This window comes from Cricetulus griseus, chromosome 3 (genome assembly GCF_003668045.3).
Source record: "Cricetulus griseus strain 17A/GY chromosome 3, alternate assembly CriGri-PICRH-1.0, whole genome shotgun sequence".
Classification (NCBI taxonomy): Eukaryota; Metazoa; Chordata; class Mammalia; order Rodentia; family Cricetidae; genus Cricetulus; species Cricetulus griseus.
Window position 1 is genome coordinate 106,079,416 of NC_048596.1, and position 111,210 is coordinate 106,190,625.

At 40.9% G+C, this 111,210-nt stretch overlaps 1 protein-coding gene across 1 annotated transcript; it reads right to left on the bottom strand.

The window, feature by feature from the left end:
- Positions 1–48,687: 48,687 nt before the first annotated feature.
- LOC100753648 (lysosomal Pro-X carboxypeptidase-like) lies at positions 48,688–91,303 on the bottom strand. The gene is made up of 8 exons (XM_035441355.1): positions 91,169–91,303; positions 87,375–87,476; positions 83,993–84,174; positions 74,151–74,308; positions 72,961–73,130; positions 60,582–60,746; positions 59,686–59,873; positions 48,688–49,444 (listed from the first exon to the last, which is right to left on the bottom strand). The coding sequence occupies exons 2-8, from the start codon at positions 87,468–87,470 to the stop codon at positions 49,228–49,230; spliced, it is 1,176 nt and encodes a 391-aa protein (XP_035297246.1). The 5' UTR covers positions 87,471–87,476; positions 91,169–91,303; the 3' UTR covers positions 48,688–49,227.
- Positions 91,304–111,210: the final 19,907 nt, after the last annotated feature.

Here is a 111,210-nt window from a genome sequence, read left to right on the forward strand (position 1 = left end):
AGCAGTTGGGTCTCCCTCCCTCACACTTCTTTGATACTTCACCTTTATCTCTTCTATGGCCATTCTTCATTCAACAAGCATAGATCAAGTGTTCACCTTCCATTTGAAGCAGTTCTGAAAGCTTACTCGTATCCATTTACCCTTTTAACAGCACTTCCTGATAGGTAATTTCTCTACTTACTGGAGAAATCCAGCCTCACAGAGGTTGGCTGCTTGCCCAGGGTTAGACAGCTAGTAGCAGCAGTGTTTAGTTTCAACTTCAAATCCTCTATTCCCAAATCTTTGCTACCTTCAATTCTGCCTTCCCTGCTACTTAACTATTTCTATCACTTATTTCTACTGAGATATGGGATGTGTCAGGCCCCACCCTAAGCACCAAGTAATCTCACACCACTAGGTATTAATCCTTAGGATCTAGACATGTTGCAATTACCTATTTATAATGTCACTTGTTCAGCTGATATTCACTGTAGACCTACTACATTCTAAATATTCCATGCACTGGATAAAGACAAATATCTGACAAACATAGGCTTCCCATCCTCAGGACACCATTCTATAGACACATGAGAAAATTGTCTCTGGACTACAAGAGAGAAGGAGAGAGAATAGTTCACTCTGCTGGGAAATTCCTACAGGACTTTGTGAAGAAAAGAGAAAGAAGAAGGAAGGAGGAGGAGGAAGAGGAAGAGGAGGGAAGGGGCTGTTAAATGTATTAAATTGTCAAGTTAAAAAATGAGAGTTTTGATAAAGGGTGTTTCCCTCACAGCATCACCATGAACAGTGGCATGAAAGTATAAATTCACAGAGTAGTAACACAATCCCTGAAGGTAGAGAACAAAGTTGGAATGCCATTCTCTAAGTACAGTAACCAAGAAACTATGATATTGGTGACTGAATCGACAAAGGGATCAATGTAACATAATAGTGTTCAGAAACAGACCTGTGTGTGTGTGTGTGTGTGTGTGAGAGAGAGAGAGAAAGAGAGAGAGAGAGAGAGAGAGAGAGAGAGAGAGAGAGAGAGAGAGAGATCTGAACATGAAATGTCTCCTGTAGTCTCATGTGTTTGAACACTTAGTCTCCAGGTGGTAATGTTGTCTTAGAAGGTTGTGGAGCCTCTGGGAAATGGAGCCTTCTGGAGGAAGCAGAATGCTGAAGGTGGACCTTGAGGTTTTATTGCATAGGCCCACTTCTTGCTCACTTTCTACTTCCTGACTGTCACAGAAACTGGCCCCATGTTCCTGCTGTCCTGCCTTCCCCACCATGCTAGATTATATGCCTCTGAAATTGTCAGCTAGCATGAACCCTTCCCCCATAAATTGCTTTTAACAGAGAATTTTATTACAGCAACAGAAAATGTAACCAAGACTATACTTAACTGGTCTTGCACAAAGAAGCCAAGGCAACACAATGAAGCAAAGATGGTCTGTTTAATAAATAACTGGTGCTAGAGCAACTGAGCATTGTCATGAAATGAACCAAGACATAAACCTTACCCTCCAAAATGTTAACACATAGTAGATCAAACACTTCAATGTAAAATGCAAAAGTCCAGGAGGTAGGACTTAACATAGGTTGTGTATGGGGACAGGGTGTTTTAGACACAACACCAGAGTTACAACATATGAGAGAGATAATCCATAACGTGGACTTCACCAAAACAGAAAACTTCTCTACAATAAATAGTATCAAAATGAGAGGATAAGCCACTGGCTGGGAGAAAAAATAAGAGTCATTCAACAGAGAATTTTTATCTGAAACACACAAAGAGCTCTTAAAACTCAAGAGGATTACCTTCCAGCTGCTCAGCCTACTAGCTGCTGATGGCTGAACAGTGAATGCCTCCCTCAACAAGCATGGATCTCAGTTGCTAGAAATCACCTTCTTCAAAGTCACACCTCCTCCAGAACTAGACAGGGTTAAAAGGCCACTTGTTTCCTCTCTCCTTTCATGTTAAATCAAAAAAGCGAAAAAGCGATCCCAGCCCCAGAGCTAGAGTAGCTGAGACTGATGGCAGATCCAATGCTCCCACTGAGTCTTGAATTCCTCACTCCCCTGCAGACACATGCCCCAACTTCTCTTGGATCAGGCTGTACTCCTGGCTCATTCCCAGGGAGAGCCAAGAAACCCAGCTATGTCCTCCTTCCAGCAGGAAGTAAATGCTGAGTCAGTTCACATAGATGTCTTAATCCCACATTAAATTGAAATGAACTGTAAGTCAAAGAAAATATACATGTTGTTGATTCTTTATAATCAGCAAAATGCAAGCTTCCCTTCTGGCCTCCAGTGGGAATGCCAGGTTAAGGAATCAGGGTGACTATGTGGTTTCTGGGTTCTTCAGCAGTAAACAGAGCAAGCACTGTCAGTAAGACACAAGAGCTTCTACTATGCTTTGCCACTGACTCACTGGGATATAGGTAAATCATTTCTTTATTCTAGGTGTATACAAATTTACATATAAGGCATGGGGGTTATCAGGAAAATTGCCCCAAACCCAGAAAGACAGAAAGATATATCCCATACTCTTTCAACTTTATACTGATAATAACCCACTGAAGGACTATCTGCAGGAATGTGATTTAATTTTTCTTACATTTGCTATTATTGGCTGGGCGTTGGGGGTGCACGCCTTTAATCCCAGCACTCGGGAGGCAGAGGCAGGCAGATCTCTGTGAGTTCAAGGCCAGCCTGGTCTTCAGAGCGAGTGCCAGGATAGGCTCCAAAGCTACACAGAGAAACCCTGTCTTGAAAAAGACAAACAAAAAAAATTTGCTATTATTGAAAATCCTCAACTTAGTCAAATTACGTCATACCTAATAACCTCATTCAGTTCATATGTAAATAATTTCTTTGTATGGAAAGATAACCACAAAAATATCTAGCTGATTTTTATAGAATACAACAAACATATAGTAACATTGCATATGTATGTATATATATATTGTGTCTATATACATATACAGTCAGTGTGTGTATGTGTGTGTGTGAGTGTGTGTGTGAGTGTGTGTGTGTGTGTGTGTTTAATGGCTACTTTTCACAGATGGGTTCCAGAGAGTCAAGAATAACAAGACTGAGATGAACCTCTTACCTGAGATGGCATACATATATGTATATATAACATATCAATCATGTGTATGGATTATTAAATGCTTTTTGAACAAATCCTAACAGTTCAAATGACTCTGTTACTACTTAGCAACTAGAATGGCATCTCTTACATGTAGCTCGTAATTTGCCTATGAGTCATGATATTTTACCTTCTTGAAAACCATACATCAACAGTTCATCCACTCCATGACACTGTAAGAAAACCAATCCACACACCCATCTGGAGAACTCAGGATCCCCAGAAATTAGTGTCTGAGGATGGTTTGGAGGAGTCATTTATGTGGAGATCCTTTGGCCATTTTGACTTTCTTCACAGTCAAACCTATTGAGAACTCACCGAGGTCTCAAAGTTCTACCACTGAAAACAGGTACTTCCTCTGCCACCACTCCTCACATAGCAAGGTGTCTCTTCTGACTGTACTTCATTCAACACACAGCACGTGTGTCCAGCACACAGTGCTCAGCATATACTCCAAGAAATTAAAAGCTTTCATTATTCCCAGTGACTAAAATTTGGATATTTTCTAATGATCAAATCTATTTAGTGAACGTCACTTCAGAGCCCTGGCAAAGACAGACATGTCACAGCCAGATAGACCTTTATTCCATCCCACCATTGCTATTTAGTGACTAATTAGCATTGTAATCTTGAACCAGAGAGGAAAGCACACAAGCCTCAGTTTCCTCCTCCATCATATGCAAATAACCCTCATGGGCTCATTATAAGGATTAAAGTTTAAAAAGTGTGCAAAGGCACTTAGCAGACAAGCCCAGCCACCCCCACTGGCAATGGCTTTCCTTCCCCCAGGAGCACTTGGAGAGCTTTGAGCCTTGGCTAGGCTGCCACTTCGCCCCACCCCCCACTACAGCCTCCGTGATCAAGGGATGGGAAAATAACTCTGTTCAAGCAGGTGTCACTGTTCTAAACCTACAGTCTCATTTCCTGATCGTGTCTTAATCTGCTCGTCGGTGGTGAGAGTTGATTTCTTGCACATTCTTATATCAGTGGGAATTTCTGCCCTTGGCTGACAGGCATTATGGGCTGGCTTTGACATACAGCCCTACAGGGCCTGAACAGCGCCTATTCTTTGCCGGTCCTGAAAGGAAGCTTTGTGCCAAGGATTCATTAAACTGCACCGCACAGCCCCTTCATAAATGGGGCTCAATAATGAACAGTCGATTTAACTGGAAAAGCTGCTGGAGCTGTTAAATTAAAGGAAAATAAAGTGCACTTTAGGCTCAGTCTGCCAGAAGAAATGGTGACCTAAAAGGAAAATCTTCATTTTTATTGAACTGCAGATTTTTTTTTAAAAAGTCTAAAATGTCCAGGAAGCTTCCATGTGACAAGCAGCATGACACAGAAGCTCCGAATTCAGCTTAAGATGGTGCTTGCCTTTGTTCATCCCAGAGTGAGTCTTAGGCTCTTGGAGGTCGCAGGGGAATGATCTAATTTTGAGACTGACTGAGGGAACTCTGCAATATTCCATTAGGAGATTCTTACACGAATGTAGCATGTATGCTATATTCGTGTAAGAATCTCCTCATGTATATGTACATATGTATGTATGTATATGCATCTTAGTTAACAGTAATCTTCCTCTTCGTTTCTTGAACATTCTAAGGAACAAAAGCCATCCTTTTCAGTTTGTTCACCATTCGGGGTAGGGGTAAGAAATTTCCTTTAGGGGAAATCCAGTTGTTTCTCCTCGCTGTATAGATTTGAGATAAACTTGCTTTTGGTCTTTTGCTCTGCAACCTGCTCTGCTTTTTGGATTTGAGATTTTTCAGAAACAGTGAATGTTCCCTTCAATGCCTCAACTTATTCTAGGCTATGTAACTGTAGCATGGAAAGGTAGAATTTCAACTAACATGATAAAACCATGGTTTCAAATAACAGCCTTGTGGAAGAAGCAGAATTCATCATGCTTTGGCAGATGAAATAGCCCTGTGGTGACTCTTGGGTTTTCCTGGCACCGTGAGTCCCGTTTAACACACACCTGTGTTCTTTATGTGTTTTCAACTCTTCAGATAGGTTTTCATTCTGCTTATGCTACAGATTTTAATGCCCCATTAATGTCCTCTTTTGCTTCTCATCTTTTAACCTCTTTTTACCCCCCCCCCCCCGCATGACAAGCATTCATCACAGGGGCTCTAAAGAGAAATCAGAGGGACAATATGAAAAACAATAAATTCCACTTCTGATCTCTTTGTTCAAGGTCACTGGAATCCAAATACAAATTTCCATTTGCAAATATGTATAGAGAATTCCAAAACATCCTTTCTATGAAGTTTTAGGCTTTCTTTTTTTTAATCATTTTTTATTTGAATTAGAAACAACATTGATTTACATGACAATCCCAGTTCCCTCTCCCTCCTGTCTTCCCTTACCACTCCCCCAACTGAAACCCTACCTATCACATACCCTTTCTTCTATTCTTCCACTGACTCAACCTTTCTGCTCCCTCATGAGCTCTGCTTGCTTCCTCTTCTTCCCCTCTCATTCTCATAGCTCCCTCCCCCCTCTTCCCGTGCTCTCAATTTGTTCAGGGGATATTGACCCTTTCCCTTTCTCCAGGGGACCATGTATGTCTCTCTTAGGGTCCTCCTTGTTTACTAGCATCTCTGGCAGTGTGGATTGTAGGCTGGAAATGTTTTACTCTATGCCTAAAATCCACATATGAGTGAGTACATGTCATGTTTGACTTTTTGTGATTGGGTTACCTCGCTCAGAATGGTTTCTTCGAGTTCCATCCATTTTCCTGGAAATTTCAAGATTCCATGTTTTTTTTTCCACTGAGTAGTACTCCATTGTGTAAATGTACCACATTTTTTCTATCCATTCTTCAGTTGAGGAACATCTAGGCTGCTTCCAGTTTCTGGCTATTACAAATAGTGCTGCTATGAACATCGTTGAACAGATATCCTTGTTGTATGAATGTGCTTCTTTTGGGTATATGCCTAGGAGTGGAACTGCTGGATCTTGTGGTAGACTCATTCCCATTTTCCTGAGGAATTGCCATACTGATTTCCAAAGTGGTTGTACAATTTGACACTCCCACCAGCAGTGGAGGAGTTTTCCCCTTTCTCCACATCCTCTCTACCATAAACTGTCATTTTTTATTTTATCCATTCTGACAGGTGTGAGGTGGTATCTCAAAGTTGTTTTGATTTGCATTTCCCTGATAGCTAAGGATGGTGAACACTTTCTTATGTGTCTTTCAGCCATTTTAGATTCCTCTATTGAGAATTGTCTATTTAGTTCTGTACCCCACTTTTTAATTGGATTGTTTAGTGTTTTGGAGACTAGCTTCTTGAGTTCTTTGTATATTTTGGAGATCAGCCCTCTGTCAGATGTGGGGTTGGTGAATATCTTTTCCCAGTCTGTGGGCTGCTGTTTTGTCTTGCTGAGTGTCCTTTGCCTTACAGAAGCTTCTCAGTTTCAGGAAGTCCCATTTATCAATTGTTGGTTTCAGTGTCTGTGCTACTGGTGTAATTAGTGTGGCTGGGTTTATGTTGAGGTCTTTGATCCATTTTTTGCTTAAGTTTTGTGCATGGCAAAAAGCTTGGGTCTATCTGTAATCTTCTACATGTCTGCATCCAGTTATGCCAGCACCATTTGTTGAACATGTTCTCTTTGTTCCAGCGTATATATTTGGATTGTTTGTCAAAAATCAGGTGTTCGTAGGTATGTGTCAGGGTTTTCAACTCTATTCCATTGGTCTACCTGTCTATTTTTGTGCCAATACCAAGCTGTTTTCAGGACTATAGCTCTGTAATAGAGCTTGAAGTCAGGGATGGTGATGCCTCCCGAAGTTCCTTTATTGTACAGGGTTGTTTTGGCTATGTTTTAGGCTTTCTTTAGAAAAAGAGCTTCATTTTATTTTTTACTCTTAGCTGTTGATTTAGTTTTTAACATGCAAGCAGGTACATCAAACTTACCATGGAAATATTGTGAGGCTGAGCAAAATAAATCTATACAAATCCTTTTTGAAGAGGATAACCGTGGTGACTCACTAGTGAGCATTGTTTCTCCATTCTTTACCACTACTGAGTCAGAGTTGACCAGTATAAATCACAGGCTCTCCATATGATAAAATCCTGGGTTCATAATAAAATGGCTCAACTTCTGGGAGACTTTGCCCAGAACATTTTCCCAGGTCTAAATAAAATTTTCTGCCATTGGATCAACATCTTCCCAGTCACCACTCCTTACACTTTCACAGACCTTGGCAATCATTATTCTATTTTCTGTTTTTAGGAATTCAATCTGGATTTCATATAAAGGTGAGGGCAGTACATCCTTTACTGCACAAGTTTCTCTCTAGATTTTTAAGACCTCACCAGAGTTGACCCTTAAGTTTTGTCATAGCTTTCTAGGCTCTCTCGAGTCTTTCCAAATTCTTCCTATGAGACATTTCCAAAGACCTCTAAGTCCCATATTTAGATGTACGCACAGAAACAAACTACTTCTCAGCACCGATTTTTCTGTTAGCTTTCCGTGTTGTGTGACAAAATACTCTAGGTAAACAACTTATAAGGATAAATATGTATTTACCTCACAATTTTAGTGGTTTACCTGGAGACTGTGTTCTGTACAACACAGTATATCATAATAAGGGTATATGATAGGAAAGAATATTTCCCTCATGGTGGCCAGAAAGAAAAGGAACAAAAGAGGAGCCAGAGTCTTAACATCCCCCATGCTCCCAATTTACTCAAAGATCTTATACCTTTCTCCTTCTCAGGGAGTCCATGTATGTCTCTCGTAGGGTCCTCTTTGTTTCCTAACTTCTCTGAGGTTGTGGACTTTAGGCTGGTTATTTTTTGCTCTATGTCTAATATCCATTTATGAGTGAGTACATAGCATGTTTGTCTTTCTGTGTCTGGGTTACCTCACTAGGGATAGTTTCTTCTAGTTCTATCCATAATTAAACACTTTTATTTGCTGAGTAGCAGGCACTATTCTGGGCATTTTTACTTGTATTTATTGACCCAGGACTACAGGTGTGTAGGGATCTATACACATGTATGTACACACATGTGATGGAGGTAGAAGAATCCCTCAGGTGATGACAAAAAGTTACAAGATCTAAAATCTCAAGAAAGGATACAATAAGGATTGGCAGAAGTAGTGAGAACCGGGGGTTAGGGTGAGAGAAGGGACTGGAAGAAGAGGAGGGAGGAGAAACTGAGGCTGGAATGTAAAAATCAGTAAGTAAATAATTTTATTAGAAAGAAAAAAGTGTAGATAGGGATTACAGTGGTTTAGTGGTAGTTGTAGATTCTCCTGAAAGATCCATGACTTCACTTAATCTACTTGCTGACCAAGCCATAAGTCCAATTAGAGAGCTTTTGTTTACTGACAGTGTGTATAGGCTAATGTTGCACCCTTAGGGTTATCGTGTCATACTAGTTTCTTCCCTTCTTTGAAACCTTGCACGGTGCCTTCTGGAATCACAAACACTAGTCCTCAGGAAAGAGGCATTTCAGTCAGTTCCAGCTCAGAGTTCCTGGGACCTACATCTGAAAAGCATGATGTTTTCAATGATAGGCACTTACCTTCCGTCTCTGAGGGGGAAACCAAACAATAGCATTGTTCATAATGCTTGGGGAGTCTCTTAGATGACCCTGACCAATAACTCAGAAGAGGACTTTCTCATGTTTGTTGCTAAGATTTTTATTAGTCATTCTTTGGCTCTTGGAGGAAGCATTGTTTGCCCAGATGGAAAATGTCATTTAAACTTATAAGATGTAACATCTTATAAGTTTATGCTTTATAGGTAAATATATCAACTTACATATATTGTAAGTATTTTACATAGATAATAGTATGATTCCTTGTGACTTGTTCAGACCCCTCCTTTCCAATTTCCCCTATGAGATCACTTTGTACCCTGCTAGTCTCTCCATTGCTCCCTCCCCCCATGGATTCTCTCTCTCTCTCTCTCTGTCTCTCTCTCTCTCTGTGTGTGTGTGTGTGTGTGTGTTTTGGTAATTTTTGTCTTACTGGTTTTCCTTTTCTTTGGTTTGATTTTAGTTTTACTTTGTTTTGGTTTGGTTTTAGTTGTTTTCCTTTTCTTTTTTGAGAGAGAAAAACAGGAAGTTGGGTGGGAAGGGAGGTAGAGAGGAATTGAGGAGGGAAAAATGTGATAAATTATATTGTGTGTAAAAATTTCACAATGCTAAGTACATGTGGAGAACAGGCCCCATTTCCTGTCCTCCTAGGTGGTACACCTGTACAAGGATGGGAGGACCAATTTGAAGAAGTCACGCAGGAATATTCAGAGAGAGTAAAACTTGTAAAAGATGTTATCTATAAAGGTATTATGGTTCTCAAGATGCTCAATGTCCAGGCCCCCTTTAATAATGACCTTTATTGCTTTGGATTCCAACATGCATCTTCTATAGTGAACTGAAAGGGGCAAGTGAGGGCTCAGCCTTCTGCCTAACATAGAGTGCTGTATAGTTTCTTTTCTATTACTGTGACTAAACACCGGGATCGAGGAAACTCGTGAAAGAAAATATTCAATTGGGCTTTAATATATGATAAATGGTTCCTTGGCAAACAAGAGCATTTTCCTTTTGAATGTGCAGAATTAGAATAGCACTAAAGACAGAAAAGAAGGGAGAATGGCTGCAAACATGAGATTTTATAGTTGAGAGAAGATAACTTGTTGTTAACTGATAGCTAAAGCAGGCATTTATTCTTTTGTTTCTTAGAACAAATCTAATAAGTTTTAATAGGATGATGTGGAAATGTCCTTCTGTATGCTATGAATATAAGTTTCTCTTATTGGTTGACGAATAAAGCAGTTTCAGACAATGGACAGCATGATGTAGCCAGGCAGGAAGTATAAGTGGGGCTACCAGACTAGGAGAATTCAGGGAAGAGGAATTCAGAGAGTGAGTCACGAGAGAGAAACCATAATAGAAATGGGTTAATAATTAAGAGATAGCTAGCCAATAAGAAGCCTGAGCCATTGGTCAAACATTTTGTAATTAATATAAACTCCTGTATATTATTTGGGACTAAATGGCTGCAGGACCAGATGGGACAGAAAGTTCTATCCACAATAGGAAAGGATAGTGAATTTTATCTGGAGACAAGGTCTTGGGTAGTTGAGGCTGTGTAGCTGAGGATGACACAGAATTTCTGATTCTCCTGCCTCTACCTCCTGGGTGCTAGAACTATAGGCCTGTTCTACCATGCTATTTTATGGGGTGCTGAGGACCGAAGCTCATAGACTTTGCCTCTGAATCCCAAGTGCTTAGAATAAAGGTGTGCATATCACATACAGTTATATTTTTGGTTTTAAATAGATGACTCATAATCAAGAAGGCAGAAGAGAAAAGGAAGATATAGGGAACCAAAAACCTTTGCATGTCAAGGACAGGAGAGATGGCTAAGAGTTCAAGAGTACCAACTGCTCTTCTAGAGGAACTAAGTTCAATTCCCAGCATCCATGTGGAAGCTTACAACTGTCTATAACTCTAGTTCCAGGGGATCTGGCACCCTCATACAAGCATGTAGGCAAAATACCAATGCACATAAATGTTTTAAAAGTTAATTATTAAAAAAAGAAGAAGAAATCTTTGCATGTCAATCTTGCAGCTTGTTTCAATATGTAGGCATCTGTTCCCCTTGATTTTTTTAGGAGTTGACACGTGAGGTCAGCTTTCTATTGGATGAGGCTTTTTTATAATCACCACTCATTCATGAACAACTTTATCATCAATCCCACATTTACTCTTCCCCTGTCTGTAACTTTCAAAACAGAAATAGTATCTCAAAGTTCCTACCGAGTATGTCAATTATGCTCTGAATGGAGACTGCTCTGTGGTAGCTGTGCTTTTCCAATGAGTGGGTTTCAACTAATCGAATAGCATGTGAAAGGTAAAAGAACAGCTAGTTGACTGTAGATACATAAAAACAGCACATAGATAGCAAAACATCATCAAATCAGTTGCACACAGCATCCAGCAACAATGACTGTAAACTGCTGGAGTTGCTGATACATTCCTGGGCAGACCCTCTCCATGGATGAGCTGCCACTGTCCATTCCCAATGAAGGTATTTTGTTAGTGTTCAATATTTTACATCCCCCACAACACACACACACACATACATACATACACACACACACACGCACGCACGCACGCACGCACGCACGCACGCACGCACGCACGCACGCACGCACACGCACATCAATGGCAATCTTCATCTAAACAATTTGTCTTCCAACTGTTCTGGAGTATGCAAAGTTTTCACTCTTGGGCTGTCTTGCTGTCTTGTTGTTCTTATTTCTCCCTGACAAAGAGTACAGCATCATCTTGCCCCAGTGCAGACAGTTTTGGAGGATACTTGGAAAACACACTGGTGTCTGGGACAAGAAAGATCTCTTCACTCCCAGAGTCTACTGATGATGGAGGCCCTTCTATATGCTGTGAATATATGTTTCTCTTATTGGTTGATCAATAAAGCTGTTTCAGCCAAACAGGCAGGATGTAGCCAGGCAGGAAGTAGAGGTGGGGATACCAGACTAAAAGAATGCTGGGAAGAGGAACACAGAGGAGCCATCACAGAGAAGCCATGTAGCAACTATGAAGGTAGGACACCTGGGAATTCTCCGTAAGATAAGGCCATGTGAAAATACATAGATTAATAATTAAGAGTTAATAATTAAGAGAGGGCTAGCCAGTAAGAAGCCTAAGCCATGGGCCAAACAGTTAATAATTCATATAAGCCTCTGTTTGTTTATTTGGGTTTAAACATCTGGTAGGACAGAAACTTCCATCTGCAGTCTATTTTCAAAAAAGTTTAAACAGCACCCGATAACTTTCCTATATAATGTGTGTTGTGGCCACACAGTTGGAATCATTCAGGGTATAATTTTCATCATGGTCTTCATTCAGCAAGCCACATTTCAGTATCCTCCATGTCTTTGCATGGTTAATTTCTTTTATCAATAGACAACATTCCATTTTATAAATATACCTCAGTGTATTCATCCATTCACCTACTAAAGGAAGCCTTTGTTTTTCCAATGGTTTGTAATTATGAATAAAGCAGCTATAAAATTCACGTGCAGGGCTTGGAGGCAGAAATTGCCATTGAGTCAATATCTAGGAGCAAAATTTGCTGAGCAATATGGTAAGTCTGTAAGTCTGTGTTTAGCTTTGAAAAAAAACCAAACTGCCGGGTGTTGGTGGCGCACGCCTTTAATCCCAGCATTTGGGAGGCAGAGGCAGGCAGATCTCTGAGTTCGAGGCCAGCCTGGTCTCCAGAGTGAGTGCCAGGATAGGCTCCAAAGCTACACAGAGAAACCATGTCTCGAAAAACAAACAAACAAACAAAAAAAAAAAAACTGACAGACAGACTTACAATGTGTCAAATGAGAGGTGTTCCACATGTTTTCCTGCATTTGGTATTATCTAAGTTTCCAATTTTAGCCATTCTCATGGTTGCTTTAATTGGAAATCACTATGTTATGTTGAATTTTTTCTTTTTAAATTTTTATTTATTATTTGTATTGTGTTTGAGTGATATGGAGAGAAAGGTGTGTGCAAGCCATGACATGCATGTGGAGTCTAGAGGACAAATTTACGGAAATGGTTCTCTGGTTCTACCTTTATTGGGATCTGGGGATTGCACTCAGGTCACTAGGCTTATGAAGCAGATGACTCTATCTGAGCCATTACAGTCCCCAGGTGTTGAAGTTTCTACATGCTTACTTGCACTCTGCACATCTTTGGTGATGCATGTTCAAATCTTTTGCTCATTTAGTGACTGGGTTGTTCATTTTCTTATTGTTGAGAAAAAGTTTTGTGATATAACTTCTTATACAGATATGTGGTTTTCAGGTGTTTTCTCAGTATGTGCCTTCTCTGTTAATTTTTTCTGGTGTATGTACATGTTTGTGTGTGTATGGGTGAGTACATGTGTATGCATATGCATGAAGAGACTGAAGGTCAACCTTAATTGTTACATCTCAGGAGCCATCCTTCTTATTCTTTGAAACAGTCTCACTTGGCTTGTAACTTAACAATTAGGCTAGACTAGCTGGCCAGCAAACCCCAAGGATCTACCTGCCTGTGCCATGTTAGCAGTGGGATTATACAGCCCACCACAATCCAGCATTTTCATATGGGTCTGGCATAAAACTCAGATCCTCATGTCCACATGAACTGAGATATTTCCCCAGCCCTCTATCAGTTCACTTCACAGTATGTTTTTAAGAACAAAAGTTCTAAATAGTTTATGTCTAAATTGCCAGTTTCTTCTTTCACGATCATGTTTTTTAGGAGTGTGTGTTTGTGTGTGTGTGTGTGTGTGTGTGTGTGTGTGTGTATTGGTTTTGTTTGTGTTTTTATTTTTGAGACATGGTTTCTCTGTGTAACTCTGTCTGTCCTGGAACTCACTCTGTAGACCAGCAGGCTGGACTATAACTCACTGAGATCCGCCTGCCTCTGCCTCCTGAATGCTGGGATTAGCATTTGAGTCATTATCAGGATCTATAGAGAGATGGCTCAGCAATTAGGAGCACTGGTTGCTCTTCCACAGGTCCTGGGTTTGATTCCTAGCACCCACATTGTAGCTCACTCTACTTATAAGAAATTTGATGACCTTGTCTGGCCTCTGAGAGCACCAAGCATGTAAGTGGTGCAAACATACATGCAAGCAATATGCCCATACACATAATTTTTAAAAAACTCATTGACAAACCAAAGATCACCTAGCTTTTCTCTCTTGTTATTTTTTTAGAAGTTGTATAGTAATGAAAATCATATTTATGTCTATGATTCACCTTGAGTTAAATTTTATGAAAGGTTTAGGATCTGTAAACAGATAAATTTTGTGTATTGAGACCAGCTATTCTAGCACCATTTATTGAAAATAAGAATCCTTTTTTTCCATTAAATTGCAAATACATTGGTGTCTTAGTACTCATGGAGACATGGTCCTAGGACCTCCCACCTTGTATAAAAACCCATGGATATGCAAGTCTTTCAGATAAAAATAGCATAGTATTTAGATAAAATATAGAAAAAAAGGTCTAGGTATGTTCAGAAGAGCTACAGAGGGGTTTTTCTGAGAGAAAAAAAAAAGTTTTGATACAGGTTCTTAGTATGTAGCCCTTGCTGGCCTGGAACTGTCTATGTAGACCAGGCTGGCCTTGAACTAGTAGATATCTGTTTGCCTCTTTCACCAGGAATTAAAGTTTGGACAACACCCAGCTTTTTTTGAACATTTTTTTTATTCATACTTGTGCAAATCTACAAATTCAGGACTTGTAATATGAGTGGCAAGTTGTATATGTTTAACATCAGGATAAATTTCACTACAGAATACAGATAAAAGTCCATATATTGTGAGATATTTTTGAAAAGCCAGTTTGGCAAGCAGGTGGCTTGGCTGAGTGTTCAGGACTCACAAGCTCCTTAAAGACAGCTCACACACAAGTTGACTTGGGACTTTATGCGGATGGCTCGCCAAGCTATAACCCAGGAGGAACTTGAACCTTATTAATGGGAAGGGAATATTATCCCCTTCTATTTTCATGCAAATTGTTCCAGCAGAATAAAAAGGGGGAACAGTGAAAGTGATGACACTGATCTAATTATCTTCAGGCCAAGATCACCAAGTTCCTGAAAGGAGCCTATAGAATGGCCTGACAGAGACTCAGACACACAGACACAGTCAGGAAACAATCAGGACCTTAGCAACAAGACAAAACCCTGCTCTTTCCCTGTATAAATAGCTGCTTTGTAAGCATCCCTTGCTATTTTCAATCAGACTCCACTATCTCCTCTAAAGAAAGTTTCTGCCCATTTTTAATGGAGGACCCACTGCCCTACAATCTCTAGCTTCAACCATGGCTTCCCAGTCTGTGGTTCATGTACACAGTTCAACCCCTGGTCATATGGGAGACAGAGTGCAAGAAGGAAACATCAACTGCTGTACCCTTAGCATGTGGTGCAGCACTTCACAATCTCTCCTGCAATCCTCATGAGTGAGACAGGTGTTAGCATCTCAGGGTTTAAGATGAAACAAGCAATACCCATACACCAATATGCATCAATTAGAATATTAAAGTATAAGCAACTTTTTAGTGATATGGGAAATGACGTTCAAGGAGGTAAGGTGACTACTCTCTAGAAGAGGGGAAGGGGGGTTATAATTCCTTAGATTCCCAGGTCTAAGATTCTTTATGTTGTACCACCTTCAGCTGTGACAACATATCACAAAAGGGAAGCCAGAGAAATGGTGGCACACCTAACTGTAATTCCAGTGATCTGGAGGTAGTCTCAGGAGCCAAGATATCTCAGCTATGTAAGTGAGCCCAAGCTAGACAACATGAAACCCCATTTCAAAAACTGAAAGTATATCAATGAATCGATGAAATTAGAAATATTCTTAAATGTAGCATTCAGGGGTTCATAGGGAGTAGAAGACAAGAGAGTGTGATAGAGGTCAATGTGATCAAAATACACTATGAAATAATGCTATACAAAACTGTCAAAGAGTAAAATTTTAAAAAAATAGTTTAGATGTACAGTTCAATGGAAGTCATCACTTCTGTGGTTTGCCCTTTTTCCTCTAAAGAGTTCCATTTCCCAATGGGATGGGACCCATTCCACCTCTCAAACCACCACCTCCCAATCTGTTGCCAGCTCTAGATCTGCTTCAAATCCTTTTCTGCTTCATTACACCTCCTATTATCTAAATATCCTCACTGCCAAAGACCCTTGCTGCTATGCCATGCTCCATCCTGCTTTCTAGATGAGAACTTTGACTACCTGATACCAACCTGGGTCAGACCAAGTCACAACCTTCAGATGAGTTCCTCTACCACAGGCCCTCCCAAACCATGGCTCCATTCCCTTCTCCACAGCCTGACTTTACACTAGGCTAGCCAGGTGGCTCTGTGGGGAAAGAGAGTTGCTACTAACCCTAGCAACCTGAGTTTGATCTCCTGAACCCTCATAGTGAAAAAAGAGAACCAATTCCCTCAAGTTGTCCTCTAGCCTCTATACATGTGTCATGGCACACACATGTTAACACACAAACATGTACAAAAAATTAATAACAAATTTAAAGTTCCACACCCTCTAGAAGAGGCAGTGTTGGGTAGAGTCAGTCAGGGATCTAGACTGCAATCTATTAGATTAGCTGGGTAAATTTTCTCAGCTCTGTTAACTCCATTTCCACCTTCATAAAGAAGAGCATACTATGTATCATATGAGGAAAATAGTACACCATATATTCGGGAAAATGGTCGATATTCTCACTATTTTCCTGTCTCCCAACAGCTGCTCAAAGCCACAATTCTTTTACTTGCACTTAAATAATTTCAATTATGTCACCTATAAATATATAACACTATTTAAAGAATGGATAAAACTAAACTAATGAATGACTGAGTAGACACATGTGCCATTTTCTTTCTTTCTTTTTTTTGTGCAGCTTCTTGGGTAGCCAGGCTAGACCCAAAGTTGATATATAGTCAAGGATAACCTAGAACTTCTAACCTCACTGCTTTCACTTCCCAAGTGCTGGAACTACAGGTTTGCAGCAACTCGTCCAGTTTTTGAAGTGCTGTGGATTGTGCCAGGACTTTGTGCATGACAGGCAAACACTTTACCACCCGTGCTTCATCAATACCCAATTAAGTGACTATGCAAAACATTGAGTACAGCTGGAATAAATGCACCAAACCAAGCACACATGTAAAATGTATGCTGCTAAGGTCTAGAGGTGTGCAGCACTGATAAGATAGGCAGGATCCTTGTCCTCATGGGACTTACAGTCTTCTAATTACTCCTCTTCTTATGACTTTTGATATGCAACATATGAATACTGTGTGGAAAGTGTTAATGAGTTGATTCATTATTGAGAAAAGGGGTCAATCCTGCTGCTGCATCTGTGATACTGGACATGGATATCAGTGAGGAGCCTCAATTAGTTAAAAGAACACAGATTCATGACCACAACTAATTGTGTCAAAATTTCCCAGAGACCAAAAAAAAAAAGTGCATTGGTCCTGATGAAGGATCATTCCTTACTCAACATAAAAAAGAGGGAGGACTTGCAGGGATGTGCAGTTGATAAAGAGTATGCAGCTTAGCAAGTGTCAAACACCCACATAAACAAGAAGGTCCAGGCTGCTTCATCTCTCTCCAGGCATCAGCACAAAGTCAGACAACAAGCAGCAGCAATCATTTAAGCATACTTACACCATGGCCAGAGAACAGGAACCATGAATCTACTCCTGACAGTGTCCTTTCCAACTCTCACACAGGGATCCCTCAGAGTGAATGGCACTCAGCAGATGACAACACACAGCAGGTGGAAGCCGAGCTCCCTCTTGACAGCGGGTAGGGATGGACCAGGTGGGTAGGCATGGAAACAGAAGGGACAGGAAGAGGAGGCTGTGGCCCATAAACAGAAGGCACAACACTGATGGGCTGGTAGTTTGATATTCTTTCCGGATTGTATATGAGAAAACAATGGTGTAAAAGAATGGACAGGGATGAATAATGACTGCCTGCCAAGATCCTTCGTAACCATGGTGATTATCGCCCAGGCACATTCTACAGGCAGCTGACTGATAAGAGACACATCAGTTCCTCTCTTTATACTTCAATTGGAGCCTTTCCCTCCATTTATATAGAATCAATTCATTCAAGGTTCCAAACTGGGAGATGGGCACTGCTTATCCCTCATCTCCCTCTTGATTCCTCAAAACCAGAGAACAAAAGGTGGCTAGCCGGATGGCAAGGAAGCTGGGAGTTAATGTGTAATGTCTCTTCAATGACCATGCAAGCAGAGGACCTGTTGATGCATCAGCCTGAACCAAAAACATGTTCTCGAAGACCCCTCTCCCATCACGACCCAGCCCTGGGCAGCTGTTTCCCAGATGCACTGATTGCCAACACTATGACTGGAAGCAAGGAAATGAAACCATTGCCATTTATTACCTGTCAAAAATCCAGACTCCATGTGTCCTGAATATTGCAGCCAGACACACAAAGACAACCCACCAATCTGTGGATAAGAGGGTTTGAAACAAAACTGAAGGGCCTGTACCCCAGTTGCAAGGAAGAAGATGGGAATGTGAAGTTTGTCAACATCCCTCTGTTTTTTAACCTATATAAGAAGGTAGAATCTATGGCATAGATCTTTACAGAAAATAGAAGGATTTAGCTGAGGGTTTCCATTCCTAATGTAAACAGGCAGAATAAAGGGATACCTGATTCAGGGCTTCCGTGACGATGAGCTAAGGAATGTGCCAAGCTGTCCAACTGGAAGACCCTGAATACATGACCATTAACAATACCTGCAGTCTCTTAGAATTCAATCCTGGATGTGCTTAGCACCTTACCGTCTTCTGCATCTATCCCATCCTCTGTAGCTATGTTTATCCAATGAAACTGGAACTCAGCAATGGTCATGCTGTCTCAGACAGCAACCTGTCCATTACAGTAGGGGGAGGAATTCAAGGTAAACATGGACCTTGAAGCAGATACAGTGGGCTTCAAATACTGCCTCTAGGCTACTAAACAACCCTGTAATTATTTAATGTGTGTCCTTATCTGCATGTGGTGTCATAAATACAGAAAGCCCCTAATTTCTGGATAGTAACATGTAAAATACCTAGGGTCCACAGTTCTTGAGTACAAATAAACACCAGCATGCTTGTCTAGACACTAAGACATAACACCTAGCAACTAGTACTTCTGTGAATGGAAGATACAGACTTTAAAAAATCAACATTCCATGTTGTATCTAATTGTTCCAGTCCTCCTAGAAAGTTGAGGAGGGTGAGGATTTAGTGTTTTCAAATGGTAGTATTTCTATTCTGAATTGTCTGCTTTCTTCATTGTGGTATCTTTAGGGTAAGGTTCAGAATTTTTACTTTCATTTTTTTTTCTGGTCAGTCCAGGAAAGGCATTTGGGTTGGTGAGGAAGAACTTACCTGGTCTTGAGTTGTTTATTAATCTAGTTTATTCGAGGCTCATCTATGAGGCCTAAGATGCACAGGCATACATGCAGGCAAAACACCTGAACACACAGAATATAAAAATAGAAATAATTCATCTGGATAGTCCAAAGAGTGTGCTCATCAGCATTCCTTGTAAGAAAACATACAAACAGGGAGCACACTTATGGCAAACAACACTCCAAGACTTAAAAAACTGTTACACCCTAGCATTTGCCAGCCAGTTATATAGAGATGGCATGACTCTTTTCTTTTCCCACCAACGCTGCATCATCTCACCTAAGGGCTAACATTCCAACAGAGTTCATCAAAATGGACCATGCAAGGCAAGCTATGATGTTTACATTTCTATAGTCTGCCTGATGAAGGTTACTTAATGGAGACTGAAAGGGATGAGGGGAGCCCACCTCCTGTGCCCCAGAACACCCAGCAGCTTTGTTGAAACATTGTTAAAATCACAGTTAGTGCTAATGGTAGATTACTTTATGTGCAGTTCCTGTTCATAAGCAGGTGTTAGGTGATGGGCAATTTGACTCACTAGTTGGCAACTACTGGGCTCTCCCTTGCTGTCCTGCTGTTAAACAGCCAGGAGAGACTACCCTTATGGCAGTGCTAGCTATTGTGAACACTGCATGGATGCCCTGAAAAAATTACAAAGTAATCACAGCTAGCAGTTTCAGTTCTTGAAGGTAGAGCCTCAACGAGGGCTGTTTTGAATAATTTGCAGCCGACTTTTTTTTGCTACCACAAGCCTCAGTGAGCTTTAAATGAAATAATTTCCACCTCGGCCAAAATTTCCCTGTTGGCCTAGCAGAAGAACTTCTGTAGCTGATGCTAATGGAATAATTATGTGATGAGTTCAAAATCAAGCCCTCATTTGCATGCACACTGTGCTGCAAGTAGTGCAAACACCACTTCTCTGGCCATATAAGCAGATTTTTAGTTCACTCTGTAGGTCTGTAGGAAAACATGATTTTGTACTACCTCACCTGGTATTGCAACATTAGTCCCAAGAAACATCTTTCTAAGTGATATTTTCTTGCTCACATTAGTAGTGCAAGCTGAGCTGGTAATACAAAGAAGAAACAGAGCCTACAGTGTGCCACCAGTGATGGAAGCAATAGAGGAAGCAGCAGTCCGTTGGCAGTCCAAGCAATGAAAACGGCAAGGTGGCTTGCTGCTTGGCATGTGAAAAAAAAGACAGAAGCCGTCAGTAGGCCAAGATGCAAAATCAGCAAAGTGGCAAACTGCTAGGTAGCTGAACAATTTGAGAAACTGGTCAGGACAAGAGCAGGCGGAACAATGAAAGTGACAGACAAAGAGCTTCCTAGACCTACACTAGACTAACAACAAGTGTGGAGCCGAGAGTCCTGCTGTGAGAGCTGTAACCAGGGACTCTGCCTGTTGCTCTCCCTCCTGCCTGCCACTACCACTTGCTGCACTTCAACAGAGGGCTACAGTAGCTGCCAAAGACAAGCACTTGAAGAACTTCTTCTTGTCTACCCACAATTCCTATCTTGGTAGAGTAATGGCACCCCAGCCACCAAGTGACAGCAGAGGACCTGAGAATACTCACTAGTATGCATCATGTGTATGAATCACTTAACAAATTCAAAAGACCTTCTGGCTGTGCATTAAGTAACGAAAAACCCAAGTGCCAACATGTAGAGTGGGATGCTGGGACTTGTTCCCTCTGACTCTGGGCTTTTCCACACATGTAATGACATCTTGGTAGAACACATAAAATAGAAGAGAGAGAAGCAGACAGACTCAAATAATTACTCCCATCCAAAACAAGAATTCTCCAGAACGGTCACCAGGGTTTTCCTTTATATGAAGGTTTATGAACAGGTAAGACCTCTTAAAATGCACAAATGAAACACAGCTTTGGTTGACAAGCAGAGAGAGAAGTTAATTACATGTTGCATCTTCTTGCTCTGAATAAGTAAAGACTTTTTTAGTTCAAAAAAAAAGGGAAAAGATTTCCCAACTGATTTGTCTCCTATGGTCTATTTATAAACCAATAATTATTTTAGCAAAACTGAATTATTTGATAATCCTGGACATAAATTTAATGACAGGCCACTTTCCAAGACTCTGATTTTAAAAGAAACCAAAGCAAATCTGGATCACACAGTGTCAGTGTGGATGGCTTTAAAACATGACAGCAACCCATTTTGACCTGAAAAAAATAAAGCACCATTTTGTTGAGAGGATACCTCCTGAGTTCTGTTGACCGCAGGAAGTTCACCTGCCTTCTTGGTTAACTCCACCTACTTCTTCCCTTCTGCTTCCTGCAAACTGCAATCTGTCATTGCATACCATTGTGAAACACAGAGTTAGAGGAAGAAAAATCCTGTAATCCCCCTTTGCCATGTTTGCACTGGTCCAGATCCTTTGTCCTCATCCAGAGCTTCAAGAGTTCAGTGATCTTAATAAGACTTGCCTGTCCTGACTTCCTCAACTTCCCAGCATCCACAGCCTGACTTCAGGGTTGGTCTCACATAACTTGTACTCCTGCTGAAGTCAGACACAAACAGATGTCTGGGGAATCCTCAGTCTTGGAGTCCTCATTCCCATGCTCTCTATCTCAACAGGTAGCTGAAAAACTTTCACTAGCATCCCTGGTCCTGGATATAGAACCAGTCTTCAACAAAGCCAGCATACACCTAGGCTTTGTACTTTCCCTGGGTCTCTGTGTTCTAAGAGAAATCTCACTTCCCTGGGAGGACACCACACTGCTGCAGCTCTCTCAGGTGTCTGCTCTTATATCTGTAGCCTGCTCCTACCATAGAATTTAGATAAAGGAAAGGCTGTCCCTGCCCATTGTGGAACTCCCTTACTGTTCTTACCCTCTTTGATACAAATTCTCAGGCTTTAATCAAACTTCTTTGTTTGTTTGTTTGTTCATTTGTTTTTTGAGACAGGATTTCTCTGTAGTTTTGGAACCTGTAATGGACCTAGATCTGTAGACCAGGCTGATCTTGAAGCCACAGAGATCCACCTGCCTCTGCCTCCCAAGTGCTGAGATTAAAGGCGTGTACTACCACCACCAGCCAATCATGCCAAACTTAGTTACTGTCATCTGCTGACCTCTCACAGACTGCTTCATTTCTCTTTGTATTGTACTGCACTTTCTTTTGTTCAGTTATAATAATTTTATTGAAATATTTCAGTGATTGGTAGATGTTGCTCTATATCCTGCCTTCTACATCCCTAACCTCCTCTCCTCCAGTGATTATTTCCCATACTCCAACCATGCTTTCTTTAATCCCAATTTTAAAACTGTGGTAAAATATGGGTAACATAATTTCTGCTTTTTCAGCTGTACTGGGGATTTATGTTACTTTCATTGTCGTTTAGTTCCAGCTCAATAACCTTCCTGATACATAATTTTGATCATATAGATGTGGCTACAGGTATATGTTTTTCGTGAATGAATAAGAAAACAAGAGAACTAAAAGCCCACACCCCAGACTGACTGATTCCCTCCCAGATCAACGTTCTGTATTTTGAGTGCGGGTGAAAGCTGGCTCCTTTCATTGGGATGGAACTGGCAGAGAGGAATTGCTACCCTACTTCCTGGGCTCAGTTGGCTAGACTCCTAGCCTCATGGCTGGCCCTGGGCAGAGAAAGAGAAGGGCAGCTATAGATCACTGCTTGTGTGAAGTAAGCAACACTTTCTTCCGCAAAGAAATAACTTCTTTATCCACCTTCACCTCAAACAAGATTTCCAGACCAGCTGGCTTTGTGCCCAGACCCTTTCTCATGGAACAGAGCTCTCTCTCTCTCTCTCTCTCTCTCTCTCTCTCTCTCTCTCTCTCTCTCTCTCTCTCTCTCTCTCTCTCTTCTGGTGTGTGGTCTCTGTCTCAGTTCTGTCTGGCAGACAGTATGGAAGACCCAGGTCAGTGGGGTCATCAGAATGCTAAGGGGAAATCTGATTGATGAGCAAGTGTCAGAAGGAATGAATGGGAGTCTTAATTAATGACTTCTGCCCTGTTTCAAAGGAAGGTTCCCTTACACCCAGTCCTCTTTTCTTTTGGAGGAAAAAGAGAAAAAGAAAAAAATTGGGATGGGGTGAGGAACTGAGGGGGAAAAGTTGGGAAAAAAAAAAACACTCCTATAATCCAAACTTTTCTAAATGACGGAAAGGAGACTTCAAAGACAGACATTCTGGTTGTTGTTTTTTTAATGTGTGAGACTGTTCAGTGACTCTCTCCTCTCTTTGTTTCCATGGACAGCTAGGCTCCATTCCAAAGTTAAAAAATAAAAGGCCACATTGTTCTTGGGGGAGCTAGCTTTTACAAGAAGTTTCCTCCTAAGTCCTGGGACATATTAACTGCCAAGGCCCTGGATTCTCTGGGGTGGAGGGATATTTCTTCCAGAGTTAGCCTCTCAGCCCCACTTCCCATCCCTCTCATCACATTCCTGGGGAAAAACATGCACAAGAAACTGGAGTCTGCTGCACAGACAGACCCACACAGACTGCCCTGAGCAGTCAGCCAGGTGTGTACAGCAGAGTGGAAGTGATGCTGGCCGCAATGGGTAGTGTCCACCACAGAGGTTCACATTCAACAATTTAAACCGGTAGCTCATCATTTGAACATCTGCCATCTCACTGGCACAGGAGCTGGGTGATGTAACAAAATATAAAGAGAAAAGATTCAAATGTCATTTCAACAAGCCACTTAGACTCTGCTCCTTTGTGCTTTAAAAAAAAGATAGTGTGTGTGTGTGTGTGTGTGTGTGTGTGTGTGTGTGTGTGTGTGTGTGTCTGTTACACATACACGTGTATTCAAGGAGGCCCTAAGAGGAAGTTGGAACAACTAGAACTGGAGTTACTTGTGGTTATGAGCTACCTGACTTGGATTGAGTACTGAACATGGGTCCTCTGGAAGAGCAGCAAGTACCCTTAACTGTTGAACCCTCTCTACAGCCCTCTATCTATACTATTTGAATCTTCACTGAAGACCATAATACCTGCTTCTAGGGCTTGCCAAGGAGTTGGTGAAATGAGCTAACATAGGAACATTCTTGTGCAGCATCTTGCACGTAAAAGGGAACCAGAAAATAATAGTTTAGACAGGAAATAATGGGCCATTCTTGCCCTGGAGGCCCTCTCTGCCTAGTAAGGAAGGTATATATAAAAATATAATTCCACATTAATGTCACAAAGGCTATAAGAAGTCTCTACAAAGTACAGGGAACAAAATATATGTGTAAAGACTAATATACAAAGTATAACACGAATTGAGCATCACATAGTGAGCTCTAATCAAATTTGAACACAATGCCCCAAGTGAAAATTTTCACTGTAACTCAGTTTCATGCCTAAAACTATTTAAAATATATACATGCATATGCTTTATGTTTTTATTTGAATTCTATACCCAAGATACCTCGTTATGGCTATGCAAATTTCTCCAAATCTCAAACTTATGAAATCCAAAATGCTTCTGGTCACAGGTGCTTTGGATAAGGAATAATCAATCTGTAACCCTTGAAAGAAAACTTCAGTACAAGTGTCACAGTGAAGAAAATGTAATCAGTGTTGGAAGTCAGGTGAACAGGCAAGGCAAGATGTGAAGACAGTCTCAGAGAGATCCCAGGAAGGTACATCAAGTGGCCACCATTAGTGCACTGAATGTGTAGAGACAGTCTGTGATAGATGAGAGACACATTAAGATGACAAAAGAAAGTGAACTTGGCAATGGATTGAACTAAGGGGAGAAGCGGAAACAGAGGGAGGAGAAGAAGAAGAAGGAGAAAGATAAGGAGAGAGGAGGAAGAAGGAGGAGGAGGAGGGAGGAAGAAAGAGGCCATGATGAGCTTGGTGGTAGGAAGATGGCGGGTGATATTCCAAGTTAATCTCACAGAAGATAAAAGCATTCTCCACTCAGGACACAAGGAGAACATCAGGTGGACCGAATCTATAAATAAATATCAGTCGTGTAATTTAGAGGCCCATAAGCAAGTGAAGAACTGGAGGGAGAACATGTGGCTGCCTTTGGCCTGGTGGCCTCAAGGTGGAAAAGATGTCATTCCTGTAATTATGTGAACTTTATGAATTGCTGTTGACTCCCTCAGAAATCATCTCTCAAGAGTCGGTTTTTTCCTTCTGCCTTGTTAAGGTAGAGAGTCTCTCTTGTTATTTCTACCATGGTATTCAGATCATCTGGCCTGGAAGCTCCTAGCTGATTCTTCTGTCTCTACATCCCATCTCTCTGTGCAAGCACTAGGATTATGGATGACCACCACCACACCCAGCTGTCACACATGTATAGGGAGACACTGTAACCACGCCTCCTAAGGACTGGCTATAGGTGTGCCTGACCACACCTGTCAGAGTGTGGTCAAGGTGAGGTCAGAATGACGCGTAATAGGTTTTTAGGGGGCTGCAAGGCAGATGGGAACCCCTTGTCTCTGACCTCCCTGCCTTGCTGCCCCTGGCACGCTCTGGCTTGCGTTTGGCTGGTGTTTATCTGAATAAAGATATCTTAACCTTACAGACTACTGATCATCTTGTAATACCCATGGGTTCCAGGAATCAAACTCAGATCATCACGCTTTCATGGCAAAAAGTAGTTTACCCAATGAGATATCTCTCTTGTCCCCTTCTTGAATATTTTTATGTGAGCATATATGTTAAACTTATGCAATTATAGAAGTTTAGGTCAAGCTATTTAATTTTTGTCACTTTCTTTCTTAGTATTTTGTAATCAGGAAACAACATACTTTAGTGGATATTCTGGTATAGTTGATAGCTTCTGGGATAAAGCTCAAGAAACATAATTTCAAAGGAAAATGATATATACACTTCATTTTCCAGTTGTTGGCAAGTTACTCTCTGGTTAACAATGCCAACAGTATAATGTCTAACTTTCTTTGCTCTCAGAAATGTTGTGTGCTACCAAACACTCCTTTTTGTATTACAAATGAGACTTATCATTTTATATGAGTAATAGAAGCATACATGTTTCAAATTTTTACATTCATAGTGTGTGTGTGTGTGTGTGTGTGTGTGTGTGTGTGTGTGTGTGTGTGTCTGTGTGTGTGCATTTGTGTGTGTTCATACCTATGCCTGTGTTTGGATCATGACTTGTACATAGAGGTCAGTGCTAGAATCAATTCTCTACTTCCACTGCATGAATTATGAATATCAAAGTCAGATCACCATTCTTGTGAATAAGTGCCTTTAACCACTGAGCCATCTTGACATCCTGAAATGTAGGCTTTTACAAGTGTGCTGTATTCTGGGCACTGTACCAAGTATGTTACATAAATTAATTATTTTTGCTTCCATAATATTTTGAACACAGCCTAGCTCTAAAAACCAAAGGTTGTCTAACCATTATGCAATGTGACTTTTTTTGATAACTCAATACTTATTCTATAAATTTAGATACTCAAAATGATGTGTTCTAAAAAGGTATATGTTAACATCACACAAATGTATGTGCAAAACCGAATTGTTCATGAAGGGTAAAAAAGGAAATATAAAATAAATGCTTAAGAGAGGACAACAGTTTTTCTGGCAAAAGTAGGAGATGTGTCTCTCTTCCTCAAGTGTCCCAGCTTTCGAAGTTAGCAGATGCATCAAAAAACAAAAAAAAAAACAAAAAAAAAACAAAACAAAAAACATCATTATCATCGGAGTCTGAATCCTCTGTATTGCTGTCATCGTTAACATCATGCTTGACGTCATGCTCAGCAGCCACTGAGTTGGCCGTTACACAGGGAACGTCCCCTGCGGCCCTTTTCGCTGCTGCATCAGTTGCTGCCTCAACCGATCCCTGGCAGAACTCGCCCGGGGTCCACTACGAGGAACTCACTCTCAACTTGAGATGCCCGGACATCTTCTTCTCCGTCAGCAGGAATACAAATATCGCTGCTGACATTATGCTCGGAGCCTCTGCATTGGCCCTTATACGGAGAAGGTCCCCTGCGGCCACCTTTGCTGCTGTGTCAGTTGCCATCTCAACCAATCCGTTTGTGTCTGAATATGGATCATTCTCACTCTCCAATCCATGGACACCTTCGTTTCTGTCATCAGGAATACAAATATTAGGATGGCAAATAGCCCTTACATCTGCACTTTCAGTAGTCGTATGTAAAAGGCTTACTACAGTGCGCTGTCCTGCTATCTCGTAGTCTAATGCGCCCCACCCAAATTGGTACCGCCAGTGAAGATCGACCGCTTTTCTAAGAAAAAGAACGACGAAGTCTTCGTTGTCTTACTTAACAGCAAACATCAAAGTAGTTCTTTGGTACTCATCACAAGAGTGAATACTTGTTTCCCAGTTTATTAGTAACGCTGCTGTTACAAGTTTATTGTTTGTGAGGGCAAGAATTAGAGGGGTAATTCCATTCTTTGAAGTCTCGTCTGTGTTGCCCCCAAATTCCAAGAGGGCAGCTATGATCTCAGAGGCATCACTTTTTATTAAGGAGTGACAAAGGACTGTTTCCCCATTTCGATCTTTCAAGTTGGGGTTAGCATGATGTTGAAGAAGAAATGAGACCATGTCGTTTCTCCCCTTTCTGCACCGCCTTTACTAAAGGTGTCATCTTCTTATTGTCAAAGCATTAATGTCACACCCTGATAACACGAAAAAAAGAACTAGACTGTTATGTCCATTGAAGGATGCAAAGTGGAGAGCCGTTTCCATTGAATGATGCAAAGTGAAGAGCCGATCGGCATCTCTTGTCTTTGTGATCTTTTGCAAATTTCTTCTTACTGAGAAGTCTCAAAATGGCACTCATATTCTGTTGACATACAGCTGTGTGGAATTTACTGTGGGGCACATAGTGCTGCCTGTGCCTCTCATCAGTTGGGTGCCTGCCCCTGGGAAGACATATTCTCTTGGACTAACATCAGAATTCCTACATTGACATAGTCCTGAACAGGAAACAGTTACTCCTTCATTGTCGAATAGATGAGTAAACTGTGGTGAGCCACTGTATGTAGATGTTTTCCTGGTTGCTGATGTGCTACAGGTTGCAGCCCCTGTTCTTGCAGCTGAGGTCGCAATGTGACTTTTTGGCATTGTATTCTCTCTTCATTGTTGCATTTCCCCCATATGTTTGAGGAAAGTATCAATTAATATTTGATGCAGTAGAGAGACCAATAAAGATAAAATGGGGCTACTAAAAATAAGAAAGATGCTTCTTTTGTTATTTTTCTTGCTCTGACAAAATACCAGATAAGAGCAACTTAAAGAAAGTATTCATCTTAGCTTGTACTTTCAGTGACTTCAACCCTTAGACCTCAGCTCCATTGCATCTAGGCAAGTGGTGAGATAGAACATATGACAGCAGGAACATATGTCAGAGTAGGCTATTCATTGCATTGTGAACAGGAAGCAAAGATAATAGAGAGAGCTCTGGAACAAGAGACAGTACCCATATATATGCCCACAGTTACCTACTAACACAAGTTTTCGGTATCTCCCATAATGGTACCATCAGCTGGGAGCATATAGGGAGCATTTCCTATTCAAAGCATAACCTTCTCCTGACCCCCAGAGTCTCATGGCCATCTCACAATACAAAACACATTTAGTACATCTCCAAAAGCTCCCAAAGCCCTAACTGTTCTAATATTGTTCAAGTCTAAGTTCAAGGTCTATTCAGATGCAAAGCTGTCTCTTAGCTGTGACTCTCCATAAAAATAAAAGGCAAAGTTATATTGATAAAATGGCATAAATTATCCCTACTACTAAACAGTGGAACAGGAAAAACCAGGAAAGAATCTGATAAAAATCTAATAAAAGCAAGAGCCCAGCAGGAAAAATACCAAATCTAATAGTTCCATGTCTAAGGCATCTGATAGCAAAATGTGAGCACCAATGGGCTTGGACAAGCCTGCCACTGTGGTTCTGGGCTGCCTCCACTCATTGCCTGTAGCTTCCTTTGGCAGACATTACATGATTCTAGTATCTTGAGCATCCTGGAACTTCCACAACATCTCTGTCTTCATAACAATTTCTATATTGCCTTCTCAAGAACAACCTGCAAAAGAGTCTTAATCGGCTGTGCATTGCCTAACCTTCCCAACACTCATTTCAAATCTGGGTGGAAGGCATGTATCACATACATGAAGTCAAGGTCTCCCACAATCTTAAGAAATAACAGAACCAACTAGTAATATGTCTGTGTAGTCTGTAAGGGCTTGGAGAGCTGAACCAATTAAAATAATCCTGGGAAACACTTTTCAGGTAATTTTTTCTCATGGTAAAATCTTCAAATGTGTTTATTCTTTTATATACTTGAGCCTATAATGGGTAAAGTCTGACCAATTCTTTAGAAGCCCTAAAGGCATCTTTTCTATCATGCCATGGAAAAAAAAAAAGTTGGCTTGTATATCGACCCCAGACGCTCTTTGGGAGGCCAGTACGGGACTAATCCAGCTCCCTGATCATGGATGTCAATGGGGAGGCCCCTGCACTCCTGGGAGCCTCTGGAGGTGGACTGGTGTTTTGCCCTGGTGTGTGTGGGGGACTTCGAGAGCCCATCCCATTTGAAGGGATGCACTCTGTCTCTGAACACATGGGGAGGGACCTAGGCCCAGCACAGGAAGATTTGGTGGACTTGGTGGAGCCCCGGTTGGGGGCCCTACCCTGCCTGGGGAGTGGTGGGTGGATGGGGTGGGGGGTAGGTTGGAAGTGGGGGAGAAGGAAGGGGGTGAGGGGAGGGAGAGGGAGAGGGGAATTACATGTGAAACAAGCCTGTTCCCTAACTTGAATTAATAATAATAATAATAAAAAGAGAGAGAAAAAAGTTGGCTTGTTTTTTTTTAATGTTTTTATTAGTCCAAATTAGGAACAAGCTTGCTTCACATGTCAATCCCTTCTCCCTCTCCCTCCCCTCCCCCAACCCTTCCCCAACTCCCCACCTGCCCCCCACCCCATGTACCCTAGGCAGGGTAGGACCCTTGACAGGGTCCCCAAAGTCCACCACATGATCCTGGACCGGGCCTAGGCCCTCCCCCATGTGTCCAGACCAAGAGTGCATCCCTTCATGTGGGATGGACTCTTAAAGTCCATCTTCTTACACCAGGGAAAAATACTAATCCACTACCAGGGGCCCCCTAGAGTGCAGAGGCCTCCTAATTGACATCCATGTTCAGGGGTCTGGATCAGTCCTGTGATGGCCTCCCAGACAGCAGTCTGGGGTCCATGTGCTCCCCCTTGTTCAGGCCAGCTGTTTCTGTGGGTTTCACCAGCCTGGTACTGACCCCTTTAATCTTCATTCCTCCCTCTCTGCATCTAAGTTCCAGAGTTCAGTTCAGTGTATATCTATGGGTGTCTAAGTTGGCTTGTTTTTAATAGTACCAATATCTTTAACAATTATGCCCTTAAACTGGGCATGGTGGCACACACCTTAAATCCTAGCACCAGGAGGCAGAAGCAGGAAGATCTTTGTGAGTTTGAGACCAGCCTGATCTACATAGTGAGTTCCAGGACAGCCAGGATTACACAAAAAGATCTTGTTTTAAAAAATATGTAAGTAAAGACAAAAAGGTTGCCTGTGGGGATGGAAAGACAGCTCAGCACTGGATCCTCTTCGGGGGAGCTGGATTCAACTCCTGGCACTCACATTGTATCTCACAATCATCTGTGAGTCCAGTACCAGGAGAATTCAAAGATCTCTCCTAGATTTTGCAGGTTCCTGAATGTACATATATACATACACCCAGGCAATATGCATACATATAAAATAAGTCAACAACCTTAATGCATTCCTTTTCTGGCCAAACTACTATATTCCAAATCTTTCCACTCTGCTTTTCACACCTAACTTTCACTGTAAGCCTAGCTAAATGCAGCAAGCAGAAACCATAACACAGTCTGAATACTGCACTGTACTGGTTTCCTCCACCAAATTAGTACTTTACTTTTAAATTCAACCTCACTCAACTTAAAGTCTCAGGAATTTGATAAAATGTAGACAAATTATCTGAATGGCCTATAGTTCAAGTACTAAGATGAAACCATTGACTATCTTATAGTCAGTCTGGTCTTTGGAATTCCCACCTAAATCACCACCACCAAGTCAGAATTCTCTAGCATACTTCTCCATATTTTCCCAAACTCTTCACACAAAACAGTTACAAGTACTTCTGAACCATAACATCAGGTAGGGTCACAGTAACAACCCTACTTCCCTGATACTTTCTGTATTAGTTGGGTTTTTGTTTTCATAAGTATAACCAAAACACCCAAGAAAACAACATAGAAGAGGGAAGTTTTCCTTTGGTTTGTGGTTTAAAGCTAGAGAACACTGAGAGGAAACACAAAGATGCTCAGAAGAAAAAGCAGATTCCTCTGACACACCTTGGTGGCCTAGTTTCTCCATCTTGGTTCCTTCCACCTTTTGAAATTTCCAAAGTCTATAAAGTTAGTATCATCAGCTGGTGATCAAGAATGCAATGCATGAACCTATGAGGGACACTTCATATTCAAACTATAGCAATTTCTCTCCATGCTCTGTCAAAAAGTGATAAGAGAAATTGAATATATCAGGTTAGAGGAGAAAACCCATTCTACCTTTTCTCTGTAGTGAGTTCTTAGAATCTGATTAATCTACACATACCTTGAAACTCCTTGGGGAATACTTATATAACCATCAATTTAGTGTAACTATAGGATAAAGAGATCATTTCAAGCCATACCAAAGAGATTTAAGCAGCAAAACCTGAATTATACAAAAATGGTCCTAATTCTTTCCAAAAAAAATACTGTACACACATATGAAGTTTGTGTTCATTGTCCTCTTGAATAAATTTGACATCCAATGACTTGGAAGGGGAGATTCATAAGAAGAGCAGATGCTCTTAATTTTGATGAAGTCTGATTTATTGTTTTCTGTTATAAGTGTTGCCTTTTGCTTCCTAACTTTTCGCCAATATTTAGGTCAGATTGTTCTCTATGTTTTCTTTCAGAAGCTTTATTTTAGTAGTTTATGTCATTGCTGTGCTGTTCACAAAGCCAGAAAACAGTCATCCTTGTTGACTGTCATCTGATGAATGAATAACGGAAATGTGGTACCAAATAAACAATGGAATTTTATTAATCTGTAAAGAAAAAATACAATTGTAGGTAAGTGAATGGAACTGAAAAAAAGAATTATACCCAGTAGGGTGATCCAGCCCACAAAAGACAAATGTTACATGTTCTCTCTCATATGACTATTCTAGCTGTGAATTTTTAGTGTTTTTAACTTGGAGTGCAATAAGACCAAGACAGTAAAGAGCCACTAGAGGGAATAGACAAAGAAAAACCTTAAGACAGAGGGACTAGTAGAGCACAGGTGATGTGAAAGTGGAAAGTGGAATCATGTAGACAGAAATGTGTAAGTGAGTAGGGAGATGGGATATAGGGAAGAAGGGAGAGTGGAGGAGAGATAGCCAGCATTAGGGATATATAGAAATGCCATATGGAAACCTATCTTACAAGCCTATTTAAAAAATATTTTTAGGTACTAAAAAAGTGGTACCCTAAACAAAGTAATAATGCTTCTACCAGAATCCATACAAACAAAGATACTAAACAAAGATATCAGTGCCAGGTATGGGATACTTCTCTATAGGCTGTCAGCTTGGAAGGCTGTAGAGACTCCCAAAACAATACATGCTATTGCCATTGCTTTGTTACCTACCAGAATTTTACAATTAGTCCCTTGTCTGTAAAGTTTGGATCTTTATTGCTGTGGGGGGAAAACACCATGACCGAAAGCAAATTGGGGAAGAAAGAATTTATTCCAGCACACAGTTTCACATCATAGACCATCCTTGGAGGAGGTCAGAGCAGGAGCCTGGATGCAGGAACTGAAGCAGAAGCCATGAAGGAGTGCTGGCTACTGGTTTTCTTCTCATGGCTTGCTTAGCCTGCTTTCTTTAACCACTTAAGACTGTCCTCCCAGAGATGGCACCTCCAAAAGTGGGCCAGGCAATTCCACATTAACCATTAAGCAAGAAAATGCCCCCCAGGCTTGTCCAAAAGCCAATCTGGTGGGGGTATTTTCTAAATTGAGGTTCCCTCTTCCCAAATGACTCTAGCTTGGGTCAAGTTTAAAGAAACTAACCAGGACAACCATGACCCTAAAGAAGTTACACACCTGGGCCATGGTGTAGAAAAAGCAAACTGGAGCTGAGCCAGAAGCTTCTTCCCACTAGCTAGCTTTCCTAGTACCAAAGGATACTATGCAGACTTCAGGGGGAGGAAAGTTATCAGTAGTATGTCTCAGCTGGGAAAGCTGAAATCTACAAGGATGATTAGCCTGGCAAGATGCGGCCATGGCTGTAGGAGTGGCAATAATAGTATGAGAATAGAAAACTTCCTTCTGATTAGATTCAAGGACTGCTCCCCAAGAGGGAACACACACCTGGTTCTGTAAACCTGGTCAAAAGATGGTGGCTGCAGAGACCATAAGTGCTAGTGGGAAACTACCACTATAGTTTTGTTAAATGGTCAGGTGGTCAACCTACTTCATAAGTACTCATATTTATTTTCACAAAGTATTGTTGTTCTTAGTCTTTGCCAGTGAAGATTCTTATTGCAGTGAGCAGCAGTTAACACAGAGACTCATCACTGGTCATTGTGATGAGAATAATGGGCAGTGGGTGCTCAATGCTAAAGGGGTCATCTATGTCACCACTCCATAGATGAGTGGAAAGAATGGAAGAGGAAGATGACAGGCAAACATTTTTACCAAAATTCATATTCTGGGCATGGCATAGCATGCCATTGCCCCAGAACTCACTGCACCTATAGATCCTGGCACAATATCTACACAACTCTGGGCCTGTCAGCATTTTATCATGGAATGGAGAGAGTTTATAAGCCCCACCCTCCCTGAGGAACTATTGACAATGAATGGTGGCCAGAGCAAGGACTGTCACTTTCTTCAATCCTTTACCCTCTGATAAGATGCCCATGCCCCAATAAATGACTTTCCATCATGCTCATGCAAACAACTATAATTAAATTCAGCATGTTACACACACACACACACACACACACACACAAGACATGAAGAAGGTTTGTTATAAAGAAGGGTTTCATCAGGAAGAGTTGGGAGAGAAGGTAATGGGGAGTGAAAATAAAATTTCATTATATACAATATGAAATTGTCAAAGAATAAAAATATTTTAAAGGAGGGAGAAGTGATGGTGGATATGTCAAAATACATTGTGTATGTGTTTGAAACCTTCAAAGAATATGTAAGGTTAAAATTAAAATTTTAAAAAGATGAAGAGACATGGGTAAAAAAAACAGGAGTATGAAATAACAATCTCCATCCCCATCTCAATAACCTGTTGAAATATTTTCAAGTTTCCTAAGGTCATGCTCTTAAATAATTTAAGCTCTGAAGGAGACATCCCCACTATCCCTGGCCTCACTTGTGGACAGCAAAGTCCTGTTCCCACACTGTGTCAAAGGCAAGTGTTTTGAACATTGTTCCATGGATGTTAATTTGACTTATTCTGAGGAACCTCAAAATACCTTTCCAGTTAGCTCCAAGTGAGAACAGAGCATAGGTTTTGACACAAACTGGTGAAACTCTAGAGCATGGATACCTATTTCATTTGCCCAGTCTACCGACCCTCCTTGAGACACTCTCCCTGTGGATCATGCTCTGTTTTCCTAGTGAGGCCTAGCCCAGAGGGCCCAGGCAAGGGCCTTTACATTGTCTCATCTGCCTGGAGACCTAGTCTGCTCCCACCAACACATGCTGCTTGCTACCGGTATTAATAACACAAGCAGCAGGAGGCTTCACACCAGAATGAGGGCTGCCTGGATAATTATCCAGAGCTCTAGGATCAGCCAGTAAATTATTCTGTGACCTGGGAATTCAGCAGGTTACCAGCTTCACTCTGGCCTGCTCACTTTATTGCTCTCCCCTCCTGCTGCACTGATATTCATTTGTCTGGTTTGCATTCAGGTCATTGCTCTTAGGACTTCTTTTTTAATGTCTGAGAGGTGAGCCGTAGCCCCTTTGGGGAGTCTGCTAGTCAGGCCAATGGGGTAGCTGTAGGAAAACAGGGAAGAGAAACATTTATTTGACGAAATCATTCAGTGACCCCAGGCATGCTGTCACTTGTTTTCTCTGGCACTTTTAACCACATTTCAATCTTTTTTTTTTTTTTTCACAACTGTGACTCTGTACTGGCATGCCTGTTCATGTAACCTGGAATAGTATGAAAGGGAAAGACAGAGAAAATTCTCAGTTCACTCCCAACTCACCCACTCCACTCCACTGATTCAAAATGAGAGCAGGACATGCAAATTAGTTTTCTCAAGTGCTGTGGTCTATCTGAGGCATTTGCACAAACTATGCCCTTTCTCTAACTCATTCCTCAACCTCCCCTTTCCCACACTCCTTTTCATATTTCAGACCTTCCCTTGCTTAGCACACTCCCCAAGAACTCTCTACCAACCCTTGCAGAGCACAGTCAGGTTCTCATCCCTCCTGGTTGACCACAGAAGCCTGTGGTCAGTCATTCCACATTACCTGGCTAATCCCACTCTGTTCCAGTTGCCTCTCCTCCTCCCTGTCCTGCCCTTCACATTGTCAGTCTGATAGAAACAAAAAGCAGCTACAGCCTTCCAGGCCTTCACTTAAAGGGGCCAATGGAAACTAAGGAACAGACAAGGGAAGACATCTCCAAGTTCTACCTCCTAGGCAAGCCTGATTTCCAGTTTGGCCTCAGCTGAAACACACCAGCACCATTGGAGAAACCTTTCATGTCTGATAGTTCCCAGAGCCTGAACAAAGGACTCCATTCCCATTTCCTGGAATTATTAGCTACATCTCTCCTCCTTTTCAACTCACCAATTTCTATAAATGCATTTCAAGATATTCTTGTAATTCTCAGTTAATATTCATGCCAATCTATCATTCATCCTCATGAAAGGAGTCCATGAAATGTTTCCGATTTTGCAATTTGGTGAATACTCTGGGCTTCTACACAGTACAAGTGAGAACAGTTACCACTTTGCTGTAAACACCTCTCTGAAAAATGAGTTATCAAGAAGATAGTTGATGAGGATAATTTCCCTGCTTTTCCCCCATGAAGGTACAGCAAGGGAGGTCACACTCTGGCCCCTGATAACTCACCACCTATCCCATTTTACTCTGATTGCAATCTGGTCTACATTCCTCCCTACACAAAAGCTGTTGGGGAGGTTGCCTTCACCCATGCTGTCCCCTCAGCTTGGAATGCCCTTCTGTGAGAACATGGTGCACATCTCCACATGTTTTGTAACCATCTTTAGTCACCATCTCTAAGGAGTCTTTATAAACTAAGACTACACCATAAGGAAGAGTTCATACTACAATATCAAATAGCCTCCTTGGTCTACCATTTACTGGCTATGACACTTTGGGAAAGTTATTTACTCATCTAACTGGGCCTCAGCCTCATCATCTGTGAAGTGGGTTGACAAGAGTTGCTACCTGTCATGACTGTGAAGATTGAAATAGGGGAACTTATTTTTGAAATAATAAGCTTTAGTGTAAGGCTTTTTCTAATTATTAGCAACCCAAATTGTAATTAGTCACTCATAATATTCACTTTTCAAGATGTATTTTGTAATTCTGCCTCCCTACAAGCCTATGACTCTCTTAAAGTTAGATATTTATTCTTATCTGTATCCCCAGACTATGCCTGGATCACAAATAGTGAACAAATGTTTTCTTGGGTAAGTTAAATCATATATCTAGAAAGGAATATTTTTAATGAACAAGAATTTGAAATTTTAAAGACAAAATGGCAAGAAAAGTATTCAGTTTACGTGTGAGAGTTGCAGATCTGTTCAGACACTCTCAAGTCTGTTTCCAGTTTTCCCTTTGATACTTGAAATTAATTCATGTAGCAGATGTTACTGTCTATAGTTTAAACGTGAGAGAATATTAACTTCCACATTAACTCATAGAGCAGTTGGTGTGGAACGTCCTGTCTCTTCTCCCTCCTCATGCTTTACTAACCTACTAAACTACCTAAACAGGAAAGTAGCCAAGCCCATCTTACAACTCATGTCACTCATTATGGGGAACAGTGGTCTTCTAAATGCCATTCCCCAGAGCATCTCCTGTACTTGCTTCTAAGGATGCCAGAGAGAAAGCGCACAATGTTCCCTGTGCCCTGCAGAAGCAGCATGCATTTCTGATGATGCTGGGGCATCTCCAGTCCTCTCCTATGTCTTTGTGCAGCTGAGAAGGTGAAGCATACAGCTGCTATCAAAAGCTGCAAGCAGTGCCTTCCTCTGGAGACAGGCATTTACTAGAAGAAAGAAGGACCAATAGCTTCCCAAAGCATTGTTCAGCCACATTAGAGAGGGGATTAAGCAGATACATTCAGCTATTCTAACAGATTTTCTTTAAGCCTTGAATATGCCTCTCACACTCACTCAGATAATCACATTAGTTTCGTCATTAAGAGATTCCTTTTATACAAAGTACCTAAACCGCTTAAACCACCCAGAGAGGGCGCATATATTATCAAGCACCAAGAAAAACAAAAGGGATTTTTGGTCCCACGTCTGTTTTCTTTATTCTTCAAAATTTGGGGGGCATCAAGGTAGAAATTATCTTTATAAATGGCCAGTGGTTAGAAAGCCAGTCTCACTTCCTCACCCTGACAGTACCCCTGCAAGGAGATGAGGGAAGGCTAAAATGCCTTCAGGATAGAGGCCAGCAACAAACCAGAGCAGTAAGACAGCAGGGTAGGAAGTGGGTAGAAATTGGTGTGCCTGCCTCTCTGCCACAGGAAATTTCATTTGGAAATAAGGAAGCACAGCAAAGTACCTGGCTGAGAGTCAGGCAACGGCCGTGGCCACTTATTGCATCTGTGCTGTAGGACAGAAGGGAATCATTTCATGCCTACTCGTCTCGTCACTCTGTCCTCCTGCCAAAACGATAGAAAAGACAGCAAGAAGAGTTCTGGGGCTGTCGAGTATGGTCCATGTGCTCAAGGGAAAGTTTTCTGTGGTTCTCTTTTGATCAGTCTCATAATAATGAGAGTGGGGGTGGCCTCTGCACTCTAGGGGACCCCTGGTAGTGGATTAGTATTTTTCCCTGGTGAAAGAAGGGACTTTAAGAGTCCATCCCACATGAAGGGATGCACTCTTGGCCTGGACACATGGGGGAGGGCCTAGGCCTGGCCCAGGATCATGTGGTGGACTTTGGGGAGCCACTGTCAAGGGCCCTACCCTGCCTGGGGAATGGTGGGTAGATGGGGTGAGGGACAGGTAGGGGGTTGGGGGGAGGGTTGGGGGAAGGGGAGGGAGAGGGAGAAGAGATTGACAATGTGAAGCAAGCTTGTTCCTAATTTGAACTAATAAAAAAAAAATGAGAGTGGGGATTAGATCTAGTTTCCCTTTTTTTCTTTCTTTTTTTTTTCTTTCTTTTTTTGGGGGGGAGTTTCGAGACAGGGTTTCTCTGTGTAGCTTTGGAGCCTATCCTGGCACTCGCTCTGGAGACCAGGCTGGCCTCGAACCCACAGAGATCCACCTGCCTCTGCCTCCCTTTTTTTCTTAACAACAGTGTGAATGGTGCCTAATTAATCATTTTTCTCAATACATGTGCTTTTACTACCTTCCCACTGCACCCAGTCATCAGCCTTTCTGCAAACTCCCATCCCTCAAGTCCAAGTTTAAATGTTTTTCTCAGACCTTCAGGATAAATTCATCATTTGCCATATTCTTGCTTTCCAACTTTCTAACACAATGAAAATTCTGACCCCAGACCAGACTGGAGAAACCCACAGAAACAGCTGACCTGAACAAGGGGTTGCTCATGGACCCCAGACTAATAGCTGGGAAACCAGAATAGGACTGTTCCAGACCCCCTGAGGGAGGATGTCAGTTTGGAGGTCTAGGCAATATATGGGTCTCTGGTAGTGGATCAGTATTTATCCCTAGTATAGGAATGGACTTTGGGAGCCCTCTCCACATAGAGGGATACTCTCTCAGCCTAGACACACGGGGGAGGGTCTAGGCCCTGCTTCCAAATGATATGACAGACTTTGAAGAGCCCCATGGAAGGCCTCACCCTTCCTGGGGAGCAGAAAGGGGTTGGGATGGTGGGGGGCAGAAGGGGAGGGGAGGGAGAGGGAACTGGGATTGATATGTAAAAGAAGCTTGTTTCTAATAATAATAAAAACATCTATTCCCCCCCAAAAAATTCTGACCTTAGTGTTTTTAACCACTTGAAATTATAATGATCTCTTCCCATTACCTTTGAAGGCCCTGAGAACTTCAGGCTTTATCCTTATTTCTTCATCTTATTCTTTCTCAGTTGCAGACTTGCTGTTAGATAGGTGTTTGTACTGACTAACTATAAGGGAACAAGCACCTCAATTACTTGATGTTAGTTATTCCAGGGAAGAAGTTACTTAAGCTTCAGTGTAGATGACATTGAACTTTAGAGTAGATATCACACTAAATGCTAAGGTGCTGAAGTGCTGTTCAGAGAACAATGCAAGGCTGTTGAATGACTTGAATTAGGTGTCAGATTCTCATCTCTTTAGCAAAGTAAAACAATGACAATCCTTAAATATGATGGAGATAATTTAGGTTAGTCCTTAGCATCAACACTTGTCTTCCCAACCACATAATTCTTCCTTATGTCAATTGTGACGACCAAAAAATGATTGGTGTATCACCAAAAGAATACTCAAGGTTGGCAGTGAGGATCTGCCACCAATTGGGACCACTCATTTAGATCTAAAGAGCAGACTCTCAGGCTGAGAGATGACTCAGTGACTAAGAGCTGGTGGATGTAGGTTCAGTTCCCAGTACCCACACGACAGGTCACAATGTCTGTAACTCTGGTTCCACAGATTCTGACATCTTCTTCTGGCCTCTGAAGATTCTCCAAGGATGTGATGCATTTATATACATGTAGGCAAAACACTCAGATAAAATGCACCTTACATAAATAACATGAACCTCAGACAAAAATAAATACAATCTTTTTTTTAAAGCAGACTCTTCTAGAGATTAGAGTTTTGTGGTAGTAGTAAAAGAGAAAAAGACCAAATGGTCCTTGAGGCAAAGATTCCTTTCTGTACCACTCAGTCTCTAAACCCAGAGTTAGTGTCCCAGGATTATCTTCTGAGCTCTAGCCTATGGATTGCCTATAGCTATAGGCAACAATTTATAGCTATAGCTATAGGCAACCTTTCATAATTGATGAAGAAAGGAAAACTTTCCATGATAAACACAAACTAAATGAATTCAAGAAACTAGGAAAGTTCTACAGAAGATACTTGAAGGAATACAACCCACTCAAAAGAAAGACAAATATAAGTCAGAAGAAAAATTTGAATAAATAATGATGCACTTCAAGGTCTTATGAACCAATCTGGAAATGAATAACCATATATACCTTCTTGAGGATGTTAGTCATGTAAAACACACACACACACACACACACACAACAATCACAAGCTTGTTTCCCACCTCACCTTGGTTAGCTTCTCATGCCCAATATTTTTCAGTTTTTTTCCTTTTTTATTTAAATTAGAAACAATCTTATTTTATATACCAATCCCAGTTCTCCCTCCCATTCTCCCATACCCCCCCCACCAACCCCCTATCCCATACCTCTTCTGCTCCATAGAAAGGGTGAGGCCTTCTATGGGGAATCAACAAAGTCTGTAACATCATTTGGGGTGGGGCCTAGACCTTCCCCTGTGTGTCTAAGGTGAGAAAGTATCCCTCTTTGGGGAATGGGCTCCCATTGTCCATTTGTACACTAGCTATAAATGCTGTTCCACTACCAGAGACCCCATAGACTGCCAGGCCTCTAACTGACACCCAGATGCAGGGGGCCTGGTTCAGTCCTATGCTGGTTTCTAAGCAGTCTGGAGTCCCTGAGCTCCTCCTTGTTCAGGTCAGCTGTTTCTGTGGGTCTTGACCCCTTTGCATGGTCTTGGCCCCTTTGCTCACCACTCCTAAAACCTCTCTACAACTGGATTCCAAGAATTCAGCTCAGTGCTTAGCTGTGGGTCTCTGCTTCTGTTTCCATCAGCTATTGGATGAAAGCTCTAGGATGGCATATAAGGTAGTCATCAATCTCATTATAGGAGAAGGGCATTTAAGGTAGCCTTTCCACTAATGCTTAGATTGTTAGTTGGGATCATCCTAGTATATCTCTGGACATTTCCCTGATGCCAGATTTATCTTTAAACCTATAATGGCTCCCTCTATGATGGTATCTCTTTTCTTGCTCTCCTCTATCCTTCCCCAGACTCAATCTTCCTATTCCAACATGTCTTCCTCCCCCCTCTTCTCCCCTCTTCTCCCTCCTCTTTCTCCTACCTCCTTCCCCCCATGCTCCCAATTTTCTCAGGAGATCTTATCCTTTTCCCCTTCTCTAGAGGACCATGTATCTCTCGCTTAGGGTCCTCTTTCTTTTCTAGCTTCTCTGGAGGTGTGGATTGTAGGCTAGTAATCCCTCTATGCCTAATATCCATATATGAGTGAGTACATACCATGTTTGTCTTTTTGTGACTGGGTTACCTCACTCAGGATGGGTTCTTCTAGTTCCATCCATTTGCCTTCGAATTTCAAGATTCCATTGTTTTTGGTTTTTTGTTTTTTTTTTTCTGCTGAGTGTAAATGTACCACATTCTTTATCCATTCTTCAGTTAAGGGGCATCTAGGTTGCTTTCAGGTTCTGGATATTAAAAATAATGCTACTATAAACATAGTTGAACAGATGTCCTTGTTGTATGAATGTGCTTCTTTTGGGTATATGCCTAAGAGTGGAATTGCTGGATCTTGTGGTAGACTCATTCCCATTTTCCTGAGGAATCGCTATGCTGATTTCCAAAGTGGCTGTACAAGTTGGCACTCCCACCAGCAGTGGAGGAGTGTTCCCTTTTCTCCACATCCTCACCAGCATAAACTGTCATTGGTGTTTTTTATTTTAGCCATTCTAGCAAGAGTAAGATGGTATCTCAGAGTTGTTTTGATTTGCATTTCCCTGATAGCTAAGGATGTTGAGCAATTTCTTATGTGTCTTTCAGCCATTTTGGATTCCTTTATTGAGAATTGTCTATTTAGTTCTGTACCCCACTTGTTAATTGGATTGTTTGGTGTTTTGAGAAATAGTACCTTGAGTTCTTTGTATATTTTGGAAATCAGCCCTCTGTCAGATGTGGAGTTGGTGAAGATCTTTTCCTATTCTGTGGGCTGGTGTTTTTGTCTTATTGACTGTGTCCTTTGCCTTAAAGACGCTTCTCAATTTCAGGAGGTCCCATTTATTGTCCATCTCAGTGTCTGTGCTACTGGTGTAATGTTCAGGAAGCAGTCTCCTGTACAAATTAGTTCAAAGGTACCTCCCTTTTTCTCTTGTAAGAGGTTCAGTGTATCTCGATTTATGTTGAAGTCTTTGATCCATTTGGACTTAAGTTTTGTGCATCTCATGCCCAATATTAAAGTTAGTAAAATGTATAGGAACCAACCCCTGTGACCTCTGGTCATGCTCTGTATCAAGTGTTCTTAAGTAGTCATGGTGGTGCATGCCTCTAATCCCAGCATTTGGGATTCTGAGGCAGAAGGATCTTTAGTACGAAGTCAACTGGAGTTACAAAGTGAAATATCTCAAAAAGATAAAATTACCATTCTCAGACAAAAGGTATGAAACTACTAGAATGGGAAAAGAAAGAACCCAGGGAACATGGAGGCTATACCTGCAAGTCCTGGTTCCAGGGTCCTGAAAATGTAATTCCCTTTGTACATCCATGGTGTTCAAAAACAAAAGGTCACAAAACTTGGAAATGTGTTCAACTATAAAATTTTTGCTTCTCTCACTCTGAAATAGATTACTTCAATGGAAATGTTGGCAGCTCCATGGAGACCTGTCTACAAAGCCTATGATAAATGTTAGTAACTAGGAAGTTATAAGACATGATCCCTGACCTCAGAGAATTTGATTTTCCTAAAAACTAACTGACAAAATTGAGGTAAAATATGATAATGTATGTTGTGTATACTAATTTAGAAGTGATCATGTTCCATTGAAGGTGCTAGAGACAGACAGCAGCCTCCATGATGGATCTTGCATTCTTGCTGACACACCAATTGAGAACCTGGTTCTATTAGCCCTAAGGAATGAATCTCCTTAGGAAAACTGAGAATGACGTCACTAGAGGAGTAGTCAAACTGATGTGGGACTTAAAGGGGGCATAGAAAATTGTGGAAACAGTACTGAAGGGTAACATTGGGAATGGAATTTTCAGTAGAAGAGTAGAAGTATTTGAGAAGGATGAAAAGTTTGGTATGGCTGAAGTTTTCCTCATGAGATGAAAAGTAGCAGTGGGAGTGTAACTGAATTCAGAGAAGCAGATCCCAACTTAGACCAAAGTTATACTAGATCAAAAGCGGAGGGTTGGATCAATGCAGTCAAAAGAAATGCTTGGGGAAATGTTGTAGCTTTGTGGAAAGGACAACACAGGGCCAGCTCTGAAGTATGTTCCTCAAGCACTTGTTCCTTGAGCCCATGCTTTGCAGACTCTCCACTTACCATCATTCTTCAGCCCTGGCTGAGTTTCTGATCTCTGTAGCCAATAGCACTACTTGAGAGCCGGATCCACTTGTTTATCTCAGTACTGCACGAAACTACTCAACTTGGCAATACTGAACTCATGATCACCCTATCAAACCCAGTCAGCATCTCATGCTCCTTCCCAAGCGTATGGCACCACCTATTCAAGTGTACAAAGGAGAGATCATCGTCCTTGATACCTGCCCAACTTATATCTCACATAGAACCCACCACTAAACCACATTGTCTTTCTTCTGAGTTGCTGGCTAAAAACAAAACAAAACAAAACAAAAAACTCTGATAAAAGCCACTTAAGGGATAAAGTTTTGTTCAGGCTCACAGAGTGGTCTATAGGTCCTTGTAGTGGGGAAGTTACAGCAGCAGGAGCTTGAGGGAGCTGGTCATATCACAGTTACAGCCAAACAGAGAGCTACTGATGAATGCATGCACGTTAGTGCTCAGCTCAATTTCTCCACTCCATACAGTCCAGGACTTCCTATTGATGGAATAGTCCCATTTATTAAGATGGGTCTTCCCATGTTAATATCATTGTGATAATCCCCCAAAGGCATGCCAAGAGGCCAATACCCAGAGGCAAGTCTAGATATTACCAACAATTAGCATAATCATCACACCTATTAACCCCATCATAACCAATAACTTTCCTTATTAAACCTCTCTCAAATCACTCATATCTAATCTACATGTCACTACTCAAGCCATGGACAACTGCAATAGTGATCTATATGATTGCTTTACCCACCCCTCCAATTCATATTCCACTCTAGAGTGATATTTTTCCAATGAAAATATGCTCCTGCCATTCCCATGTGAAGGATCCTTTGCATTTTCTCTTCCTCTATATCTTTATCGGGATCTGTTTGTGTGAGCATTCCCCGGGCTTATGTCTCATCTTGATTTAGGTCATATTCTACATGGTCGTCTGCAGTACCATTGTAGCAGACTTCTTGTGCTTCATTCAATGTGCTCAACTCAGAGCTTTTACATAAGCCATTCTCTCCACCCACATTCTGGGTATGACTCCCCTTCTTCATTGAGATGACAGCTAAAATACTGCATCTTAGAAAGGCATTGTTATCCTCTCACACTAGTTCAGATTCCTAGCTAAATATCCTGAACAAACAGCCAGTACTCTTTGCAGCACTTATAAATGTACCAATACATTGCATTGTGGGATAAATGTACAAGCTGTCTTTATCCCACTAGAATGTAAAATTAGAACAGATGTTGTGTTTTCTCTGTTGCCTCTGTATTTTCTAAGCTCTAGAACAATGTTTTGTGCTTAGCAGATGCTCTGTTAGATAAGAGTTGCAAAAGCTGAAGAAGTTCAATGGTAGAAAACAGCCTAGCACTGAACACACTCTAGAATGGAGCCTTAGCATGAGGTGGGGAGGGAAATGGAAAACTGTTTTGGGCCATCATTTTATACAATCACAATGTGTATTTGCAGATGGCAAATGATTATTTAAATTTTAATTAGGATATACTGACCTATGGATCATTCTACTATATATGATGCTGGCATTTTGTCAGACATCTGTCTTCCAAGCAGACAAGATGAGATTGAGTTGCCTGACCTGTTTCTCCTCCACCGATCTATAGCCATGTTTTCAAGATCCTGCCTTTCCCAACTGCCTGAGATATGAGAATCTTCGAGGCACTGGGGACACCACTCTGGGAAGTCATCCTGGGGCTGTTGTAAGAAAATGCTGGCTGACAGAGGGCAATCGCAGGACTTTCAGCCTGAAGCAGGGCTGCCGCCCTCAGGCAGGTCAGATACAGAAACAGGTGAAGATGAACAGAAAGAGCATGCTCTGTCTGGAAACTCAAATCTAGAATGCTTTTCAATAGTGATTGTCAAAGCATGATGTCCTCAAATCACTTGGCAACTAGCTAGACTGTTAGTTTCCTGAGATTTATCCCAGAATGATCTACTAAGTCTCAGGTGGGGCTCAGCATTGGTGCTTTTATAAACTCATTGAAAAATTCAGTCTTATGGTAAACTATAAACAGCTCAGCAACGCTGGCCCCTCTGGCTGGCACCTTGTTGTCTTGGCTGGAAGCCAGAGACATAGACTGTGCCATCTTGACTTACAGACTTGGCAGGCCCCAGATCTATTCCATCACAACATCTAGTAACCACAGCCCTGGGAGAGATTTTGGTATGGTTTCAATAAGTTCCCCCTTTGTTTCAGATGATGGTTTACTAAGATGTTGGTGCTTAAGTTCAAAACTAAGCTACATTAGTAAAATGAAGCATAATAAATTTGAAATCAACTCCAAGTTGTGCCAAAGAGTGAGTTGTGAGGCTGTAGACAAGCCCCTTCCAATGGGGTTAATGGACCAGGCTGGATTGCTGAGGAATGCTCATCCTCTAACATGCTGGTCTAAATGGGGTTCGTGGGCCAGGCTGGCCTGCTGAGGAGTGTTCTTCCTCTAACAAGCTAGTCTGGACACTCGAAGCTCTGGAGAATCCCCTGGCTCTACAGAATGCTAAAGAAGTTTCCTACCTTCTTTGTAAAGGAATTTGTTTTGGGGTTTTTGTTTGTTTGTTTGTTTTGTGTGAGTGTGTGTGTGTGTGTGTGTGTGTGTGTGTGTGTGTGTGTGTGTGTGTGTGTGTGTGTGTGTGTGTTTGATGTGTAGGTTCCTATGGAAGCCAGAAGAGGGCACTAATCCCCTCAAACTGAAGTTTTAGGCAGTTGAACCTGCCTGACACAAATGATGGAAGGAATCCTGGTTCTCTGCAAAAATATCAGGTACCCTTAGTTGCTGGGCCTTCTTTTCAGGACCTAAATTTCTTTAGTACACCCATTGCCTCTAGGGTAACACAAGTAGAAAAAAAAAAAGAAACTCATATTCAGTGCCTCTCTTTCCTGTCTGGTGTATTCAGAGATCTAGTGGAAGGACACTTGAAACAAGCTTTCCCCTCTTCCTTACAAAGACTCCCAGTATGTTGCTAGGCTGTTCTTGAACCTATAACCTCCTGCACCAGCCTTCCAAGAACCCAGAGCTACAGGTACAACCACTGTGAGCACCAGTAAGCTCCCACGCAATGCCCACTAGTGTAGTAGTGGCATGACTATTTGGAGAGTAACCATAGTGAATTTACAACTGGTATTATAAAGTTGGTAAAAGGCCCACAGCTGGGAAGAACATGGGCCCTAGTGGGTTAGTGGCTACTCTCACTTTTCTAAATTGACATTATATGCCCACAAAATTGCCTTCTAGATGTTCCTGTTCATGCCTATAAATTAGTGCTGATAAGAGCTTTGGTTATGGGAGTTTCTTTCTGTAGTGGGCAGCAGTTGTTGCAGAGACTCATAACTGATCTAAATGCTGAGCATCAACAGCTGTTGGAGAGGGTCAGCAGGAATGGAAGAAATAACCAGAGAGGGACACTAGGGGAAATGTTACAATGCCATAGCCCAGTATAACCTATGATTAGATGATTAGAATATGCTTTAGATTCTTTTCAAAAATAAAAATATTAAAGAAAAACTAAAATAAAAAATAAATAGATAAAAATAAGAAGAAACATTAAGGATTTAAAAATTAAGTATTAGGAGGTTTGGGCTATTGTTTTGAGTTGTATTTAGTTTTTATTTGTTTTGAGAGGCTAGTTTTAGGGTTTTTGTTTGTTTGTTTATTTGTTTGTTTGTTTGTTTGAGTCAACTTTGTTTTTTGGCTAGCCTGAAAGTGACTATGTAGCAAGGCTTCCCTTGTATTTGCAAGTGTCCTCCTGTCTCTGCCTCCTGAGTGATGGGATTGAATGCATCTGTCTGGCCACTTTTAATAAGATTTGGTATTCTCATTCATTTAAATAAAAATTTACTACTGTATATTTAGGTTAACTTTATACAAAGACTAAATCATGCTGGCCAGGAAAAATATCTTTCTTTTTAAAATTTGTTTCTTTAGAAAGACGTAATAATCCAAATAATCAATAGGCATTTTATGGATTCTAAATAAGTAAAAACACATCAAGGAAAATAAGCTAAAATCCTAAAATAAGAATGTCCTGTATTAAAGCCCCAAGCCAGCATCATATAAACAGCCTCTTAGTGGACAAAGAATAAGCTTCTAAGTGGACAAAGCTACCATTGTCTTTACTTTAACAGCTACCCAATAGACTGTTCTCTGATGCTGAAACAAAGTACTAACCAACTTGCTTCGATGGAATGTAGTAACAGCTCATTCGAATGAAAGCTGAAGGCTTCCAAAGCAAGACCAAGACTTTGCTGTATGCCAGGGAAGTAAGGGAAACTGCTCAGTCTCCCAATCAAACCTTGGTTTTTGAAATGACCAAGCTCAAGTATTTAATGCTTTTTAAAAAACATTAAATGTTCCCAAACACAAGTTTAAGAAAAGAAAAAGAAACTGGGAAGAAGAGCTCATTAGGCAGAGAAGAGACTGTTAGTCTCTGTGTCCCTGAAATGCTTGGATTCAAACTTAATTCCTACCCTATTCCTACCCTTCAGAAGAAAGGTCTCAGGGTAAGAAGTCTTGAAATTTCCAACCCCTTGAAAATGGAAAGGATCCATCATTTATTAATGTCCTGTATGAATTACTCTACTTGTCTTCTGGAAGCCACACAGGAAAGTCCCCACACACCTGCCACTTGGTGTCCTGCCTCTTAGGACTCTAACAATACCAGTAACAACTATTGGGAGATAAAATATATTTTAAAGACAGAACTAACATTGTGATCTTTGAGTAGCTTACTCATCAAATTTAAAAGTCTTTTTTACTTAAGTATCATCAGTGACCTCGACATAGAGCCTGTTCCAATTTAAAGTGAAAGACCGAGAAGAGCCATTTTCCTAAGTTGGCATAATTTAACTAAATTACCACAAAACTGACCTTAGAAACAAAGAGAACTGGAGCAGGAGAAGGCCAGATTTCTTCCTGGCAGTACCACAGTGGCAAATCTCCCAGAACTAAGGAGAGCTGCCAAGGGGGAAAGAGAAAAAGAAAGGACTTTCTGAAAGCAGCCAGGCCAGGCACACTGCCTTCCCAACAGCTGGAGGAGATGGGAGCAACACACAGGTAGGTCTGCCTTGTTCTTTATTGCAGCCCAGTTCAAAGGCAGTCATCGAGCTCAAAGGAAGCAGCCCTGTTTCCTGGATTGGCATCACACATCCTACCAGCTGCAACTGCAGCATTTTTAATCCAGCTTGTGCTTCTCATTTTGTGGCAGGAATGGGGACCAGAGACTTCAGCCTCAAAACCAAGGAGACATCCCTGCTTGAAAAGGCATGAAGTGGCTCTCCCTCTGGTGAAAGACAGTCAGGAACCATGCCAGTTCTGATGGCATGTGAGCTGCCATGATGACAAATTCTTCATGATACAAAGACAAGGAGAACGGAGCAGTCACCTGGGTGGGATGGTTATGCCCACCCCTGTCACTCTTCTGTCTCAACCTTGACCCAACAAATATAATGACAAATGAGAGAAAGTAATTACATATAAAAAAATCAAAGTGAACGGGTATGTGGGTGGAGTGAACATAAAAGAAGAAGGTAAAAGTGGTTGGAAAAGTTGCTCAGGGCTGTCTTCTGTAATTGCCATAGAAATCTGAGATCCATTGCTTCATGTGTCTGACTTCCACAGAGCGGGCTAACTGCAAAGATGGTGGATCCGTTTCAGTGCTGGATCGCAGATCTAAATGGTGGGCCCCCTCTGGGATGTTGACTGCCACCAGGGTATCAGAGAGATCTTCAGTAACTCCACCTCCTGACCACGGGTCCAGGTCACCATTGCTGCAAGTGAGAGAAAAAAGAAAAATTAAGATTGCCGGTTCTTTATGACCACATTCAAATAAAATATGAGAAACATTCTTTATGCATAAAGCTGAAAATGTAAACAATTTGGGAGGTTTGGTCTGAGGATCTACTTTGTCACATTAAAAAGTTTCTTGATGCCTGAGTTTCATATTATTTCCACAAAACACAGAACCAAGGAAGACTGAATCTGCTGGCCTCCCGGGTTAACATAGATCAGGGGTGGCCAACCTCCTGGCTTTTCTAGGTCAGCTAATGATGAGGAATTCTCTTTGGCCACATGCTAAATGCACAAACACTAACAACAGTTGATGAGCAACAAAATGACCTGTGGATAAATTTTGTGATGTGTGCTACCTGACAATCAGATGTCCTCACATACCAAACCTTATGCAGCGTCCTGTTCAAAGGGTCTTTTATAAAATGGTGGAACAGATGACAAGATTGCAAATCACTAAAGAGGAGAATGAATATACCAAAGTACTGAAACTTCACTTATTTTTTTAGCATTTGTTATAAATGCAAAAGAAAAGAGGGCAACATGAGACTAGTGTGATATTTTTAAAGCAATGCATTAATATCAAGTTGATGGAAGCACTTAGTACTTTTGGATATTTTGGCTTTAATTCTCAGTGTGCTTCCTTCTTGGAAATCATTGCTTACAAATAGCACTTGCTAACAACAACAAAAAACAGTAATATATACAAGGCATGATTGTGAAGCGTGGACAATAGGCCCTTAAAATTTTGTAAACGCACATGGTCTTATTTTTCTTTAAGTTGAGTGTCAGCCTGAAGCCCCACGAATTGTTTGAAAGTTGACAGAAAACATATCATATAGACTGAATACTGAATCATAAGTATACCAAATATTTTTCATGAAAGCTTGAAGTCTGATTTCAATTTTTTTGCAGTTTATGGGATTGTTTTTGCCAGAGTACTAAAATGCATAAAAGTGTTTGCCTTATTTTGAGTTTGCTATAATTTTAATTTCACTAAGAACACTATTATGATTTGGAAACTGTATTAACTGGTAAGTTAGTTTTCACCTTGAAAATATATTTAACTCATTTGAATGAGTGGTTAAATCTGTTAAAAAATGTTAAATCTATAAGCCCTTTCCATCATCAAGTCCTCGTTTTTTGATACCACACATGACTTGATAATACCTCATCAGTTATGAAATCTCCTCAATATTTGGCAACAGCTTAAAGTAATGATGTCACCACAGTCAACATTAACACTTTTAAGGAATTCCTACAGTTGGCAATTGAATCCTTTGGCCCTTATGAAATTCACCATCTTGACGATGATTTGCATGATGCTACCCATTTTAACGCTTTGTACATTAATAAACTCACCATCAGAAAATGGTTCTGAAGTGTTGCCACTAAATATGTTACCACATAAATAGCTTTTACTATAGTATCCATTTTAGGTGTAACTTCTTTAAATCATGCTTAGCCCTCCTATATAAATTAACAATCAGTAATGTGCAGCTAGCATATGCCCTCAGGCCAATCTGGTCCAAGCAATTCTTCTGCTGAGGTTCCCGCTTCTCAAGGGGAGTAGGTTTGTGTCAACTTAACAGCTGATGTATCCCATCACAGGAGCCATACTGGGATTTGTAAAATTATAGTAGCCAAGAGAATATACTTACTTATACTAGGGAAATAGAAAGCAAACTTTAGGCCCTTCCACATCTCAGCTGCTGATTCTGCCCAAAGCAGAAGGCCTATATAAAGCATGACAAACATACATGGGGTGTGACTGAAGTACTCAAGTACCCTTCATAAACAAATCAGAGTACTCACCTGCCTCCTAATAATATTAAACACCTATCTTTTCCAATGGTCCATTAAAATACTATAAATTATCACTGATTTTCTCATGCCAAGTCACTGACAACACATGTACCACCAGATGGTGCCAGTTCAATGATCTGTACTTGGAAGATAATGGAAGACACCACACACCACAGAAAAACTGAAGTCATATGCGAGTACAAATCACACACATACGTTTATGTGATATCAGGACAGGATATTGTCAACCTCAAAGTTCAAATTCAAGAACCACTTATTAGAATTACTCAAAAAGTACCCCCCCACACACACACACACCTCATGATATTTCAGATAAACTTACAATTTTGTGTTGACCCATTAAAAACTCAGAAATATAACCCAAAAATAACACTGAAATGCCTGGACCTAAGCATCTGGCCAGTAGCCATTATCAGGTCATATCCTTCATTATAAGTTTTTTATTATAATATATATTTTAAATATATATGTGTTATATATATATGTACATATATGTGTGTGTGTGTGTGTGTGTTTATATATAGAGAGAGACATACATTTATATATGGGTTTGGGGATGCATGCATACTAAGCTGTACATGTGTGAATGTGGAGGTCAGAAGACAATTTGTAGGACTCAGTTTTCTCCTTCTGTGACGTGGGGACCAGGAATCAAACTCAGGTCCTCACCCATTAGGTCTGGCAGCAAGTGATTTTATTTGCTGAGCCACCTCACTGGGCCAATGTCCCCCTTTATTGCCATTTCTTGGAAGATCTTTACCTACTACTTAAAATCTAGTTAACATTTGTGAATGATCTGACTTTTGTCTAATGCATACTTCATGTTTCTGGTATTTTAATAAAATCTGAAATGCATAATATTCAAAGTCACCTTATCAGATAAATAAAGGTATTCTCATAATGCATGCAATCATTATTTTAATAAAACCTTCTCTAAATTCAATCTACATGCAGATTACTACTATTATTGTCTGTATCTTCAAACTCTTCCCAAAGGCCCAAAGGCTTAGGTGGGCCTCATGGGAAGTTTTAGTCACTGAGAGCATGACCTTGAGTCTCCCCAAGTCCCCCAGTCTCTCCCAATTTCCCTCATCCTCTGTGTGCATGAACATCCACCCAAGTAAATAGTTTAGTCCCACCACTTACACTCTTGCCATTGGTTCGCAAACAATAAGGCCAACCAACCATGAACTAAAATTTCCAAAATGGGGCCTTCTCTCTTTTTTAAGCTGTTTCTTTTGGACATTTTCTAACAGCAATGGAAAGTTTTACAAATTCCAAATACTGTGTCTCCCAAATACTTTATTATCAAAATTCAGCTACTTATATGGCACATAGAAGTCTACTTAGAAATCTCAAGCATAGGTCCAAAATGAGCTTATATTCTTCAACTCCCCAACAGCCCCTCCCTGCATCTTCTGAGTCCCCATTAACAACTTTTGTGGTTGCTCTGGTCAAAGGTTTGCTGCCACCCTCTAGTCTTTATTTAACACCCAATATGTCAACAAACCTGTCAGTTATATCTTAAAATATATCCAGAATCTGACTCTTTCTCACAGACTCCCACACTACAATCCAAGTCTCCATTATCCCTACCATGAGTTACTGATATGAGCCAATCCTTCACCTCTACAGTCCCATACCAATAAGTAGCGTGTTTTCTTCTGTAAATCTCAATCAGTCTATGTTACTCCTCTGGCCAAAGTACTCCAGTTTTCCCATCTCATTCCTTGTAAACTCTCAAGTAATTTCTAGAACCAGCAAGCTTTTGCATTACCCAAACCTCTGTCATCTCTCTAAACTCATCTGAGTGAGTGTCTGTCTCCCTCACTAACCACTAAGAATATTCCAGCAACAAGATTTCCTTCCTCTGATGGAAGAATCTGAAGAAACTTTGATCTAGGGGGCCTTTGTCCTTGCTTCTTCCTCTGGAGTAGTTCTCCACCAACCTCATGGCTAGCTCCTGCCCGTAGCCAGGTAATGTACATGTCTGTATTGCATGTATGCAAGTATATGTGTATATGCATGTGCATATGTGCGAATGTATATATATTGTTCATGTACATATGTGTGTATGCACATGTGTGTATGTATATGCATGTGTATTATATATGCAGGTATGTGTACATAAATGCATATGTATATGTGTGATGTATGTTTATGAATTTATATATGTATGTGTGTAGATATGTTATATTTTGTATATTCCTGATACTTTCCCTCCTCTGACACTTCATTAACCTTCTCCCTGGCTGACTTTCCCTTTAGTATATTTGCTGAAACTGCCTTGTTTTATTACCTGTCAAACCAGGGCTCCACAAAGTTAAGGATTTGGGGTTCTCCTATTGCTTTGTCTCTAGTATCTAGAACCAGGTGTGGTTCACAGTAGGAGCCAAACAAATTTTTAGGGAAATTAAGTATCAGATTATCTGTCGATTCTTACTGGATATCCCTCATGCAGATCTATTAGTAGATATTTGCCGGTTCATGAACACATAACCTCTTCAGTACTTTCTGATGTGGAAGAGTAGAGTCCAAATAAAGGACTAAAACAAACACACACCCGGGCTTTCAGCTGTGTGCAGAAGCAGGAAGAATGTCAGTATTGAAGGGACCAGCTTCCCTTTCGGCAGCCATAACGGCCGAACACGTGCTTGCCATAAACCTGCCTTGGTTACTTAGAGGTCAGATGCCTGTCTCATGACAAGGAACCCATCAGAAGTTAGTCACTAGAAAGTCAGATGCCTGTCACGTGACAAGGAACCAATCGGAAGTTAGCTGGTGGCGCTATGCTTTACAACCCTGGGTGTGCTGTACAAGCACACAGCAATGACGTAGAGAGCATAGCAACCACCCTGGGAGGGCCTATGGGCCATAACAACCAGTTGACCAATCAACACAGGGCAAGCCCTCCAAGCCTGGAGGCACACCAATCGTGAGCCTGTGCATACCCCTAGACACTCCCCTTACGCTGCCCTATAAGATCTTTCGGGATCCCCTAGGAGCCGTCTTTTCTGGCCATCCACCATGGCGGGTGGGTGAAAGACCCAAGCTAACATGGGGTTAGCTCGTTAAATTACAATAAAGCCTCGTGCAGTTTGCAGCAAGCTCTCGAATCCGCCTGGTGATTGGGGTGACCGCGAACGTGGCCTGGGATCCCGGATACTTGAGTTTTCGGGGGTCTTATAAGTATAAGTTTTAAATCTTTACTAAGCTGGTTGACTTCTGGGAACCTCAATTCCTACAGAAAAAAAAAACATTTTTTTAAAAAGTCTCTCTCACACAGACATTATGAGACCAAATCTGAACAACACATATGGAAATGAGACAAAACTATAACATACCACATAAATGTCCAGTTCTTATAATTAATATCATATACTGTAAACATGGGGAGTGATAATGCCTCCAGGAGGTAAGAAAATCATGACAATAAATTCAAAGTGTTTCTCATAAAAATTTAGTCAGAATACGATCAGCCTTTTCTAGATAAAAGCACTGCACAAATTGAGTTACAAAATAAACATTCAGGCATGTTAAGTGTAAATGTATTTGAAATACAACTTTAAATTCCCCTTTTCATCTTATACTTCTCTTCAAAAAAATGCTTAATTGTAACTTATTAATATCAATGTTGGGGGAAGAAAATTTATTCCAAAAACACACTTTACTGGTTTTGTTAAATATAAAGGTTGGCTTCTCTTGAGAGAACAAACAGCCTTTATAATTGCTCCAGTTTGAAAGGCTCAACCCAGACAGGAAATGCTCCATTATTTGCAAAACAAAACAAGTCCCTGCAGTCACGTGATGAGCAAACTGCATCTGATTTAAAAGGTCATCTAAAGCACCTGGTGACTTAGCAACAGTGTTTAGAGTTGCTGAGAGACCTGGCCTGCACATGGACTTGAATTTCTCAGTGCAGACATGAAAGCTCACCAGTCACAATAAATGTGTGTGTGTGTGTGTGTGTGTGTGTGTGAGAGAGAGAGAGAGAGAGAGAGAGAGAGAGAGAGAGAGAGAGAGAGAGAGAGAGAGAGAGAGAGAGAGAGAGAAGAGAGAGAATGTGTGTGTGTTCTGAGGGACTCTAGATACCTGGGTAAAATTCCCAACAACCAGACTCACTTAATCACTAGCAATAATTAATTTGCCTGGGAAATAATGTTAGTTATCCAGTTCTTCGTGGGGTCCCTTCTGAATTTATACTTAAATAACTGAGAATCACTATTGGAGAAATAATCTATGTGTTTTAGAAAATACAAATTCTCCCAAGAAAACCACTGTACAATGAGAAGAATTGCCAAAGTAGGACTATAACAGCTAGAATTTATTAAAGCCTCAACTACCTAACAAATGCCTGGCACAGAAGGTTCAGCAGATAATACATATAAAACTACTGTCCTCCAAAATCTCCTAAGCTAATGTGGAGCATGGGGGGAGGGGAGAGGGAGTTAGAAGAAAGAGAAGGGGAGAAGAGGAGGGGAGAGAAGGACATGAGGGAACAGGAAGATGTAGTCAGGGGAAGAATAGAGGAGAGCAAGAAAAGAGATACGTATCATCATAGAGGGAGCCATTATAGGTTTAAAGAGAATTCTGGCACTAGGGAAATGTCCAGAGATATACTAGGATGATCCCAACTAACAATCTAAGCAATAGTTGAGAGGCCACCTTAAATGCCCTTCTCTGATAATGAGATTGATGGCTACCTTATATGCCATCCTAGAGCCTTCATCTGGTAGCTAATGGAAGCAGATGCAGACACCCACAGATAAACACTGAGCTGAACTCTGGAATCCAGTTGCAGAGAGGGAGGAGTGATGAGCAAAGGGGTCAAGACCAGGTTGGAGAAACTCACAGAAACAGCTGACCTGACAAAGGGGTTGCTCATGGACCCCAGACTGATAGCTGGGAAACCAGCATTGGACTATTCCAGACCCCCTGAAGGAGGAAGTCAGTTTGGAGGTCTGGGCAATCTATGGGGCCGCTGGTAGTGGATCAGTATTTACCTCTAGTACACAAATGAACTTTGGGAACCCACTCCACATAGAGGGATACTTTCTCAGCCTAGACACACTGGGGAGAATCCAAATGATATAACAGACTTTGAAGATCCCTCATGGAAGGCCTCACCCTCCCTGGGGAGCAGAAAGGGGTTGGGATATAGAGTTGGTGGGAAGCAGGGGTAGAGGGGAGGGAGAAGGAACTGAGATTGACATGTAAAAGAAGCTTGTTTCTAACTTAAATTAAAAAGAAAAAAAAACCCTTCTGTCCTCATGGTGCTTACTTCCATAACAAACCATTTATTATTTAAATAACTGCGTTAGATAATAATTATTATTTCTCAATTCCACAAACTAGCAATTTGCCCAAAGTCATGTATTTAATTATGGAAAGAACAAGAAGACACCCAAGCTGCACATGACTCTTCAATTGCAAATCTTAACTGGAAAATCTCCAGTCCAACAATTTCATATTGAACATTCCCGACAAAGCACAGGCACCATAGTTGTGGGGGGCGGGCAGGGGGGCAAACTAAGAAGAGGAGCCCGAACACAAAGCTATTTTCCATGTAGTCCATAGGCATGGCCTCACTCAATATACACAGAATAGACACCAAAGGCAGTTCTTTTGTTTTTACTTAGGGTCAAGTGTGTGTGTGTGTGTGTGTGTGTGTGTGTGTGTGTGTGTGTGTATGTGTCTGTGTGTCTGTGTGTCTGTGTGTGTCTGCGTGTGTGTCTGTGTCTGTGCCTGTGCCTGTGTCTGCGTCTGTGTTTGTGTTCCTGGCTAGATAGGTACAACACACAGATGTAAAGTTCAGGGAAGAAAGTAGACTTCATTTTACTTTTTATGCACATGTGTTTTCCAGGTTTGAGTCTGAGTGCTTAGTATTTTGCTGGGTTAACTTTGTTTTTGTTTTGTTTTGTTTTGGTTTGGTTTGGTTTGGTTTGGTTTAGTTAATTAGGCAAACCTGCTGCCCAAGCCTCTTGAGTAGCAGGGACTAAAGGCCTGTGCCACCAGGTCTATTTTGGACTAAATCACTTAAACATAACCACAACTGCTTGTCTTATTTTTCACATGGCAATACTGAGCATCAGACAACACAAATCATTTCACTTGAGGTAAGCTCCTTTTGCATCTGTGCAACTCTCTTAAAAAGTCATTCCTTACACTGAGCTACTACCACCCTCTGGCTTCTGCTCTAGTCCAGAAATGCCTCTCACAAAATCTGCCCACACTTCAAAATCTGCCCACATTTTCATCTAGTGAAAATGAAGACAATGCTCATGACTATTATGAACAATATAAGCAGACAGATGACTAAAAAATTATCTGAGATGGTTGAATCCAATAAGAAAGGAGACTGTATTTGACCCAAACTCATATATTAAACATTCAAATGAAGGTTAAGATTCCACTTTTAAAATTTGATCTTCAGCTCTATTTATTATAAGGTCTTTATCTTACAAGCTTAAAGTCCAGGATGTTAGAAAAACCATATGAACAGTCCCTGAAGAGAATCTCCAAGAGGGAACAATGAACTGACAAAATACTTCCTCCTTTGCTAGAACAGAGATGAGCCTGGAGTCACCATGCTCATCATTCATGTGTAAGCACTTAACCTCCACAAGTAATAAGATTAGCAATAAGGGACAGGTCCTTTGGGGAAGTTATTGACTTATAAGGGGATTATCATCAGAAGGCTGAAACAAACCAGACTGGTAACATACTCATTTAGTCCCAGCATTTGGGAGGTAGGTATATATCTATGAGTTAGAGACCAGCCTGGTCTACATTTTGAGTTCCAGGACAGCCGGGTCTACATGTTGAAACACTGGCTCAAACAAACAAACAAAAAAGGCTAGAAGAAACAGGTTTAGGACCCTTTCCATTCTTCTGCCTTCTGCCATACAAGACTACAGGCTTCAAGGTGCCCTCACTAGACACAGAACTTGTCAGAACCTTCATTTTACATTTCACAGCTGTGAGAAATAAGTTTATGCTGTTTATAAATTGCCAAGTCTTGGATATTTTTTGCCAGCAGAGCTAATGATAAATCCAGACCCGAAGGCTTATACAGACGCCCTTTTCTTCCTAATTTCAAATACTCTAAATCTGGCAGAATAGAAATGGATTTATTTGTCCAACCACCACTTTACATAGCTGAACTGTATAATATAGTTATGAAGAGCCCACCTGAGAATGAGGAATACAATTTAAAGAAATTAAACCAAAAGAAGCTGTCTGTTTTCTGTCAGAGTGTCTTGCCTTTTATATGGAAACAGGTATCCATTGGGTTGAGTCTGATAGTCAGAGGCATATATTAAGCAAAACTGGCAGCAACCTTTAGCACTTTTCATTGTTATAAACTACTGGTGTGTGTGTGTGTGTGTGTGTGTGTGTGTGTGTGTGTGTGTAGGGTCTGATCTGATTCATTTAAGAGAGTGTAAAAAGAATGATGCTTGCAAATCCAACCACATCTCTAATTAAGATGTATGGGTTGCATTGAGGGCCCTGCCCTGCCTGGGGAGTGATGGGTGGATGGGTGGGGGGTGGGCTGGGGTGGGGGAGGAAGTTTGGGGTTGAGGGGAGGGAAAGGGAGAAGGGACTTGAAATAAGCTTGTTCCCTAACTAGAACTAATAAAATAAAGTAAAATAAAGATGTATGGGTTGGTATCCACAGATTTACACAACTACTCTTCTCAGTGTGAGTGATAAAACACACCCTCTTGCATAACAGACTAGTACTCTTACTACTGAGTTACATCCCCAGCCCTCGGTGAATGTTTTAATTAACCAGTTGCCAGGTGAATAGCAGACAACCTAGCCAGAAATGAAAAATGTGACATCACAGTCAGGTATACTTAGAGCCAACTCAGTTAATTCTGATGTGAACCAGGACCAAATGTGTCACTTCTTGAAAGCACTGACAAAGAAGAACATGCAGGTTTCTGGGTATACAGGCCAAGGAAGAAGTCTCCCTTTACAACTCCCTGGTTGGGCTTCTGTAAGTGTCTCAATTCACTGACCCTGAGTATCTTCCTGACTAACACAAGGGCTATCACAACTACGTGTCTCAGTAGTCATGAGAATTCTGGGTAATTTGTTTAAAGTGCCTCAAGTCTTGCAGTACTTGGAAGGAAATAGAGTGGGCACTTCAAAAGTGTCTGTTGAACCAGTATTGACTATTAATGTTATAATTACTAACAGTGATAACATAAACTGAGAACAAAAGATGATGTTTTATTTCATAATGGAGAGATTTTAATAGAAAAGCCTAATGAGTCACTGTTGTATTCTGTGTTGTTTTATTATCCCATACTTTCCTAATTCTATTCTCTCAGCCATTCTGCAAGGATTCCCAACAACCAAAGTTCCTCTTGGGACCAAAAGAGCTCACCTGAAAATGATGTTTGAATGTGAACGGATGTCTTTGCCTCCATATAAGGTAGTGATCCAGGAAGGACGTGGCCTCACACCCCACTGTTTGTAACAGTCATCAGAATACTTATCTAAATCCCATGCACGGGCTTCAAACATGTCATCAACACCATTCGTACAAAAAGGCAGGATTATTTCTGTGCAGGTCTAAAAGCAAACCAGGAAAGGAAATGAAGAAATGAATTGGTCAAGATCATTCAGCTGGCGAGTAGCTTCATCATCAGTAAGTAGCAGGCAAGGGTCTGAACTTGTAATCAAGCTTCAACCTCCCCACCCCCTTTACATCACTGCCACAGAACTCCTTTATTTCTCATAGAATGACATGGCTGAAAGGTGACAAAAGAATATCTATTCCTTCCTTTGCAAGGAACGTTCCTTCACATCCATGATCATATTTAACCCTACGGACAACCTTAGGACGAAAGCATCATCATAATCACCATCATCATCACCACCGACATTAGTCTTACTGTGCAGATAAAAGAGAATGCAGATGCAGAAAGACTCAAGTTAGACTTCACTTCTTTCACACATCCACACAAGGCCTCCTTTCCAGGACTTGCCAAAGTCTATTATAGTGTTAATGCACCTATCTTTCTCACTATTTGATAGTGAGATCATGTTATTTATGTCTTTATCTTTGAAGCATAAGGGAGCCTGACCAGCCATAAGCACTCACTGAGATTGGCGAAGCAGTGAGTAAATGAGTGAATGAACTTATCAGCAGTCTCACAGGGTAACACAACAGCATCTAGACTTGAATGCAGGTTAGGTGATAAATTCTTGTCTGGTCTCTACTATAGCACAACTGAATCAGCAAAGAGAAAGACTGCCTTGGGAGCCATACACACTTACCTGATAGCCCCAAACCCGGGATCCCAAAGAGCCAATTGTTGTTTCAGAAATATTATTGCATCTGGACTGGCCTGAGTAATTATAATATACATTCAGAGCTTGGTAGATGTTCTGCACCAGCAGGGAATCCGACATAAAGGGGTTTGTCAGATACTGGCACACGACCTGTCATTTTGGAGAGATAAACAGAGGAAGAGTAAGATATGGATATAAAATTACAGTATAATAACACAAAGAGGAAATGCGGTCATAATTTGATTATAAAACACTCTTAAACATCTAACCCAGCTAGGTATGCTTACATACACCTGTAATGCCAGTACACTGGAAGCAGAGACAGGAGTATGGTGAGAAAGAAGCTAGCCGAGGTTCCATAATGGCTTCTAGAACAACCTAGCAAATCTAACTATGCTGCTTAAGTTGTTCTGACTCTAAAGTATAATCTCCCTTTTAAATCTTCCCTACACTGCAGAAATAATGCAGGCATTCATTTTACACATTGTGCAAAGCCCTATCCCACTCCAACCTAATCTATATAGCCCTTGCTCCAGTTCAGGAACACCGTCCCACCAAACTCTTCCCCTCCTCTGCTCATCCTCAAATCTCTTTCCTCATTCTTCAATTCTATGGATGTTGGCCACCTCATCCTTGTCAATGCCCAGCTTAAAATTCCCTCCTCCCTGAGACTGTCCTTATCTGGCTGGGTTTCCAAGTCTGAAACTTCTCCCTTCTTGGGAACTCTGCTATACTCAGTTTCTATTTTTTGTTTTTATCACAACCCTTATAATGCTGTTTGTACTCAATTGATTCTACAACGTTTCCAACAGTGCTTAGCAAGGTCTCAGATAACTGTTTCCTGAATGAAGGACTGATTTTTTTTCTTTTTATTTATTTATTTATTTATTTATTTATTTATTTATTGGCTTTTCGAGACAGGTTTTCTCTGTGGCTTTGGAGGCTGTCCTGGAACTAGCTCTTTTAGACCAGGCTGGTCTTGAATTTACAGAGATCTGCCTGCCTCTGCCTCCCAGGTGCTGGAATAAAGGTGTGTGCCACCACCGCCCAGCCTGATTTTTTTTTTCTTAATTAGCTTACAAAGAATTGAGTTTCATTTTGGTATTTCAAACAAAATTTGTCTCCTCCCCACTCTGCCATCCCCCTGTTCTCTCTTTTGTCCATACAATCTCCACTAGCCTCCTTTGCATTTTCATAAAGGGGCTATATTTTTATGAGAAATTTAAAAGCTTTCTTGTGAAAAAAATGGTTCCCAGTGCCAACATTAGGGGGTATGATCAGAGGTATATCATGCAACCACCCAGTTCACAAATGCTCCTGTCACCAGCCTAATAACAAGTGTCTAAATTCTAGCTCTGAAGATCTCAGACAATACTCCGTGTTAGGAGTCACAATGGGGACAGCCCAGGGAATGAATGGGAAACTTTCTAAGGCACAGAAATATCTTTATAGGCAACTGACTTATATAACAAATATTACACATAAATTCGTGGATTCTGCTTTATGTGGGTTTTTATTCCTCTCAAGAGATAAGAATCATGATATAAAACTGGAATGGGGAACACTGAAGGCAGAAGGATACAAACTAGGATGGAAGACAGAGAGATGTAGGGGGAAAGGGGGAGAGAAATCAACCAAAATTAAGGATGCATGAAAATGTCATAATGAAACCTGTTGCTCTATATGTTCAACTAAATTGTTTAAAAAGCATCATAAACTAGGCTCATGTACACTGATGCACACCTTTAATCCTAGAACTTGGGAGGCAGAAGCAAATGGATTTCTGTGAGATTGAGGCTAGCCTGGTGTACAGAGTGAGTTCCAGGACAGGCAGAGCTACATAGTGAGAACCTGCCTCAAAAAACAAAAAAAAAAAAAACTAGTAATAAATAAAATCCATCAAAAACTAATATTAAACTTAATAATACAAAACATCATTTAGGGGAAGAGGACTATAACTTACCTTGAAATCTATAAAAATAAGAAGGATTAAAAAGATTTATATGTGAATACGAATGTAATAAGTCAAATATACTTAAATAATATTCATAAAATTTAGGAGGTGAGAGCTAGAGATGTAGCTCAGTGGAAAAGTACCTCCCTAGCATGTACACGGTAAGTTGATGAGTGTTCGCTGTCCAGTGTTTTTCAACTGTTCTATATATTTGAAATATTTTATAATAAAACATGAGGAGAAATTCACAAACAATAAAATCATAGCTGACTCATAACAATACCTATTGACTGGTTTTGTTTTGTTTTTTTGGGGGGGGTTGTTTTGTTTTGTTTTGTTTTTGTTTTTCGAGACAGGGTTTCTCTGTGTAACTTTGGAGCCTATCCTGGCACTTGATCTGGAGACCAGGCTGGCCTCGAACTCACAGAGATCCGCCTGCCTCTGCCTCCTGAGTGCTGGGATTAAAAGCATGCACCACCAGTGCCCGGCAACACCTATTGACTGTTAAGCCTTGCGTTTGTAACCAACACATCATTCCATCTTCAAGATTGCCTACCCCACCAGGTAGATTACTGTTCAATGCTTTGCCTAGAAGAAACTGATTGTAAGGTCAAATCACTTTATTCCAGTTCACCAGCTGGCAAAGGGCAAAACTGAAATTTATTCCTACAGCTCTCTACTTCTGAAATAGATGTGTTATCCACTGTGCTATCCTCATAGGAAAGTGTCTCCTCATGAAAATAGAAACAGTTTCAATGACAAAGCCACTTCTTCAAATCATACCTTGTCAACATTTTGATGTGACTTCAGTGAACTGTTCACTTTCCCTCTCTCTCTCTCTCTCTCTCTCTCTCTCCTCTCTCTCTCTCTCTCTCTCTGTGTGTGTGTGTGTGTGTGTGTGTGTGTGTGTGTGTGTGTGTGTGCGCGCGCAAGCACATGTTTGTGTATACCAGTGTGGAGACCAAAGGTCCACCTCAAGTTTCATACTCAAAAACACTGTTTACTTTCTTTAAGTCAGGGTCCTATTGGTCTGGAGTTCATCAGTTAGGCTAAGCTATTCCAGGGGTCCTCCAGCCTCTGCTTCCCCAGCCCTGGGATTAGAAGCACAAAGACAAGCCACAAGGCCAGCATTTTTACATGTTTGCTGGGAACCAAACGCAGGTCCTCATGCTAATAAAATAATTTACTTAGCTACACAAACCATTGCCTCAGCCCATTCGTGACCGTTTTTTATGGTCTATCAATTTGTGTTCTTAAACAAATAACTTCAAGAAATCATGTATTAGCAAATATGGAGAGCTCTCTCTTCTTTCATGATATGTGTGTGTATATGTAGTCACAAATGTGAGGCACACATCATTGTGGGAGCATGTGTGCATGTGGAGGCTTTAATCCCAGCACTCAAGAGACAGAAGCAGACGGATCTCTGTGAGTTTGAAGCCAGCCTGCTCTACAAAGTGAGTTCTAGCAAAGCCAGAGCTACATAGTGAGACCATGACTCACAGAAGAAAACAAACAGACAAACAAAACAAGACAAAAAATCTATGAGGTCAAGTATGATAGACAGTGGGTAAAGTTATTTAGTGTAAAACCTGAGAGCCTGAGTTAAATCTGAAGGACCCACATGAAGGGAAAGAGAGAACCAATTCCCACAAGTTGACTTCCGGATGCAGGACATAGCATGTACACCTATACACCTATACATACATCACGCACGCATACACATGCAGATAGACAGACAGACAGACAGACAGACAGACAGACAGACAGACATAGATTTTAAAGGAAAAGATAACTATGAGGTCATAAATATACACTATGCCCAGGTTCAAGATGTTCATGAAGAAACAGAACTGAGCTAAACTGGAAGTACAAACTTGTTGCACCTAAGCCACAGGGAATGCCAGCTGCAGAAAAATTAAAAGTCAAAACAGAGATTTATTATTCTAAAAATTCTTTAATTATTTATGGGAAATTAACCATCAATGAGGAGACCTCGGAAATCTATGGGACCTCCTGCAGTAGTTCAGTACTTATCCCTAGCATAGGTGTGGACTTTGGGAGCCCATTCCACATAGAGGGATACTCCCTGAGCCAAGACACACGGGGGATGGGGGGGGGGGCTAGGCCCTATCCCAAAGGCTATGACAGACAGACTCTGATGACACCCTATGGAAGGCCTCACCCTCCCTGGAGAGCAGAAAGGATATGTGATAGGTGGTAGGGTTTTGGTTAGGAGGGGTGGTAGGGGAGGAGGGGAAGGAGTGGGAACTGGGAGTGACATGTAAAACGATCTTGTTTCTAATTCAAATTTTTAAAAAAAAGATGGAAAAATATAACTTTTATCAGAAAGCAACCCTAAGACATAACAGCAGTTAGAAACATACAAAACTATATGGAAGCTAAGAGCCAATCTTGGGATATACTGGGCTATCCATCACCAACTACCAAGGCCCACTCCTTTCTAAATCTGACACCCTCAGCAGACTCAGCTCTTTCCAAGGCCCGTACAGAACTACAGAGTAGATTCAGAGGAAAACATTCTGTTCGAGCAGTGTGGTGGAGGAGGCCAGCAGATGATGCAAGCAAGGCAAGAGAAAAGAGGGGCTGATGTACAAATACCTAAAACTCTTGGAAGGCACAGTGGTGAGTGAGGATGACTCACATGCTGGCAATAGAACCCCCCCCTTAGAGCGGGAACACTGGGCCTCTGTTGAGGAAAGAAAAGGAGTCCCCATGAATAGCATCTCTGCAAAGAGCAGTTATTGTCTCTGCAAAGACACAAGCATGGCTGGAAGCTGGCACCAGATAACAATACATGGGTTTCTGTAGCCCCAGAACATCATAGGCAGAGACATGGCTTCCACTGATAGAAATTCCATAACCTGATTAGTTGCAGTCCTGGATCCACTGCCCTTCTAACGGCAGGTCCTTCTGGGAAGGCAGGGTCCTGTTCTGACCACCAACCCTCCAGAAGGACACTCACCAATGTAAAACAATTCATAGAGGAGCAATGAGGCTGGGGAGCTGAGGAACAGATAAAGCCTTAAGGTTGGTCATTTGAAACATTGTGACCTTTTTTTGTTTGTTTGTTTCTGTTTTTCAAGACAGGGTTTCTCTGTGTAGTAGTCCTGGCTGTCCTGGAACTCAACTTGTAGACCAGGCTGGCCTTGAACTCACAGAGACCCACACCTGCCTCTGCTTCCAGAATGCTGCAACTAAAGGTGTGCACTACTACCACCACCACCACCACCTAGCACGTTGTGACCTTTTTTATTATTACAAATAAACTCGCCTATCCCTATGGCTAAATCTTTACCCTTAATGACTTCAAGATAATGTCTTACAGGAATTACTGGTTCAAAGAAGACAAACATTGCAATGCCTTTCCTAGATCCTGTCAAACTGCCTTTATATATAAGAAATGCAAATCTATAGTCTCCTTATATACTATTTAGTGGTTCAAAAGGCACTGCTGTAATAGGGGACACCCTCTGCACTAATTCATGACTACTCAAGGATACAGTGGTCCAAAGGGAGATAGCCACACACTTTTTAACCAGATGTGTAATGTACATTAAGTCCAAGGGAAACCATAGGAAACTGTCACATTTATAAGTCATATGTTAGCAACGTTGGTATGACCTCATATAATACTTCAACTTAACCCTGATAGTTTGTAAATATTAGCCAACTGACCAGGGCAAACACTTTCACTGTAATTTGTTTACTGAGGGGCTGTGATTTAATTAGAAAGCAGAAGAAAGCCCACAACAGCACAACAAACACTTCTCGAAGTCTTAGCACACAAATACTCCTGGCATCATCCTACTTATTTTATATGTTGTTTGTTTTGTTTGGAGTGTGTGTGTGTGTGTGTGTGTGTGTGTGTGTGTGTGTGTGTGTGTGTCTGTCTGTCTGTCTGTCTGTCTGTCTGTGTGAAAAAGAGTGTTTATATGTCTGAATTTGAGTGTGTGTGTATTTGTGTGTGCATGTGAGAGAGAGAGAGAGAGAGAGAGAGAGAGAGAGGGAGGGAGAAAGAGAGATTATATAGTTCACCAAGTTGCTCAAACTTGCAATCCTCTTGCTTCAGCCTTCCAAGCAGCTAGGATTACAAGCCTGTGTCACAAAGTCCAACTTTCACTTTTATCATTATAAACCCATTGAAGTAAGAAATCCACAGGCATCTGTTTAAGGAGTATCAAGTTATTTGTTAAGACATGAAAAGGGGAAAATAGATTCACCAGTACAGGACATGGTACCAGTTCCAGAGTCCGTTGAAAGTTGGGGACCCATCACAGCTTCTTCACTGCACCTTTACCCGGTCTTCACCACCCAAGAGAGTGTGACCCCCCTCCCTCCTTCCTTTTTAAGAGGTCACATGGGCCAGTGAGAGTGAATACCCACTACACTTCTCCCTATTTGTCTAAATAAGAAGGTTCTAAATCTAATACAAAACTATATACAATAAGAACAATTATCAAGTATTGCCCAGGAGAAAGGGTAATAACATAAACAAAAATGGAACGACAACCAACAAGAACACTGTCACATAAGAAACACAAACTAGGCTGGGCAGTGGTGGCCTATGCCTTTAATCCCAGCACTCAGGAGGCAGAGGCAGGTGGATGTCTGTGATTTCAAGGCCAGCTTAGTCTTCAGAGCGAGTGCCACTACAGGCTCAAAGCTACAGGGAAACCCTGTCTTGAAAAAAAAAAGAAAGAAAGAAAAGAAAAAGGAAAAAAGAAATGCATACTAAATGCCAGATAATAGGTAAGTAGCAAATTATAGAGATTACCCCAATAGCTGTAGCTGTCCTATTCTGAAGAATCTAAATCTAGTACCCGATATGCTTTTAAGATATGGGAGGATTGTAACTGTGACTATCTAGTCTTCAATCCCATCAAAGACCTGAGAAGGAGAATATTACCTGAGTAAGCAGGAAGTGCAAGCAAGTAACTTCCAAAAGATGCAAGAAATGACAGAAACAGCTGGCTACCTGAATAGTCACCCAAAGTCTCTCTGCAGTGTTGGGGCATCCAACTTTGGCTACAGTGTAGTGGGTATTCGCTGCGCCCATGACATTGGGCTATCTGGCCTGATAGAGGCAGCACTTCTTGCCTGACCACTTAAAAGGAAGGAAGGAGGGAGGGGGTCACTGTCTCTTGGGTAGTAAGGACCGGGGTAAAGGTACAGTGAAGCAGCTGTGATGAGTCCCCAACTTTCCATGGACTCAGAAACTGGATTTACCATGTCCTGTATTGGTGAGTCTATTTTCCCCTTTTCCTATCTTAATAAAATCCTTTATACCCCTTAAACAGATGCATGTGGATTTCTCACTACAAGCCACACCTTTTAATCGTTTGGTTGATGTATATGTTTTTGATTTATTTGCTTTTTTATAAAAAGTTAGAGTAAGTTTGTTGCCACATAAATTTGAACACACTTGCAATAGTTTAAAAGAAACTAAAATAGTAGATTAACAGGAGACTCAGGGCTAGCCACCTGAATCAAGTAGACTTAATTTACTTTCTGTTTCCTAGTACAAGTAAACACTCAAGAAACACTTAAAAAAAAAAAAACTAGGAGACTGGAAGGTGGCTCAGCAGTTAAGAGCACATGCTGCTCTTGCAGAGGACCTGGGTTTGGTTCCCAGCACCCACATGGTAGTTTCCCAACTGTCCATAACTCCAGTTCCTGAAGATCTGATGCCCTCCTCTGAACTTGTTGCATATCAGAACAGGAGACTTAGGGCTAGCCACCTGAATCAAATAGACTTAATTTACTTTCTGTTTCCTAGTACAAGTAAACACTCAAGAAACACTTAAAAAAAAAAAAAAACTAGGAGACTGGAAGGTGGCTCAGCAGTTAAGAGCACACGCTGCTCTTGCAGAGGACCTGGGTTTGGTTCCCAGCACCCACATGGTAGTTTCCCAACTGTCCATAACTACAGTTCCTGAAGATCTGATGCCCTCCTCTGAACTCGTTGCGTATCAGACACATACACACACTCAGGCAAAACACTCACACACATGAAAAATAAGTCTAAGAAAGAATTTCTTAAGAACATTGGAAGTCGATTTTAAAAATACTAGGTATTAAAAGTCCAGAAACAGTGTGGAAGCATAAGCCTTAGCACTAGGGAGGCTGGAACCAGAGGATTACCAGTTCCAGGCTAGCCTGGGCTATAAAGCCAGACTTCCCTGTGAAAGTAAAAGAGATGGAGAAAGTAGAACACTCATGTAACGGTAGTCTGATCAGATCTGCACTTCAATGTGGTCTGCCTTTCTTGTTAACACATAGGCGAAAAAGTGGGAATAACAGTTTGCTTAAAAGTGTTAGGTGCCCGTACCTAGGAAGCGAGGCACTAGAAATAAAAGAAGGGGGGTAGGGCAAAGACACAATTCTTAAAAAGGAAGATGAGCTTTTAAAAAAAGAAAGAAAAAAAATCAATCTTCTCTCCAGAGTATGGTCCCTCCATTAGAAGAAGGATTAAACTGATACATTCAGCTTTTAGACCAGATTTTCTTTCTCTAAGGCTTCAACACCCCCTCACACTGCCTCAGATAATCACATTAGTTTTGTCAGTAAAAGCTCTCTTTTCATAGAATGCATCTAAACCGCTTAAACCACCCAGAGAGGGTGCATACATTACCAAACACCAAGACAAACGGAAGAGATTTTCCCTTTTATGTCTTACTATTTCACTGTGTCTATCCCCATGCTCAGAAGACTAGGCTAAAAATGCTAAAATGTTTGATTGGCTATCAGCTGAAAGAATGACTACAAAATTTCACGAACTTCAGTCTTCTTTAAAAGTGCTTTTAAAGTTAAGAAGAGGCGCAGTGGTTTCTAATGTAGCCCCAACCGTCAAATGACAGAGGGTTTTCTATTTCCTTTTTCTCTTCCTCCCTGTGTTGTGCCGGCCAAGTCCATGATTATTTCTGCATGACTGTGGCGGCTTCTGTTACCAGTAAACAAAAGCAAATAGGGACAATGTGAAGAGACAAATTAGAGAGAATGATAGCTGAATTGACATGGAAAACGGCATTTAGTCACTGCCCAAGGATACTCCAGAGATGTACATGGTACCGACAGAATTGGAAATAGCCTGCTTTCTCTCACAACAGTTACCTAACCACACTAAGCCTGAGTTACAGAATCAGAAAGGGTCTCTGGTCTGTTGCTTGTCAGTCCTTTAAAGGGGAGGAAGTGCATCAGAGGGAGGAGTTCTGCCTAAATGGAATGATCCAAGTGAAAGAGCAGTCCCCAGCTGGGTAGTGTTCCAGGGATTAGAGAGCTGAGAGGACAGATAGGGTCAAAAAAGGAGAAAGAGAATGAGCAGAGAACAGACAGCAATCTCAAGCTCAGCTGAGGGGCGAGGTGCAGTGAAAACAGTGAAAAGGAATCTGTGAAAATTACAGAGCAGCCAACGGTGGGAAGACAAGCAACAGGCAACGGAGGCTCTCAGGCAGGAGAAGCAGGTTTGGGGGGTTTGGTTTTGTTTGTTTTCAGATTTTTTTTTTTTTTTAGAGGAAGGGGAGTCCAAAAAAGAAACAGAATCATGAATGTATTCTAAGCAATCAAGAATTTCTCAGTATCAGGCTACAAGTGTAGTTTCCTGGTAGAGTGCTTGCATAGCGTGCATGAAGCCCTGGATTCCAGTCCTCAAAACCCTTTCACAAAAAGAATTCCTTAATATGATCAAAAATAAATCCAAAGTAGAATTAGTTTGACAAGAAAATATTAAAGAGAATGTCAAGATCTCAGTTTAGAAAATAAAGTTAAAGGTGACTGTGGGCTAAAAAGAAAACTATTTTGTAAAATAAAATAAACTTCCAAATCATATACACATCATGCTTAAAGGGGATTGTGCTGAATCAAAGATAGAAAGACATCTGAAACATACTCCACTGGCCTCAGTTGATTATTTCAAGAGAGTGGAGGAACATTTGTTTACATTTAAGACTAAACAATAAAGCTCCATAAAAGCAATATTGAGAAAGCCTAGAAAACCTAGTCACACTGCTCTCTAATCTATGTCCTGATAAAAGCTGTTCACTGTGCTATATCCCTGTGCTTCTTGCTAGATTATGAGTTAGCAAACTAACCTATAGGCCAAATACAGCCAGATGCTACACTCGTAAACAAAGCATTACTGGCCATTCTCACTCATTTACAGATGGTCCATGGCAGCTTTCATGATTCAGCTGCAAAACCAACTGACAGAAAACCATGAGGCCCATCATACCTAAAATATAGTTCTTTATAGATGAAGTCTGGCCGTCCCTGATTAGCATAGTGTCTAACAACTCATTTGCTCTTCAGTGGGAATGATGATGGATGTGCAGTTATTACATTGGACACCAAGGGAATACAAAGAGGTACGCTTGATATTTAAATCCAAGTTTTCTTATGAGAGCCGTCAGCTATTTCTAATAACTTTGTATTCAGATGTAAAGGTACGCCTATAATCCCAGCACTTAGAAGTTGTGGCAAGAGGTCATGAGTTTGAGGCCAGACTGCACTACATTGATAGTTCTAGACCACCTTAAGCTACAAAATGAGCTTTGCCTCAAAATAATAATAGTTTGTCTCAAAATAATAACAATAACTTTGTGTTATCAACATCCAGTTTAATTCAATGTATGTTAGTTGCCAGCCTGTTATATATAAGATGTTTCCTTTATACATAAAGAGAAATAACCCTGAGAACAAGTGGAATTATTTTATTTTAATTATAATTTATAAGCAAGCTATAATTTTAGTAGTTCAGCGGGACACTTGAAGAGTCTTTGAAACTTGTTTCTCATGTAACTGATTAAACTTTCATTTCTAGTACCCATTCTAGTTGTGCAATATAACTTTCTTTTGCCTTTTAAAACTCTTATTCTTAAGGGATTACTTAAACAACATATACAATAAATTATGTGGACAGCACAAGAATCTTTAAAATATAAAAAGAACTTAAATTTATATAAATGTTTGCAGTGGTTTGAATATAACTGACCCCCACAAACTTATAAGAAGTGGCACTATTAGGATGTGTGGCTTTGCTGGAGTAGCTAAGGCCTTGTTGGAGGAAATATGTCACTGTGAGGGTGGGTTTTGAGGTCTAATATATGCCCAAGCCATGCCCAGTGTCTCAGTTCACTTCCTGTTCCCTTCTTATCAAGATGTAGAATTCTCAATTCATTCTTCAGCATTAAGTCTGCCTGCATGTTCCCATATCCTGTTGTAGAATATTGTTTTAAGATGTTTTACATTTGTTGATGGTGTATAATATTTGTTTAATGATGTGAAGATGTGTTGCATCTTTTGTGTTGCATTTGTTTAACTCTATGAAGTTGTGTTACTGTGTCTGTCTGAAATATCTGATTGGTCTAATAAAGAGCTGAATGGCCAATAGCAAGACAGGAGAAAGGATAGATTGGGCTGGCAGGCAGAGAGAATAAATATGATGAGAAATCTTGGAAGAAAGATCAAGGAACAAGAGAACAAGGAGAGGGAGACACTAGGGGCCAGCCACACAGCCACATAGGCAACTACGGACTAAGTGAAAGTAAGAATGTCTCACCATGATAATAATGGATTAAACTCTGAACTGTAAGCAAGCCACCCCAATTAAATGTTTTGCTTTATAAGAGTTTCTGTGGCCATGGTGTCTCTTCACAGCAATAGAAACCCTAACTGAGACAGTGTTCATGAACTTGTAGAAACTATAAATCAGTGTCTTTACACTTCTCAGGTCCATATTATTTGGATCTTACCATAAACATTGGTAACCATTGATATCTTGTTCTGAGGCAGACAGGCAAAGACAGGGCAACTTGAGGAGGAAGAGGGCCTTGTCCAGGATGCTGGTGGATAAGCAGCAGCATAGGGCCATGCCCTCCCATTATCATTTAGAAGTTACCTTTCCCACTCTGCTGCTCAACAAGCAATCACCCTCCATGACTTCCACTCTTCTGCTCAGCATAGAGATCACTGTTCATGGTGTGTAGCATTTAGAATATTTAACAGCTCACTGAATAATCTTAGCACTTGAATGAAGCAGTCATTTATCAAGGTTCTACCATGTGTTGCACACATTTAGGCATAATACATATATGACAAAATTGGATAGGCTACATATACAGAATACATCTCAGAGTTTGGTGATTATTCCATTAACAACAACCATTGGTCTTGCACAATATTAATGCATTTTATCTCCAATTCTCAGAAGAAGAATCTAAGACTAAGTAAGGTTGTCTAAAATGTCCGAAGTCACATAATCAGAAAATGGCTGAACTCAGAATTCCAGCCCAAAATTACTAGCACCATGGAGCCCCTACATCAACAGTATTTCTTCCTTTAATGAAAGTGACAAAGTAGTTTATCAATGAGGACAGTGTGTTGTCCTGTTACCTTGAGGGGCCAAGAAGGCAAAGGCTTTAAAAAGTTGGCTGGGTATGGGTAGTTCACCATGGCCAGGTTCACCCAGGTCTCAGAGATCCAGTCTTTCAGGCGTTGGACATCCTCAGAGTTTAGGGAGCTGCACAGGTGAAAGGCTTTGGTGAGCCATGGTAGACCACTGCCTGGAGACAGAATGACATCAGGTGAAAGGCACTGGTGAGCCATGGTAGACCACTGCCTAGAGACAGAATGACATCAGGTAAAAGGCACTAGTGAGCCATGGTAAACCACTGCCTAGAGACAGAATGACATTGCTAGTCAACGTAAGTCTTTGTAGATCTCTCACAAAAAATACGAATTCCTATGCCACTTCACCAAGAATTTTTGCAACATTCAACAAAATATAATCCAATAATTTAATATAATCCAATAATTCCATCACAGACAAATTGAACTTCATCATGAGACTTACCAAAATTAGTATTCTTTACTTCTCATTTTAATTTAAAATATTTTATATTTATTTAATTTGAAATAAATAAGAATACTATAGAACAATGTGAATGAATAAACAACCACATAAAACAAATAAATGCAGCTAACATAGAGCATTGAACAAAAGATAGCAGGCCAAAAAATCCCACATGTAAACATTTTACAATTCCAATTACTGAAAAATTCAAGAACAAGTAAGATCAAGCTAAGATGAAAACATGAGGCTAAAGATGGACTATGCAGATGTGCTGATGTGACTAAGAGTGCCATTGGATTTCTGAGAGCCTCATAATGTTCACTATTGATCTGGACAACATTTGCATCAAGAAATTCATCAGCCCATGAATTTTGATTTCTCTTGTTTTTAAGATTTATATTGTGCTTTAATAAAATGTGTGCTTTTTAAAAAGTGGAATTGGGGGCTAGAAAAATGGCTCAGCAGTTAAGAGCACTGACTGCTCTTATAGAAGACCAAGGTTCAATTCCCAGCACCTGTAGGGTGTCTCACAACAATCTGTAACTCCGATACCAGAGGATCATATGTCATCTACTGACCTCTATGGACATCAGGCACACACATAGTACACAGATATACACGCAGGCAGAGAACCCATATACATAAAATATTTTTTGACTAAGTGGAAGTATTGAACAAATGAAATTCAATTTTTAAAAAATGTAAATCCATTCTTTTAGGTAAAGCTTACCCGTATTTGAGAGTCGGTTAATGGCACCCCAAGACCTGAGGATGCTCTCTGAACATTTTTTACCACTTTTCCTAAAATCTTCAGTTACGATCTTCATAAACATGCCACAGGGAATCAACTCTTCAAACTGCCAGATAGGGGCAGAAGCTGCAAGAGCTCTGAATGATCAGAGAAATGATAGGGGAAAAGAAGAAAAGGTGACTCAGCTAAGTTTCAAAACAACAAGCTCAAGCCACACAAAATTCAGCCTGGAGAGGGGAGGTGGCATGAGATTCCTATCCCTAACTGGCAATGGACAGTTGTTAGCAGAGGGAGAGTCAGTGATCTTTAACAGTGTGACCAATGGTAAGTCAACCACACTCCAGTAGAAGGCCACATATCTAAGAGTATATGGGCAGCATAAATGGGACTTGATGGGTTTAAAGAGGAGGAAGAAGAGAAGGAAGAGAAAGAGGAGAAAACAAAGCTGTATAAGTCAGGAAAAAGAGATGAATCAGGAAGGAGTTGGAAGAGAAAGGTGAAAATGATGAAAATGCATTGTATAAAAGATTCAATAACAAACTAATAAGAACTAATAAAAACTTCAAAAAATCAAATAGAATAATTTTATAATTATTTTATATATTATTTATAATTTTAAAATAAATTAAAATGGAAACTGAGTCTTAACAAGATGATTAGCAAAATAGTTATTAATGAGATGGGATCCAGAAATATCTATACTACAGAATGGAACATGCTTTACCCAAAATAATGCTGTAAGTTTGTCTTGACCATTAAGAAGTCTGGTGGACTCCTACAATAAGGACATCTGTTCAACTATGTTCATCGCAGCATTATTTCTAATATGAACCTGGAAGCAACCTAGATGCCCCTCAACTGAAGAGTGGATAGAGAAAATGTGGTACATTTACACAGTGGAGTACTACTTAACGGGAAAAGAAAATACAATGGAATCTTGAAATTCACAGGCAAATGGATGACACTAGAAGAAACCATCCTGAGTGAGGTAACCCAGTCACAAAAAGACAAACATGGTATGTATTCACTCATATGTGGATATTCGACATGGAACAGGGGATTGCTAGTCTACAATCCCACCACCAGAGAGTCTGGGAAACAGGGAGGACCCTAAGAGAGGCATGCATGGTACCCTGGAGGAGGAGAATGGGACAGGATCTCCTGAGCAAATTAGGAGCATGGGGAGAGGGGAAAGGGATGAAGGAGAAAAGGAGGGAAGAGGAGGACATAGGGGAGCAGGAAGGTTGAGTGGGGGGGGAATAGAGGAGAGCAAGATAAGAAATATTATAGTAGAGGGAGCCATTATAGTTTTAAAGAGAAATCTGGCACTAGGGAGATTTCCAGAGATCTACAAGGATGACAGCCACTGGCAATCTAAGCAATAGTGGAGAGACTACCCTAAATGCCCTTCCGCTATAATGAGACTGATGACTACCTTATTTGCCATCCTAGAGCCTTCATCCAGTGGCTGATGGAAGCAGAGGCAGACACCCACAGCTAAACACTGAACTGAACTCCTCCAATCCAGTTGCACAGAGAAACAGGAGTGATAAGCAAAGGGGTCAAGACCTGGTTGGTAAAACGCACAGAAACAACTGACCTGAACAAGGGGGAACTCATGGACCTCTCAGACTGATGGCTGAGAGGCCAGCATGGGACTGATCCAGACCTCCAGAAAGTGGTGTCAATGAGGAGGCCTCAGCAATCTATGGGGCCTTGGCTAGTAGATCAGTATTTATCCCTGGCACAGGAATGGACTTTGGGAGACCATTCCACATGGAGGGATGCTCTCTCAGCCTGGACACATGGGGGAAGGCCTAGGCTCTGCCTGGGATAATATTACAGACTTTGGAGATGCCCCATGGAGGGCCTCAACCTCCCTGGGGAGCAGAGGGGGGATGGGATGGAGGCTTGGGGAAATTGGTTGGGGGCTGGGGAGGAGAGGAGGGAGAGGGAGCTGGGATTGACATGTGAAACAAGCTTGTTACTAATTTAAATAAAGCTGAGATCTCTGGGCTACTCCTGCCCCCATTCAGGGCGGAGGTGAGCTGCTTAGGCCCCTGTCTTGGGCCCAACTTCTGCCTGCCCACTCTGGGAACTCCCATCCTGGGATCTACAGGCAGGTCGAATCGGCCCCTGAGAACCAAGCAACCTAGAGTCTGCTGACATCTCTGTACTAGTCCCACTCCCACCCACCTGGAGAGCGAGTGCCTCAGACCCGCCTGCACCCACCTTGAGACCCATCAGAGTATTGGACCCTCTTGCAGCCACTGGAACAGAGACTTGGACCCATACACACCAGGAAAGGAGGAGACACCACCTGCACCCAATGGAAGAAGAGATGGGAAGACAACAATATAAGAACACATCCAACAACAGGAAAACCAATATGATGACACCAAAGTCTAGAGACTCTATGCCAGCAAGACGTGAACATCTCAACACAGATGAAGCAGAAGAGACCAACCTTAAAAACAACTTCATTCAGATGATAGAGACCCTAAGAGAGGAAATGAGAAAATCCTTCAGAGAAATGGAAGAAAAGACAAACCAAAAGATGCAAGAAATCCACAAATCTTTTTAAGAAAACCCAAGTAAATACAATCAAACCAGCTGAAGGAAACAATTCAGACAGTTCAAGACCAGAAAACTGAAATAAAGACAATAAAGAAAACACAAACTGAGGGAATGTTGGAAGTGCAAAAGATGAGTAAACAATCAGGAACCACAGATGCAAGCATAACCAACAGAATACAAGAGATGGAAGACAGATTCTCAGACACTGAAGATAAACTAGAGGAAATAAGTCCATCAAGCAAATAAAATCTTAAGTCCAACAAATCCTTAACACAAAGTATCCAAGAAATATGGGACACAGTGAAAAGACCAAACCTAAGGATAATAGGTATAGAAGAAGGTGAAGAAAACCAGCTCAAAGGTGCAGAAAACATATTCAACAAAATCATAGAAAAAAACTTTCCCAACCTAAAGAAAGACATGCCAATGAAAGTACAAGAAGCCTACACAACACCAAATAGAGTGAACCACAAAAGAAAGTCCCCTCATCACATAATAATTAAAACATCAAACACAGAGAATAAAGAAAGAATATCAAGAGCAGCAAAGGAAAAAGGCCAAGTAACATATAAAGGCAAACCTATCAGAATCACATGGGACTTCTCCATGGAAACCCTGAAAGCCAAAAGGATCTGGATAGATATTCTACCAACTCTAAGAGAACACGATGCCAGCCCAGACTACTATACCCAGCAAAGCTTTCAATCACTATAAATGGAGAAAACAAGATATTCCACGACAAAACCAGATTTAAACAATATGTAACCACTAATCCAGCCCTACAGAAAGTACTGGAAGGAAAACTACAACCTAAGGAAATAAACTACACTCACAAAAACATAGGCAATAGATAATCCCACTTTACCAAAACCCAAAAGAAAAATCAGGGTAAATCCACATACAATACCACTACAAACAACAAATCAAAAACAAACAAGAATAAGCACTCAATGGACCATAATTTCCCTCAATATTAGTGGTCTTAAGTCGCCTATAAAAAGACACAGGCTAACAGAGTGGACACTAAGACAGTATCCATCCTTCTGCTGCATACAAGAAACACACCTCAAATTCAAAGACAGACATTACCTCAGAGGAAAGGGTTGAGATAAGATATTCCAATCAAACTGGGATCATCATGTAATTCAATCTTGCTTGTAATTCAAATATATAATAAATTAAAAAACTAAAAAAAAAGATATTCCAATCAAATGGACCCAAGAAACAAGCTGGGGTAGCTATCCAAGTATCTAACAAAATAGACTTTAAACTAAAATCAATCAAAAGAGATGAAGAAGGTCATTTCATATTCATCACAGGAAAAATCCATCAGGAAGAAGTCTCAATTCTAAACATCTATGCCCCAAGTACAAAGGCACCAACACTGGTAAAAGAAACATTATTAAAACTTAAATCGCAAATAAGAACTCACACAGTTATAATGGAGGACTTCAACACCCCACTCTCACCACTGGACAAGACCACCAGACAGAAACTTAACAAAGAGACAAAGGAACTAACAGAAGTTATGACCCAATTGGGATTCACAGGCATCTATAGAATATTCCATCCAAACACAAAAGAATATACCTTCTTTTCAGCATCACATGGAACCTTCTCTAAAATCGACCACATACTTGGCAACACAGCAAACCTCAACAGATATAAAACAAATTGAAATAACCCCCTGTGTCTTATCAGACCACAATGTTAAAGTTAGAATTCAAAAACAACACAAATTGCATAAAACCAACCAACTCCTGGAAATTGAACAATGCACAAATGTACCATTCCTGGGTCAACAAAGAAATAAAGAAAGAAATTAAAGACTTCCTAGAAATCAATGAAAATGAAGACACAACATACCCAAACTCATGGGACACTTTGAAAGCAGTACTAAGAGGAAAGTTCATAGCTCTAAGTGCTCACATGAAGAAATTGGAGAACAGTCACACCAGAGAGTTGACATCACAAATGAAAGCTCTAAAAAAAAAATGGAAGCAAATTCACCCCAGAGGAGTAGAAGACAGGAAATAATCAAACTGAGGTCAGAAATCAATAAAGTCGAAACAAAGAAAACAATTCAAAGGATCAACGTAACAAAGAGTTGGTTCTTTGAGAAAATCAAGAAAATAGACAAACCTTTATCCAAACTAACCAAAAGGCAGAGAGAGAACATGCAAATTAACAAAATCAGAAATGATAAGGGAGACATAACAACAGACACTGAGGAAATCTAGAGAATCTTAAGGTCATACTTTGAAAACCTGTACTCCACAAAATTCAAAAATTTAAAGGAAATGGACAACTTTCTAGACAGATATCACTTACCAAAATTGAATCAAGAACAGATAACCAACTTAAACAGTCCTATAACCTCTAAGGAAATAGAAGCTGTCATCAAAACCCAGGGCCAGATGGTGTCAGTGCAGAATTCTACCACAAATTCAAAGAAGAGCTAATACCAATACTCCTCAAATTGTTCCACACAATAGAAGCAGAAGAGTCATTGCCAAACTCTTTTTACGATGCTACAATTACCTTGGTACCCAAGCCACACAAAGACACAACTAAGAAAGAGAACTACTGATCAATATCCCTCATGAACGTTGATGCAAAAATACTCAATAAAATACTGGCAAACTGAATCCAAGAAAATATCAGAGAAATCATCCACCATGATCAAGTAGGCTTCATCCCCGGGATGCAGGGTTGGTTCAACATTCGAAAATCTATCAATGTAATCCACCATATAAACCAACTGAAAAAGAAAAACCTCATGATCATCTCACTAGATGCTGGAAAAGCCTTTGACAAAATTCAACACCCCTTTCATGATAAAGGTCCTGGAGAGATCAGAGATAACAGGAACATACCTAAACATAATAAAAACAATATACAATAAACAAACATCAAACAAAATGGAGAGAAACTCAAAGTGTTCCCTCTAAAATCAGGAACAAGACAATGCTGCCCACTCTCCATATGTCTTCAGGATAGTACTTGAAGTCCTAGCTAGAGCAATAAGACAACAAAAGGAAATCAAGGGGATACAAATAGGAAAAGAAGAAGTCAAACTTGCACTATTTGTAGATGAGATGATAGTTTACATAAGTGACCTGAAAAACTCTACCAGGGAACTCCTACAGCTGATAAACACATTCAGCAAAGTGTCAGGATACAAAATTAACTCAAAAAAACAGTAGCCCTACTATATATGGATGACAAATGTGCTGAGAAAGAAATCAGAGAAATATCACCCTTTACAATCGCCACACATAACATAAAATACCTTGGGGTAACACTAACCAAACAAGTGAAAGACCTGTATCATAAGAATTTTGAGTCTTTAAAGAAAGAAATTAAAGAAGATACCAGAAAATGGAAGGCTCTCCCATGTTCTTGGATAGGTAGGATCAACATAGTAAAAATGGCAATCTTGCAAAAAGCAATCTACAGATTCAATGCAATCCCCATCAAAATCCCAGCACGATTCTACACAAACCTTGAAAAAACAATTTTCAACTTTACATGGAAAAACAAAATACCCAAGATAGCCAAAACAACCCTGTACAATAAAAGAACTTTCGGAGGCATCACCATCTCTGATTTCAAGCTCTATAATAGAGCTATAGTCCTGAAAACAACTTGGTATTAGCACAAAAATAGACAGGTAGACCAATGGAATAGAATTGAAAACCCTGATATTAACCCACACACCTATGAGCACCTGATCTTTGACAAAGAAGCTAAAGCTATGGCATGGAATAAAGAAAGCATCTTCAACAAATGGTGCTGGCATAACTGGACACTGGCATGTAGAAGACTGCAGATAGATCCATATCTATCACCATGCACAAAACTTAAGTCCAAATGGATCAAAGACCTCAATATAAATCCAGCCACACTGAACTTATTAGAAGAGAAAATAGGAAATACCCTTGAACAAATTGGTACAGGATACTGCTTCCTGAACATTACACCAGTAGCACAGACACTGAGATTGACAATTAATAAATGGGACCTCCTGAAACTGAGAAACTTCTGTAAGGCAACGGACACAGTCAACAAGACAAAATGCCAGCCCACAAATTGGGAAAAGATATTCACCAACCCCACATCTGTCAGAGGGCTGATTTCCAAAATATACAAAGAACTCAAGAAACTAGTCTCCAAAACACCAAATGATCCAAATAAAAAGTGGGGTACAGAACTAAATAGTCAATTCTCAATAGAGGAATCTAAAATGGCTGAAAGACACATAAGAAAGTGTTCAACATCCTTAGCCATCAGGGAAATGCAAATCAAAACAACTCTGAGATACCATCTTACTCCTGTCAGAATGGCCAAAATCAAAAGCACCAATGGCAGTTTATGCTGGAGAGGATGTGGAGAAAGGGGAACACTTCTCCACTGCTGGTGGGAGTGCCAATATGTACAGCCACTTCCTCAAAAAACTGGGAATCAGTCTACCACAAGATACAGCAATTCCACTCTTAGGCATATACCCAAAAAAAAAGCACATTCATAAAAAGGACATCTATTCAGCGATGTTCATAGCAGCACTGTTTGTAATAGCTAGAAACTGGAAGCAGCCTAGATGCTCCTCAACTGAGGAATGGATAGAGAAATTGTGGTACATTTACACAATGGAGTACTACTCAACGGGAGAAAAAAAAAAACAATGGAATCTTGAAATTTGCAGGAAAATGGATGGAACTAGAAGAAACCATTCTGAGCGAGGTAACCTAATCACAAAAAAGACAAACATGATATGTACTCACTCATATGTGAATTTTAGACATAGGGTAAAGGATTACCAGCTTACAATCCACACTACCAGAGAAGCTAGTAAACAAGGAGGACCCTAAGAGAGACATACATGGTCCCTGGAGAAGGGGAAAGGTCAAGATCTCCTGAGCAAATTGGGAGCACGGGAAGAGAGGAGAGGGAGCTAGGAGAATGAGAAGGAGAGAAGAGGAGGGGTGAGGAGGACATGAGGGAGCAGAAAGGTTGAGTCGGGGGAAGAATAGAAGAAAACAAGAATGGAGATACCATAATAGAGGGAGACATTTTAGGTCTACAGAGAAATCAGGCACTAGGGAAATGTCTGGAGATCTACAAAGATGGCACCAGCTAACAACCCAAGCAACATAGAAGAGACTACCTTAAATGCCCTCCCCTGATAATGAGATTGATGACTGACTTATATGCCACCCAATAGCCCTCATCCAGCAGCTGGTGGAAGTAGAAGCAGGCACCCACAACTAATCACTGAACTGAACTGGAATCCAGATGCAGAGAAGGACGAGTGAAGAGCACAGGGGTCCAGACCAGGCTGGTGAAAACCTCAGAAACAGCTGACCTGAACATTGGGGAACTCTTGATCCCAAGACTGATAGCTGGAATACCAACATGGGACTGATCCAGACCCCAGGAACATGGGTTTCAGTGAGGAAACCTCAGAAATCTACAGGACCTCCTGTAATAGTTCAATACTTATCCCTAGCATAAGAATGGACTTTGGGAGCCCATTCCACAAAGAGGGATACTCCCTGAGCCAAGACACACGGGGGTGGGCCTAGGCCGTATCCCAAAGGATACAATAGACTCTGATGACACCCTCTAGAAGGCCTAACCATCCAGGGGGAGCAGAAAGGATATGTGATAGGTAGGGTTTTAGTTGGGGGGGGGTGGTAGGGGAGCTCGGGAGGGAGAGGGAACTGGGATTGTCATGTAAAACAATCTTGTTTCTAATTCAAGTAAAAAAAATCTGCAAAAAAAAAAAAACACCAATGACAGTTTATGCTGTAGAGGATGTAGAGAAAGAGCAACACTTCTCCACTGCTGGTGGGAGTGCCAACTCATACAACCACTTTGGAAATCAGTATGGCGATTTCTCAGGAAAATGGGAATCAGTCTACCACAAAACTGATTCAATTCCACTCTTAGGCATATACCCAAAAGAAGCACATTCATACAACAAGGACATCTGTTCAACGATGTTCATCGCAGCATTATTTGTAATATCCAGAACCTGGAAGCAACCTAGATGCCCCTCAACTGAAGAATGGATAGAGAAAATGTGGTCCATTTACACAATGGAGTACTACTCAGCGGGGGTGGGGTGGGGTGGGGGAATGGAGTCTTGAAATTCACAGGCAAATGGATGGAACTAGAAGAAACCATTCAGAGTGAGGTAACCCAGTCACACAAAGACAAATATGGTATGTACTCACTCATACGTGGATTTTAGACATAGGGTAAAGGATTACCAGCCTACAATCCACACTACCAGAGAAGCTAGTAAACAAGGAGTACCCTAAGAGAGACATATGTGGTCCCCTGGAGAAGGGGAAAGGGACAAGATCTTCTGAGAAAATTGGGAACATGGAGGGAGGGGAGAGGGAGCTAGGAGAATGAGAAGGGGAGAAGAGGAGGGGTGAGGAGGACATGATGGGACAGGGAGGATGAGTTGGGGGAAGAACAGAAGAGAGGAAGATAAGAGATATCATAATAGAGGGAGACATTATAGGTTTAAAGAGAAATCAGGCACTAGGGAAATGTCTGGAGAACTACAAAGATGACACCAACTAACATATCTAAGCAACAGAGGAGAGGCTACCTTAAATGTCCTCCCCTGATAATGAGATAGATGACTGACTTTTATGCCATCCTATAGCCTTCATCCAGCAGCTGGAAGTAGAAACAGACACCCACAGATAAACCTTGAACACTGAACTGGAATCAAGTTGCAGAGGAAGAGTGATGAGCAAAGGGGTCCAGACCAGGCTGGTGAAACCCACAGAAACTGCTGACCTGAACAAAGGAGAACTCTTGGTCCCCAGACTGATAGCTGGGAAACCAGCGTGGAACTGATCCAGACCCCCTAAATGTGGGTGTCAGTGAGGAGACCTTGGAAATCTATGGGGCCCCTTGTAGTGGATCAGTACTTATCCCTAGCATAGGAATGGACTTTGGGAGCCCATCCCACATGGATAGATACTCCTTGAGCCTAGACACAAGGGGGTGGGCCTAGGCCCTATCCCAGAGGATGACAGACTCTGAAGACCCCCTATATAAGGCCTCACCCTCCCTGGGGAGCTGAAAGTGTATGGGATAGGTAGGGTGTTAGTTGGTAGTACAGGGAAGGAGGGGAGGCTGAGGAAACCAGGATTGACATGTAAAATAATCTTCTAATTCAAATAAAAAAAAGTGCTTGAATCCAGCATAAATGCACTTACCCAATTACTAAATGAGGATATTTCATCCTGAACCAAGCTGCAAGCACACCGCCATAAGATCCCCCAATGGCAATGACAGGTTGACTATCGGCTCCTGGGACAGTTCTTCTCAAATGTCTGATTAACTCTGCAAAATCAGCCAGAGCTTGTTCTGATGTCAGGAAATTCAAATGCTTGGAGTCCTGAGGGGTGGTAGGATGAACATAGCTATAAGTGTGGGCATAGTCTCAGCATAGGCACAACTTAGGTCCAAAACAGAACTTGAGTCATAAGCTTTTTTCCAAAAAGAATTTCTAGGACGGAGTCAAAATGCCCAAGCAAAGCACAGGGTGTTGTGATTTCTATAATTCACCTAGTGATTTATTTGTAGAACATAATAAATTTTGCATTAAATGTAATTTCTCTCTCACCTTCTCTCTCTTTGTGTCTCTATAAGGTTACTGAAAATGCAATACAAAAAGCAAGTGTCTCTAAACACAACTTTCCAGCAAGTTTAATTAAGGATTTTCACAACAGGAACTCTGCTGCCACAGTACAGATTTTGTCAAGAACTTTAAACAACTATTTGATGTGGCTTATAATTTTTATTTTATATTTGTAAGCCTCCTTCATTTTCTTTGTCACAAACAAAGAACAGTTGAGGTACATTTATAAAAACAATCAGCCTGTGGCTGAGTCGAAAGGCTGCACAGAAATTTCCCATGAGCACCAAGTGGGGATTGTCAAGCCATAGCTCTTGGTCTGCCTGCTTCCATGGCTGTGGTCTTGCCATCATATGCTCAGTGTCTCCTTGAATACACAACGTTGGCCTGGAGAAAGGACACAGACACCCCTTCAGGTAGCCTTCCCAAGCCAGAAACCTGAAGCTCAGGTCTTGTTTTGTGGGTGAATGTCAATGATCTTATTAGGTTTGAAGGATAACTTTGTTTCTGAAGTAAAACTAAAGTTGCAGAACTGTGCTGTGTCTGAGACACTTTTTAAAATTGCTACCAAGTGTCTGATCCTGAAAACATAACTCTCCTCCTTGCCTGGTGTTCACCAGTTCTACCACCACCTTCATACACACACACACACACACACACACACACACACACACACACACACACACACACACAGACATGCACACACACACACACACAGAGAGACATGCACACACACGCACGCACAAGCACACCTGAAAAAAGAAAAAGGAAACAGAAACAATTGCCAAACCCAAAGATCTGTTGGAAGCCAGGGAGAACAGAGGAAGTGTCCTGAAAGGACTTTCGAGATCTGTCAGACAAAGGCAGCAGAGGGGTGAGCTGGCAGCATAAGTGAGGGTCCGAGCTCCTCTGCTACGGAAGCCCCACAGTGATTTAGACAGTGAAGAATACTTGGGACACTGACAGACATGTGCCCCTCCCCTTCTCCAACCCCTTAACCCAGAATTGCACCTCAGTGGGCCCCATAGCTCCCTCAGCAGGACTGCTGGCCGTGGGGAAGTGAACTCACTCTGTTTCCTTGAATGAGCTTAAGTACTAACTTGTCATCTCCCTGGCAACGAAGCCCTGCCTTGGCCCTACCCTGAAAGTGTCACCATTTGAAACAACACAACTTGTAAGCTTGTTCTTCCAATAGAACAATTTCTCTGTCCAGGCCTGTCACATGTCCTGTCTGTGTTCTCCTTTCCAAATGTCATTTGCACTAGATGCTATTTGTTCAAGGCCTTGTTGAGGTTGTAAAAATAATAAAAACATGTAGCAATAAATGTGATGGAATATGAAATTAAGCCAAATATGCAGCTGTTATAATTTCATTTCAAGCCTTGATACATTTAAGATGTCCAAGATTTAATTGAAGATGAAGTAAATCCTGAAGACAACCAATAAAAGGATTTTGAGTCAAAATAAACTTTTTCCTCTTTACCAGAAAGATTATATATTTGCTACAACAACAACTGGAGTAAACTTAGCTTCTAATCACAGACAGCTATAAAACTGGAATGGAAAGAATCCATCTGAGGCATGGGGAGAAAAGCCCAGGCAAGACATTCTTCGTCAAGAAAAAGGAAACCCACTCAGCAAATTCCATGATGGTTTGGCTCTCTGTGTGGCTCCATTCCCCTCTCAATATAGAGTAGTTCTGAACTCAGAAATCTAACAGGGATTTAAGAAATACAACTAAATTTTTCAGACTTCTTCCTCTCAAAGATGCAGCCTACTTTCACTTTTTTATGCTTTCACTAGACCTAGTAACTTAATTCTAGTTGATAAAAAAAAATGTAATGATCCATGACTATGTGCAGGTCATCAGAAATCACTACTGCATTGAGAGAAGTTAGCTGCTATATCACAAACTCAAGCAGACACTTTGGGCAACGTAGGAGGAGAGGTGCTGAAGCCTCTCACCAGACATCCATACCAGTTTATTGCTCCTCTGATGAACCCCTGTGAGTAGAGTCCCAAGAGTGGTCAGTGCAAGAAGCAAGGTAGAACTAGACTGCTGTGGGATGATCTTTCTGTATGTTGTGAGTATGTATTGCTCCCATTGGTTAGTAATAAAAACTGTTTGGCCTATGGAAAAGCAGGATAAGGTTAGATGGAACAATCAAAGTGAGAGGCAGAGTTGGGGGAGACGCAAGCAAGCCACCCAAGGAACAAGATGCCCAGAGGACCAGTAAACCACAGACCAGATGGAAATAAATGAATAAATTAATTAATTAATTAATTAAATAAACAGAAATGGGCTAATTTAAATGTAAGAGTTAGTTAGTAATATGCCCGACCTATAAGCCAAACATTTTGTATTTAATATTAAGCCTCTGAGTGATTATTTAGAAGCAGCTGAGTGACAGGGTGGGACCTAGAAGCCTATGTTTACACTAGACTATGATGGAGAGTTGACAGCTGATAAAAGGTTGCTTGATAAAAGTTCAGAGAAGAGACCCTGAAGGTCAGGGTCACCAGAAGCATTCCAGACAACTATCAAGCCTCCCAGGCCAAGGGCCTTAAACCCTAGGATATGAACTGCTATACTAACTTCTCCCAAGAGTCAATGAACAATTCCAGTACCCAAGGTCTGCGTGAGTACTGTAACCCATGGGACTAAGAGTACCCAAAGCCAAAGCTGACCAGGGACTATCACTATAAAGGCTTCCACTTGCCACTGCATCTGCCTGACTGCTGCCATAACTAGCTATTCTTGGACAGTTGTGTTGGAAGGATGACTGCCTGTCAAGTATGAAGCCCTAGGCTCAACCCCAGAACCACATAAGACCAGACTTGCTGTTTGTTGCACACAAAATCTTAGTACATGAAGGTGAAGGCAGGACACACTTGAATACATGAGACCCTGCTCTATCCACCACCACCTCCCCAAAAAATTAAAACAAATCTGTACTTACCTTGAATGATTCCGCACCAAAGGGAAGGGACTCCCCATAATATCGATGTTCGGCAAACACCAGCAAAGCTTTCAGCTTCTCAGCCACATCCCACATGAACCCCTGGGAAGAGTGCAAATTCAGGAGTTAAAAAAATATCGCATTGAACTTTTGGAGAGCATGCAAAATAGATATTAAACCAGACCAGAAAGAGTTCTCTTAGAAAAAAATGTGCACTGGGCAATGGTGGCACACGCCTTTAATCCCAGCACTCAGGAGGCAGAGGCAGGCGGAGCTCTGTGAGTTCAAGACCAGCCTGGTCTACAAGAGCTAGTTCCAGGACAGCCTCCAAAGCCACAGAGAAACCTTGTCTTGAAAAAAATAAAAAAAGAAAGAAAGAAAGAAAGAAAAGAAAAGAAAAAATGTGCAATGTATGTGTGTGTGTGTTCCACAGATAAGTGATCCTTGCTGCACTTCCAAACATCACATCACACTATCTTAGAGTGAAACAAATGAAAATGGGCTCTGTAGCCAAGTGCAGCAACCCCAGCAATAGACAGACAGAGACAGAAGGATTCCCCAGCCCCTAGCACAAAGCCGACCTCTACAACATAGTAACTTCTAGATCAGCCTGAGCTGACAATGATGAGCCTCTCTCAATCAAATGCAGAGCAGTCACCAAGGGCCACTAGGCTCCCTTACTCCCCCCACACTGATGGCTGCTCACTAATCGTTTGTTGCCTCTTTCCCTTTGACTAGACGGTGGCCCTCTGAAACCTTTCTAAGAAAGCATCCCAGGCACACAGCATCAATTGATTAGACATTTAGCATGGATCAAAACCGTGTCTTTCCTGTAAATGCTGTTGGTGTTTAACAAGTTACTATTCCCTAACAAGGCAGGGGAACCTCAAAATGAGCAATCTATAAGGAATTAAATGAGCTACCTGTGGGACAATGGGCATGTTAGCCTGCTACCTGTGGTTTTCAGGACCCCCCTTCTCTTTTCACAGAGCTGCTCATTCCTGGCACATAGCCCAGGCCCAGTCACACCCATCTCAGACCCACCCTCCTCTGCATGTGCAGGCCCAGCAGAGCTGTCCATCTCCCCTCAACACCAGAGTGCTTTAGGAACTCCTCTGCTGCTGCAACAGGAACTCACATGTATGACTTCCACCACCAGACTTCGAGTGTCTTAAGAGTAGGAACATACCTCTGTGGAGCTGACCTCGGGCTTTGACAGGAAACAGATTAACTGAAACGATGGATGCATGAAGCATTTAGCCGTTAGTTGCTTGCATCCATTTCAAGGGCATTTTATCTTTCAAAATATGAATAAGTAATGTGTTGATATGTATTAATAGCGTTGACGGACTTTCTTTTCCACCACCAGCCCCAAATAGACTTGGAGACATCTTATTAATTATGAAAGCTTGGCCTTAGCTTACGCTTGTCCTACCAGCTCTTTAACTTAAATTAATCTGCTTTTATTAATCTATATTTTTACCATGTGACTTTTCACCTTTCTTTTATTCTGTATGTCTGACTCTCTCCGTGGTTCATTGGCATCATCTCTGCACTTCAATTATCTCCTCCTACTTCCTCTCTCTGCCTGGAAGTCCCACCCATACCTCCTGCCTAGCTATTGGCCATTCAGTTCTTCACTAAACCAATCACAGCAGTATATCACACAGTGTACAAATATCCCACAACATAACACTGTATTTCTACAGGTTCCTTAATTTTATTTAGTTTCAAAACAACACTAGGAAATAGATATTTTTATTATACCCACCTAACAGATGGGCAGATTGAACTGTAGAGTTAAAAGCTTACTCAAATTCAAACAACCAAGTAACAAAGTAAAAGTTGAAACCTTTTTATCTGGCTTATATGGTCACTACTAATCACTCTGTCAGGTAATCTGCACACACAATTATGATATTTTAGTTTGCAAAAGAAGCTGCCTCCGCCGGGCGTTGGTGGCTCTTGCCTTTAATCCCAGCACTCAGAGGAAGCAGAGGCAGGCGGATCTCTGAGAGTTCAAGGCCAGCCTGGTCTACAGAGCAAGTGTCAGGATAGGCTCCAAAACTATACAGAGAAACCCTGTCTTGAAAAACAAACAAACAAAACAACAACAACAACAAAAGAAGAAGCTGCCTCAGACTAGGGAGGGTAAGGATCTGCCCTTCCAGGGTCTCTTTCTGGCCGACTCTCTGAAACTGTTCCTACACTGAGTGTCTTTTCATTCCTGCCTTTCTAATGACAGAATTTGCCCCACGAACCTTAACCCCCACTGAGGAGCCTGTATAACAGTAGGGTCTTTTGGAGGCAGGACCAGCTGTCTGCTTAAAGAGCCGGCCCTAGGCAGGAAAAACTGCCCTGTGGCTCTGGCACAAAAGGAAACTCACATCTAAAGAAGAGAAAAGAGAGGAGCAGTTCTGGTTTCTCACAGAGAAGCAGCAGAAATCTGAGGGGAAATGAGTCTTGATCCCAGATATCATGAATCCTTGTCCTGGATCCCCTTTCTTCCACTTTCTACATACTTAGGCTCTTAACAGTTGTAAGAGGGGGAAAGCACCACAAATGAGGGGTTCAGGAGCTATGAATGAATGCACATCTTAATTTCAACTGAGCTCACCGAGCAAGCATTTTCTGAGGGTTCCTGAATACCAGGCACCCTGGCAGATACTCGAATTCTGGATAATATGATATTCTCTACTTCACCATAATTCAAACTGAATTTTTGATAGAAATTTGACATTTTTCTACTCACAGTCCTCATGTGCCAAGAAAGAGGATGTCATCTTATCATGTTCTCTGATTTAAGTTTTATTAACAGATGTAAGTATAATGTAAGGTGACCGGAAACACAAGCATGGAAGCAAGGTAATGGTCCTACTATGTTAATGCTTATGAATATAAGAGACGTGACAGGACAGGAAGAGTAAGCAAAATACACCTATAACTTCACCTCTGCCCCTCCCTACCTGGCCGTGAAACTTGTATCTCCTAACATTTATTTATGCTTTTACTTTTGTTTTGTTCAGTTATTCAATAAGTGTGTGTGTGTGTGTGAGAGAGAGAGAGAGAGAGAGAGAGAGAGAGAGAGAGACCTGCTACATGCTTAATATAATCCTACACTCCAAATGCACAATGTTGAATAAGTATGAAAAGTCCTGCCCTTATATTTACCTAGTAGAGGCCAAAATCAAAAAATATAGTATGTGCTGGGTACAGTGGCACATGCCTTTAATACCAGCACTCAGGAAACAGAGACAGGTGGATCTCTATGAGTGCTAGGCCAGCCTGGTCTAAATATTGAGTTCAAGAGCAGATGGGGCTATGTAGACAGACCTTGCCATAAATTCCCATACCAAAAACAACAACAAAAACTCTATAGATAATAAATCAAAATTTTCCAACTTAAAATTAAATGGAACAGGGAGTTGTAGACTTGTTGATTTGTGTAAATTTGTTATAACTGGGACCTGATAGTACCGGCCTGTAATCCCAGTTACTTGTGGGGCTGAGGTAAGAGGACTGAAAATTCATGTACTACCTGGATTTTAATGAGTTCAAAGCCATCCTGGGTGGCTTACTCAGACCATGCCTCAAAATTAAAACCAAAAAGAGGCCTTGGGACACAGGTCAGTAGTTACAATACTTCTGTGCATTCGCAAGGCCCTGGGTTCAATTCCCAATGCCACAAAGGGAAAAAAAAGTTTAGTGATCGATCTCAGAAAACATTCTTCCCCTCACCATAGTAAGAGGCAAACTGCTTGAGTGACCCTCACAAGTGTGCACATACCACATACCGTATGATTTGAAAACCAGGTAATGTCCCCTTCATTGCCAGTGTAGAAAAGTATTACACCATCATACGTCTTCCAGTATCTATCAGCTATTAGGTACCGCTGCTTAAAAGTTTTTGTATTATAAAATCCGAAATGATCAACCTACATTGAAAACAAAACAGACAAGATATATTTCAAAGAAAGTAAGTAGATTAGCACAAAAAGTAATTGACTAAAATCAACCTCGATCACAAAATAACCAAAAGAAACTTTAAATTCCATTTGGTTTTATCAGTAGTAGCTGTTATGGTAATTATTTTTATATGCTTACATAGTGTGCAACATCTTTGGAGATGTGTCTATATTGTGGAATAGCAAGTTGGTCTAATTACATAAGTATTATCTTAACAATCTTACTACTTTTTCTGGTGAGAGCACTTAGAATCTATTCTCATAGCAGTTTTGAAAAACTCCCAGTATTTCTCAAAATAAAGATAGCCCTTATTATCTAAATTTTTAATGCCTAAATTTTCATTGTTAAAATCACAAACTAGTAAACCACTGAAAAGGTCTATCAGCATTGCCACTGTACCACCAATAGACATTCCAAGTGGGGAGATTTTCATGCCTGATACTATCCTCCTCAAAAGTGGACTCAATAAATGAAACAAGAACTTGTTAGTAAAGTGAGTGATTGACATTGATGGACCACAAAATTACAAGACCAGCCTACAAATCTTGCTGTCAAAAAAGAAAATCCCACTCAAAAATTAGTAAAGTTACATTAATGGATATAAAGTAAATTACAAGAAACTACCACTGGCTAACATTTTAATGCAATGAACATGAAATGAACAAACATAAAGGAAATACAAATTGTAGCTGATTTAAATAGTAAATTCATTGAAATCCATTAATGCATAAGAATGTTTTTAAAGAGTTCCGGTTTAAGATGCCTATTAAATCAGCTGCTTACTTTGAAGTTGGGTATTAACAGTAAAGAATCCAATATTTAGTCTGCCATTTCTAAGACTTTACCAGACAGTCCCAGCTGATAAAAACTGTCTAACCAAGTATCAACAAGTGCAAAACGAATTAGTAAGTTGGAAAAATGATTGTTCTGCAATGTTACTGATTAGAGCAAGAGTTATTAATTGGAATTGAGACATTTAAAAATATACAGAAAAATTATATGGTGTCACAATGATATCACAGACAACACTATTTTATTATAAGAAAGAAGGTAACTACAACAAGAATTGGGCTATTGTCATCTTAATCTAATGGTCAATATTAAAATCACAAATGACAGGGCAGACAAGGGACATGTGACTTCTCATGTATACAATATAAAGCATATACCACCCATGATAGATTTTTGTCAAAATTTTCATTGTATATTTCATCCAGACTTTAGATCTAATCCTAGGCTCCATGAAGTACTGGGGGTACCACATTGAGTTGAATACAGTCTGAAGAAGCAGCTGGGAAAGCCTGAAGATGGAGTATCTTACATAGCTAGAAATACGCTGTGAAATGTCCTTTGCACAACATGAATTTCCAGCATCCTCCTGGCTCCTTCCCATCATCAGAACACCAACTACAGGTATGGACCTGTGCTTTCAGTATTAAGAGGGGACACACACACACACACACACACACACACACACACTATACATACACACAGGGGACAGTGTGCCCTCTGCTGTCCAGATTGAGATCCACATGTCACTTTCCGAAGCCTACAATGGGAACTTGAGAAATCACAGCATGAAAGAACTGCAGAAGCAATCTGACCTGCACTGCCCTAAGCAAGCTGAGCTCAGAGGGCTCAAATGCCTTTGTCAGAGTCAGCAGAGATGGAACATCCGATCATTTCTACAACTGCCTTAGTGACATAACAAAAGTTATGCCATGAAAGCCTCACAGGCATGACCTGGGAAAGGAGGCACATTTCTGGTCACACACAGCAGTTCTTTCTAAAATACAAGAAGGAGAGAGAGAGAGAGAGAGAGAGAGAGAGAGAGAGAGAGAGAGAGAGAGAGAGATTCAAAAGATGCTTCCTGCTTTACTGTGTGGAAATATGGAAAGGATCTTCGAGCAAGGAAGGCCACAGGGAACTAGGACACACTCTAAATAAAATCTATGGTGGCAAAGATACATGCTTGCATTTTTTAACTGCCTGAGAATGCGGCACACATCCAGAAATAATATTAAATCTATACAGTTGGGTGACAATTTGGAGGCAACCAGGATAGGAAAAAAAATACTGAGTGCCTGCCTCATCTCCAGCCAGAGCTGGCACTTTGGTGTCCCCAATCCTAGAATAGGACTGGCGAGCAATGTCATATGACTTCTCGTTTATTTCCACTTTAAGCCTTTTAAGACCTTGCTTCAATGCTTTACTGTTGTTCTCCTGCACTAAATGGATGTGGGAGATTTAGGGATCAAATATTTACAAACAGTACCCCAAAATGATCATGTGGTGATCATCTGGGAAGTAATAAGACCACCCAAAAGGAAAATGATCCCAGGGAGCAAGAACCACCTTTCCCTTCTCTTCACCAGCAACCCCAGAGATCTAGTATCCATGTTTGCTTGTTTGGTTGTGTTTGAGTTTTGAGGAGTGAACCCAGAGCCTCATACATGATAAGCACAAGCTCTCCCATAAGCTGCATACCCCACACTGTCTCCACTTGGACAAAGAAAGGGGACATTCCTCAGTTACCCTCCAACTTAAATCATCTGTCTGTGCAACGACGCCTTATCTTTCACACATTCTTTTGTACTGACTAATCAGGATACAAAATAGTACTGTCTTCCTTCTGTCCTAATCTTGAGGAGACTCACAGAAATGCTTGTTGAAAGAGAAGTTGACAAAAAGGGGAAGGAAGAATGTAAGTAATATAGAAGAGTCCATCATTGGAACTCCTATATCTTGATAGGTATCTTGAAAGGCAAGATGAAAAGAGCTACCATAGTGCCCATAAAAGACAGATATTGTATTAAGAAACATAAAATGGATACAGTTAAAAATGAATAGTTCCTCCATGTTTCTAAGGATGTGACCTTCATTAATATTAAATGTCTCATGTGTTCATAAATACAAATATAGTGATAAAATTTAGTAACTAGTGATTGAGAAAATGGAAGATGTGATTGTGAATTTGGTAGTAGCTCATTTGAGAAAACACTGTCTGCTGGGTAGGAAAATGGATTTGAACACTCTGCAATAACTCCCAAGTTATTGAAGTGCACAGAACTTCCCTATAACCAAAGGCTGAGGCCCTGAAGACGGGTCCTGTTTTAAGGCAACAGAACTCTATGGAGGCAAATTGTTCTTTTCTCTGCTAATAAAACAGAGTCGCCTACTCTCACAGCCCCTAAAACCTTGCAGCAACCAAAAATGTGTGTTTGGTCACGAAACAGCTAACAGTTTCATCAGTAAAAGATTCTGGCATCTCAGTTTGCAAAATCACTCAGATAATCAATGAATCCCATGGCTTCAAGAAGCTTTGAACCAACAAAACTCAGAATTAAGTGCAGCTGTGAGTGACTACATAAATGGCAGTGACTTTTAGACCATCAGAGGGCACTGTTGTATAAGCTGTAACTCAAGAAAGTTCATTAAATTTGATTTGCTTTAACTTTATGAATTATGGAGAGAGAGAGAGAGAACTTGTCACAATCTAGAGTTATCTGGGAAGAGAAAATTTAATTGGAAAAATGCTCCATCAGATTGCCTGTAGGCAAGTCAGTTGGGCATTTCCTTGGCTGATTATTGACATAGGAGGACCCAGAACAGAGTGGGCAGTGCCACCTCTGGGCAGTTGGTCCTGGATGGTATAAGAAAACAGGCTGACCAAGCCAGTAAGCATCCTTCCTCCGAGGCTTCTGCTTCAGCTCCTGCTTCCAGGTTCCTGCCTTGGCAGTAGTCTGGAATAGTAAGCCAAATAAACCCTTTTCATCTCCAGTTTCCTTTGGTCATGACCTTTTTCTTTTCTTTTCTTTTTTAATTTAAATTAGAATCAAGCTTGTTTTACAAGTCAATCCCAGTTCCCTATCCCTCTCCTAATCCCCTGCCCTCCCACTGACCCCATATCCCATCCCCTTTCTGCTCTCCAGGGAGGGTAAGGCCTTCCATTGGGGGAATCTTCAAAGTCTGTCATATTATTTGGAGCAGGACCTAGACCCTCCCCCATGTGTCTAGGCTGGGAGAGTGTCCCTCTTTAGTCATGGTCTTTATCACAGCAATGAAACTAAACCAAGACAGGTGGATTTCATGCAACATTTGACAATATTCATACCTTTCCACCATCTCCTGCTGCTACTCCTGTTCCTTTTCCTAAATAATCCCACTCTCCTTGTATGTATTATCTGTATCTAGACTCCACTAAGTGCCCACTGGAAGAAAGGATGGGACGAAGACAATATAAAAACACATCCAACAACAGAAAACCCAATATGACACCAATGGAGTCTAGGTCATGAAAATGATAGAGGCCCTCGAAGAGGATATGAGAAAATCCCTTAAAGAAATGGAAGAAAAAACAAACCAAAAACTGCAAAAAAAAAAACAACTAAGACTTAAAGAAAGCCAAGAAAAAAGTTCAAACAGTCCAAGACCTGAAAACTGAAATAGAGACAATAAAAAACACAAACTGAGGGAAATATGGAATTAGAAAAACTGAGTAAATGATCAGGAACTACAGATGCAAGCATAACCAACAAAATATAAGAAACGGAAGAGAGAATCTCAGCTGTTGAAGATATACTAGAAGAAATAGATTCATCAACTAAAGAAAATCGTAAGTCCAACAAATCCCTAACACACAATATCCAGGAAATATGGGACACAGTAAAAAGACCAAAGCTAAGAATAATAGGTATAGAAGAAGGTGAAGATACCCAACTCAAAGGTGCAGAAAACATTTTCCACAAAATTATAGAAGAAAACTTTCCCAACCTAAAGAAAGACATGCCAATGAAAGTACAAGAAGCCTACAGAACACCAAAGAGTGGACCACAAAAAAGTCCCCTTGCCACATAATAATCAAACCCCAAACGTACAGAATAAAGAAAGAATATTAAGAGCAGCAAATGAAAAATGTTAAGTAACATATAAAAGCAAACCTATCAGAATTACACCTGACTTCCCCATGGAAACCCTGAAAGGAGAATGTCCTGGATAGATATTCTTCCAACACTAAGAGAACACTGATGCCAGCCCAGACTATTATAACCAGCAAAGCTTTCAATCACTATAGATGGAGAAAACAAGATATCCCACAACAAAACCAGATTTGAACAATACATATCCACTAATTGAGCACTACAGAAAGTACTGGAAGAAAACTCCAACCCAAGGAAGTTAACTACAATCAGAAAAACATAGTCAATAGATAATCCCACTTTACCAACATCCAAAAGAAAAAGGGGGAGGAAACTCACACACAATTCCACCACCACCACCAAATCCAAAACAAACAAGAGTGAACAATCAATGGTCATTAATATCCCTCAATATTAATGGTCTTAACTCGCCTATAAAAAGACACAGGCCAACAGAATGGATAAGAAGACAGAAATCATCCTTCTGCTTCATACAAGAAACACATCTCAACTTCAAAGACAGACAGTACCTCAGAGTTAAGGGTTGGAAAAAGATTTTCCAATCAAATGGATCCAAGAAACAATTGCAGGGGTAGGAATCCTAGTATCTAACAAATTAGACTTTAAACTAAAATAAAAGAGATGGAGGATGTCATTTTATATTCATCAAAGGAGAAATCCATCAAGTTGAAGTCTCAATTCTGAACATCTATGCCCCAAATACAAAGGCATCCAATTCATAAAAGAAGCCTTAGTAAAACTCAAATCACACATAAAACCTCACATACTTATAGTGGGAGACTTCAACACCCCACTCTCACCACTATACAGGACCACCAGACAGAAACCTAACGAAGAAACAAAGCAACTAACAGAAGTTATAACCCAGTTGGGCTTAACAGACATCTATAAAACATCCCATCCAAACACAAAAGAGTATACCTTCTTCTCAGCACCACATGGAACCTTCTCTAAAATCTACCGCATACTTGACAACATAGCAAACCTAAACAGGTACAAAAAATGGAATAACCCCCTGTATTTTATCAGACCACTATGCTTTAAAGTAAGGATTCAGCAACAACACAAATTGCATAACACCTAAAAACTCATGGAAATTGAATAATGCTCAACTGCACCATTCCTGGGTCAAGGAAGAAATAAAAAAAGAAATTAGAGACTTCCTAGAATTCAATGAGAATGAAGGCACAACATATCCAAACTTATGGGAAACCTTGAAAGCAGTGAGAAGAGGAAAGTTCATAGCACTAAGTGCCCACATGAAGAAACTGGAGACCTGAGCAAATTGAGAACATGGGAAGAGCGCGGAGGAAGCTACAAGAGTGAGAAGGGAAGAAAAGGAAGGATGCAGAGGTCATGAGGAAGCAGAAATGTTGAGTCAGGTGTAGATTAGAAGAAAGGACATATGATAGATAGGATTTTAGTTGGGGGTGGTAGAAGAGGAAGGGAGAGAGAGGGAACTGGGATCGTCATGTAATTCAATCTTGTTTGTAATTCAAATGTATAAAAATAAATAAATAAAAATTTAAAAAGAACAAAATACGAAGAGAAATTTTATGAGAAAAAAAAACTGAAGAATAGTCACACTAGAGAATTCACAGAACAAGTGAAAGCCCTAGAACAAAAAGAAGCAAACTTACCTTGGAAGAGTAAACACCAGAAAATAATCAAATTGAGGGCTGAAATCAATAAAGTAGAAACTAGGAAAACAATACAAAGAACCAATGTAATGAAGAGTTGGTTCTTTGAAAAATCAACAAGATAGACAAACCTTTATCCAAACTTATCAAACGGCAGACAATGAATATGCAATTTAACAAAATCAGAAATGAAAAGGGGGACATAACAACAGACACTGAGGAAATCCAGAGAAATATCAGGTCATATATTGAAAAACTCTACTCCTCAAAATTCGAAAATCTAAAGAAAATGGACAATTTCTTGTATAGATATCACTTTCCAAAATTAAATCAAGAACAGAGAAGCAATTTAAATAGACCTATAACCCCTAACAAAATAAAAGCAGTCATCAAAAGTCTTCTAACCAAAAAAAATCCCAGGGCCAGATGGCTTCAGTGCAGAATTCTATCAAAGAAGAGCTAATACCAATTCTCCTCAAAGTGTTCCACATAATAGAAGCAGAAGAGTCATTGCCAAACTTGTTCTACGAAGGTTCAATAAACTTGGTACCCAAGCCACATAAATACATAACTAAGAAAGAGAACTACTGACCAATATCCCTCATGAACATTGATATAAAAATACTCAACAAAATACTGGCAAATCCAATCAAAGAACACATCAGAAAAATCATCCACCATGATCAAGTAGGCTTCATCCCACAGATGCAGGGATGGTTCAACATATGAAAATCCACCAATGTAATCCATTATATAAACAAACTGAGAAAGAAAAACCACATGATCATCTCACTAGATGTTGAAAAAACTTTGACAAAATCCAACATCCCTTCATGATAAAGGTCCTGGAGAGATCAGGGCTAACAGGAACATACCTAAACATAATAAAAGCAACATACAGTAAGCCAACAGCCAACATCAAACTAAATGGACAAAAACTCAAGGTGATTCCTCTAAAATCAGGAACAAGATAACGCTGTCCACTCTCCATATCTCTCCAGTACTTGATGTTCTAGCGAGAGCAATTAGACAACAAAAGGAGATCAAGGGGATATAAATTGGAAAAGAAGTCAAACTTTCACTATTTGCAGATGGTATGATAGTTTACATAAGTGACCTGAAAAACTCTACCAGAGAACTACTACAGCTGATAAACACCTTCAGCAAAGTGGCAGGATACAAGACTAACTCAAAAAATCAGTAGCCCTACTATATACAGATAATAAATGGGCTGAGAAAGAAATCAGAGAAATATCACCCTTTACCATTGTCACAAACAACATAAAATTCCTTGGGGTAATGCTAACCAAACAAGTGAAAGACCTGTAACACAAGAACTTTGAGTCTTTAAAGAAAGAAATTAAAGAAGATACCAGAAAATGGAAAGATTTCCCATGCTCTTGGATAGGTAGGATTAACATAGTAAAAATGGCAATCTTGCCAAAAGAAATATACAGATTCAATGCAATCCCCATCAAAATCCCAGTACAATTCTTCACAGATTTTGAAAGAACAATTCTAAACTTCATATGGAAAAACAAAACACCCAAGATAGCCAAAACAACTCTGTACAATAAAGGAACAGCCGGCATCACCATCCCTGACTTCAAGCTCTATTATAGCTCCTGAAACCAGCTTGGTATTGGCACAAAAATAGACAAGTAGACCAATGGAATTGAATTGAAAACCCTAACACTAACACACACACACACACACACACACACACACACACACACACACACACGAACATCTTATTTTTACAAAGAAGCTAAAATTATACAATGGAAAAAAGAAATCATCTTCAACAAATGGTGCTAGCATAACTGGATGCTGGCATATAGAAGACTGCAGATAGATTCATATCTATCGCCATGCACAAAACTTAAGTCCAAATGGATCAAAGACTTCAATATAAATCCTGTCCACTGAACCTCTTAGAAGAGAAAGTAGGGGGTACCTTTGAACAAATTGGTAGAGGAGACTGCTTCCTGAACATAAAACACCAGTAGCATAGACACTGAGATGGACAATTAATAAATGGGACCTCCTGAAACTGAGAAGCTTTTGTAAGGCAAAGGACACAGTCAACAAAACAAAATGGCAGTCCACAGACTGGGAAAAGATATTCACCAACCCCACATCTGACAGAGAACTGATTTCCAAAATATACAAAGAACTCAAGAAGCTAGTCACCAAAACACCAAATAATCCAATTAAAAAATGGGGTACATGTCTAAATAGAGAATTCTCAATGGAGAATCTAAAATGGCTGATAGACACTTAAGAAAGTGCTCAACATCCTTAGTCATCAGGGAAATGCAAATCAAAACAACTCTGAGATACCATCAGAGTTGCTCCTGTCAGAATGGCTAAAATAAAAAATACCAATGATAGCTTATGCTGGAGAGGAAGTGGAGAAAGGGGGACACTCCTCTGCTGCTAGTGGGTGTGCAAACTTGTACAGCCACTTTGGAAATCAGTATGGTGGTTCCTCAGGAAAATGGGAATCAATCTACCACAAGATCCAGCAATTCCACTCTTAGGCATATATCCAAAAAATGCACATTCATACAAGAACATGTTCATAGCAGCATTATTTGTAATAGCCAGAACCTGGAAGCAACCTAGATGCCCCTCAACTGAAGAATAGATGGAGAAAACATGGTACATTTACACAATGGAGTACTACTCACCAGAAAAACACAATGGAATATTGAAAATCTCAGGAAAATGGATGGAGCTAGAAGAAACCATCCTGAGTGATGTAACCCAGTCAAAAAGACAAAAATGGTAAGTACTCACTCATATATGGATTTTAGACCTAGAGCAAGAAGTAGCACCCTTCAATCCACACCGCCAGAGAAGCTAGGAAACAAGGAGGACCCTAAAAGAGGCATACAAGAGAAGGAGTAAGGGACAAGATCTCCTAAGCTAATCCGGAGTGTGAGGGAAGGGGAGAGAGAGTTAGAAGAAAGAGAAGGGGAGAAGAGTAGGAGAGAAGAAAAGAAGAGAGAGCAGGAAGATCAACTCAGGGGAAAAATAGAGGAGAGCAAGAAAAGAGAAACCATAATAAAGGGAGCCTTATAGGTTTAAAGAGAATTATAGCAGTAGGAAAATGTTCAAATATCTACAAGTTTCACCCTAACTAACAATCTAAGCAATAGTCGAGAGGCTACCTTTAAAGCCCTTCTCTGATAATGAGATTGATGACTACCTTATATGGCATCCTAGAGCCTTCATCCAATAGCTGATGGAAGCAGAAGCAGACACCCACAGATAAACACTGAACTAAACTGGAATCCAGTTGCAGAGAGGGAGGAGTGATGAGCAAAGGGGTCAAGACCAGGCTGGAGAAACCCACAGAAACAGCTGACCTGAACAAGGGGTTGCTCATGGACCCCAGACTGATAGCTGGGAAACCAGCATAGGACTTTTCCAGACCTTCTGAACAAGGATGTCAGTTTGGATATCTGGGCAATCTATGGGGCCTCTGGTAGTTGATCAGTATTTATCCCTAGTACATAAATGAAATTTGGGAGCCCACTCCACATAGACGGAGACTCTCTCAGCCTAGACACACAGGAGAGGGTCTAGGCCCTGCTCCAAATGATATGATAGACTTTAAAGATTCCCCCATGGAATGTCTCACCCTCCTTGGGGAGCAGATAAGTGTTGGGATTGGGGGTGAGGGGGGGCATGGGAAGAGGGAGGGAGAGGTTACTGGGATTGACATGTAAAAGAAGCTTGTTTCTAATTTAAAATTTGTCTAATTACCATTATAAAAATTATATATATATATATATAATTGAAGTTATGACATATTCTATTGAAATCCAGAAGATAGTAAGAGTACCTTAAAAACTAATTTTTAAAGAAAACTCTAAAATCTAGAAGGAATGAGTAAAGTTAGCCGCAAATGACATTCCAAAATGAAATTAGGAATATAAAGAACTCAACAGATCCATAACAAACAATGTAACTAAAAAGTCAGTAATAAGCCGGGCATTGGTGGCACATGCCTTTAACCCCAGCACTCGGGAGGCAGAGGCAGCCTGTGAGTTGGAGGCCAGCCTGGTCTCCAGAGTGAGTACCAGGATAGGCTCCAAAGCTACACAGAGAATACCTGTCTCAGAAAAAAAAAAAAGAAAGTCAGTAATAAAAAGTGTTCCGCAGAGAAGAGCCCAGGACATAATGGATTGACTCCAAAACTCTATCAGGCCTTTGAGAACATACCACAGAATATTAAAAGCTGTATACAACAAACCTACAGCCAGCATTATAGACATGGAGAAAACTGGGAAACATTCGACTAGAGTTCCCACTCTATCTGCCCCTGTTCAATATAGTACTAAGTCTTAACCCAAGCAATAAGACACAAAAAAGAAAAAACATAGACATAATAAGAAAAGAAAAAGTCAAATGATCTCTACTTTCAGATGGCAATATGATGGGGGAAGTGCTTCTGGGTATGTTTATCTTATTAGTTGATGAATAAAGCACTGTTGGCCAATAGGAAAGCAAATAAATAGAACTAGGAGTCAAGGAAGATTATGGGAAATGTAGTAGGGGGAGAGTCACCATGTGAGCCCAGGAAGAGAGGACGCATGCTGTGATGTCCTCAATAAGACTTTATATGCTAAATCTATGCAACGGAGAAAAATTAGCATCTTCAACTAAAGGTGCTGGCACAACTGGATTCGGACATGCAGAGGATTGCAGATAGATCCATATCTGTCACCATGCTCAAAACTTAAGTCCAAATGGATCAAAGATCTCAAAATAAATCCTGCCATACTGAATCTTCTAGAAGAGAAAATGGTAGATACCCTTGAATGGTGTTGGTACAGGAGACCACTTCCTGAACATAACACCAGTAGCACAGACATTGAGATCTACAACTAATAAATGGGACCTCCTGAAACTGAGAAGCTTCTGTAAGGCAAAGGATACACACAGTCAATACGACAAAACAGCCAGCCCACAGAATGTGAAAAGATCTTCACCAACCCCACATCTGACAGAGGGCTGATTTCCAAAATATTCAATGGACTCAAAAAAACTACACACCAAAACACCAATGAAGGAAATTTAAAAGTGGGGCGCAGAACTACATAGAGAATTCTCAACAGAGGAATCTAAAATGGTTGAAAGACATTTAAGAAAGTGTTCAAAATCCTTAGCCATCAGAGAAATGAAACTCAAAATAACACTGAGTACCATCTTACACCTGCCAGAATGGCTAAAATCAAAAACACCAATGACAGTTCATGCTGGAGAGGATGTGGAGAACACTCCTCCATTGCTGGTGGGAGTGCAGACTTGTAAGACCACTTTGGAAATCAGTATGGGGGTTGCTCAGGAAAATGGGAATCACTCTACCTCAAGATCCAGCAATTACCCCTCTTGGGCATATACCCAAATAATGCACGTTCATACAACAAGGGCATCTGTTCAACCATGTTCATAGCAGCGTTGTTTGTAATAGCCATAACCTGGAAGCAACCTAGATGCCCCTCAACTGAAGAATGGATAGAGAAAATGTGGTACATTTACACAATGGAGTACTACTCAGCAGAAAAAAGCAATGGAATCTTGAAATTTGCAGGCAAATGGATGGAACTAGAAGAAACTATCCTGAGTGAGGTAACCCAGTCACAAAAAGTCAAACATCACTCATATATATATTTTAGACATAGAGCAAAGGATTATCAGCCTACAATCCTCTTCAACAAAGGAACTAGGAAACAAGAAGGACTCTAAGAGAAAACTCTAAGAGAAAAATGAATGATCCCCATAGAATGGGAAGGGCCCCAACATCCTGAGCTAATTGGGAGCATGAGAGTAGGGAGAGGGAGCTGCCAGAATGAAAGGAGGAGAAGAGGAAGGGAGAGGAGGAAATGGAGAAGCAGAAAGGTTGACTTGGGGGAAGAATAGAGGAGAGCAGCATGAGAGATATCATTATAGAGGGAGTCATTATAGGTCCAGGAAGAGATCTGGCACTAGGGAGATTTCCAGAGATCTACAAGGATGACACCAACTGACAATCTAGGCAATGGTGGAGAGGCTACCTATACACTGAACTGAACTCTGGAGCTCAGTTGCAGAGAGGGAGGAATGAAGATCAAAGGGGTCGGGACCAGGCCCACCCCCGTGTGTCTTGGCTCAGGGAGTATCCCTCTATGTGGAATGGGCTCCCAAAGTCCACACTAGGGATAAGTACTAAACTACTACAGGAGGTCCTGTAGATTTCCGAGGTTTCCTCACTGAAACCCATGTTCCTGGGGTCTGGATCAGTCCCATGCTGGTATCCCAGCTATCAGTCTGGGGACCAAGAACTCCCCAATGTTCAGGTCAGCTGTTTCTGTGGGTTGCACCAGTCTGGTCTGGACCCCTTTGCTCATCACTCCTCCTTCTCTGCAACTGGATTCCAGTTCAGTTCAGTGATTAGTTGTGGGTGTCTGCTTCTACTTCCACCAGCTGCTGGATGAGGGCTATATAAGCCAGTCATCAATCTCATTATCAGGGGAGGGCATTTAAGGTATCCTCTCCTCTGTTGCTTAGATTGTTAGCTGGTGTCATCTTTGTAGATCTCCAGACATTTCCCTAGTAGCAGATTTCTCTTTAAACCTAACATGTCTCCCTCTATTATGGTATCTCCATTCTTGTTTTCTTCTATTCTTCCCCTGACTCAACCTTTCTGCTCCCTCATGTCCTCCTCACCCCTCCTCCTCTCTCCTTCTCATTCTCCTAGCTCCTTCCCCCCTCTTCCCATGCTCCCAATTTGCTCAGGAGATCTTGACCCTTTCCCCTTCTCAGGGGACATGTATGTCTCTCTTAGGGTACTCCTTGTTTACTAGCTTCTCTGGCAGTGTGGATTGTAGGCTGGTAATCCTTTGCTCTATGTCTAAAATCCACATATTAGTGAGTACATACCATGTTTGTCTTTTTGTGATTGGGTTACCTTGCTCAGAATGGTTTCTTCTAGTTCCATCCATTTTCCTGCAAATTTCAAGATTGCATTGTTTTTTCTGCTGAGTATGTAAATGTACCACATTTTCTCTATCCATTCTTCAGTTGAGGGGCATCTAGGCTGCTTCCAGTTTCTGGCTATTATAAGTAGTGCTACTATGAACATGGTTGAACAGATGTCCTTGTTGTATGAATGTGCCTCTTTGGGGTATATGCTTAAGAGTGGAATTGCTGGATCTTGGTAGACTGGTAGACTGGTAATATGGTAGACTGATTCCCATTTTCTTGAGGAATTGCCATACTGATTTCCAAAGTGGCTGTACAAGTTGGCACTCCCACCAGCAGCAGAGGAGTGTTCCCCTTTCTCCACATCCTCTCCAACATAAACTGTCATTGGTGTTTTGATTTTAGCCACTCTGACAGGAGTAAGATGGTATCTCAGAGTTGTTTTGATTTGCATTTCCCTGATGGCTAAGGATGTTGATCACTTTCTTATTTGTCTTTCCGCCATACAATGGCCTCTTAAAAGTATAAAATAAAATGTCCATGAATAAACCTAACCAAGGAGGAGGAAAACCTCTACAATGAAGAGGTGAAAATGCTAAGTAAAGAAATTGAAGAAGAGAACCAATGGGATGGATCAGAAGTCACATGCCACCAAGCTGATTATCTGATTTACATTTCAGCCTGAGAAAGGCTCCTCAGAAGTTGTTGAGTGATCTCCAGGAGGGCAAGTGGGCACACACACACACACACACACACACACACACACACACACACACACACACACTGATTTAAATGCAAAAAAATTAGAAACTGAAAAAGATGCCCAAAAAAAGCCATCACACTACTCATGAGCTGACAGAATATTTTAAAATAGCTACATTACACAAAGTGATAAACTGATCCAACACCTCTTCCTGGGCTCCGTGGGCTCCCTTCATGTACATGCTGTCCTCTGACCACAAATGTCTTGCGTCTCACACAACCACATACATATACATATACATTTTTTAATACAAAACTACATATTGGTTTTATTGCATTAAAGAACAATTTTAAGACACCTTGTAGAAAGCTGACTGTACAGAGTCCCACGTGAACAGAATCCAGAAAAGGAAGCAACTTAAGAAAGTAAGGCCTATGCTGTCCCCTTGGGAACAAATTTTCCAGCATCAAATTTTCCATACTGATTCACTGATTTCTTATCATGAGCTGAAAGGCTACAGACCACTCATTGTTTGGATCACTGTACAAAGCACTTTAGTAAGGGAAAGGACATCCTCAGCTGAAACCAAAAAGCTCAGAAAAAATAACAGCAGGTTAAAGAATGCAGCCAAGTGACTTCCTTGGATTGTTTTTAGGCACTTTTGGCTCCACACTGACATCTTAGATAACAACTGCCTGGAGCTAATAGGATGTACACACAGAAGTGACAATCAGTGGTCACATGAATTCACTGGACACATGTTTCTTGAGTAGCCACTGTGGGACCAGTAGTAAAGGTGCAACAATGAGCAAACTGCATACATGTGGTCATTGCCTTAGCAGGACTTAGTGACAGAACACAGGAAATAGATAACAAAGAAACAGCCTCACCAGATTACCTCTATCTGGGTTGCACTCTGACAGAGTTACAGGGACAGGACTATTTTGATAGAATGCCTATAGAATGGCTGCAGGCAAATAGATCTTTCTCAAAGGAAGCCAAAGAAAATTCAACTGTTGATACTGAAAAGACTGTTCGTTGTATGACTATTCAATGCCACTTTTTGTGTGAAGCATTTGTCCCTTCTTTGAGTTTAAAATCTGTAGATTCTTGCTCTTCTTCTGCTTTTACATAAAGTTTAAGAGTGTTCCTACAATTTCCAGGAAGAATTATGTTGAAATTTTGATGGAGATTACATTGAATCTATAGATTGTTTTTGGTAGGATGGCCAATTTGAACATTTTATTCCTACCAATCCATGTGCATGGGCGGTCTCTACAGTTTGCGGTGGCCTCTTTAATTTCTTTATTCAGCATTTAAAATTTTTCATTATATAAGTCTTGATCAAGTTCCATGATTAAGTATTCCAAGGTATTTTTAAGTTATTGTCAATGGGATTGTTTCTCTGGATTTTTTGTTTGTTTGTGATTTTCCTGTCTATTTGTTTTTAGTGTATAGGAAAGCTACTGATGTTTTTCTGTTTGTTTGCTTGTTTGTTTGTTTTAGTTATTTTACTTTATTTTATTTTATTAGTTCAAATTAGGAACAAGCTTGCTTCAGATGTCAATCCCTTCTCCCTCTCCCTCTCCTCCCCCCCCACCTGCCCCTCGCCATCCCTCTTCCACCCCCCAGGCAGGGTAAGGCCCTCAAAAGGGGCTCTCCAAAGTCTACCACATATCCTGGGCCAGGCCTAGGCCCTTCCCCATGTGTCCAGGCTACTGACGTTTTTTATCCTACCACTTTGCAGAAAGTGTTGACCAACTCTAGGAATTTTCTTGTGGCATTTTTTTGGGTCTCTTGTGTATAGCTAGTGGGAGTGCAAACTGGTACAGCCAATATGGTAACCAGTGTAGCAGTTCCTAAAATAACTAGAAACAGATCTGCCATATGACTCAGATACACCACTCCCAGTCATATACCCAAAGGCCTCTATTTGCTATAACAGACACAACACTCATCTATGTTTACATCTGCTCTACTCACAGTTTCTAGGACCTGAAAACAGCCTAGGATAGCTATGACCTGATGAATGGATGATGAAAATGTGGTACCTAGATAACATGATTGTATTCAGCTATAAAGAAAAATGAAATTAATAGGTGAATAGACAGAGCTGGAGAACATTATATTCAGTGAGGCAGAAAGGTAAACATCACATGTTCTCACTCAGATGTGGATCATAGTGTTGAATCTTTAGATTTGTGTGTTTAACTTGGAGTACTCTAGAAACCAGTGATCTTGTAAGGAACCATTCATAAAGACAGGGCAAAGAAAGATGTTAGAGGAGGGATAGTAGAACAGAGGTAATATAAAGGGGAGAGAGAATAATTTGGAGTTAAGTTTATTTAAGTGGAGAAAGAGAAGGGAACATAGGACAAAGAAGGAGCTGTGTTGACAACACTAAAGATAATTAGAAAATCCATATGGAAGCCTATTTTATAAATTGTGTATAGCACAATGAATAAGATATTGGGATTCAAGCTTCAAGCTGAAGATCAGAAAAGCAACTGGCCACTAGCTCTGACCTCTACCTCAGCTCAGACCAAAGAGCCAATTCTCAAACTGCTCCTCAGATTCACTCAGATTGCTATGCTCTGCTCAACATGGCTAGAGACTAACTCTCAGACCGAATGCCTCTACCTTTTATACCTCTCAATTCCTGGGATTATTGGTGTGAACTCTGATTCACTCTTTTAGACTGACTCAATCTTGTGGAACCCTGGATGACCTTGAACTAACAGAGAGCTGTCTGCCAATTAATCCTGAGTCCAGGGATTAAAGGTATGTGTCTGGCTTCTGTGGCTAACTAATATGGCTGGCTTTACAAACTGATCTCCAGTGGCTTTATTACACCACAAACAATATATCACCACAATTGTGTGTGTGTGTGTGTGTGTGTGTGTGTGTGTGTGTGTGTGTGTGTGTGTGTGTGTGTGTAAGAGGGAAGGAAGAGAGTGTTTAATTGGACTTTCCTTACAGAGTGGATAATGTTCCTAACAGAAGCCACAAGTTGACAAACACTAAGCTCAACTTCCTCTCAAATTGTTGGCCAGGAGTGATGTCCCAGAAACCCTGTACTGGTTGGCTTTTGTCAATCTGACATCTTAGACATATCTGGGAAGAGGGAATCTTAATTGATAAAACTGCCTTCATAAAATTGGCCTGTAGGCAAGTCTATAGGGCATTTTCTTGATTAATTATTGAAGTGGAAGGGCCCACCCATTATGGGTGTCACCATCCAAAGGCAGATGGTCCTATATGGTATGAGAAAGCAGGATGGACAAGCCACAATGAGCAGGTCAATAAGCAATACTCCTCCATGGACCATGCATGAGTTCCTGCCTCCAAATTCCTGTCCAGCTTGAATTCCTGTCTTGACTTCCCTCTGTGATGGACTGTTACCTGCAAGTAAAAGCTGAAACAAACCCCTTCCTCTCCAAGTTGATTTTGGTCATGGTGTTTTATCATAGCAGTAGAAACCCTAACTAACACAGACACACATACCCCATACAATACAGGCCATTGACACTGCTCTTGATTGTCCACCAGAACTTCAGAGAAGACCTTATTTCTGAAGACACTACACAGTTTGCCCACAGGACATTGAGAAATCAAGTTGGTATTGACTGGGAAGCTTCCTTCATTCTGGCTATCTTTCATAGTGCTGAAAGGTGGCATGTATGCTTACTAGAGAAGAAAAGCCATGAACAGTCTTATCCAGTTGTGAACCCTGTGAACTACAGCAATGACCAACATGCCAAGGATGAATGTTACAAATACAACCAAGTGCTCTCTGGTTGCATTTACGGCCTATTCCACAGAAGGCAACACATACCTAGTGCTGTAAACCTGAGCAAGAACTCATAGTTTGGAGCTCACAGTCCCCAGGAATTAACTACTACTGTTATTCTATTAAATTAATATAGTCAAACATACTTCTAAATTAGAATCTCTATACCCATAGTTTATTAAGCACTGCTCCCACACCTCATCAGAGAAGTTTCTTCATGCAATAGATAGTAGTTAACACAGGAACTAGTCAAAGTGCAGAGAATAAGTGTTGATAGAATGCTCAACCACAAATGGAATACCTATATCATACCACTGCCAAGGCTCAAGGACCTTTGTGGAAGAGGGTCAGAAAGATTCAAAGAGCCAGAGGTTGGAAAGGACAGGATCAAAATAATGGGAAGTATGACATGATACCAGAAGACCAAGTGATACCAGCGGGACTTGGGCTACACAGCTTAATTCTGGCCTTGGCACCACTAGTGATTCTCTGTGTTCCTCCCCTCACAGTCAGGGCTGCCTTGGGTTATGTGAACAAAACCTGATTTTATTAAGAAGTTCAACCTTGAAAAAGTAGAAGAATATAGACACATAAGTGGCTGCAGTTAACACTGATCCATTTTCCCAATTGACTTTTTCCCCAAGAGCAAGGCCTTTTACCCTCCCATTTTTGAGAGCTCATTAGAAACAAGGATTAAATATAGTTTCTCAAGGAAGATGGCTTAGCCATGGTTACTATTGGTAGGATGCCACTGCATGACAAAAAGCAACTTTGGGAGGAAAGGATTCATTTGGCTTACATATCCTGAATCACACAGTCCATTGAGGGAAGCCACTGGCAGGACTCAAACCTGACAAGAACCTGGAGATAGGAGCTGATACAGAGGCCATGGCAGATGGCAAAATGCTGCTTACTGGCTTGGTCTTCCTGGCTTCCTCGGCTGGCTTTAATACATACATACATACATACATACATACATACATACATACATACATACATACAAAACCTAGAACACCAGCCCAGGGTTGTTCTCACCCACAATGGATTGGACCCACCCCTATTCAATCACTCATTAGGACAATGCCCTACAGGCCTGCCTGCCTACAGCTGGATCTTATGGAGGCATTTTCTCAATTGAGGTTTCCTCCTCTCAGATGACTTTAACTTGTGCCAAGTTGACATAAAACTAGCCAGGACAGAAGCCATGGTCAGAAGAGGCGATAACAGGACAACAAAATTACTTTTGTTTTATAAGGAACACACATGATGAATGTGGGTAAGAACAGGAGAAAGGAGACATGGCCTGCCAACTGCTATGCACAGGCTGCAGTGAGAGCCAGCTCTAAGGCAGGTGCTGCCTGACTTGGCCTGCCCTCCTCTTCCTCACCTCCCACAGCTTGCCCCTCTCATTTCACATTTTCAGAACACATCTGCAATAACATACCCCTCAAGTCTATGGGCTCCTGCACACAAACAACCTCTGGCTGGAATGCCTTCCCCCCCTCAGTCATTGCAGAAACCTCCTCCATCATCCTCCTCCGAGCACATCTTCAAGCGCTATCCTCTCCACAAAACTCTGTGGGACAAGTCAGGCCCAAGGAGTGCTCCTTCTCTGATCCTGTCATGGTCCTCAGAGTCAACCACAGGGCCCTGCCACTGTTTTCATTCAGTGCATTGCAAAGTGCAAAGTTTTTGTAGCTGAAAAGCCCCCAGATGAAATGCTAACAGTGCCACTTTCTTGCTATTAATGACTTCGAGCAAGGAGCACTGAAGCCTCCCCTACAGGATGACAATATCTCATGTAGTGTACTTAGAAGCCCCT

Coding starts and splice junctions, on each gene's coding strand:
- LOC100753648 (XM_035441355.1), bottom strand. CDS start 87,470: ATGTGGGATGTGGCTGAGAAGCTGAAAGCTTTGCTGGTGTTTGCCGAA. Junction 59,874..60,581: donor CCCGGGTTTGGGGCTATCAG/GTAAGTGTGTAT, acceptor GTTTGCTTTTAG/ACCTGCACAGAAATAATCCT. Junction 49,445..59,685: donor CATTCAAACATCATTTTCAG/GTGAGCTCTTTT, acceptor TCTCACTTGCAG/CAATGGTGACCTGGACCCGT.